This window comes from Chionomys nivalis, chromosome 17 (genome assembly GCF_950005125.1).
Source record: "Chionomys nivalis chromosome 17, mChiNiv1.1, whole genome shotgun sequence".
Classification (NCBI taxonomy): domain Eukaryota; kingdom Metazoa; phylum Chordata; class Mammalia; order Rodentia; family Cricetidae; genus Chionomys; species Chionomys nivalis.
Genome location: NC_080102.1, coordinates 59,534,481 through 59,649,787, shown reverse-complemented (window position 1 = coordinate 59,649,787; position 115,307 = coordinate 59,534,481). Strand labels below are relative to the sequence as shown.

The 115,307-nt window shown below is 47.9% G+C and overlaps 5 protein-coding genes across 11 annotated transcripts; 1 reads left to right on the top strand and 4 right to left on the bottom strand.

The window, feature by feature from the left end:
• Positions 1-1,554: 1,554 nt before the first annotated feature.
• Positions 1,555-12,663, bottom strand: Soat2 (sterol O-acyltransferase 2). Its single transcript, XM_057791333.1, has 15 exons — positions 12,588-12,663; positions 12,150-12,205; positions 10,628-10,764; positions 10,365-10,424; positions 9,997-10,104; positions 7,190-7,466; positions 6,395-6,461; positions 5,883-5,967; positions 5,399-5,444; positions 5,157-5,286; positions 3,685-3,782; positions 3,203-3,301; positions 2,212-2,347; positions 1,709-1,854; positions 1,555-1,605 (listed from the first exon to the last, which is right to left on the bottom strand). Exons 1-15 carry the CDS (start codon positions 12,661-12,663, stop codon positions 1,555-1,557), a joined length of 1,572 nt encoding a protein of 523 aa, XP_057647316.1.
• Positions 12,664-13,718: 1,055 nt separating this feature from the next.
• Igfbp6 (insulin like growth factor binding protein 6) lies at positions 13,719-18,602 on the bottom strand. The gene is made up of 4 exons (XM_057792077.1): positions 18,087-18,602; positions 15,116-15,252; positions 14,857-14,979; positions 13,719-14,028 (listed from the first exon to the last, which is right to left on the bottom strand). Exons 1-4 carry the CDS (start codon positions 18,535-18,537, stop codon positions 13,906-13,908), a joined length of 834 nt encoding a protein of 277 aa, XP_057648060.1. The 5' UTR covers positions 18,538-18,602; the 3' UTR covers positions 13,719-13,905.
• An 8,375-nt stretch (positions 18,603-26,977) lies between these two features.
• Positions 26,978-44,528, top strand: Spryd3 (SPRY domain containing 3). The gene is made up of 11 exons (XM_057792544.1): positions 26,978-27,107; positions 29,472-29,618; positions 30,964-31,039; positions 32,110-32,234; positions 32,487-32,622; positions 33,857-34,042; positions 41,696-41,845; positions 42,182-42,239; positions 42,713-42,832; positions 42,915-43,084; positions 43,368-44,528. The coding sequence occupies exons 1-11, from the start codon at positions 27,085-27,087 to the stop codon at positions 43,500-43,502; spliced, it is 1,326 nt and encodes a 441-aa protein (XP_057648527.1). The 5' UTR covers positions 26,978-27,084; the 3' UTR covers positions 43,503-44,528.
• Positions 44,529-44,666: 138 nt separating this feature from the next.
• Tns2 (tensin 2) lies at positions 44,667-60,648 on the bottom strand. Of its 6 annotated transcripts, none has more exons than XM_057792538.1 (30): positions 60,478-60,648; positions 59,322-59,384; positions 56,670-56,778; positions 56,265-56,302; positions 55,403-55,441; positions 55,072-55,110; positions 54,884-54,933; positions 54,497-54,668; positions 54,169-54,219; positions 53,687-53,809; positions 53,538-53,602; positions 52,717-52,800; positions 52,222-52,334; positions 52,079-52,139; positions 51,817-51,892; positions 51,440-51,569; positions 51,287-51,352; positions 51,093-51,206; positions 49,326-50,537; positions 49,055-49,193; positions 48,411-48,964; positions 48,217-48,306; positions 47,865-47,990; positions 47,595-47,687; positions 47,406-47,483; positions 47,179-47,256; positions 46,486-46,654; positions 45,493-45,561; positions 45,352-45,381; positions 44,667-45,250 (listed from the first exon to the last, which is right to left on the bottom strand). In XM_057792538.1, the coding sequence occupies exons 1-30, from the start codon at positions 60,550-60,552 to the stop codon at positions 45,112-45,114; spliced, it is 4,245 nt and encodes a 1,414-aa protein (XP_057648521.1). In that variant the 5' UTR covers positions 60,553-60,648; the 3' UTR covers positions 44,667-45,111. The 6 variants fall into 6 exon arrangements, with proteins under 6 accessions (XP_057648521.1, XP_057648522.1, XP_057648525.1 ...); XM_057792539.1 differs by having other exon boundaries at positions 59,322-59,381; XM_057792542.1 differs by lacking the exon at positions 59,322-59,384 and having other exon boundaries at positions 44,668-45,250.
• A 3,250-nt stretch (positions 60,649-63,898) lies between these two features.
• Positions 63,899-91,113, bottom strand: Eif4b (eukaryotic translation initiation factor 4B). 2 transcript variants are annotated; one of them, XM_057791830.1, is made up of 15 exons: positions 90,929-91,113; positions 81,454-81,591; positions 79,424-79,632; positions 79,010-79,126; positions 77,430-77,484; positions 76,641-76,775; positions 74,133-74,270; positions 73,850-74,023; positions 70,574-70,802; positions 69,059-69,156; positions 67,767-67,980; positions 67,182-67,237; positions 66,343-66,448; positions 66,079-66,151; positions 63,899-65,759 (listed from the first exon to the last, which is right to left on the bottom strand). In XM_057791830.1, the coding sequence occupies exons 1-15, from the start codon at positions 90,939-90,941 to the stop codon at positions 65,679-65,681; spliced, it is 1,836 nt and encodes a 611-aa protein (XP_057647813.1). In that variant the 5' UTR covers positions 90,942-91,113; the 3' UTR covers positions 63,899-65,678. The 2 variants fall into 2 exon arrangements, with proteins under 2 accessions (XP_057647813.1, XP_057647812.1); XM_057791829.1 differs by having other exon boundaries at positions 69,044-69,156; positions 90,929-91,112.
• Between the last annotated feature and the right edge of the window lie 24,194 nt (positions 91,114-115,307).

Genomic DNA, 115,307 nt, shown 5'->3' with positions numbered 1-115,307 from the left:
ACAATAAAAAAAAAAAACAAGTAGGGCCGGGCAGTGGTGGTGCACGCCTTTAATCCCAGCACTCAGGAGGCAGAGGCAGGTGGATCTCTGTGAGTCGAGGCCAGCCTGGTCTACAAGAGCTAGTTCCAGGACAGGCTCCAAAACTACAGAGAAACCCTGTCTCAGAAAAAAAGAATTAGATAAAACATTTTTCCCACACTGCCAGCCTCCCCTTAGATAGCACATGTGGGGTGAAGAATGTGTACTACTTATTCCCTACTCCTCACGACCCTGGTCTTTGTCAGTTCTTTAATTTTTTTACTTTATTATTTTATAAGTATATATATATATATATATAACACATACATACATATGCACACTTGTGCACATGTGTACCTAGTACCCACTGAGACCAGAAGACCCCAGGTTCCCTGGAGCTATAATTCAGACACAACCGCTATGTTGGGAAATGAACCTGGGTCCTCTAGGTGCACCATGCATGTGTGTGCATGGGTATTTACCTGCATGTGCGTCTGTGCGCCATGCATGTGCCTTGTTTTTATTTTTAATCAAGCGTTTGTATGTGTATGGACGTGGGTGTGTACACTGGAGTACATTGCCCACAGAGGCCAAAAGAGGGTGTAAGATCTCTTAGTGCCTCAACCATAAGCGATTGCAAGCCTCTGAATATGAGAGATGGGACTTGAACTCAGATCCTCTGCAAGAACAGCAAGAACTTTTAGCCTGTGACATGTCTCTCCAGCCCCTCCCTGAACAATGCTTTAACTTGTTTTTCTAGAAAGTGCCCTTTTGGATGTGTGCGGCAGCAGAGATATACACTTGAAGTGTATGTGTGTGTGTGTATGCATGACTAGAAAGTGCCCTCTCGGAAGTGTGCAGTGGCAGAGATGTACACTTAATTTGTGTGCGTGTGCATGAAAGGTATATGAAGCTATTGTTTGTAAGGTCACTTGTTCACAGCATCCATTTTCCCCAGGTGTGATGGGGCATACACACCTTTGATCCCAGCACTTGAGAGAGAGAGAGAGACAGGTGAATCTGTGAGTTTGCAGACAACCTGGTTGACAAGGCGAGTTTCAGGCCAGTTCTAGACCTAAATAGTAAGACCCTGCTAAAAACAAAGTGAACTAAAACAAAACCCCCACAAAACAAAAAAGTCACACTAACAAAAAACCCACGAAAAAAATACTGAGGTAGATTTCCAGCAAACGATGAGAATGAATGAAAAAGAGAGATTTTATTGTTGCATGGGGAGGAGTAGAAAGAACCAGACACTCTCAGACCTTTGTCCCTCTGGTCTCTTCACATCTGGAGAACCCTGGGCAAGAAGCTGGCCTGTGCCCAGTCCACAGAGGGTGCTCGCGTCACCCCACACCGCGTCTGTGGTCAGCTGCCCGGAGAGGTGTGTACCTAGAGCCTCCATGGTCCCCTGGCAGGTCTTGTGTGCAAGTCCCTGACTCCAAATGGGGTAGGGGAGTGCGGTGAGGAGCCCTGGCCCTGGGCTTGACAGGTAGAGAAGAGCTGACATCATCATCTAAGTGTGGTGCATTGAGTCTAGGGATGGCAGGACCAAGATCGAGGTGTCACCAGCCCCCAGAATGTTGTCTGTGACATAGAAAGGTAGATTGTGAGTGAGGTCACTTCTGGTTCCCTTCCCCTAGCCATGCCCTGCCTCTGACCACAGGTGTAGAATCGGAGCTTGCCTTACCTGGGGCAAGGGACAGTGTCGCCGAGCATACCACTCTTGGCAGTACAGGCTGACCTGGATGCCCTGGCCCAGAAAGAGCAAGGTCCACATCAGGACGTTCCAGGCTGGACCCGTGTGCCTGTCGTTCATGGTGAAGTTCAGAAGCCCTAGGCCAGGAGACGGCTTGTCAGTTCAGCTCCACATCCCTGTGTCTTGTCTCCTTTTGCCTCCCATGCTAGGGGCTAGGAAGTGATGTACCAGAAAGGAAATTCGTGCTCCCCAGACAAGATCTTGGACCATGGGACTGGGGGAAGTTCAGTTTGCCCTCACTTCTTGAATCTTACGCTGTATTTCCCAGACATACCAAGGTTTCCCCATTCCCTCCACATCCTTTGACCAAATACTTCTCTGTAGCCAGAAACCTTTCCCCTAGTCCCTCTGGATGTGCCTATCGCTTCCCAAGGTCACTCAGACCCGGCAGACCCTAGAAGACCTGTGGGCTCTGGATCAGAAGTTGCGCTCACCCCCGAACACAAGGAAGAGCATCAACATGACTGGGTAGAAGAACCCCAGGACGAAGCAGAAGATGTACTCGTGCACAGTCGCAGACATCAGGAACACTCCCAGCATGGCCGCCCTACGGGACTGCCTGCCCAGAAGCTGGTGGGCAAGAAAGAGAATGAGCTTATTTCTCTCTCTCTCCAAGAAGCCGGGAAGGAGTGGGGTTAAATGGAGAGAAAGTGGCATTTGGGGTCAGAGAGTCCACACTAGTCTTATTGAAGGGCATAGTTCTAATCTATTGATCCTAAATTGCGATTTTATTGGTTTGGGGGGCTTGTTTTTCGTATTTTGACAGGGTTGGAGACATTTGCCTTACACATGCTAGGAAGGTGCTCTATTATTAAGATATGTCCCCAGCCTTTATTAGTACTAATATTATTGTTTGTTTTTGTTTGTTCGTTTTTTGAGACAGGGTCTCTCTTTATAGTCCTAACTGTCCTGGAACTCCACATGTATCCCAGGCTGGTCTTGAGTTCACAGAGATCCTCCTGCCTCTGCCTCCTGAGTGCTGGGATTAAAGGTGTGTGCCACCATACCTGTCCCCCAACCTTAATTTTTTGTGCGTGCATGTCCATGTTTTGTGTACAAATGCACATTGCCTGAGTGGGCAGGCCAGAGGATAATGTTGTTACTTGGGGGCCTTTTGTGGGTTTTTTTTTTTGTTGTTTGTTGTTTGTTTTGTTTTTTGAGGCAGGGTTTCGTTTGTCTGAAACTCAGTGGGAAGGCCAGGGTGGCTGGCCAGCCCCAGATATCTCTCCTTTTATCTGAACAATATTACTGGGGCAGAATAAAAGGAGAGGGCACCCAAAGAAGCCCATTTGCTGGGACTGTGAGAACTGAGAAGTTTGACTAGCTCCTACCCACAGCCCCGGGACTGTGAGAACTGAAAGGTGTGACTAGCTCCTATCCACAGCCCCGGGACTGTGAGAACTGAGAGGTGTGAACAGCTCCTACCCACAGCCCGTCTTGATACACGTAGCTGTATAGCCAGTCATGGACCACCACGTTCCAGGTACGGTAGTAGTTGGAGAAGGAAGTAGAGTTCCACCAGTCCTAGGGAGGGTGTGGATTTGGGGAGGAATGGAGGTGAGATCTCAGGTCCCAGGTACTGCTGCGCCCCATACCCACCCCACTTCTATCCTCTCAGAAGGGCTGGCTATTGGCCAAACAGAGACAGCAACATTCTCCCCCTTCCCTCTTCCAATCTCCCTCCCTCCCACCAGCCACTCAGAGACAAGATCTTGACACTCCACCCACACAAGAGCAGTCAGGCCTGCTGCTGAGAGGAGCGAGGAGCGGCATCATCCCCACACCCTGAGGCCCTATTGCAGACCAAAACCACTGGAAGGTGACACCCACCCCAGCTACCCTCTTCCCTGGGCCCTTGGTCAACCTCCCCAACCACTGCTCCCAGTGGGCCCCAGTCCAGGCCGCACCCGGTAGAACATCCTGTCTCCAAATCGCAGCATCTCGGCGAAGGCGTTGAGCCAGCAGTGCAGGAAGGCGAAGAAGATGAGGAGCAGCATGAAGATGCCTGGCGGGCAGGACAAGAGGTGCAGCCCCGCAGCCCCCGGCTCTCTAGAGCCTTTGCCCAGCCATGGGGCCCCGACACTTAGCAAGCATTCATTCATTCATCATCCACGCATTCCTTAATTTGCACATTTGCTAATGTGATTGATATCTGCCTATGGCTGAAAACCAGAAATACAGGCGCACAATGTCCCTGGCCTTTGGAAATTTCTAACATTGAGACAGACACACAAAGGTTGAAAGGCATGTATGGATCAAGGTCAGGGATAGTGGGAACTAATGGTCACGACAACCAGGGTTGTTCAAGAGGATACAGAACAAGGAGAGAACTGGAAAAGGAGTTTGGCTGTGAGGTGGGCAGAGCACCTGTAGTCCTAACTACTGGGGCTGAGACAGGAGGATCACGTGAGCCAAGGGCAAAGGGTAGCCTAAGCACATAGCAAGGCCCTATCTCAAAATAATAAAAATAAGTATATGTAATAAAATAAAAATTAGAAAAGGAAGAGTAGGAAGAGAAGCTTCCCAGAGAGGACCATCTTAGCTGTGGACCTCCAGGAAGGAATCTGATTCCATAGCTGCAAAGTAGAGAAGAGGCATTCCAAGCTGAACCCTACCGCTATGGCAAGCCTGCAATCCTAGCTACTTGGGATAATAAGGCAGAAGGATTGAGTTTAAGGCCAGCCTGGGTAGAGGGTGTTTCAAAAACAAACATAAACATTTTAAAAAGAAAGGAAAAGAGAAAATCAAAAGGCTGGAGAGATTGCTCAGCAGTTAAGAGTGCTAGTTACTTTTCCATAGGACCCAGGTTCAATTCCCAGCATCCACACAGAGGCTTACAACCATCTTTAACTCTAGTCCCAGGGGATCCAGCACCCTCTTCTGGCCTCTGTATGCACCAGGCACACATGTGCACAAACATGCATTCAGATGCAATATCCATACACATTAAAAACCGTCCCACCCGAGCAACCTAGTGAGACCCAGTCTTAAAGTAAGACTTGTAAAGAGGGAAGGGTTGGAGATCAGTGGTAAAGCCGGCATGTGTGAGGCCTTAGGTTCATTCCCCAGTGTAGAAGGAAGGGAGGAAGAAGGAACACAGGCAAGCAGGAAGGCAGCAAGGGCTTTTGAAGCAGGGCCATGGTGATTAATTCACAGGAGGAATTTCATCTGGGCAGCAAATATGGGCCCAAGGGGGAAAGGGAAAAGTAGGTGGGGAGCTAGGCCACCAGGCCACGTGAAGGTGGTGGGGAGCTAGGCCACCAGGCCACGTGAAGGTGGTGGCGATACGCATGGGAGGGAGACAGACAGAGTGAAACCCATCCTGACAAGTCTTCCCAGGGCAGGGCACGGTCTTTCTCCACTGTGACAAAGCTCTTACCTGGGCCCGTAGCGTGCAGGACCGAGAGCAGCAGAGCACGGGTGCTGAAGGGTTCCCGGCTCATGTTGGCAAAGACAGGGACACAGAGGCGGCACAGGATGAAGCAGGCATAGAGTATGCAGCCCAGGGCCTGCACACAGGAGAACACACGGCTTTGTCAGGGTGCTGCCTCCTTCCCAGCCTCCCCTACTTCTAAGCCACCTTGAGTCAAGAGCTGGCCATCTTCTACCTCATCTTCTGACCTGAGCAAAGTTCTTGGCCACATAGTTCCACCTGATGCTGGGTGTCCTGCAGCAGCGATAGGAAAGCATAGTTATCACCCTTTTATGTCATCCACTACTAGACCCTCACAGCCCTCTCCAGGCTCCCTCCATCGCCCAGACCCGAGAGGATTCCCTGGGGTTGTGGCGGGGGAGGGGCGGGGGGCACTAGGCTCCCTCCATCACCCAGACCTAAGAGGAGTCCCTGGGGTTGCGGCGGGGGGAGAGGCGGGGACGGGGGGGGGCACTAGGCTCCCTCCATTGCCCAGACCTGGGGTGTGGAGGACAGAACCGAGGACAGAACCAGGTTGATGGCTAGGGACAGTGGATCACGGGAAGGTGCGGGGCAGGGAAGGGGCAGCTTGTTTTCTCTTTACTTCCTTCTGAACAAGTGGCCAGTGCCTGTGGGAGAAGGGTACCACCCTCACTAGGCCCAGGCATGTGGGGAGGGGCGGCAAGGTCTAACCTGGGGTATGTCTCTCTGTAGATAAGTGTAGGGCAGAAGAGGAAGTAGAGGTAGCTGGAGAAACTAGGGGCACCGATACCCTTACCTGGACAGGAATGAAAAGGCTGTGTTAGCATGGGGAGGGTGGGCTGGGGAGGGACCCAATGTGTGCATCCGAAGGGGTTGAACTCGCTCACATTGTAGACTGGCTTTCTAGACCCGCAGTGGCCAGAGCTTCCTTAGGCAGCCACAGTCCATTCTCCTCCTTTTACCCTGATCTCTAAGAAGGCTATCTCTCATCCCTGCCTTTTCAGATTGGGCCTGGGAACTGGAAAGCACCAGAAGGTCTGGGTAAACCGAGTGATTCTCTCAGAAGAGGCCTGAGAGTGCTCATGAATAGGGCCACTTGGTCCAGCTCAGGCCAGATCTGTGTCTGCTGGACAGCCGGCTTGGGGCTGGCGAAGGCGGAGCTTTGCTTCTTCTGACTCCGCCCAAGAGGATCCAGTTCACAGTGGGTCAGCGGGACACCTCACCTCTGACACAAAGGATCCCAGGGACAGTCTCTCTCAGGAAGGAGTAGCTTTTCATCAGGAACCTGACCTGTAGTGGAAGAGATCAAACTGCTCTGAGGTTCTGAGAAAAGTCACTTAACCCCTCTGTACTAGATGCGAGCCAAGTCAAACCAGCCTGGCGGGAGCCCAATTTTCTTATATTGTTTCTTTGTTCTTTGTTTCTTCTTTTTCCCTGCCTTCCTTCCTTCCTTCCTTCCTTCCTTCCTTCCTTCCTTCCTTTCGAGACAGGGTTTCTTCTGGAACTCACCAAGCTGACCTTGAACTCACAGATCCACTGGCCTCTGACCCCCCGCCCCCCAAGTGCTGGGGATTAAAGGTGTGTGCCATCTGGGCAGTGGTGGCACACCTTTAATTCCAGCACTTGGGAAGCAGAGGCAGGTGGATGGATCTGTGATCTGTGAGTTCGAGACCAACCTGGTCTACAAGAGCTAGTTCCAGGACAGGTTCCAAAGCTACAGAGAAATTTTGTCTTGAAAAACCAAAAATACATAAAATAAAATAAAGGTGTGTGCCACCACGGCCCTGCTAACATTTTTAATTTTTTGTCACATGACTTTATAGCTTAACTAGATAGATAGTGCTGTGACAAGGGCTAAGGCGGATAGGGCGGTCCTCATCCCACCAACTTTCTCCAGAGTCAATGTTACCTGGCAACATCATATGTGGACTCTCCTCAGAGTCACAGGTTTACCAGACCCAACGCTACATTAGTGCCCATTCTCTGCGGACCTGCTTCAGGAATCCCCATGTTCTCACCTGCTCAAAGACCAGCACGCAGCTTGAGGCGGGCGGAAGTTGATGCTTCACCGCCATGTGGACTGGAAGGATGCAGAGCATTGCTACATGGGCAGCCAGCAGAACACAGCCCAGGCCAGCCCCCAGCATCCAGGAGCTCCCAGCTAGAGGCCTGGCCCACAGCCGCAGGGTCTGGTAGGGCACTAGCAGAGTGGACAGGAACATGGGAACCCATGTCATCAGTGCCAAGGGCAGCTGTCCAAAGCTGAAGATGAGTAGGTCAAACTCCAGCATCAGCCTCGGAGAGAGGAAGGAAGACAGTAACTTGGGCAAACTGAAGGGTTTGTGTTGTGGAATAGTATTTTAACTGGGCAAAGATATGCTGAATTTGTTTCTGTTGCATTTAAATATGTAAAGAAGTGTTGCTGTGGCCTGGAGAGATGCCTCAGTGGTTAAGAGCACTGGTTGCTCTTCCAGAGGACCTGAGTTCAATTCTCAGCAACCACATAGTGGCTCACAACCATATGTAGTGAGATTTGGCACCCTCCTCTGGCGTGTGGGTATACATGGAGGCAGAATGTTGTATACATAATAAATAAATCTTAAAAAAAAAAAAAAAGATGTGTTGCTGTTTTACCTTGCCCGCCTAATAAAAGGCCTAATAAAAAGCTAGGCAGGAGAAAGTATGGTGGGGCTGGCGGGCAGAGAGGAGGAGAAATCTAGGCCAGAGAGAAGAAAGACGAGAGAGAAGGAGTGGATGGGTAAGAAGCCAGGCAGATGCCAGGCAGCAGACATCGAACACAGAAAGTAAGATATATAGCCAGGCGATGGTGGCGCACGCCTTTAATCCCAGCACTCGGGAGGCAGAGGCAGGCGGATCTCTGTGAGTTCGAGACCAGCCTGGTCTACAGAGCTAGTTCCAGGACAGTCTCCAAAGCCACAGAGAAACCCTGTCTCGAAATACCAAAAAAAAAAAAAAAAAAAAAAAAAAAAAAAAAAAAAGAGAAAGTAAGATATACAGGAGTTAGGAAGGTAAAAAGGTAGACAGGTTAATTTAAGTTAAAAGAGCTAGCTAGAAACGTGTCTAAGCTAATAGTAAGCTTCTATGTCATGATTTGAGAGCTGAGTGGTGGCTGAAAAGAAAAACCTAGTGCAGGATTATTTCTTCTTTTTTTCTTTTTTTTTATATTTATTTATTTATTATGTATACAGTATTCTTCCTATGTGTATGCCTGAAGACCAGAAGAGGCCACCAGACCTCACTACAGATGGTTGTGAGCCACCATGTGGTTGCTGGGAATTGAACTCAGGACCTTTGGAAGAGCAGGCAATGCTCTTAACTGCTGAGCCATCTCTCCAGCCCCTCTTCTTTTTTTCTAGACTGGTATCCCGGGCTGACCACGAGCTCACAGGTAGCTGAGGATGACCTTGAATGTCTAATCTCCTTACTGCAGGGGTCACCAATGTCCAATTCATGCAGGGTTGGGCTAGACCTTTGATAGGCTGTGTTCTGAAAGTGTTCAAGTTTGCCCTGGTGTTGTGGGGACTCCCAGTGCAGACTGTTGCCTCAGAGACACAGTCTCAGGATAGGCTTGATCTAAGCGATCTTTGGAGCCCTAGGTCAGTGGCTCAGTATGGCAAACATGAGGCTATGAACAGTTGAGATGAGCTTTGGTTTTATTTTTTTATTATTATTAATTTGGTTCCTCCATGCTCAGGGTTTTGCCTGGGAGGAATGTATTGGCACTTGCTTGACTTCTCAGCTACTTCAGAGGCAGAAGCAAGAGGATGGAAACATCCTGGCTAGGACATAGGAAGGCCTTGTCTCAAAAATAAAGCAAAACAAATAACAACCAAACAGCTTTTTAAAAGAATGTGTTGGCCGGGCGGTGGTGGCGCCGCACGCCTTTAATCCCAGCACTCGGGAGGCAGAAGCAGGCGGATCTCTGTGAGTTCGAGACCAGCCTGGTCTACAAGAGCTAGTTCCAGGACAGGCTCCAAAGCCACAGAGAAACCCTGTCTCGAAAAACTAAAAAAAAAAAAAAAAAAAAAAAAAAAAAAAAAAAAAGAATGTGTTGTTTAGGACTGGAGAAGGGGCTCAGTGGTTAAGAGCACTGACAGCTCTTCCAGATTCAATTCCCAGCACCCACAGGGTGGTTCACAGCCATCTGTAGCTCCAGTTCCAGGGGATCCAATGTACGTTCTCTTCCGACCTATGACCCATGAAGGCACAGGAAACACTCGAACTATTAAAAACAAAAGCCCAGTGCTCGGGAGGCAGAGGCGGGTGGATCTCTGTGAATCTGAGGGCAGCCTTGACATTTTACTGAGCCGTGATCCCTTTAATAATGCTCTTATCTTTTTGTTTTTATTTTGTTTGTTTGTTTGGGATAACCTCTTAGTATATATCTCTGGCTGGCCTGGATCTTTCTATGTATACCAAGCTAGCCTTGAACTCATAGAAATCCCCCTGCCTCAACTTCCTGATGCTTAAAGGGCTGCAGCTGAACCAAGGTCCTCCATTCTTCTCCCACTTACAAGCCTGTCCCTGGGACAGGTCGGCAGCACCAAAATGCAGGCCTCCCAGGGAGGGTCTTCCTCTAAGGTCTGCATCTGACAGTCTTCTCCAACAGATGGAGGTGCTGCAAAAGTGGGGATGGCTTCAGCCTCACCTCTCCGGGCCCAGGGTTTATACTTGATAGAAAGTCAGTGGAAGGAGGGAGAGTGAAAGAGGTGTGAGAGGTAGGGCAGGGCATCTGATCAGGTCACCGTGTGTGTGTGTGTGTGTGTGTGTGTGTGTGTGTGTGTGTGTGTGTGAGGGGGCCTACCTTCCCTCATCAATGAAGTCGATGGCCAGGGTACTGATGATCAAGACACACAAACCCGCGATGAACATGTGGTAGATGGTTCGGAAATGCTGCACCTCCATCAACTCACTGGAAGGAAGGACCCGAGGTCAGGGTGGAAGGCTCTTTAGCAGCCTGCAGGAGCTCAGGAACTTGGGGTCCCGAATCCAGAGCTCCAGCGGAGGGCAAGCCTGTGACTGGGGCATCTCCTCTTGCTGATTGGTCCGCCTCGCTAACACCAGGGCAGAGCCCTCCCAGACCCTCCCAGGAAAGCAGGGAAGCCCCGTGACATCTGTGGGACCCCCCAGCCAACCCTTCTCTTCTTATCCTTTGTCCTCCCCACAACTTACTCGAGCAGTGACTTTCGGGTGATAAAAACCTTCCGTCTCACATGGGGTAACTCCCGGGTCCTAGATTGAGACAGTGTTCAGAACTAGACCCCAAAGAGCGAGGGTGGAGGGAGGAGGGCAGTGGCGTGCGGAAGGTCACAAGGAGCAGTAGTGGCAGCAGGTCTGGAGGGGGCACAGCCAGACCTGAAAGATGGAGGCCAGGGCTCTGAAGACCAGGTACCAAGGCTGCCAAGGAAGAGTGCCTGTGGGACCCTCAGACTCACTTGTTTGTAGTATCTGGAGAAGTGGAGGGCAGAGGTCTGTCTTCCTGTGGGTAGGCTTGCACAGCCTCCCACATGGCCCGATCCAGCAGCTCTGCCAGCTGTACCTGTGCCTGCTCCAGAAACTGGGTCTTCACAGCCTGCAGGACAAAGCTGGGCTAGGGCTCACTGTCCCTCCCGGCAGCCATTCCTTCCTTACCGTGCGTTTCCTGAGCTCTCTGGACCACGCAGTGTTCAGTGCTAGGAACAGGAAGAGGTAAGAATGGCCCCAGAGCTTCCCCAACATCTCTGTCTTCTCGGGGCAGCCGTGAAGACAAGGAACCTCCGCAGAGGCTGAACGTGGCAGCATACGCCTGAAACCCAGCTACTTGGAGGCCGAGGCAGGAGGATGGTAAGTTTTAGTACAGTTTGAGTGAGGGATTCATCTCAAAGAAGAAAAAGAATGACGGCAGGAGGGAAGCTGTGAGACCACCACCTCCAACCTCACCCTAACTTCTGAACCGTAGCCGTGCTAGCGGGAAGACCTTGCCAGCCCAACCCTGCTCCTCCATCTTAGCCCAACTACCTCCCTCTCTCTCTTTTCGAGCCAGGGTTTCACTGTGTAGCCCAGGCTGTCCTAAAACTCACACTGTAGACCAGGCTGGCCTTGAACTCAGAGTTCTGCCTGCCGTGCCTCCTGAGTGCTGGGGTTAAACACAGGACCACCACCGCCTTGCTAGCCTGATTCTTTTTAATTTACAAGATGTAAACAAACCTATTTTAAATTGGGGGAGGCAGGATCTAGATTGTCATTGTCTGAACAGTGCTACCAATTTACCTGAGGCTTTAAAATATTTATACAAAAATTGGGGCTGGTGAGATGGCCCGGAAGATAAAAGCATTTACTGTGCAAGCCTTGTGACTCCCAAACCCACAGTGGAGAGAACTGAGTTCTGAAGATTACACACACACACACACACCACCACCACCACCACCACTAATAATAATAATTTTAAAAGTGAGGTCTTATCTCTGATTATTGCCAAAGACTAATGAAAAAAAGAAAAGCTAAGCAGTAATTGGTGATTTAGGCTTCAACACTGCCCTCCAGTTAATCTTAATTCTAACTGTGAGCTTGAAAACACTTTTTTTTTTTTTGAGACAGCCCTTGAACTCTTGAACTTGATCTGTAGACCAGGGTGGCCTTGAACTCTAACTCACAGAGATCTGTCTGCCTCTGCCTCCTGAGTGTTGGGACTAAAGGCATGCACCGCCACCACCACCTGGCTTTACCTTTTCTTTCTTAGGGTCTCACGTAGGCCAGGCTAGTTTGGAAGTGCAGCCAAGGCTGACCCCAAGCTCCCGGATTACAGTGTCTGCTGTCCACAGGTTCACTCTACCGACTGAGCTACAACCCTGGTCCAGACCTGTCCTCATGATCCTCACCTACTCCCGGGATTGCAGTGTCTGCCGTCCATGGGTTTATGTGGTACACTCTACCATCTGAGCTCCAACCCTGGCCCAGACCTGTCCTTGTGATCCTCACCTCCATATGTCGGGTCCATTGCACCAAGTCTGGGGCTCTGTGCGTCTTACTGTCTCCTAGGAGGAAGAACCAAAAGGGGGCACCCAAGAGGGCAGAGTTAGGGCTCTAGTCAGAGCTGACCTTGCTTTCTGTGTGCTCACTAGCCTCTCTGTTCCCAGGCAATATTTAGAGCCGTGAGTGGAGTCACTAGAAGGGGGAGTGATGTGTGCAGTGAACGAGGCCATTGGCAGGAAAGAGCCTGGTGCAGTCGCTGGAATAGGAACGAAGTGCTCCGTTCACCCTTGGAGAAGGGAAGGCCGCACTCTGAACATCTCTTTCCTCCATGCCAGTTTGAGTGGGAATAGCGCAGAAACCTCTGGCTTCCCAGGTAGCAAGGAAGGGAGTTTCCAGCGGCACAGCTCACTCTGCTAAGGTCGGCGGGGTTGGGGGGGGGCTCACCTTCTCCACAGACTCCCTTCTCCTGCTTCTCTCCCACCCCTTCTCTTCTCCGCAGTTGGGACCTCGTTGACTCCATGGTGGCAGTCTGGAACGGGCAGCGGCTGTCCGTCTTTTCCCTTTCCTTCTCAACCTACCTCATAGGTTGAGCTCTAACCCACTAGGAGATCTGACAGCTCCAGAGACTAAAGTCCTTTCTGGAGGGCGGGGGTCAGAGAGGTTATCTCTCTGTACTCGGGCCTCTCAGGTCCTGGCTTCACTCTCTTTGTTGTGTCTCAGCCTCTCTACTCTCAACCACAATGGCCAGCTTCATGCTTGCTATCTTGCTTTTAGGAGTGAATCTGTGCCTGAGGCTGGGAGGGGGACTTTGCCTCCTAGCGCTTATCACATAGCAGGGTGCCTCCTGGCCCTCTTTAGGGAGGCTGAAGGTCAGGGAGGGGCCAGAAACATCTTCCTGTACCTGGTATTCAGCTCTCTGAGGGCACCTGATGGGGTCTGTAGGTACATGTGTGTAATGTAATGATGTTTTGTTGAGGGCTGTGTTTGTGACGTGTGACGTTGAGGTCCTTCAAGTTATTCTAGGCAGCAAGGCCCCTGAATGTCAGCTCTTCTCTACACCTTGGGTTACCACGTAAGCAGAAAGGTCAGACTCACACTTATTCACTACTGAAGAGTGCCAGGGGTTGTGATGCTTCCCTTTGCCGTCCCCTGCCCATGGAACCGCAGGAAAGTGGCCCAAGGCCCAGGTGACCGCCAGCACAAATAATCTGGGGAAACCACACGGAGGGCAGGTAAGCACTTTGAGACTTCCCTTTTGGCAAATTCCTGCTGGGGATTAACCATTAATCTTCCTCCTCCATCAGTCCAAAGATCAGCAATAGAAACAAGGTTGCAGCCACCATAACCTCACCAGCAGCCAGATGCTACAGCAGGCGGTGATCGCAGCCAGTCCCCACGCAGGAACCCAGGTGGGTGTCTGGTGAGGCTAGAGGGTGGGAGGCCCACACCAGTGGCAGTCTGCTGCATTGCTAGGAGGATGGAAGGACTGACAGGGTCTATGAGTAATGGTAGACAGAGAGTCTGGGTCTCCAGAGCTGTAAGAGATGGACACACAGACATAAACCAGAGACCCCAACACAGCTTTATTAGTGCCCCAAGTCAGCATGTTTTTCTAGCTAGATGTGTCAAGGCCAGGGCGAGGGAAGCAATGGGACAGGGCCTGAAGGCTGGTCTTGGGGCACAAAGCCCGGGTGACCATCACTCCACGCTCGGGGCGACAGCCCTGTGCTCTTGCCAGTGTCCTGGAGGCTCCTACCCTGCTTTAGCCACTGCCCCTGGCAGAGCACTGAGAGCCCCCATGGCCATCTGGAGACCCTGGCAAGGGCCGGCCCATTGGATCCACACACCAGCAGGGACCACGGCGATTCCCTTGAGAGGAACGGCACTGGGGAGAGAAGCACAGACCAGGGTGAGGTCCAAGGTTTCGAGCAGGAGAAACATCTCAAGAGTTAAGAACTTTACCAAGTAACTAGGGCCCCATCCTGCTAGGCCAGAACAATCGTTTTCAAAATGTAGCTCCCAAATCAACTGCACCTGCATCACTTTTGGGTTAGAAATGGGTGTTCTCAGCCGAGAGGGCTGAGTCAGAAAGTGTGGCCTGGACTTCAACAGCTCATATGCCTCCAGAGGACTCCCAGGGCCCTCACTTACAGCCATGGCAAGGCCTCTGTCGAGAGGTCACTTTAGGTCTTTTACTGAAATAGTTGACCTTTGACGGTTTTTTCTTTCAAATCATACTTCTTTTTATTTTACTATTTATTTTGAGACAGAGGCTCCGTAAGTTTGTAGGCCAGGCAGGTCTTGAAGTTACAAGCTTCTGGGCTCTTCATGTCTATGTGGGTCTTCAAGTTGGAAGATCCCAAAAGGCAGGGGAAATAACTTTGTGTTTTTTGAAACAGGAACTTGCTCCTAGCCTTCCATCATGTGCCAGCAGACCAAAGCATCCTTTCCATATCTTTTTTGACACTTGTTAAGTACCCCTTCTCACTTCCTGTCAGGGAACTCGCACAGAGGAGAGGAGGCCTCTTTTTACCTGCTGCTTTCTTTCTTTTTTTTTTTTTGGTTTTTCGAGACAAGGGTTTCTCTGTGGTTTTGGAGCCTGTCCTGGAACTAGCTCTTGTAGACCAGGCTGGTCTCGAACTCACAGAGATTCGCCTGCCTCTGCCTCCCGAGTGCTGGGATTAAAGGCGTGCGCCACCACCGCCCGGCTTACCTGCTGCTTTCTGTAGAAGCCTCTGAGGTCACAATTTGGCACATAGAGCCCGTGTGACCCCCCTCGGAAGACCTCAGTCTGGAGGTTCTGCAGTATGGAATCCAAGTGTCTGCGGCAAGGACCCTGGAGAGGAACAGGGGTGGGTGGGGACGGTGCTCAGAATTGCAGGAACCTGCCTGGTCCAGACTTCCTTAAGTCCGTGGAGTAGTCTCCAGTGGAAATCTCCAGCCTTCTGCCTCCCTGCCAACCCTACACGCACCATCTCAGTGTCTTGAACAGCCCCTGGATTGGGCCTTATAGGGGTGGTGGAGGTCCCTGGATTCTTCTGCCGGTCTCTGTGGCTTATTTCACGTTGGCGGGAGGCACCTCCATGGGGTTTCCTTTCCTTTATAGTCTCTGTGACCACAGGAAGAAGGGGGGGAGAAGTCAGAAGTCGGTCAAGGCCAAAGACTAGCTCTGCAATAGCCTTGGTCCATCTCTGCTGGTTAAAGTGAGAGCAACTGTTGGCTTTATGAACTAAAAGTAGCCAGCTTTTTTCTCCTAGTCTTACCCTGGCTGCTATTTCTTCCTCTAACAAATAATTATACTGTGGGTATGGTGTTGGGGAAGTTATTTTAAGGAGTTACTTTTTTTAATGTTGCATTTGTTTAATTCTGTGAAGCTGTGATACTTTGCCTGTCTAGAACACCTGATGGTCTAGTAAAAGCTGAACAGCCAATAGCAAGGCAGGAGAAAGTGTAGGCGGGGCTGGCAGGCAGAGAGAATATATAGAAGGTGAAAACTGGGAGAAGAGGTTCTGGAGAAGTAGCAGCCCGAGAAGGAGGAGGACATCAGGGGCCAGCCATTCAGCTACACAGCAATCCACGGAGGAAGAATAAGATTTAAGGAAGTAAGAGGAAGGGAAAAGCCCAGAGACATAAAAGTAGACGGGATAATGTAAGTTTAAGGAAAGCTGGCAAGAAACAAGCCAAGCTAAGGCCATATGATTACAACTAAGAATAAGCCTCCGTGTGTGATTCATTTGGGAGCTGGGTGGCCGGCCCTCCAAAAGTCCACAGAGCTCAACATCATATTACTACTATAGCATGTGGTGTACACCTATAATCCCAGCCTTTGGGAAGCTTAGGCAAGAGGATTGCCACAAGCTCAAGGCCAGTCTGGTTTACTCAGCAGGGGCTGGAGCGACTGTTCAGCAGTTAAGAGCACTGGCTTCTCTTCCAGAGGACCAGAGTTTGATTCCCAGCATCCTCATGGTGTCTCAGTTTTGGGGCCCATGTGAACAGAAACAGAGACAGGGAAGACACATGTGAAATAAAGATAAAATCCTACAGATAATATTTCCCAGAGCAACTGCTTCCCTTGCTCCCCCCCTCCCCCGGCCCCACAGGGTTTCTCTGTGTAGGCTTGCTTGGCTGTCCTGGAATTAGCTCCGTAGTCCAGGTTGGCCTTGAACTCACAGAGATCCACCAGTCTCTGCCTCCTGAGTGCTTGGATTAAAGGCATAGGCTACCACTGCCTGAACCTCCAGAGCCATTTTAAGTCTTATAAGGGAGAACATTTTGGAAAGCAAAAGCTCAAAGCTAACACAAAGCTTTATTGGTTATTTCCTTTTAGGCCTTCTGTGAAAAGACTTGCCTATTCCACTGGAGGCCAGAAGAGGGCACACCAAGCCACGGAGATGGAGAGAAGAACTGTGTGTGTGGGGGGGGGGGGCAAAGGAACCCAAAGGAATGTGTGTCCCTATTGTGACCCCTCCAGTGACTCAGTCCACCCTCCCAGGCCTGAGATATAGTTACTTTGAGGGCCTTTTCACCTCCAGTGGTGAAGGAGCATCTGGATTCAACCCTAACCAGGACGCATTGAAGATGGCAAAGGGGCAGGAAATAAGAGGCTTCCAAACTTCAGGCTGCACCTGGTCCTGGAGAGTTTCTGGGTGCTCTCGGGAGAGCTCAGGACTGGGAAGGGGCGACAGAAGTAAGTCAGGGCTAGGAAAAGGCTGGGGAAAAACGGCAGCGTGCCAAAGATAAATTCTCATACTTTTTCTTTTCTCCATTCCCTCTGCAGTCTTCTCAGTCCTCATTCCCTGGGTACCACGTCTTCCTCAGACCTTGTACCTCACTCCATGCATTTAGTGCCAAACTGTAGTGATGCTTCAAATTGCCTTTTTCAACCGAAACACACCTTCTGAGAGGAGCCCTAGAAGCCTGAGCTCTGACACTAAAGAATGGGACTCCAACACCTGCACATGTGTGTGTGTGTGTGTGTGTGTGTGTGTGTGTGTGTGAGAGAGAGAGAGAGAGAGAGAGAGAGAGAGAGAGAGAGAGAATGAATGTGTCCATGATTGAGATAGGGTCCCATGTAGTTTAGGCTGCCTGATACCATGTAGCCAAAGATGATGCTGATTGACCTTCCTGCCTCCACCCCCTAGGTGCCCGAATTACATGCATGCAATACCAGTGATCCAAATTCATTTATCATTCCTTTCTATGGAAGACCCAAGGACTCTTCCTGTCTTCCAGCTTCCAGTTGCCTCCTCACCCCCATCTTTTGAGTGCTGACTCACTCTGGTCCCACCCGCCCAATGACTCAGTCTCTTGGGCTCATCCCTGGGGTAGGGTGGGGCAGAGGGGGGCATTCAGTTCTGACCAGGTTTAAATAACAAGGCTGATTGGCAGATTTCTTCTTTCCCACCTCTCTGGCCCTCTCCAGGCCCTCCAGGGTCTGTCCACTCTCCCCAGTCTAGCCTGATACTACTCAGTATCTTTTCTTCTAGACTTCAGGGATCAGGTACTTCCAACACTGGCACTGAACGAGGAGCAGGAGACATTTGCCAGTGTGTGGAACTGGAGTCTGAGGTTACCTTTCCTCCTCCTCCGTTTGGAATCTAGGTCCTGTCTCCAGCGTGGGCCACTAGAGTGGTGGAGATAGCTAAAGCTGAAACTCTCCAGCCTCCTCCTACATATGTCCCTTTCCCTCAGGAGAAAAGAAATAGGGGAAAGGGAGAGTGGGGAGTCTGGTTTCCCTCATTCTCCGGTGTCCCTAGCCACACGCAGCCTCAAAGCTGTTCCCTGGTCTTTCCACTTCATGGTCCGCTCAAGGCCTGGGAGGAATCAATGGGCCGGTCCCACAGGCTCGAAGTTGCCCACCTGCATCGATCCAGATTCCTGCCAGGAGAGACTAACGTCTGTCCCAGGTGGGCAGGTGGAGGGCGGAGTGGGACGTGAACTCACCCGACGGCCCCCTGGAGCGTTGACAGCGGCCCTGGCCCATCAGCAGAGCCCGCAAAGGTGTCTCTTCGTTTTCTCGCGGTTGGCACTGCAGTCCTGGGGCGCACTTAGGGATGTAGACCCCGCACAGTTGCCCTTCTCTCCGGAGGCAACCCCCGGCTTCTGCACAGCCCTCTGCATGCGACCCTGCGTCTTCCTCCTCCACGCAGCCCCCGCGACAGTTGGTCTGCACCCCCGACCCTGAGCCCGCAGCGAGTAACAGGGTTAGCAACAACAGCAGCGGTAGAGGCGGCAGCCTGTCCCGGGTCATGGTCAGCGTTTTTGCCCAGTGTACTCCTTCCAGAGTGTAATGTGGCTGCTGCGGGCCGTTGCTCCTCTGCTTTAAGAAGCAGCCCTTAAAAACCCCGCCCTTGAAAGCCAGGTGAAGCGGGAGGGAAAGAGGGCAGGGTCTCATTCCCTAAACTGGGTGGACTGGAGGGCCACCCACCTGGGTCCATCCGGCTTTCCCCTCAGCTGCTGTTTACTTCCCAAATTGTTCTGATTTTTTTTCTTGCTTTGTTCCTGGGAATCTCGCCCAGAATTTGGGAGCTGTTCATCTGGCTGAAGGGGCTGTGGGATAGGGAGGAGTGAAGGGAAGGACAGTGAACCCTGAAATCCAGTTAGCATGCCTGTTTGCACAGGAAGATGAAGGACCGATAGAAACCCCTCCAGAATGGAAGGCGGAGGGCTAAGTGTGAACCCAAGGAATCATGGTGGGGGGGACAAACGCTAGAAGAGACCTAACTGGCCTCTGGGCAGAAGCTCCTACCAACGTCAAGAAGCAGACCTAGGGAGAAAGGGAAGAAGTCTCCTGGCCTGTGTCTGTGGAAAAAAAAAATCCAGAGACTCCACCCCTAGTCTTTTGGGAAGATAAAAAGGCTGGGGAGCAGCAGGGAAATGAGGAAAGGATTATGAGGAATGCAGTGGCAGGAAAGGGGAGCCTGATCCTGGAAGGTGTGAGTAAAAGCAGAGAGGATCATACTCTAGATGTGTTTAGGGACGGTCGTCTCACCCCTCTCTGTCCTTGAGGTTAGCTTGTCCCTCGTTCCTCTCCTTTCTCTGTCTGGATTCCTCAGATCGGTCTGTGCCCAGGGGATTTCAGTCCCCCTATGCTCATTTGCCTGGCGGTCACCAATGGGCCCATCCGAAGGCAGTGCCAATCATCCCTAGGCATGGGTGAGCCAGTCCCCAGTACTCCTGGAAAGTCTCAAGGAAGAAGAGGGATTGCTCCATTCACACACACACACACACACACACACACACACACACACACACACCCCACCCCACACACTCACACACACACAGAGACACACTCACACCCCACACCCCCCAACACCCCCCCCCACACCCCACACACTCACACACACACCACACACTCTCACATACACCCACACACACTCACACACCCCCCACACCCCCACACCCCACACAGTCACACACACAGAGACACACACTCACATTCACCCCCCCAACCCCCCCACAGAGACACACACTCACACTCACCCCCCCCACCCTCCTACACCCCCCACGCTCACCCCCCCCCTCTCACACACACACACACAATTCTGAGTTACACAACAGTAGTCTCATTCTTTCCTAAAACAAGGGCTCTGGACAGTGACTAAGAATAAACGCTGGGCCCCAAGCAAGAACATCAGCAAGGACTTCCTGAGCTTTTTAAGCAAACACAAAATAAGAAGAACCTCCCCTGGCTACTCTGAGATTTTAAGACTAACAGTGTTTTTTTGGAAAGTGATGATTTCCCGTTGCCATGAGATACGGATACAGAGCAGGAAAAAGTGACAGCTATCTTCCACCAAGGTCCTGGAGCCTGCTTTCTGTGTTCTGACCCCAGAGCAGAGAGTGTGGTTCTTACCCAAACTTTTATCCCTATTATTTATTTACTTCTTCCACTGCAAATGCCTCTGGCTAGGGCCTTTCTTAATGGACCCATGTTTCCTGCTTCTGAATATGATGAAAAAGTCTATGGAAGGCTGGGAAGGAGGACAATGACTCCTTGCTGGGGTCTCAGTGAGTCTTTTGAAGGACCCCCGTGTTCCACTAATGCCTAGCACCCACCACTGTGTCCTGTCCCTCCCCAAGTTCCCTTCCTGTGGTTCTCTGCTGCCAGGGCTGTCTTGGTCCCTCTCTGCACCACTGCACAGTGCAGGAATTCAATTATCTCGGCGGGAATGGCAGGAACGTCCCCTTTCTTCATCCTTCAGGTGTGAGTGTCCAGAGATGCAGGCCCGTTCCTGCCGGGGTACAAGTCTCCCTGAGGACAGAAGTCCTTGAATTCTGCTAGTTCTCCTTTTGGGATGCCATCTGCCTTAGCACATTGTGTGGAGTCTGCACAAGAATCTTTGCGGAGGCCGGGCGTTGGTGGCGCACGCCTTTAATCCCAGCACTCGGAAGGCAGAGGCAGGCGAATCTCTGTGAGTTCAACTCCAGCCTGGTCTACAAGAGCTAGTTCCAGGACAGGCTCCAAAACCACAGAGAAACCCTTTCTCGAAAAACCAAAAAAAAAAAAAAAAAAAAAGAATCTTTGCGGAGAACCTGGTACCAGGGCTGACCTAGAAATTAGCCTTGGCCTATGACGTAGGTTTGCCCATACACTTGGTAGGGACTCCTGTCACACACCACACATTTCTCATTACTGAAGCTCCAATCTCACACACCCATGCATCCCCAGGCACTGACACCCTTTGGATAACACGGGGTAGAGGGAAAGGACTGTCTGAACTATTTTCAGCTCTAAGTTTGACAAGAAGGCTGCATACCTGGGCAGGGAGAGAACATAGGTCTGACTGGAGCAGGCCTGTTGGGATAGCCGTAGCTGGAGTCCAGCCTGTTTCCCGCCATCGCCTGTCCTGCTGACGTGCTGTCCTGGTTAAGTAATGGTCTCTTTTCAAAAGCCTTGGGGTGCTTCACATGCATCCCCTCACCACAAAACTCAGCTCTTACTCAGCATCTTAACCCTGAGAGTGGAGCTCTGTGAACGCCAGTTCAGCCAGCTAGCTGGGTCACTTTCCCCTGCAGCTTCTCATCTTGTGTCTGAATTGAGATAAATGGACGTTAAGGGAGGCATAATTGGTTTTTCTTTTTCTTTTTTTTGATAATGGGTATCTCTGTAGTTTTGGAGCCTTTCCTAAAACTAGCTCTTGTAGACCAGGCTGGCTTCGAACTCACAGAGATCTGCCTGCCTCTGCCTCCCGAGTTTTGGGATTAAAGGTGTGCGCCACCATTGCCCATAATTGGTTTTTCAAAGATAATTTCCTTCCCAAGTCTCCAAGTTTTAGGCTCAAGAGAACTAAACCCGGGACTGGAGAGATGGCTCAGAGGTTAAGAGCACTGGTTGCTCTTCCAGAGGTCCTGAGTTCAATTCCCAGCAACCACATGGTGGCTCACAACTATCTGTACTGAGATCTGGCGCCCTCCTCTGGCATGTGGGCATACATTGAGGCAGAATGTTGTATACATAATAAATAAATAAATAAATAAATAAATAAGAGAGAACTAAACCCATTCTGGATTCTGCCACCTCTTGACCATCTGTGTGGCCATTTTGTATCTTTATACCTTTTGTTTGTTTTGATTTTTGAGACAGGGATAGTCTTGGCTATCCCAGAACTCACTCTGTAGACCAGGCTGGCCTCGAACTTACAGAGATCCGTCTGCCTCTGCCTCCTGAGTGCTGGGATTAAAGGCGTGTGCCACCATGCATGCAGAACAGGCCTTTTTTATATGTCACTGGCTCTTGAATAATGATGTGCAGAGTTTTTATTAATTATGAAAGCTTGACCTTAGCTTAGGCTTATTCCCAACTAGCTCTTAAAACTTAAATTAACTTGTTTATATTAATCTGAATTTTGCCACATTGTCTCTCTCCTCACAACTGTATGACTTCCTCCACATCTGGCTGGTGAATCTCTTGTGCCTCAGATTCTTTTCCAGAGTTCCTACCTCTTCCTGCAAGTCCCACTTATCCTCCCCTGCCCAGCTATTGGCCATTCAGCTCTTTATTAAACCAATGAGAAGGAGCCTTAGGCAGGTGAGGAAGGACAGAGACACATCATCACACTGTATAAAAAGATCATCTCCACAAGGGCTGGGAGGGATGGTAGGGAACACAGGCAGAGAGCCCAAGGTGGAGGAGCAGGGAGGTGCATGTGTGTATATGTGTGTACTTCCGTGTTCTAGATTCCCCGTGCCTTGAGGACACCAGAGAGAGGAGAGCTGAGGATGGAGCAGAGTCACGCTCTGGGAGTTAGGAATGATCAGTGAACAAAAAGTACCTTGTGGGGATATGTAAATTGCTTTGTGTAGTTAAATGAATAAAAACAGATGTAGCTATTTTTTACATGAAATTATTAAATATATCTACAGAACACGTGACTGTAACTGGAAGATGTGGACACAATGGAGATTGTGCTCCCAAGGAATTTAGTGTTGCCATTTGTTGATCCACTGCATATTTAAAAACAAACTAGCCGGGCGGTGGTGGCGCACGCCTTTAATCACAGCACTCGGGAGGCAGAGGCAGGAGGATCTCTGTGAGTTTGAGACCAGCCTGGTCTACAAGAGCTAGTTCCAGGACAGGCTCCAAAACCACAGAGAAACCCTGTCTCGAAAAACCAAAAAAAAAAAAAAACTAATTGATTTAATTGATTAATATGCTACACATTAATGGAGTACCACGTGAGATTTTTTTTTAAAGATTTATTTATTTATTGTGTATACAACATTCTGCCTCCATATATGTCCGCATGCCAGAGGAGGGCGCCAGATCTCATTACAGATGGTTGTGAGCCACCATGTGGTTGCTGGGAATTGAACTCAGGACCTCTGGAAGAACAGCCAGTGCTCTTAACCTCTGAGCCATCTCTCCAGCCCCCACGTGAGATTTTTTTTTTACATTTTTTATTGATATTTATTGAGCTCTACATTTTTTCTCTACTCCCCTCCCTACCTCTCCCCTCCCCACTTCAACCCTGTCCCAAGGTCCCCATGCTCTCAATTTATTCAGGAGATCTTGTCTTTTTCTACTTTCTACTTCCCATGTAGATTATATCTATGTTAGTCTCTCTTAGGGTTCTCATTGTTGTCTAAGTTCTCTGGGATTGTGATTTGTGGGTTGGTTTTCTTTGCTTTATGTTTAAAAACCACCTATGAGTGAGTACATGTGATAATTGTCTTTCTGTGTCTGGGTTACCTCACTCAAAATAATGTTTTCTAGTTCCATCCATTTTCCTGCAAAATTCAAGCTGTTATTTTTTCTGCTGTGTAGTACTCCATTGTGTAAATGTACCACATTTTCCTTATCCATTCTTTGGTCGAGGGACATTTAGGTTGCTTCCAGGTTCTGGCTATGACAAACAAAGCTGCTATGAACATAGTTGAACACATGTCCTTGTGGCACTATTGAGCATCCTTTGGATATATACGCAAAAGTGGTATTACTGAGACTTGAGGAAGGTTGTTTCCTAAATTTTCTGAGAAATCACCACACTGACATCCAACAGAGGAATCTAAAATGGCTGAAAGACACTTAAGGAAATGTTCAACATCCTTAGTCATCAGAGAAATACAAATCAAAACAACTCTGAGATTCCATCTTACACCTTTAAGAATGGCCAAGATCAAAAACACTGATGACAAGTTATGCTGGAGAGGCTGTGGGGAAAAGGGAACACTCCTGCTTTGCTGGTGGGAATGCAAGCTGGTGCAACCCCTTTGGATGTTTGTCAGGCGTTCTAGGCTGTAGGCTCAAAGTGCATACCCCAGTGTTGCAGAGGAACTTTGGGTGACTGTTCAGGCAGTTAGCTGTTTTTGTCATTTCTCACAATTTTTGGAAGTCGCTTGCTCACGTTTTCTGCTTATTCAGTTAAAATTATTTCCTTCTTGGGTCTCTGAGGGAGCTGAAGACTAGATAGTTACAGTTTTCCTTGTTTACCAGATGCAGAAAGCAAGTTATGACAGAAAACAGATTAGTGTGGGGGACCCAGCCAATCACCTTGCTTGCAGGGCGGGGTCCCCCGAGGATATTTTTTACTTATAAAGATTGAGGGTGTGCTCCCCGCCTTTCCTTCTGTTTTCCTGTTCTCCACTGGAACTTCGGTTCTGTGAGTCTTTCCCTAATTAAAGCTGAATATTTTATTATAATTTCCGTCTGCCGTTTATTTACGCCGCTACATTTTGGCGCCGATCGTGAGGCTTTTCGGATACCTGCCCCGAATCAGAGCCTCAGCAAGATAAGATAGATAATGGAGTACTTTCTCTGAATTTGTCAAATGCAAATGGACTAGACATTGCTGATGCATTTATTGACTGAATATATTATATGTAGTTATTGAACTTAATGTATATAGTTTTTCTTATATTAGTTCTAGCCTTCTTTTTATTTTAGACAAAAAAAGGGAAATGTAGTAATATATTTTATTTGTATTTTAATAAATAAAGCTTGCCTGAAGGTCCAGTGCAAAACAGTCACACTAGTCAATCATACAAGTCAGGCAGTGGTGGCACATGCGTTGAATCCCAGCAGCCACACTAGTCAGCCATAGAGGCCGGGTGGTGGTGGTGGTGCACGCCTTTAATCCCAGCACTAGAGAGGAATATAAGGCGGGATGAGACAGGAACTCGCTTTTTTTTTTTAAGTCTGAAGATTTCAAAGAAGTAAGAGCTCTCTAGTGGCTGCTTTTGCTTTTCTGATCTTCAGGTTGAGTATGTCTCTGAGTTTTTACTATTCATGCTCAGGGATTATTCTGAGCTCGGAGGGAGAGGAAACACAATGACACACACACACCACACTGATCTGAATGAATGAGGTTCTAGGTCTGGTGAGAGACTCAGAGGGGAAAGGTCTTTGTTGCCAAACCTGAAGACCTCAGTTCAACCCCTGGCCCCACCTGGTGGAAGGAAAGAACCAAGTCCTGCAAGTTGTCCTCTGAGCTATACACATAGGCCAAGCCAGGCATGCACCCCCACCCACGTCCAATAAACAAATAAGTAATGTGCATTTCACCACTGACATTTAAAAAATACATAAATAAGCGAGGTGCTGCAGAAGAGGGTATTGGGATTAGGCTGTGCTTGCCTTTAAGTTATTCTATATTGTGTAAGGCAGTGGCTTCAGGCTTTGTCTGCCTTGGCTCTAGTGTGAGTGCAAAGGAAGACGGCTCTAAACACACACACACACACACACACACCATCAGCACCACTCATGAGACCTAGCTTGATAATTTATTCCTCAGTGAAAGGTTGCACTGGAGAGATGGCTCAGCGGTTAAGAGCACCGACTACTCTTCCAGAGGACCAAGGTTCAATTCCTAGAATTCACACGGCAGCTCACACTGTCTGTGACTCTCACGTATGGTGCACGGATATATATGCAGGCAAGACACATAAAATAAATGACTTTTTAAAAAGTGAAAAGTCCCACCGTCTAAATGTATCCAAGTACAATAGATGGAGAACATGTGCTCAGTAGGTGTATTAAAATCACTTATGTATCACCAGGCTGAACCTATCAAATATACTCAGACCTAGAAAGGGTGCAATACCCTCAGCTGGACCCCATAATGAGGAGGACATCTAACAGTGTGATGACAAGGTCCCCACCCTGTGTGTGTGCCTGTCCCCGGGGCTTCAGTTCTCTCAGCTCAGGTCCCCTGCTTATGAAACCTACTCAGATTACCGTTTGTCCGTCAGTTCACCCAAATCCAGCCCTGCATTTTGCCCCTGAGGCTGGATTCAGCCCTGTGACCTGCTGCTTGGCGCTAAAGCAGCAGCAGCGGTGGCTGCCTTCCAGGCTGCATCTCCAGCAGCCCTCTAGCTGGGTCTGTCCTCTGGCTGCGGGGTAACTTTTCAGTAACCTGGTGGCTCTCTCTGTCCCTAGCAAGGCCTCTGAACTCTTGAATTATGCTGGGGCTTCTTTAACCCTCTTGTCGCCACAGCATAACCTATATATGTATACACATGATGTGGAAAGTGTGTCCTAAGACTTAGTGATTAATACTGAAGTAAAAAACCCTGAGCTTGCTAAAAGCCCATTATTCATGTAAATTGTGGCCAATGAAACCGACATAACTTGTTAATTTATTGATATTCAATAAATTCCGAAGTGTAAATACACGAATATGTTTGTCCATGTTTCTGACACAGGGTACTAAAGACAGAGGGTGAGTCTCGGAAGCAAAATATGAAAGTCATCCAAGATTCCAAATTCCTCCCAACGGCAACTACAGCTTTTATAGGAGATGCGAGATAAAGGTTAAGTGTCCTTCCCAGTATCTTCTGACCTGACCTAATTTTCCCACCAAGTCCTCTGTTCCCCAACAGCACTGGGTTCCACCGCACTGTGCTTTTTGCATCTTAAGTTCTCCCCTGTTCTGGAACGTCCTTCCTGGAATGAACGAATTTGATGCAAAGTGGCGCTCTGGAAAGAAGAAAACATGAATCAGCCGAGCGCGGCCGCTGTGGAGCTCGGCCCATGGTTGCTCACGCGTAAAAATGAGGTCATTTTAAGAACACTGTCCCCCACCCCGAAGGCTGTTACCGGGACCAAAAGGACACACCAGTAAAGCATCACTTCTTGCTCTAATACTGCGACGCTTGCGCGGGCACAGTAACCTGCTCCGCCCCAAGGGAGCCGCCCCTTGACCGCCTCCCGGAGCTCCTGGCGCCCACGGTGGCGTCCGGGCCGCCACGTCGCTTCCCCCACCCTCCCGACACCAGGGTTCCTCAGACGCTGCCGAGTGTAGGTACCCGGTTTACCGGGCCGCGCCCCACACAGCTTGAGCCCTGCGATTGGTTGATGTGAGTGTCCGTCTATAGCAACCATTGAAGATTGGTCAGATTCGGCGTGGGGGGCGGGCCTCGCGGAGCATAGGAAGGGCGGGGACCCGGATGTGTGTGGTGGCGGCGGCCGAAGACCTACAGCGCGGAGCTGAGAGGCCTATGGATGAGGAGGACTCGGCGGCCCCGGTAGGCGGGGATCGGGGGCGGGGTCCCGGAGGCCTCGGTCCCTGCAGATCTCGAGGCGGGGGTCCTGGAGGATGGCTCCGGGCTCAGGGGCGGGGCCGGGGCGCTGGTCACTAGTGTTCCTCCCGCCGCGCACCCTATCTCGGTGCGGGGCCTGTGGAGACCGGGCGGAGCCGCACTGACAGGTTAAGGCCGGGTGGCCCCTGGGTCCCCTCTGAGTGACCGACGGTGCTGAGGCAGCGCCAGGACCCCTCGCGGCTGCTGCTGGTCGGGGCTGAGGCTACCGCGTTCTCGAAGATCCGAGTCTTCCAGTCTGGGGCTCCAGCTTCTACCTGGGTTTAAGTCCTGGCCCAGGGCCCGAAAGGGGAGCCCTGGTGCTGTGCCACAGGTGTCGCCTCGGCTGGAGCATGTGTGGTCTGCAGCTCTTCGGAACAGTCCAGATGTGCACACTGGTTTCGAACTGAGCTTAGCCTAGGTTTGCTAAGCACCTACTGTGTGGGGGGCACGGTGCCAGGTGTTTGGGGATGGGAAGAAAAGATTTCTCCATTCTTTTCCCACTTTTGACTCTCTGGAAAATTTTATTCATTCATTCATTTGTTGGCCTTGAGGGTTGTCTAAATACCAAGGGAGTCCCATTCCTTTTCTCCTTCGCTGCTTCCATTTTGGTGGCTGTCACCCCTTGAACTGCTGTCACTGCAGTAGGGAATGAGGGTTAATTGTTTGTTTGTTTGGTTGGTTGGTTTTTCTAGACAGAGTTTCTCTGTAGCTTTGGAGCCTGGATCACGCTGGCCTCGAACTCACAGAGATCCCCCTGCCTCTACCTCCCGAGTGCTGGGATTTAGGCCACCACTGCCCCGCTGATAGGTTCTTTTTTTCTTTTGTTTGAGACAAGGCCTCACTATGTAGCCTTGGCTGGCCTGGCATACACTATGTAGACCAGACTGTTCTAGTACTCAGAGATCCGTTTGCCTCCGTCTGGGATTAAAAGTGCTAGAATGATTGCCAGGCTGTAGTGGCACATGACCTCAATCCCAGCACTCTGGAGGCAGAAGCAGGTGGATTTCTGCAAGTTTGAGGCCAGCCTGGTCTACAGACTGCGTGAGTTCCAGGACAGCCAGGACTAAATGAAGAAATTCTGTCTCAAAATAACAAAAAACCCAAACCAAAACAAAACAAAAGGTGCTGGGATTATGGGCAGGTGAGATGGTTTGGTGGTTAAGAGCACTGGCTTGCTGGGCATGGTGGCACACACCTTTCAAGCACTTGGGAGGCAGAGGCAGGCAGATCTCTGCTAGTTCGAGGCCAGCCTGGTCTAGTTCCAGGACAGGGAGGACTACGCAGAGAAACCCTGTCTTGACACACACACACACACACCCGGAAAAAAAAAGCACTGGCTTCTCTCCCAGAGGTCCCAGGGTTCAATTCCCAGCACCCACATGGCAGCTCACAACTGTCTGCAATTCCAGTTCCAGATGATCTGATGCCTTCTTCTGGTCTCTGAAGGCACCAGGCATATACAGTATGCACAGACATACATGCAGGAAAACACCCATACACAGAAAGATAATAAAAAAATTTAGTAACTGCTCAGATTAAAGACAAGTACCGTCATACCCAGCAAGATTTTATATGTTTTAAAATCATACTGTTTCTCGCTTAAAATGTCACAGAGGTTTCTCATTATCCTTGAAATAAAGTTTAATTCCTGACTGGATAGTCCTTAGCCTTACTCACCTTAGTCTTATTGTCTTAGTCTTATTCACCTTCTGTCTTTCTCTACCAGACACTTTTTCTACCCAAGGGCCTGTGCCTCGACGGCTGCTTCTTGTACTCTCATATTGCCTCCTTCCCTTCCAGTTTACATGCAGCACTTCTGAGACTGTCCCCATCCACTGTCTAAAATGGCCATTTGTGCTTATTACCTGCTATGCTTCCTCATGCCCACGAGATTGGAAACTCTGAGAACACGAATCCCATCTATTTTGCACATAGCTTTGTTCCTAGCTTCGATGACAGTGCACATGGTAAAGGTCCAATAAGTACCTGTTAACTGAGTGGCTAAGATTGGAGTTATTGAGCTGGGCAGTGGTGGCGCACGCCTTTAATCCCAGCACTCGGGAGGCAGAGGCAGGCGGATCTCTGTGAGTTCGAGGCCAGCCTGGTCTACAAGAGTTAGTTTCAGGACAGGCTTCAAAGCTACAGAGTAAATCCTGTCTCAACAAAACAAAACAAAACAAAGACTGGAGTTATTGAGATTCAGTTAGATATCTCGTCTCGAGTCTGGGACACTCTGCACATTCAAGATTGAACAGGCTGAGCTAGTCTATGCTGAGCCTACTTCCTTCTCGGTCTTTTCTGTTCTCTTAGGTTTGTTCTCATGAACAAGATGGATGACCTCAACTTGCACTACCGGTTTCTGAATTGGCGAAGGAGGATTCGGGAGATTCGAGAGGTCCGGGCCTTCCGATATCAGGAGAGGTTCAAGCATATCCTTGTGGATGGTGACACTTTGAGGTGAGTGGAGGGAAATGGTTCCACGTTGTCCTTGTCAGTCTTTTTCCAGGTCTTAGCTGGGACACAGGTGTTTTAGAGAGAGCGCCCTGTGCTGCACTGAGGGGCATCCCAGTGGCCTCTGTGCCACTTTCTGCCTCTTGTCACTGGGTCACTCAGGTTGTCCTGGGTGTTATTTAGTGTATCTGTAGGGGATAGCTGTTGAAGGACACCGTGAGGAAGTGCTCTCGGATCAGGTGGGACCACAGAGCGTCTCACTAGTGGGTCTATGTTTTGTTTTGTTTTTGTGACAGGCAGGCTGCCCTAAGACTAGTTTTCCAAAAGCTGGGGTTACAGGCACATGCCACCTCAGCTGTCTTGGCTCACTGTCTTCTGCTCTGTCAGGGACATGTTCTGATTGGGAAGTTCCCACGGCAGGTGTCATAGGGTCGGAGTCCCCTTCTGCCTACATTTCACAGACTGGGTTCCGCAGGGAGTGGCTGGGGAGCGCCAGTTCCATAGGGACACAATCACCCACTCTGTGACTCTAGCACTTTGGTTTGTATTTTTCTCTCATTTGTCTTAAACATCCCCTGACTCCTTCCTGCCTGTTGGATAGTTGTCATCTAAAGGGAGAAGGAAGTAGCATTATTTAGCCTGAGGGAAAGAAAGCTGAAATATAAGGATGGAGAGACTCTTCCAGTCTGAAGTCCTTTGACAGAGGCAGGAAATCAGTTGTTCTCTGGTTCCTCTGAGGACAGGGCTGAAGGCAAGGCTGAAGTTGCAACAAGAGGAAGGGACTGAGGTTAGACAAGACTGTGGGACCCCCTAAAGTACAATTAAGGAAGCCTGTACATTTTTTACCTCCTGAAAATGAAGAAACTAGACTGTATTGATCTAGTGTGGGTTGAACCCTGGCTAGCAGTAGTGGGAAGGGTTAGTGACCTTAAGTACCTTGTGTATGTGCACACACAGTCCTTTCCTTCCTCCCTTCCTCCCTTCCTCCCTTCCTCCCTCCCTCCCTCCCTCCCTCCCTCCCTCCCTCCCTCCTCCCTCCCTCCCTCTCTCCTCCCTCCCTCCCTCCTCTCCTCACTCCCTTCCTTCCTCCCTCTGTCCTTCCTTCTTCCTACCCCCCATCTTTCTTTTCCAAAACATGGTTTCTCTGTATAGTCCTGTTGGCATAGACCTTACTCTATAGACCAGACTGGCCCCAAACTCAGAACTTCTCCTGCAGCCTCCCAAGTGCTGGGATTAAAGGTGTATACCACCATGCCTGGCTATGTGCTGATTTTCTAAAGTCTGCTGTGAGTTCTCTGTGTTTCACAAAGTTGGGCTTGCCTGCTCATAGAATTTTTCTGTATTCCTTTAGTTACCATGGAAATTCTGGTGAAGTTGGCTGCTATGTGGCATCTCGACCCCTGACCAAGGACAGCAATTATTTTGAGGTGATCAAGCAGTAGATGGGCAAAGCTGGGGAACCGGGGTGTGGTGATGGGGTTGCTGATGTGGAGTGAATTCGTCATGTTCCAAGGAGCTCTTCTCCTGGATTTATGACCTGGCCTTTTAAATTTTCCATCAATGTTCCTTTGGGAGAAGGGTGAAGGACAGCCTGACTCGTGGTCTGAGAGACAGGTGCCTTGGGTGTCACCTCCCTTGCCCTTGTGTTCTGCTGTCCCCTGGCCTATGTAGACTTTGGCTCGTGTCTCACTTTCCTAGTACAGTGGTTCTCAATCATCCCAACGCTGCGATCCTTTATTACATTTCCTCATGGTGTGGTGACCCCCAACCATAAAATTATTTTCATTGCTACTTTATAATTGTAATTTTGCTACTGTTGTGAATTGTAATATGAATATCTGTGTTTTCTGTTGCTCTTTGGTGACCCCTGTGAGAGAGTCACTTGACCCCTAAGAAGTCAAGACCCACAGGTTAAGAACTGCTGCCCTAATAGAAGCCCAGAATTGATCCTATGCCTAACTTTATTATTATTATTGTTATAATTATTATAAATGCCCATGTGTGGGTGCGTGCATGTGAATGTAGTCAGTGTCCACAGAGGCTAGAAGTTAGAAGTGTCAGATTGGCAAAGACCTGGGGTTACTGGTGACTGTGAACTACCTGATGTGGATCATGGGGGCCAAACTCTGATCAGTATGGACTTTAAAACTGCTGAGCCAGCTCTCCAGCTCCACCCCTACTTTTTTTTTCCTTTTTTTTTTTCTTTTTTTTTGAGACAGGATCTCCCTATGTTGGCCTGAAACTCTGTCTCTCCGTGTCCACCAGACTGTCCTGGAACTATCACCTGTCTCTGCCTCTGGAGTGCTGGGATTAAGGGTGTAAACCATCGTGCCCAGCCAAGGCTCAAGAATGGTTGCCTAAATAATCACAGGAAAGAGGCTCTGCCCTTCCCTGCTCTCTCATGCAGGTCCTGTCCTCTCACCCCTGGGTCTCTTTGAGCCCTGAAGTTCATTCAGTTGTCTGTCACTGGGAACTGTACCTGCTCTCTCCCCTTCAGGTATCCATTGTGGACAGCGGTGTTCGGGGCACCATTGCTGTGGGGCTGGTCCCTCAGTACTACAGCTTGGATCACCAGCCTGGCTGGTTGCCTGACTCCGTAGCCTACCATGCTGATGATGGCAAGTGAGTGATTCTTTGCTGTGAAGTTGAAGTCTAGATGTGGAGGATAAGCTGCCCTGTCTCTGAGTGGTTTCTCCACTACTTCCTATCTTGGGTTTTTTCATAATCTTAAGTAGGTAAGGAATACTTGTGGGTGTGTGGGTGAGAGAGGGTGACGTGAATACCAGGACATAGGTGGATACCATCAATAGTGGAGAAGGTGTTGTGGAGTAGAAGCAGGTACCACAGTTCTGTCTTGTGCCACTCTCTCCATAGGCTATACAATGGCCGAGCCAAGGGGCGCCAGTTTGGCTCAAAGTGCAATTCTGGGGACCGGATTGGCTGTGGCATTGAGCCTGTGTCCTTTGATGTGCAGACTGCCCAGATCTTCTTCACCAAGAATGGGAAACGGGTGAGTGGGAAACCCTGTCTGAGAGGGCTCAGTGGCTTGTCTCTGCCTGAGGGTCTGTGAGAGCGACCATGGGGAGTCTGCTGGCTTTGTTCCCTGCCGCCTCTTCCCTGTGCTGGTCCTTGGCTTAGAGGGGCAAGTAGCTACAACCAACACGGGGAGAGATACAGGATTTGGAGGAAGGAAGAGTTTGTGAATGTAGCTAACATGGTAGTGTGTTTGCCTAGCATGCCTGAGGCTCTGGATTCAGTTCCCAGCATCGCAGAAACAGGGTGCCCGGGGCACTCAGGAAATGGAGGCAGGAGAATCAGGAGTTCCAAGTCATTCTGTGTAGTGAGTTCAAGAACAGTTTGGGTTACTTGAGGCACTATCTTTAAAAATGCTTTCTTTAGGGATGTGGCCCTGGGAAGCTACTCATGTTCAGTAGACGACTCTACATCCTTGCACGTATAGGCAACACTAAGTTGACTCAGTGGGTTTCAAAAAAAATAGTACAGGAAGTTAGGAGTAATACATGGTTGTGGGGGAAGTAGGGAAGAAATTGGAGAGGAGAGAATGGGGGGTGGATTTGATCAAACCTCATAATATGCATGTATGAAATTCTCAATAAAACTGTAAAAAGCGGGGCTGAAGAGATGGCTCAGTGGTTAAGAGCACTGACTGCTCTTCCAGAGGATCCAGTTTCAATTTTAAGTCCCCACATGGCAGCTCGCAGCTGTCTGTAACTCCAGTTCCAGGAAACCTATTCTGTGTCAGCTGTAGGGCCTGGTTGGTTTGAATATTTGGGGCAATATGTACTTTGGTTTTATTTTCTTTCTTTCACTCCCCGAACCCTTTTCTCTTCAGAGGTAGTGGCTTTGGTAAGAGAGAGAAAGAAACACAATTCTTTCCCTCTCCTTCCGTACTCCCACACCGCTGGGGAAGATTGCTTCTCAAGCCAGACAAGAGGTTGCTTCCTTTGCAGCCTTAGCAGGTGGGCATTGGTGGGGCTGTGGCACTCATGCAGGTGTTTGCAGAGTTGGCAGCAAGTCCAGAAACTGAGGCTTGACTTCTAGCTCCATGGAACTTGTTTGGCAAGGAGTACTTAACAAATGTTAAACTCTCCTGGGCCTCTGTTCTTCAGTCTGTGAGTGTGTGTGTGATAATTCTTAGTTGTATCATCTTGGAAGTGCCCTTTTGAGAACTGGATGAGCTGTGGGAAAGTGAACCACATGGCAACTCTCTCCTTGTGCTGCAGGTGGGCTCCACCATCATGCCCATGTCCCCAGATGGGCTCTTCCCAGCAGTTGGTATGCATTCCCTGGGTGAGGAGGTGAGGCTGCACCTCAATGCTGAACTGGGCCGTGAGGATGACAGCGTCATGATGGTGGACAGTTATGAAGATGAATGGGGCCGGCTGCATGATGTCAGAGTCTGTGGGACCGTAAGTAAAAGGCAGTGAGGGTGAATGGTCTGGGAAGAACACATGTGGACATTGATACCATGCTTAGACATTGCTTAGAATGAGGAGGAAAAACAGTGTCATCTCCCAACCATCCTTTCTTTGAGACAGGGTCTCATTGTGTAGACCAGGCTGGCCTGGAACTCACAGAGATCCACTTGCCTCTGCCTCCTGAGTGCTGGGATTAAATGCAGGTCATTTTGCCTTGCTCTTTCTTTTCTTCTCCTTGAGATACCTCAGGAATGTTACTTGGCCTTGAATTTGCTTTCCACTGGCTGTGGCCTCTTGAGCCTCAGTCCTGTGCTGCTGCACCTAGTAGAGAGGCTTTTGTGCAACTTTGGAAAGTGGAAGTTTGGGTAAAATATCCTGAGGCCTTGGCAAGGTTCTTGGAGTCCAAACATGTGTTCTGAGTGTCATTCCCTTCCTTCTTTTCCCTTCATTTGGGAGCTCACATTGGTTGTTAATTCCCAGAATAAGTAGAAGCCCTGGTTTGCAGGTTTCTCTTTCTTCAGGGTTTGAGAACTGATTTGGAAGCTCACTTCTTATGCTTCCCTTTTGGCTTGATTCAACTCTAGTCATAGAACTGATGAACAAATGTGGGAGAAGAGTCTGGGAATTGGGTTTAGTCAGACTATCTCTCCTGAATAATGACACAGAAACTTATTGATTATGAAAGCTTGGCCTTAGCTTAGGCTTGTTCCCAATGAGCTCTTAAAACTTAAATTTGTATTAATCTACGTTCTGCTGTGTGGATTGTTACCTCTCCTTCCATACTGTATGCCTGCGTCTTGTTGCAGAATTTCCACTTCTCTTGATTCCTTCCTAGAGTTCTTATCCCTGCCTGGCAGTGTCCTGCCCATCCTCCCTGCCTAGCTGTTGACCGTTCAGCTCTTACTAGACCAGTCAGGTGCTTTGACAGAGACACATTTTCACAGTGTGCAAAAAGATTGTCCCACAACAATTGGGTTTTTGTTGTTGGTTGTGGTGGTGGTGTTGGGTATTGAACATAGAACATTGCATATGCTAAACAAGTCCTTTCCCAGTGAACTGTGTGTATCTCTAGGTCTTTTTTTTTTTTTTTTTTTTTAAATATTTATTTATTTATTATGTATACAGTATTCTGTCTGTATGCCGGCAGGCCAGCAGAGGGCACCAGACCCCATTACAGATGGTTGTGAGCCACCATGTGGTTGCTGGGAATTGAACTCAGGACCTTTGGAAGAGCAGGCAGTGCTCTTAACCTCTGAGCCGTCTCTCCAGCCCCTATCTCTAGGTCTTTTATTATTTTGGGGGGATAAGCTGCCCTGGCTGATATCTGAACTCAATCTTTAACCCAGGCAGGTCTTGAACTTCAAATTTACATACCTCCGCCTTCCAAGAAGTGGGGATTACAGGCCTGCATACAGGCCCAGTTTTGGGGATCTTGAATAAACTTAAGTGTTAATCTCTTCTTTGTTTTTTGTAGAAGATGACAAGACAGATGGAAGATGTCAGGGAGGACCTGAAGCCTCCCAGCTTTCAAGCCCCTCTCTTCAGACCTGCAGTTGCCTCTCTGGGGCTTGAGCTTTCCTGGGCCGTCTTGTGGCCTGCCCTCTGTGCCTCTTGCTGTGTTGGGAGTGAATGGATGCGAGTCAGGAGTCTAACTGACCTCTTGTGAGATGCTCAGTCCTCCCACTTAAAATTCCTCTCCCGCTGCCTTCCCGCTCCCAGCCTGCCCTTTGGCCTTCTCACCTCAGGACAGGCTTTTTTCTAATTGTCCTGTGAGAGGAAAACAGAAGTAGTGGGGGATGGAAGTGGGTTATGAGCAAGGCGTTTCCTTGTGGAGCTCAAGGTAAACTGGGCTCAGAGAACATGTGCACCCTCCTGCTGCTCTGATACCCTGCTTCCCTCTGGCCTCGGGTGTGAGGGCTGAGGTGGTTGTGAGCCAAGGCCTCAGATGCTCACTCTTGACTCATCGCTTCTTTGTTTCCCCTTCTGCCATCATTTTAACAACATCCACAGAGTTGAACTTGGGCCTGAGCCAGGGCCATGTTCCAGCTCTCATCTATGACCTCTCCTCAAATGTTTTCCTGGCATCCTTCCTCTGCCTGGACCTGTCTCCACTCCATTCCCAGCCCCTCCCAGGCATCTTTTCTAATTCCTTCCTCCCCTCAGCGTCCTCAGTCCACTCAGGAACTTTTTTCTCTTAAGTGTAGCTTTAGAGTTTGTCTGTTTTTAAGCCCTCACACCTCAGCTTAGGACTATTGGCAGGGTAAGTTCACTGCACCATGAGCATAGGCTCCCCCGCAGTAGACTCAGGCAGCTGTCTGTCTGTCTGTCTGTCTGTTTTTAGACAGTCTCATACTGTCAGTCTGCCCTGGAACTCAGGCTGGCCTTAAATTTTTGGTAATCTTCCTACCTCAGCCTCCTGAGTACTGAGGTTATTGATGCGAGCTGCCAGGCCTGGCTATGAGTCAGTCTCTTTCTCTCTCTAGTTCTTTGGTGTATCTTTTACTCATTTATTATTTAATTTATTGTGTGTGTGTATGTGTGTGCAGGTGGAAGTCAGAAGACAAATGTGGATGGGTCTCTCCCTCTGTCATGTGGGTTCTAGGAGTTGAAGTTTGTTGGTCAGGCTTGGCAGCAAGTGCCTTTACCCCCTTAGCGGTCTCTTCAGCCCTAAGGGATGAGTGAAGGACACATGTCCTTTTAGGTTTGCCGACTGTCTCATCTTTCAAATGAGGATAACTTGCCCGGTTTCTTTCATCTTCTATTCTTTTGTACCATCTACTGTATTTCTAATCAGAGCTGTGTTGTCCTGGAAGGAGAGTTCATTCCTTTAAAGATGACTAGACTATGTTTTCATTCTTTGCCCTTGTTTTTCACATTCCTTGCCCTTGGGCCCAAGGCCTTCTTCAGGCATAGATGGTAGTCTCAGTAGGGTGCCCTAGAACCATGAAGGTTTGGGAAGGCCTCAAATCTGACTTAATCTAAAGTTTCTCTCAGAAGGACATAAGTGGTACTTCAGCTGGAACAGTTATTTTTTTAACATTCATTCATTTGTGTGTGTGCACACATGCACATAACATGGCATGCGTGTGGAGATCAAAGCTAATTTATAGGAATCCTTTCCTTCTACCACCATGTGGGTCCTGGGGCCCAGCTTGGTCATCAGGCTTGCTGGTTAGTGTCTTTCCCTGCTGAGCCGTCTTACCAGCCCAAGACACTTCCTCATGTGCAGGACAGTTAGTGTCTAACATCCAGACACAAGTTACTGGTGGGGTTATGGTAGCACAGCATGTTTCCCACATTTTCAAACATTCTCTTGTTCTGTGAAGAGAAGTCCTAGTAAAAGTGAAGGGACTCGCTCAAGTTGTCAACTAACCAGTGAATAGGGAAAGTAGGCCCAGATAGCCTTGACCTATTTCTGGGTCCTTTTTGACAGTTTGATACTGATAGCTCCCAACTTAAGATTCTTCAATTTTGATGTGAGAACTGTGTGCATACAGTAGAAGCCATTGTTATTCAGACATTATTATTATTATTATTATAGACAGGGCCTCACTTTGTAACCTCGTCTGGCCTGGAACTCTGTATGTATACCAGGATGGCTTTGAGTTCACAAGGATCCTCCAGCTTCAGTCTCCTGAATGCTGGGATTAAAGGCATGTGTCACTGTACCAGGCTGTACTTCAGATTTTGAATTTTTGAGGTAGGTCAGTGGTCAGACACTTGTCTTATGTGCATGAAGCCCTGAATTCATTTAATCCCTAGTACTACAAGGGAGAAAAAGATTTTGAATTTTGGGCAAGTTATTGGGCATTGACAGCGAGGTACGGCTTCCAGTCAGTGTTAACAAGGGGACTCGCCGGCACTCTGCAGCACACAGCATCTATGCTGTTGGTCAGGTGATGGCAGTGCTCTTTCTTGTTTCTTCTTTTCCAGAGGCAGCATCTCATTAACCCCGTCTGGCCTTGAACCCGCTATATAGTGAAGCTGACCTTGACCTAATCCTCCTGCCTCTACCTCCTGAGTGCTGGAGTTATCAGCACACCTGCTCTATATGATGGCTGGGGATTGACCCCAGGACTTGATGAATCCTAGGCAAATTCTGCCACCTGAGCTACAGTTCCAAATAACCTGCCTGCCTGCCTTGGTGTTTTGCCTGCATGTATATCTTTTTTTTTTTTTTTTTTTTTTTTGGTTTTTTGAGACAGGGTTTCTCTGTGGTTTTGGAACCTGTCCTGGAACTAGCTCTGTAGACCAGGCTGGTCTCGAACTCACAGAGATCCGCCTGCCTCTGCCTCCCGAGTGCTGGGATTAAAGGCGTGCGCCACCACCGCCCGGCTGCATGTATATCTTTGTACCATGTGTATGCCTGCTGCTTTTGGAGGTCACAAGAGGGCATGGATCTCCTGGAACTGTAGTTACAGATGGTTATGAATCAGTATATAGTTGCTGGGAACCTAACCTTCGTCTTTTGGAAGAGCAGTAAGTGCTTTTAACCACTGAGCCCTCTCTTTAGCTCCTGTTGTAGCTCTTTTTGAGTGAGTTCTGCCGGGCAGTGGTGAGTTCTTTCCCTACTGTCTGTAACCTCAGTTTTCCCTTCTTTTAAAGAAGTCCTAGGTTCCCTTGCCTTAGAGGGCTCAAGATGTTGAAGGATTGCTGCTGCCCCAGGGCCAGCAAAGTGAGGTCATGTTTGAGATGGTTGAGGAGCTGGCTGGCTGTGCATTAGACTAATCTTGTCATTGTTTACTGTTCACGGTTCTTACATGCTCCTTACAGTGGCAGCTTTGGTACAGAAAAGAAGAGGATCCTCCCTAGATCCAGCTCCAGAAGAGGCTGTGTTGAGGCCCAGCTGGGAGCTTGTTCTTGATTCCTGTTTCAGCTACTTCTGGGCCCACATGCTTGCTCCTGTTGGGAAGAACTAGTCTCTTCTAGCCAGAAGTGAGAGAGTGGGAATCAACAAGAGAAGAGAGTATAGACAGAATTCTGATCTGCAGCTTCAGCTAAGCTCTCGGTGGTCTGCAGCCCCTGTAACGGGCATGAGTGGGGGTGGTGTGCTTGAGGCTCTCATGGAGAGGGTTCCCTCTCCCGCAGCTAAGGTGCCCAGCAGGATAACTGGGGCTGGAGCTGTCTCAGGGTAGAACTCTTGACTATAGTGCACAGTCCTGGGTTTGATACCCAGTACTACTAATATCATCCTCTTTGGCCTAAGGGTTGTTTTTCGCTCTAGTGGGAGGTATGGGCTGAAAGGTCATGTCCATTATGATTGGTAGTTACTCTATACCAGTCCCCATTTCCTGACAGAATGTGTGTTTTCACTAACTGGTAGTTACTCTATACCAGTCCCCATTTCCTGACAGAATGTGTGTCTTCATTAACTGGTAGTTACTCTATACCAGTCCCCATTTCCTGACAGAATGTGTGTCTTCATTAACTGGTAGTTACTCTATAGCAGCCCCCATTTCCTGACAGAATGTGTCTTCATTAACTGGTAGTTACTCTATAGCAGCCCCCATTTCCTGACAGAATGTGTCTCCATTAACTGGCCGTGGTGGCCCACTGGCGCCCCGATCACTCCGTCTTATCTCTACTGTTTTTGAAGCTATAAGTAGTGTTGTCCCCGTTTTACTGATGAAGGCTTTTTTTCCTTTTTTCTTTTTCTTCTTTTTGGTTTTGTTTTGCTTTTTTTTCCAGACAGGGTTTCTCTGTGAAACAGTCCTGGCTGTCCTGGAACTCACTTTGTAGACCAGGCTGGCCTCGAACTCACTGAGATCTGCCTCCTGAGTGCTGGGATTAAAGGCATGCACCACCACTGCCCGGCAAGGCTTTTTTCTTATATGAATGTATAATGAATATACGTTGTTCAAGATTAGTAGCAACTAAGTAATACTAGGTAGGGTTTGAACTTCATCTTTCAAACTAAGAGGCAATCAAGGCATAGACTGAAGGACCAAACCTACAGATCCTGACAACCGAGGTTCTAGAAGCCAAATCTCCAGAGCCCCAACATGGTACCCAGAAAAGATCTGCCAGGGAGGTGACTCCCTGCTCTAAGCTGTCTATGCTGAAGACTCAGGAGGACTTGTTGGGAGCAGGAGAACAACCTCTGATTTGGGGTGACCGCCCTGAGATAGGATGGATGGTTCCACTCTTGCTCAGGGCTGGAATGTCAGCGACTGCCCCAGTGCTCTTCAGGAACCGTGGGTGTGGGTGAAGTTCCATGTCAGGGCCAGTCATCCTTATGGCCTCTTGCCCTTAGGAAGTATCCCCTCCCTGTCAGTAGAACTGCAGCCTCCGCCTCCTGTGGGCTTAGGCAGAGGGAATGGTTGGGCGGGTTTTTCCCAAGGATCAGGATCTGGATCAGTTGCCTTTTGGCCATGGAACTATAGAACACCCTGTTTCCAACATAGAGGCCAGTTGGATAGGATGGGTCAAAGGCAGCTGTGGGGTCTCTGATCCAGCTCTGCAGCATTGGGTGGAGAGAGTGGATCATAGGCTGCTTGATAGATGAGGCTAATAAACACCAAACGACCCTTCTCCTGGCTAGGGAGAGATACTGAGCAGAGCCAGGCCGGGGAACACTCTAATAGCTATAGACAGAATTCATGGTGGGTCTGGGTGTGGCCCTGCGGCTCCCACGCGCCTCTGGCTTTTCCCCATCTGTCCTCGCTTGTGTTTAGAGTATAGGAGGGTAGACTTGGAGGATCTAGAGGTGAGCAGGGTAAGATCTTCTTGTCCACTCTGAAGGGGGATGAGTAGGGCTGGCTTCTGCAGGAGACACCCCCAGGCCTTCAAGGTGGTATAGGATGTTAGTGTGGTGAGGCCATTTTCGTCAGGTTTGCTCGGGATGAGTGAAGGAGGCCCAGGGCGTGTGCTTTCTAGAGAGTAGAAAAGTCTTGAGGGGCAGTTAGGTTAGTTAAAAGGGAATCAAGGAATCCTAGGTGATACTAGGTAGGTAAAAGGAGATGGGGTTGAGTCATAGCCCCACTGTTACCATGACATCTGGTAGGTAAAGCTTCCCAGATTGGGGTTGTTACCCTGTTGTATGCAGGCAAGACCATGAGGGACTGAAGGGCCCCATAACCTGTCTTACCCACCTTCTACCTTCACACCCAACTCCAGCCTGAGTGAGGGTTGGGAACTGGAATACCTGCCGTTTGTTTCTTTTCACCTTTGCCCATGTAAAAGGAAGAGTAGAGTTGTTATCTCTAGGTTCTTGGCTCTTTTGAGCACCTCCCTGACCCAGAAAGGAGTGTTCATTTCAGGGCCAAGTGGGACAGGTCTTGAGAAACCATGTCAGTCCCATCTGTGCAGAATTGGCTTCTGAGCCTGTCCCCTCCCCTCGTGTATCTGCGGTTGGCTCCTAACTCCTACATACCCCTTGCTGTCCTCCCTCTTCCAGGAAGGAAGGCAGGCTTGGGTTGTCCAAGGAATGGATGCTCCAGCCTAAAGACCCCAGTGAGCTTCCCAAATCTCATACTAACCACCTGTTTCTGTCATCCTTGTCCTCTGCCTGCCTAGAATTCAGAGTCCATTTTGCCTTTAGAATCCCTTTTCATTTAGCCAGGGGATTCTGTCAGACTCAGAAAACTGGTCCAGTGTCCAGGAAAGTATCCACCTGACCTCTGCCCTCTGGCTCTTACTCCACAGCTGCTGGAATATTTGGGGAAGGGAAAGAGTATTGTGGATGTGGGGCTGGCTCAGGCCCGGCACCCACTCAGCACCCGTAGCCATTACTTCGAGGTGGAGATTGTGGACCCTGGAGAGAAATGCTACATCGCCTTGGGGCTGGCCAGGAAGGTGGGCGCAAGTGCTGTCTTTCTCCCTGTGGGGTCAGTTTGGGGCTGTTGGGATGGGGCCAGGAAACGCTGGGAAACCTGGACAAGGGGCCTGTAGAGGAAAGTTGTGAGCTGAGGCAGAGCGTAGTTCTAAGGGTCTGTTTAGAGGACAGGCCTTGTGACAGAAGACAGTGTCCTAAGTGTGTCACCTTGTCTGGCCCCGAAACAGCCCCTTTCTATCCTCCTTGGCACTGCCAGCCCATTTGAGTTGTTGCTGAGTCAGATGCCCCTTTCTTCTGTTTCTGTCCCTGTTCATCATGGGTGATGTCACAGACTTCCTTTTGTCTTCCTGCTGTAGGATTATCCCAAGAATAGGCACCCTGGCTGGAGCAGAGGGTCTGTGGCGTACCATGCAGGTGAGCAGAAGCTGCTGGTGTGGAGGTGGGGAGATGGGACACTGGGTCCCACATTCTGCAGACTCACATGTAGCTTCTCTTTTCCTTTTTCTAGGCTGCTCAGACTTTCCTTTCATCTTATTTTTTTCTCTCAGTCCTGACAGTCAGAGGCAGAGGACAGGGCAGGAGGACTGGGCCAGAGTGAACACTTGCAGGCCTCTGACTTGGCTCCCTGTGCCCTTCCTGAAGGTCGCTCAGATTTCCTGTAGGGTTTCCTGAGAATACTGAGCCTTGGCGCCTAGACTCCCCTCCCTCCCTTCCCAGCTTGCTCATCCACCCTAGGGACCCTGTCCTTTCTTCTGACCAGTTCAATCAAATGGACATTATTTTCTTTTTTAAAACCTAATGTCCTTCCTGCACCTGTCTCTGACCTTTCTGTCACCCTGAGGATTGTAGAGTCAGCCCCTTCAATGTGTCCTTTCCCCCTCCAACAGATGATGGGAAGATCTTCCATGGCAGTGGTGTGGGGGACCCCTTTGGGCCACGCTGTTACAAAGGGGACATTATGGGCTGTGGAATCATGTTCCCCCGGGACTACATTCTGGACAGTGAGGGTGAGTGAGATTGGGCAGCAGCCAGACTGCTCAGGGCAGTGGGCTGTAGGTACCTCAGGAGTTTATGTTTCCTGTCTCCCAGGGGACAGTGATGACAGTTGTGACACAGTGATCTTGTCCCCGACTGCCCGGGCTGTCCGGAATGTCCGAAATGTCATGTACCTGCACCAGGAAGGTGAAGAGGAAGAGGAGGAAGAGGAGGAGGAAGAGGAAGAAGAGATAGAGCAGGAGCATGAGGGCAAGAAGGTGGTGGTGAGTAGGGGTTTGGGCTCACTCTGGGTCCCGGGGAGACCACGAGTGAAAACAGGACCCATGGGAGCAGGTGGGAGGGGGAGTCAAGGTCTGGAGCTGCCAGGGCTCACAGTAGCTCTAAGAGTCCAGGCTATATAGTTCCAGCCTATTTTCCAGCCTCAACCCGCCCTCTTGTGGTTGCTTCCCATATCACCCCAAAAGACTCCCAAAGTTGGGCTTCATGCCTGAGTATCCCCAGGGGAGAGACCAGCGTCCACCTTCTCCTCTCTGCCTCCACCACCAGGTTTTCTTCACCCGGAATGGCAAGATCATAGGGAAGAAGGATGCTGTTGTGCCTTCTGGAGGCTTCTTTCCAACCATTGGAATGCTCAGTTGTGGGGAGAAGGTGAAAGTTGACCTGCACCCCTTAAGTGGCTAAGGCTTCACTGCACATCTGCCCTTCTCCTTCTGCAGCCTCCCTCCAGTCTCCCCCAGGGTTTGCTCATCAGCAGGCCCTGAGAGGACATTACCCTGCCCCTACCAGCTCAGGGCCCAGTCAGGCTGGACCTTCTGTCCCTGGGCCTGAGCCTTTGGTGATAGGAATGGGCAGAGAACAGTGTTAATGTCCCCTTGCTTTGGTTAGTGGGCACCCAGATCTCCTTTTACTCACTGGATCCTGTGGAAACTGGGAGGCAGAAGCCTACCTGCTGTTTGGGCTGAGGGTGAAGTAGAAGCAGCCTGCCTGTCCCTATTTACCCATAGTTCCCCTGAAACCTCTTTTCATTCCCTGCCCTCGTGTGAGCCAGTTGCTGCTGTCTCCCCCTGGCTGGGCTAGGGGGTCTGTCTTGGCCATCTCTCCTTTCACCGGCTGCTGTCCTAAGTCACATCTAGGGTCTCCATTGAGAGACAGCCCCGCCCCCACACTCAAGCACCACAGAAAGCCTGAGCCTGGCTCCCTACCTGCCCCCACACAGACTACCCTTACTACATGTGAGTGCGGGCTGTGTGGTGGCATGGGACTGTAGCCCTTGCTTCTGTCTCCTTGTCTGCACTCTTCCTCAAGGCACCGCTAGCCCTGGCTCCCTGAGATGGGGCTAAGGCTCTAGGCATGTATTATGTTGTGGCTGTCGCTCAGGGCCACAGCTTGTCCCCTCACCCCCTTTCCTTGCCCACTCCCCGACCCTGTGCCCAGCTTGCTGCTTGTGCCAGTTGACTGTTTTTGCTTCAGTGTTTGATTCTAGAGTCTACATAGACCCCCCTGCCCCGCAACCAACTCCCCCATCTTCTCCCCCCATTTCAGGGGCTCTTGGTCTCAGTTTGCACAGTGGGTAGAACTGGGGGGGGGGTGCTGTTGTGCTGCTGGGGCTACTTTGCCCCTCCTTTCGGCCCTGCACTATGATGTATGAAATGTATGTACAGACCAGAAATGTTTATACACCCAATAAAGACGGAGTTTCCATATTTATCAGGACACACAGAAAGGGACTCCTTTCTGGAAAGTCAGAGGGCCAGGGCGAGCCGGTATTGACAGCTGAGGGTGGGTGGCACACAGGCCAGCAAGGGGATGTCTCTTGGAGATGTGCATTTTTTTTCTTCCTATGAAGAAGTAATCAACTCCTCAAAAGTTTATAGAAATTCTTTATTATTACACAAAAATAGACTCTCTTTTTTCCTCTATTTATTTGATCCCACTCTGGTCTCTGTTCAGAGGGGAGGCAGAAAGTTCCCACGCTTCTCTCCCTCCCTCCATGATGGGACCTGCAGCTGGGTGGAGCTGGCAGGGTCATTCCCCACCAGGCCTCCACTATTGCTACCTCTTCACCCCTCACACCTGCCTCTGCCATCTGCTCACGTGCCAGGTCATCTCATAGGCCCACTCACTTAGCTCAGCAGGCAAGGGCAGAAAAGGACAGTGGCCCAGGCTGGTGCCACTTCACTTTGGTAGGGTGGCACTGGCTCCTAGGGCCTGGGTCCAGGCCAGGGCAGTGAGAGCTGTGGGTGCTGGGAGAGCGCAGTGCTGATGAGGGCTCCGAGCTTTCAGCTTTCCTTCATTTTCTCTGGCCCAGCAGAACTTTGGTGATGAAGGTGACTATGGCACTTGCTGGTTGGTCTGGGTCAAGCTCCGCAAAGAGGTGACACACATTTTCCCAGGGACTTCCTGGCTTCTTGGCCACAAAACCAAAGATCCTACAGGGACAAAGCCACGCATGGGCCCTCGCCTCCCTCTCACAGGAGAATAATGCCGGCCGTGTGGGGTGCTTGTTACCAGGGCTGGCAGGGAGACTCACTTGGAGGTGGTTCCATCGGGGTTGGTCCATCTGTAAAGAGAGAGCCCTGAAGGAGGACAGCCCAGGGCACAGCTCCTAAAGGGCGAGCCGGGCCTGAGGCCGTAGGACCACAGTCTGGGGAGGGCTCAGAGGAAGGCTCACCTGCGGTCCTGGGGGTCAGTGCTGGAGAAGGTGATGCTGTTCACGGGGTAATGGCGGCGAAAGAAGAGCCTGTGAGGAGCGGTTGGGAAGGGAGTCACACTCAGAAATGCAGGGTTCGCCACTGTGCTGGCACACACCTTTAATCCCAGCACTCAGGAGGCAGAGGCAGGAGGATCTCTGTGAGTTTAAGGCCAGTCTGGTCTACATAGTGAGTTCCAGGTCAGTAAGGGTTACACAGAGAAACTCTGTCTTGAAAAACCAAGGAGGAAAAAAAGAAAAAGAAATCTAGGTTTCAAAGATGTAGAGACAGCTCAGAGGTTAAGAGCACTGGCTGCTCTTCCAGGGGACCCGGGTTCAATTCCCAGCACCCACATACAGCTCACAACTGTCTGTGACTCCACTTTAGGGAATCTGACACCCTTACACAGACCATGCATGCAGGCAAAACACCAGTGCACGTAAAACAAAAGTAAATAAATTAGTTTTTAGAGAGAAATAAATCCAGGTTTCTGGGCTGGGGAGGTGGCCCAGAGGTTAAAGTCATAGAGTAGCCATACAAGCTAGAAGTTGAGTTTGGGTCCCCAGGACCCGCAGTTCAGCCTCAGAAAGTGGAGACGAGTCCCAGCAGAGAGCTAGCTAGCAAGACTAGCTGTGTCCTTGATTTCTGGGTTTGAGAGACCTTGCTTCAATAAGGTGGAACAGTGACCCAAAAAGATTCTTTTTTTTTTTTTTTTCAAGGTTTTTGTATAGTCCTGCTTGTCCTGGAATTCACTCCATAGACTAGGCTGGCCTCGAACTCAGATCCACCTGCCTCTGCCTCGTGAATACTGGGATTAAAGTCATGTGTAACCACAACCGGGGACCAGAAAGATTCTTAATTATCAAACTGGTGCCTTCATACACAATGCAGACATGTATGTACACATACACCACACACATACATGAAAATTAAAAAAAAAAAATCCAGTCCCCTCCTTGGGACTGTAGGCTCACTTTCTCTGGTTGTCTGTGAGTGTGATGCCTTGAGCTGAGACCTTGAAGTGGACAATGGCTGGTACTGGGTTGGGGCTGCAGCTCAGAGCTGCAGAGCTGGCCTTGGCCACAGCTTGAGGACCAGTCAGTGACTCTGTCTCCACGGAGGTCAGGTAGAGCACACTGCAGGCTAAAGAGAGAGGAAGTAGGTTGATGAGCTAGCATGGCTTTGCCAGAACCAGGTTCTGTTACCCTTTAGCTTCTCATCCCATCGTCCTGTGCATTTCTCTGCCAGTGCTGTTTGGATGCACAGAACCACACACTGACGCCAAGGGATCTGCAGCAGCTGTGACTCCTGTATTGTGAACCCCCAAAACTTAGCTTGTGGCCCCTTTCCTGCTTCTTCTTCTTCTTCTTTTTTTTTTTTTTTTTTTTTTTTTTTGGTTTTTCAAGACAGGGTTTCTCTGTGGTTTTGGAGCCTGTCCTGGAACTAGTTCTTGTAGACCAGGCTGGCCTCGAACTCACAGAGATCCGCCTGCCTCTGCCTCCCGAGTGCTGGGATTAAAGGCGTGCGCCACCACCGCCCGGCCCTTTCCTGCTTCTTAACAACACGGGGCTCCTCTGCCTTTGTGGGTCTACCTCCCACCATCCTATCAATGAGCCTACAGTGTCCTCTTGAGCACCCGGGGGAGGGAGGGGAGGTAGGTCTCTTACCTGCTCCCTGCCGCAGGAGGTCTGCTGCCGTGCTCATGTTCGTAGGCACTGGGGCCTCTGGGGCTTTTTCCAGAGGATCTGAGGATATGAGGGCCACCAAGAAAGGTCAAGAGGGAGAGGCTTCCCTAGGTGCTGGAGGACTACTCCCTTAGCTACCCTAATGGAAGGGGTGGGAGGCCTTTTGGATTTGGCTGTAGGGTGATGAGAGCTGAGGAGACATCACATACCTTTATTGGGGATTCGCAGACAGCAGGGCAGGGAGATGGGGGAGATGGAGTGTTGAGAGACCAGGGCAGAGAGGCTGCCTGCAAGGGGAGGAAAACACATCCCGAAGGACACATGGATGGCCAGGCTTTCTCTACTGCCCTCTTGAGGCCTCTCTCTTAACTGACCCCCTAGAGCCCTCTCAGACTCACCAAAATAGGGCTCAGTAGGACAACCCTTGATCTTCACGCCTTTGGGCCCAGTCTCAATGAGGAAATGGCGAACCAGCTGCTCTGAGGGGTCCCCTGAGTGGAGGGAGGGGTATAAAAGTGAAGCTTTACTGGATTCCAGGATCTCAGTTGTTCCCTGGTGGGCTTTCCTTGCCCCTTCCCTTCATGGAGCTGTCCTGTGCATCGCTCTAGGCTTGATTCTACTGCTTCTCCCCTGGCCACACCTGCTCCCTCAGCTTGAGCATCCTCTACCTTTCCAGGGCTGGGCGCTGGGTGGGGGTGTAGCCACCTTGAGGGCTAGTCCATAGGCTCCTTGGAATGAATGGCTGTCCCTGATCAGGAAGGCCCCAGGGTCTTTGTCTTTGAGCAGGGCGATGGCTGCAGGGCAAAAGTTAGAGTTGGCTGGCAGCCTGCATAGCCCCACTAGCAGGCTCCCAAGTCTGTGTGGATGGTGGAACTCTTGGACAGCTAGTCTGAGGCCAAAGCTGAGTCGCCGGTGAGCAACTCCGCTAAGAGCTTAGACAGAGGGAACCATCAGGATGAGACAGCCAAGACAGCCCTGGAGGTGGGGTGGGTGGGCACACTACCTTTTCTGACTTCGTACCTTGGTCACGGGACAGGTGCGGCTTGTACCAGAACTTGGATGTGTCCTGGACGAACTTGACACTGGTTTGGTTCTCTTGTAAAGGGTGCTCTAGGAGAGGGAGGGATTGAGTTTGAACCCCAGGGGTCCCCACAGTCTCTCTGGGAGGTGGGGTTCTTTAAAGGACATCCAGTTGTCCTACAACCCCCTTATACCTGGGGGCTGGGTGACATCTGGGAGAGGAGGTGCAAAGGTGACGTGTTGATTGGTGCCTCTGGCTGGTGGTGATGGCTGTTGCCCAGACCCAGGCAGGTGTCGTTTCTCAGGCAGTGGTGGCTGAGTGGGCCCACTGGCATCATAGGAGGCAGCCAATGGGAAGGCAGGGGTGGGTGAGCTCTGGGGTGGTTCTGGACTGGCCACAAGCCAGGGCATTTGGGTAGGCACAGGAGTAAGGGGGGAGCCATCAGGACTGTCTGGGGGACCCCGCCAGGGAGCATGGTGGAGTCCAGGCAGGGTGGTTGGCACGGGGCCCCGAGGACTGGCACTGTTGGGATGATTCCCTGGGCTCCTTTCCTGAGGCCAGCCATTGGGTGAGCTGGGTGGGGAGGTCTGGGAGAAAGGGCTAAGGTCTGGTGGCTCAGACTTGCTGCTGGCCAGCAGCTCAGGAGCCTTTTCAGTGCCTCCCTGGACAACAGGGGGCAAGGCCTCGCTGGGACCCAGTCTCTGAGTTGGTGCCAAGGAGGAAGACCTGGTGTCTTGCTGTCGGGTGCTGCAGGGGAAATGCAGATGGTCAGGCAGCCCCTGCCTTGGGCTGCCAACACCAGACAAAGTGCCCAGGTAGCCTTGGCCCTCTGTGTACCTTTCTTTGCCCTGGACTGGGCTGCTGGTGTGCAGGGGCGTGGAGGGACCAGACAGCTCTGAAGAGGCAGTGCACTGGGGAGACCGAGGCAGCGTGCTGTGCCCAGTGGAGCCATCCCTCCAGGACAGCTCAGGTGACTCTGAGATGGGGAGAGGGCTCTGTGAACAGGAGCTTGCTTTTCTGTCTGGCTCAGTTCCCTCCCACCCATGGCACCCAGTGCAGCATTTAGAACCCTCCTCTGCCCTGGCCACTCCCACTCTACTGTCCTCACCTGTAGATGCCAAGGGTCCTCCTGTTGAGGCCAGGTGCCCAGGCAGTGGGTACTTGTCCCTTCCATCCTCTGCAGGAATCTCATAACCCAGCTTCCTGGATTGCAGGTAGGGTGGACTCCCCGGGGACACAGAACCAGCCCGTGGTGAGTGAGCACCAGGGCTAGGGTACCCTCTGCTCTCACCTGGGGATCCGCAACTGTGAGGTACCCGGCCATATGCTGGGCAGTAACTGGGAACTGCTCCTCCATAGCCATACGTTACCAGGGCAGGGTATCCAGGATGCCCATACCTGCCTTCAGGGCATATGGCATAAGAGCAGCCCTCATGCCCTTCCTCGCCCACCTTGGGTGGCTTCAGGCAGCTGTAGTCAGGCATGGGGGCATGGTGATGCCCACAGGCAGACACCAGCAGAGGCAATGGGTGTCCGGGCCTCACTGGATGCAGGAGAGGCTTGCCTGCTTCGCTGGCCCACCCCTCTCCAGCCTCTCTCTCTAGTCGCAGTCCATACAGGGCTGCTGTGGGCAGGGCCAGCTTCTCCTCACAGGCTGGGCATGAGCATAAGGCAGGCACCGCAGGGTCCTCCAGGATCACCACCTCCCGGTAACCTGCTGAGCGGTAGCCAAAGTCTCCGCTGGCTGGTTTCCCTAGCTCAGATGCGTAGGGGTATGGCCCTTCTGACAGTGACCTGCAGAGGCGCCTCTTCTGCATAGAGCTTTCCGTGTAGCCCTGGGGGTGTCCCTCATAGCCTCCGTAGGGCCGTCGTCTCTCCAGGGTTCCCTCTGGCCGGTAGTAACCCCCATTGGGGACTGCACAGGGCTCCCGGTAGCCCTGCCGGCAGGAGCAGTGGCGGCTGAGGCCAGGCCTGTGACCTGGATACATCCCAAGGTGCAGGCCCCCACCCACAGAGGGCTGCTCTTCATCATCTAGGATAGCTGTCTCACGCCCAGCTCCACGGGCCCCACTGGCCACTCCACAGCCTCCCAGCAGACGATCCAGCTCCTGACGTTCAGCAGCCGTTGGGGGTGGTCGGCCAGGGGATTCTGCTGTGGGTTCTGTGGTAAGTGTGGACGAGTGGCCGGAGTCGCTGCTGACAGAGAGCATGGGGGGCGGGGGAAGCTCTGGAGAAGGTGCTGGTGGAGTCTGACGGGGCACCCGCTGCACCTGGGCATAAGGACTGCCATCCAGGGGGCCCCTTGTGTGGGCCAAGGAGCCTGAGTGGGGAAGAATTTGTGAGTGGAGACACCACTAACACCTTAGTGTGCTTCGCCTCTCCCCACAAACCACAAAGCTATATCTCCGCCAGCCCACCACCCCACACCCCATCCCCACTGTCCTCCACCCCACACCTCGTCCCCACTGTCCTCCACCCCACACCCCGTCCCCACTGTCCTCCACCCCACACCCCGTCCCCACTGTCCTCCACCCCACACCCCGTCCCCACTGTCCTCCACCCCACACCCCGTCCCCACTGTCCTCCACCCCACACCCCGTCCCCACTGTCCTCCACCCCACACCCCGTCCCCACTGTCCTCCACCCCACACCCCGTCCCCACTGTCCTCCACCCCACACCCCGTCCCCACTGTCCTCCACCCCACACCCCGTCCCCACTGTCCTCCACCCCACACCCCGTCCCCACTGTCCTCCACCCACACCCCGTCCCCACTGTCCTCCACCCACACCCCATCCCCACTGTCCTCCATCCCACACCCCGTCCCCACTGTCCTCCACCCCACACCCCGTCCCCACTGTCCTCCACCCCACATACCATCCACACTGTCCTCATGGTGCTGGTTGAAGTTCTCGTACGAGTCCCAGCGTACAGCAGGCTCCGTTGTGTTATAATCCACAGAGACAGAGGGATCGTTTCGTGGGGTGTTGCCTGTAGAAAGCTGCCTGAGTACTGAAGATCGGGGGCCCCCCAAATACCCTCAGCACTCTACCCCTCCGGCTCCCACTTACCTTTGATCTTCTCAGGACTGGAGGAGAAGACAAACTCCACTGAGGCTTGGAAGGGGAACCGCTCATCTGTGGAGGAGGTGGTGGCGGTGAGGAGCCAGGCCCTGCTGACACCCCGTCTCTGCCCACCTGCCACTTCATAAGCCTCTGACTCACCGGCCCAGGCCTCATCCAGCTGGTCCTTGGGGAAGGCGAGCCGTGACCCATGGATGGTACACGTGTGGAACTGAACTCGGAACACAAGGGTTCGGTCTGTCCCCTGGCCACCCTTGTGATAGCAGGTTACCTGAAGGAGGGCAGGAGCCTGGGGTCATGCCTTCATATCCATTTTGCCTTATTTGTGCCTTTACCCCAAGGGCTGCCAGTTGACAGCTTCTGCCACGCCCTAGTTTCCAGGTGAACTCTCCTTCGGGATACCAGGTGGAGGATTTCCTTGGGACCCTCCAGTCCTGCTTGAACTGATGCCTGGTCAGTTGACTATATGGCTAGAAGCCCCCACTCCAGTACAGACCCAGCCTCAGGATCCCCCTCACCATGACATCGCCTTTGAGGAGGAGAGCTGGCTCTAGGCTGATGCAAAGTTGCTGGGGTCCTGGGCCTGCAATGTGACTTTGGGTAGAGAGAAGGCAGAACAGTCAGAAGCATACAGGGAGGGCACAGAGGTGGTATGTAGTCAGGCCCTAGAGAGTACTTCCACCTCCCTGGCTGGAGCCAGAAGGCGGAGCCTGGGGAGGCTGGGGAGAGACAGAGGGACACACATGGGCAGGTGTCAGGGCCAGGGAACAGAGCACTCACTATACTCCAGATGTGTAGACCAGCTGCATAGACTGGTAGATCTTGAGGAAGGGCTGGAAGCCTGGAGGGGTAGAGGAAGACATGTGGGGTGAAGTGGGGTGGGAATCGGCTGTTCCCGTGGAATACAGCCCAGGTGGACTCACCTGTGTTGGGCTCGAAGGCTGGCAGCATGGGTACAAACACATAGTGCAGGAAGAGCGGGCTGCTGTTCATCCTGATGGAGCCAGACAGCAGCCCGCTGAAGTAGCTGACATAGCTGTGGGAGAGTGCCAAGGAAAGCATCAGTGTCTTCTTCTAGAGGGCGCCTCACACTAACTCAGCAGTGCATACCTACCAAACCTTGGGAGACCTAGAATGTTCTTTTAAACTTCAAGGAGGCAAGCTCGTCTCCTCCTGTAAAGCCTTTCTCACAAGCCTCTGCTGTACTTTCTTCACGGACCACATCTTCAGCTAGAATGATCTAATCTGTTTGCGCACGGCTTCTTGTCTTCCACTCAAGTGGAATGAACGCCCCGAGAGCCTAACCCTGTTTGTGTTGAGTCCCCAGAACTTGGGACAGTGCCTGGATCCCTTGCCTTGTGGGAGTCAGGTGTGCTGCCTGAGCAAGAGGATCAGCCCTTCCCCACTGGGCTGCTCACCGGCGCTGGGAGGGCTGCAGTTCCGTGGCCACCTTGTCCTCACAGAATTTTCTCATGGTGAGAGTTGCCAGCGCCTGGTCTGCCCTGGGGAGAACAGGGCAGGTGGGGGTGCTTATGGATCAGTCTCATTTTGGCCTTCCATGCCTAAGCCCCAGGGAAGGAGGAACCATGAGATCTCCTCAGTGTAGAGCAGGCCCCCAGTGGTAAAGAAAGCTAGAAGCCCTATAGTACAGTTTCCCAGTTGTGGCGCCTCAGACAACTGTCCCCTGAATTTGACTTTCCTCACCTGTAAAACAGGGCAGTTAGACAATCTGATGGGCTGAGATGTGTCCCTCCCCCAGAGAATGTACCTCAAATGTCCCTCTGCAGATGTGGTTAGATAGGCTAAGATGGGATCATGCAGGAGCAAGGTGGGATTGGCCCTTAGAAGAGGAAGAACAGAAACAGACGCACAAAGAGAACACCACGTGATGATGAAGGCAGAGGTTGGAGTGATGCCGCTGCAAGCCAAGAACTGCCAAGAACTGCCAGCCACCACCAGAAGCTGGAAAGAGGCACGGAAGGAGTCTGCCTAGAGTCACAGAGAGAGCAAGGCCCCAACTGATACTTTGACTTTGAATTTTAGCATCTTAGAACTGTGAGACAATTGAATTATCTTACGCCAGCTAATGGCATTTTGTTGACAGCCCTAGGAAACTAGCCCAGCTCAGCTGTGGAGAGTGCGGGCACCACGTGGAGACAGGCGGCACCACACCACGTTTACGGTATAGGACTCTGACTATAGGCTCAGATGAGGAAGGGCCCGGGGCAAGGCAACTCACCCTGCCGAGATCTTGCTGTAATGCATATAGGCAGAGACGATGACCCCTAGCTTGCCCTTGCTCCCCTGGGGGGTAAAGAAATGGTTGTGGGGCCTGCGTGGTCTAGGCTGAGGTTGCCTCAGCTCTATGACCCCAAGGTCCCAGCCCACCTTGCAGTACAACACGACCACGTGCTGGGGGTCAGCACTGAGCCACGTCTCCATGGCCTTGCAGATGGAACACAGTTTGTCCAGAGGCGGAGCATGCAGCTCAGGCCAGCCAAAGTCCTGCACCTGGGAAAGTACAGGGGGTACAACTGTGTGTGAGGGGGAGCAGGAACAAGGAGGTGAGGGGGCATGGACGTAAAACAGCCCTGGGGCGAGGTGGGGCTTGCTAGCAGTCCACAGCAGCAGGCCGCGGTTTTCAGCCAAACTGTACCACGTTTTCTGGTATCTTAAATGGTATGTCATATGGGAGAGTGCTTAAGACTGCAGAAGAGGGAGAGGGGACTGAGGTCGGTATGTAAAATGAAAAGTAAATCGTTTTAATTAAAAAAAAGGGTAAAGTGGATGTCAACTGCTACTAATATCAAGGAGGCGGAGTTTTCTCCCACGGTTGGCTCAGCTCAAAGATCAGACCATTACCCTCCTACCTTAGGGTTCAGGCGGGTCAGGTCATGTCGCTTCTCTGAAAGGTTGAAGAGCTGAAATAAAGAGAAGAGTTAGATGAAGGCAACCTCGGACAGAGGGGCTGGAGGTGGACCCTCAATGAGAATCTTCCTCTAAAGTAAGATTGCAGTCCTCTGGAGCTGGATTCTCTGCGAGCTGCTGCTCGCCCAACTGAGCTCAGGCCCCGCCCCGGCCTCGCACACCAACACCGCCCCCTGCCCTCCCCAACTCAGGGACTGATGCCAAACAGTAGCCTTGCCATTTGGACTTCTCAGCCCTCTCATTGGTTGAACAGGTCGACCCGCTCCTCACCAGGTACTTGTCCCGGTGCTTAGACTGCAGCACGTGGGCCAGCTCGCGCAGGTGGGCCCGGTGTCGCTGCTCATCCGGCCGCGCGGGGAAAGCCGCAGCCAATATCCGCTCGGTCACATAGGTGAGGTCCAAGTCCCAGCGACGCTCCATGAGCGGATCCAGGCTGAAGCTCCTGGCAGAGGTCGCAAAGCTGATTTAGGGAACAGAGGCCAGGCGCCCCACGGGGCTAGGATGATGAAAAGGGTAATGGGGAATGCTGGGAGGCCTGCTAGATCCTGAGGGGGAGTGGTCTGGAGGAGAAGCACTGTCCTGGGGGTGTTTTATTGGGGGTCACTGTCATGAGCTGAGTGGAGGTCCGGTGGAAAATGCCCACGTGGGCTCACTCACCTGGGTAGGGTGCTGCGTTGCTTTGAGTGGTTCAGGGACTTGGTGGACCCCTAATGGACAAGAAACCTTATGCAGACATCTCTTTGGATGCATCTCTTCTAAGCATCCCAGTCCAAAGTTCCACAAGCCGTGGTCTCCCAAAAGCTACCCACGCGCCCCTTCCCGCCCAGGCCCCTAGCATCCCTTACCAGGTGTTCTATGCGCCGGACTGGGGCAGTGTTTCTCCGCTAGAGGAGGAGCAGGGGGAGGAAATGGGAGTGGTTAGGGCAGGGGCAATGACTAGTCTGGACCTGGAGTGGGGGGTGGGAGGGCATGTCTGTGTCTATTCCCTGGGAGTGGGGGGGTCTCCAGCCCCTCTCCCCCAGCAGGCCCTAGAAGACAATAACAGTGAAGAGCTAGAACAGTCAATACCCACAGCGCTCAGTTTTAGGTAACTTCCTGGGGACCCTCTGAGACCACCAGACCTCTGAACACTAGTCAAGTTCCTGTCTTCCCTGCCCCATCCTAGAGCACACTCACCAGCTCCGCAGGGGGCAAGGCCTGACAGGATGAAGTCACCTGGAAGGAGCCGGGAGTAAGGGACTGAGCTGATGAAATGGGGTACCCAGACTCAGCAGCAAAGTGGAGGGGCTGTCAACTGCTGAGCATAGGCTCCAGTTGAGGTTCCTCTATTTAAGGGAGCCTTGCTTCTGGCCTCCTGGTCCCCCACCTCTCAGGCCCCCTGCTTGTTGCTCTTGGCTCTCAGCCCCCTGCCCAAACAGACCCCCATTCATCCAGCTGCAGGACAGGAGTTATATATAGAGGCAGGCAGGCAATGGCCAGGGGTGGACACTAGCCTCTTTCACCGTTGAGACCCCACCCATGGGGACATAGCTCCCCCAAGCTAGCTTGAGGCCCTGGGACTACCCCCCTGCACTGGAGGAGAACCAGGAATGTTCCTTAGAGATGGGGCTGCCTTAGGTTTTCAGTGGACAGTGGGTACCACCTACAGTATGGGCTGAAGAGGCCCAGCCCTTCCAGCACCCAGGGTAAGATCAACTCAGGCATCCTGAGGACCCTTCCCAGAGGGAAAGCATAGCCTATTCTGTGGCCTGGTCTCTGAAATCCTGCTCCCTCTCTGTCCACCCCACCCTTCCTCCTCCCCCCCCCCCCCCCAGCCAGCTGCAGCCTGGGCATAGCACCAAGACAAACGCTGTCTCACTGTCCACCCTCCTGGGCCAACCCACCAGGGGTGGAGTAAAATGGTTCTTAAAGGGCCCAGCACAACACCCCTGCCACCCAGGAGGGGTCTCTAGGAATGACCAGCATGCCAGCGTGGCTGAAGAAGCCTGTCTGGGCAGTGGAAAGGCTCCATCCCTGGCAGCTAGGCCCAGGCACCCACCTTTGCTTCGCATTTTCTGTGTGTGGCCACCTTGCAGACTAGAGAGGAAAGGGAGGAAAAGGTTAGCAGGGACTTAAGGAGCAGTGAAGTGGCCATCCTCCACTTCCCCAGGCCCTGAAAGCCAACCCTGGGACTGAACACTGGATTGCTGGAGTTGTGAGCAGGACAGGGTAACAGCAGGTTCTGCTCCTGAGTCAGGGGAAAGGGCCAGAGGTTCTATCTAGGATGAATGGAGGTGAGGAGGAAGGGAAGCCCCTTCCTGGGAAGGAAGCAGTCAGATCTCCTAGGCTCTGTGGATGTGAGCGAGGGCATTTGTTTCTGTTCCGTGAGTCTGCCTGCTCCTGGAGCGGCAGCACAGTGGCGCATGGAGCCGAGGGCTCAGAGTAGCAGGGAACAGCACCTCACCTCGGCAGGAGACACCTGTCCCGTCGATGGCGACTTTACACACCGCACACACTGGCGCTTTCTTCCGGAAAACCTTCTCCCTGAAGCTGTGTGGTTCTGCTTTCCTAGGCTGCGGGCGCGATGGCAGACAAACAGAGGTGTGAGTTCCTAGTGGGCTCATCTCCAGGCTGGGCAGGAGCCGTGTAGGACAGCGCCGCTTCCCTCTGAACTCCAAGGCACACTTGGCCACAGCTGTTTCAGGGCAGTCATGGGGCCTGTCCTCTACAGGGCTTGGAATGTGACCCCTTGCGTCACCTTGGCTAGGTCAACTCCTCCCTAAGAGATCACTTAGGCCCCTCACGTGGCCCTGCTATGTGATGTCCTTGTCGTTGCCACTTCCCAAATCTCGGCAGAGCAGGGGTCTGACTCTTGCTATCTTGCCCTCCCCTGATGAGGCTTGGCTACTGAGAGTTGACGGCCCAGACACACATGCACGTTGTCACACAACACCCAGACTGGCTTCGGCCAGTCCTGAGCCCCTGGCTCTCAATGTCCCCACGCTGCAGGCAGCTGACATGCCCCTCCCCCACGGTCAGAACAACAAGTTTAATATTCTTTGTGTACTGGGGCGGCAGGCAGCAGCTGGAAGGAGGACGCAGTGGGCGGCGCAGCAGCTGCCCGCTGCCTCTGTACGTGCCCTCCCCGTGCGGAGTTGTGAGGCCAGCAGCTGAGTGCCCTCCACTTGCCCAGGTCTACTTCAGTCCCTCTCATCCCAATCCACCCCTCCCAGCCCGTGTCTGTGGACCATCCGCCATGCGCATTCTTCATCTCTGTATTCAAACTCCTGTTCCCTCCTCTCCCACCACAGTGGTGACACCTTCAAAAGGCAAGGGGGAGGACAACGACATCACCAGTTTTGGTCTCCTGGACTGGAGGAGGGCCCCGCTGTGAGACTTGGACACACTTGTTGATAGCATCGTGTGCAGACGACGTCAGTGGAAGGCAGGCTCCCAGTTAGAGTGCCTGGAGGCCTGGCTTCCTCCCTACCTTTCATTTCCCTTCTTCCCATCCCTTTTCTCTCAAGCTTCCCTGGGAGGTCAGGGCTGAAGCTCTTAACTGAACCCCAGGGCTAATTCAAGCTCAAACCAGGAAATACAGAGACGTCAAAACCGAGGCCAGAGGAATGAGGGGAATACTAAGGCAGGGTGAGGAACGGAAGAGGCTGACACTAGCAAGAGGGTCTGGCCTGCATCCTGACCGTCCCCCCTACCCTACGCCCCCCACCTCCACCCTGCCCCACCTTTGCCCTGCTGTGGGGCACTCCTACCCTGCTGGTGGCCCGGCTGCTGTCCCTCCTCCCCAGGACTCTGAGCAACCTTTCCACAGGGCCGCTGGACTTCATGGTGTCTGGCTGACTGGGCTCTTGGCTGCAAGGCCTGAACAATGCTGGGGCCTGGCCGGGGGCTTCCTGGAAGCAGCCTGGCTCAGGCAGCCTCTTCCCTTGGGTGGAGGGGAGGCTGTCTAGCTGGTGTGTGGAGAAGCCTGGCCCTGGAAGTGGAGGGAAGTGCAGGCGGGAAGGGGGCAGGTCGCTGCTCCAGGAAGTGGGGTGGGGGAGGATGTGGGGGAGGCCAGGAGATCAGATTCCCAGGATCTACCCTGCTGGGAGTGTCAGCCCAAGATCTTTGGCTCTCCCCATCTCCTCTGGAGCTGCCTCTCACCCGGAGGGCCACCCTGTGTAGGGGTCTGTGGTCCTGAGATCCAGCCCCAGAATCAGCCAGTGAGGCGGGGTGGGAATTCAGGTCTCAGGGCAGTCCTGGAAGGCCAGAGAACACTGTGTCCCCAGCCAGTCTCTAGCCTGGACTCGCATGCTCCCTTGGGACTTCCTGTGGGAAGGGAGTGGAGCTGGGAACTAGTACCCATGGCAGCCCAGGACTCAGAAAGAAAGGAATGAGGGCCAACTTTCTTGAAGTTAGATGGGAAAGGATCATGCTGGGCCCTCCTCAAGGCCAAGTTCCGGCCAGAAAGCCCAGCTGCCCACACTAGTGGTCCATCTTGCAACCCAAAGCACTGGGAAGGCTCCACCTGAAGACCCCAGCTACTGTGGTCCAGTTAAACCACAGTTCTGGCTATGTGCCCTGCACCCAGCACCCCACGCAACCCCCCAAACCTGAGCACTACCTTCATGGCTCTTCTGGGCCTGGCTCTCCTTCCTCTGTGGCTGTCACTGGGCCTGAAGATTGGACAGGAGGCCCCCTCCCAACACATACTCCACCCCTCTAGGGCCTCCTGCTTCCCTCCTGGGAATTGGGCCAACTTCCTGTCCCTGGAGTCAAGGGAAGGAGGTGGTTGGGGCCTTGGAAAGGACGGAACAATCTTCCTTAAACAAGGGTCAATGGCCTGGGGGTTCTCAGCCCAAGCCTGGGACAGCAGCCTTTGGAATGCTGTAGCTGTCACTTGAAAGAATGTCCAACCTTGTCATCCTCATTTGCATGGTATTTACTGAATGTCCCAGTGCTCTAGCTACTTTCGCAGGGTCCCGTGGGAGTTCCCTCCCTGGGACACCTCAGTCTGAGGTCTCTTTCTGTATGCCCCAGGTAGATGGTGGCACCTGAGTGGCAAGGTGTGGGCCCCCATCCTGTAACTGGAGAGGTCCACCGGCTCTGTGATCCCTACCCGCGTGCTGGCTGTGTCCCAGGACATTCCAGGCTGACGGCCAGGTGGGCAGCACCGGTCCTGCTGGGGTAGAGGGGTCACTGGAGTGCCTGGGGGAGTGTGGTCTCTCCCATCCAGTATTTTCCCTCTGGACCAATAACGCATAGTCCTCCTTCAGCTGCCTCCTCTGGGAAAGGTCCCCAAATATCCTCTGGCCTGGTTGAACTTTCACTGCCCACCCTGACTAGAAAAGTGTCCAGTCGGTGACTGCGATGGGGACTGTGGCCTAAGCAATGTGTTGGCTGGTCAAGAGCCCCACAGCTCTAAGAGTGTCCCCATGGGGAGTAGAGCACTTCTGGAAGGAGACAGGGACGACCTATGCCAGAGGGAAGGCTGAGTTGGCATCACCAGATCCTGCGGATCCTCACTTCCCACCTCCTGCTTGGAATATTCCATATCTGTTTTTGCTTCTCTTCAGCCAGGCCCCCTCTCACTCTGAAGCCTTGGGTTTGTTTGGAGAAACCCCTCCACCCACCCCCACACCCCTCCTTCCTGGAAATAGCTGTGGTTGGATGAGAAGCTGGGAGCCGGGCCACAGAGGAGTGAGGCCCAGGAAAGAAGGGAGGGGAATGGAGGTAGGATTCAAGGGTGTATTCAAAGGGACCTAGGGGGTGTTTAGGCAGGACAGAAGTGGAAGACGGCTTATAGGAGGGATCGGCTTCATCTGTGCCTGCACTGTGCCTCAGTGTCCCAGATAGGGCACAGGAGAAGAACACGCTTGGATGCCCTCTGCCAGGCCAGGGCCGAAACACAGCTGCCAGCTGCCGCGGGCATCCTGTGTTCAAAGTGCGCTTGTCTTTGGAACTGGGGATGCACTCAGAGACTGGCCTGACGCTGCAGCAGTGCGCAGTGAGGCGCGGGAAGGCGTGGCGTCCTGAACTAGGACCACAGCCGTGCCCCGCCCCCTCGTCACCTCTAGGATCTCTAACTGCCCCCTAGCTCCCAGCGACCAGGGCGGTGCTGGCCGCAGTCCCAGCCTCGGGCCCCCGCCGCGCCCGGTGTTCCGGGACCCCTGGCGCCCCCCGCGCCCCCTGGCGCCCGCCCCTGGCTCGGTCCGCGCGCTGTGACGCAGAGGGCCGCCGCCCGCGTTCCCGCTCGGCGTGGCGCGGCCACTCACCTGTGGGGGGCGCCCGGAGGGCCGGGGGCGCGGCGGACCGGGGCAGCAGCAGGGGGCGCCCCCGGGCCAGCCCATCCCGGCCTGCCGCGCCGCGACACGCGGAGGCGGCGGCGGCGGCAGCGGCGGCGGGACGGGCACTCAGCGGGCTCCCTCCCTCCGCGCCCTGCGCCCGCCGCCTCCTCCCGCCCTCCGGCTCCCTCCTTCTTCCCGGGCTCCAATCGCCACCTTCCACCCGCTCCCCGCCCGCGCCGCCTCCTTTCTCCCTCCTCTCCTCCCACTGCCCTTCCCGCGGACGGCTCAGCGCGCCGAGGCAGGCTTCAGCCGAGACTCGCAGACGGAGCTGGCAGCCAGAGCTCGGGAAGGATTCACTTGGGAAGACAGAACTGGGAAGTCTCAGACCGAGAGGCTGCAGAGGGACACGGGCGGAGAGAAACGCGTGATCTGCACGGACTCCCAAAAGAAGGTGGACACAGATCCAGACGGGTACAGAGGACAGCTGTGAGGCCTTGGCTTCTTGGCCGCCTCTTGGTTACTGCAGGTGTCGAAGGCGGGATCTAGTCTGAACCAGGCCTGACCTGGAGTGGGCGCCGGACTTAGACACCTGTTACTGGTTCCTAGATCTTAGGACACCGCTTCCTAATGCTGTGCCCCACTGGAGCTTTCTGTGTCATCTCTTCTCCCAAAGGACTCAGAGCTGAGGACCCAGAGAAGGGAGCGCAAAACTCCCGCCAATCAACGGCTTTAGTCATAGCCCAGGTGTTCTTGGGTCTTGCCAATGGAAGTTCTTTTTTTAAATCTGATATTGGATAGGAACGTCTGGAATTAAACTAATGGGCTAGTTTGAGTTGTGACACTCCGGAGGGGAAAGTGGAGGGGAGGGATGTGGTCTTTGAACCTATTGCCTTTCCTGTGGTCCCAGCATTCTTTAGCAGATCCTAAACAATTTTGCTGCTACCCTCCCCACTGCAATTTGCGTACTGGAAGTTGGTGGAGCCCGAGGATCTCCACGCTGAGAAGTGGGAAGTGCTTAGAGTTCAAGGCCAGCGTAAATGCCCAAAGCAACCCAGCACTGGCCGCTCAAGCCCTCTGGGTCTGCCTGCCTATCTGCTCATCTCAGCAGAGTTTTGTGCTCATCCTGTCTCTGTCAAAGGCTGGGTTGGCGGTCTGGATCTGACTGCTGGGGAATGAACACCTGATTCTAACCTGGCAGCTGGGAAGAAGCTGGACCTGACTGCCCAGTGGGCACTTGACAGCAGGAGACTAGAGGAAGAGGTGGAGAGGAGCTGGGGAGAAAGAGGCTGCACTGGCTGTGAGGTGAGAGCAGCCTTAGAAGACAGAACAGGTTCCAGGACAGGCTCCAAAGCCACAGAGAAACCCTGTCTCGAAAAACCAAAAAAAAAAAAAAAAAAAAACAACAACAACAACAACAAAAAAACAGAACAGGGATTGGAGGCTCATAGGAAAGGGCAAGGCTGAAGGTCATCTGTGGCAAGATTAGATTATGTAATTGACCTGGAATATGAAAACATATTTACATCATGCCTGCAGCCAGTTCTTTTTAACATCCAGACCTTTCCAGAATGTCCAAGGCTTTGACTGGAACTTGCTCTGTACACCAAGCTGACCTCGAACTCTGAGAGATTCACCTGACTCTGCTCAAGGGCATGGACTGAGGGCTGGACAAAGGTTTTAATCTCTAAACTCAGCAATGAGTGAGCACGCCTGATTGGCTCCTAAAGGTGGGTGGGACTAGAACTTCACACCAGGCTGGCGTACTACCTACCCTACCTAAGCAGCCACTAAGAGGAACTTAAAGGAATTGAACTGGGAAGTCACAAGATGGGTAGCTGGACCCTCAGCTCCCAGGTATCAACCGAGGGAAAGAATCTAAAGCAGGATACTTGGGGATAGGATAAAAGTGAGTGGCTTGGGGAGGCAGCCAGACATTGTGATTGCCATCTGAGAGCAGCAGGGGAGAGCCAGGCCACTGTGGATAGAGGTGTTCACTCACCTCCCTCCCTGCAGCTGTTCTTACCCTACTATACAGAACGAGGTCCATCTTGGTACTGAAGGAAGAACCCCATCCTGCAGCCTGAGATCTCATGCCCATCAGTTTCAGTCTTGAGGAGTGTGGGGCTGTCCTGGGCTCTAGGAACCAGGAAGAACAGTGTGGCACAGGGGGCAGAACCAGCTCCAGAGGCTGTCTACTGGGCAGACAGCACTGTCCAACTAGGGGGTAGCTGCAGGTGGGTGGGACAGCAAGTCCCCCTTCACTTGTAGCCCTGGGGTTGCTGAGAAACAAAGCTTACTTATCAGATGTTGCTTCCCAGAAGCAGATGTAAAGCAAGTACTCTCAGGAACTGCTGGAGCACTTGACTGCCTTGGATTCCAGAGCACAATGCCCGGTTCTGATAGAAAACAAGCCTATGGAGTCTGGAGTGTACCCTGCCTAAAACTGAGTCTGTCAAGTAAACATCCGGTTTGTGCTCTGCCAGTTGGCATGGGATGACAGGCAGTAAGAACTGGTTAGCCTTGGATGCTCCCAGTTGGATGCTATAAGGTCTGCTGTGACTAGCTTTTGGGGTAAAGCCTGGGAAACCCTCTATCTAGCCACACTGAAACGCTCTCACAGCACAGCTACTCATGGATCCCCACCGAACTCAGTTTAGAAACGGGTTAGGCAGTGCTGGCACCACACCTTTAACCCCAGCACTTGGGAGGCCAAGACAGGCACATCTCTGAGTTCTGGTCTACAGTGTGTTCCAGGACAGGCTCCAAAGCTAGAGAAACCTGTTTTAAAAAAAACCAGAAAGGAAAAACAAAACAGGTGGCGGCGGCACATACCTTTAGTCCTAGCACTTGAAAGGCAGAGGCAGGAGCCACAGGAGTTTGAGGCCAGCCTGATCTGCAAAGCAAGGTCCAGGACAGCCAAGGCTGCCACAAAATGACCTCAGAAACAAAAACAACAAAACCACCAAAGGCAACTGGAACTAGAAAAGCAGCTGCCTTTAATGGCCACCAGCCAGTGCTGCATCATCTTGAAGTCTCTCAAATATGCTTCTTGTGACTCCAGAGGCTCTGTCTCTGTCCTAGCCTTATTCCTGCTTTTCAGTGATGATCAGGTCTGTCTCACCTCACGAAGAACAGTGGTTCTATACTGGTGCCCCACTCCACTCCAGTCAGTGTGGATGGCACCACTTGGCCTCATGGATGGCTCGGAATTTAAGGAGGCACAGGTCTCAACATGCCATTTCCACTCAGGTGCTAACGCTAGTCAAAAATGCTGGGGTTTAAGTAACCAAGTCACCAAATCTACCGAGGCCTACACCTCCACTGCTATGTAAGACTCAAGGACCGGAGATGCGGGAAAAAAAAGAGTCAAGAACAATTAAAAACACAGGGGTACCCAAAAACTGCAGCATTAACTTCAACTTTAAAGACTGGATTTATTGGAGAAAAAAAAACCCTCAACCCAAAGGATGGGATTTTACATCTCAAGACATCTCCCAAATAATAATGTCTACAGATTACAAATCATTTTCATAGAAGATATTTTTGTACAAATTTTACATGTATTCAGGAGCGGGACATAAGTCAACCCCTGCTTTTATTTTAACAGGAGTGGAGAGTGGGACAGAACAGCTTTCTTCTGGATGCAACTACCTGGAAGGGAAATAGACACGAAGAGGTCAAACTACCTTTTCATTGTCCACAACCAACTGTTTAAAGAACCCATTCGGCGGTGGGTCTCTCACTCAAGCCCACTTCCTAGCTACTAGCCAATCAAGTGAGCTGCTATGCCCACTGCTGCAGCACACTGAACCAAAGCTCCCGCACAGCAGGCCTAGGGCTTGCATATCAGGACCAAGTTCTCATTTGTCTGCAGGCATCCTGACATCCTACAACAGGGAAGCTTGGCCTCTTTGGAGCTGATCCTTACATCAAGGCGCAGATCAAAGCAGACGTCAAGCTATTGTGTTGCAAGAGAAGCAAGAACCTATTCAATACTTCTCTGCATATCCTTTATTCTTGAGGGAAGTCAGGAAACCAACCCCCATAAACAGAAAGCCACAGTCTAGGTCACATTAGAAACCCAAGCACCAGTATGGGGTTCCAGTGAAGGAAATGTATAGAAACCTCACAGCCCAGTAAGGCTGAAGACCTTTAACTCAACTCTCCTCCTGTCACCAAGTCCATCAACTGAAACACTCTGACGGCAGCAGGAGCAGGCAGACGGGCAGGGACCGGAATCAGATAAAATAAATGCCTGTAGGAACAGGTGTGCCACTTACACACAGACTGCTTTTGGAAGGCTAAGTGTCATCAAGAACACGAGATGACCAGAGTGATAAGGTTTTAATAATGTAGATATATTTGAACCTCTAGAAAGGACAGATCTTAGAAGACTGGAATTTCCCATAACCGCTAAGTGCTTCCTCATCCAGGAAATGATCCATTCTACTCATGCGTCTATTGGAGGTCACACCATTTCCCGCACTACCTGGTATAAAATAACTGATCACTCCCCCAACCAAAGCTTTTCAAACCACGATTGAGCTTCCCATTTATTTTGGTCCCCAAGCAATACTACTTGTTAGTGGCCTGTAGACTCATTCCCAACTACCCCCTTGGGGGGTAAACAAACAAGCAAACAAACAACAATTCCCTCTAGGCTGGCCCCAGTTAAGTCAGAATTAAAGTAGAAGGGCTGGCAGCCTCCTGGAGACTAAAATAACTTGAGAGACTAAATCTACCTTTCCAAGGATGGGAAATTTATTCAGATGATGTTTGGGGAATTCATAGGTGCCACCACAGGGTACGAATTAAAAGGTAGAAATCTCACTCTTCCTTGTGCCTTTCTCTACTGTCTAACTGATGCCACTGTGTCTGTCACTACAGTCCTGCTGAATGGAGCCCCAGGCACTAGCCACACAGGTAGCTGCTTGGTATCCTCAGAACACATTACAACTTCCCCATTCAAAAGCAGGAGCCACATCTCTCGGGCTACGGTGGTGATTCTCCAGTTACTTCAGTACTGTAAAAGGCTGCAGCAGCATGCAAAACAATTTCATTTCATTAAAAAAAGTTAAGAAAGGTCTCCAGGAGATGGTGAGTTTTATTTTTTCTTGTCTGGATAGAGGTTTGATTTGCCCTTGAGTGTTCCGGGGTGGAGACTAGAAGAAAGCACAGCGTGTGGAGGTCTACTCAGTGTGGTCGTCCCCCTCAGTCTCATCGTCACCATCCACAGAGAGAGCAGCATACTTGCTTGCAGAGCTGAACTTCTGTAACAGACAAGAGGGACAAGGTAACGGGAGCCTGAGATTCTCCTGCCAAATGTTGGAAGCAGAATGTCAATGCTCTGTCACGGCTGAGCCCCTCTAGGGGAGGAGCATGTCCCACTGCCAGGGTCCCAAGGGAACTCCCCAGCCACACACGTACCAAGAGGATGAGAACTCAGAAATGTTGACTCATCAACAGAAAACTTTTTTTCACTAATTTGAAAAAACACCACTGCCTCATTTCCAACTCCTCCGGTCTCAAGAAAAAAGGAGCCTGGTGCAGACCTGAGCTGAGAAGTGGATGCAAGCACACGACACTTACAGAGGCTGGGCTCTCCTCAGGTTTCTTTGGCTCAGGTGCAGATCTCGAGTCTTTATCGTTTTTGCCTTCTTTCCTGCAGAGACATGAGCACAGACCAACAGTGTCACTGGGACAAGTGCAGAAATTTTAGATACCCCAACTGTAACCGTAATTTTAGTTTGTTCAGTGGTAGACACGGTAACACTTGGGAAAGCCAAGAATTTCTTCAAAGCCCCCTCCATCTAACATCAAAAGACTCCAAATGAGAAGAGAAAATATACACACCTGTCCAACTCCTTCCAGTGCTCTCTGCTCCCTCCGTCTCCAGGACCGCGACTGGAGCTCCCAGTTTGGCCTCTTAAGATACTCACCCCATCTACTTTGTTTTCATCTATTTAAGCAGAAATACAAACCCAAGTTCAAATGATATAAAGTGACCTATCTTCCTGTCCTAGCTTTCCTCTAAGGCAAAGAAAACATGTACTAAAGGAAATTAACCCCACTCCAAACCAGGCTGTCAAGACCTTTCCTCCCAAGTCCCTGCACACAAACCAAACAAGACCTATTAAAAAGTCCCGGTGTAGTGAATGCCAACTAGAAAAGCAAGAACCAGAAGCCACGTGGTGATGGCCTTTAATCCTAGGAGTGAGCTCAAGGACAGGCTCCAAAGCTACAGAGAAACTGAAAAACTACTGCAGCATTTACTTAAAAAAACAAAACAAAACAAAAAACAAACAACACTTGGCGGTGGTGGCGCACGCCTTTAATCCCAGCACTTGGGAGGCAGAGGCAGGCGGATCTCTGTGAGTTTGAGACCAGCCTGGTCTACAGAGCTAGTTCCAGGACAGGCTCCAAAACCACAGAGAAACCCTGTCTCGAAAAAGAAAAAAAAAAAAAAGAAAAGAAAAACAAGGTGCTTAACTCTGGAAATTTTTAAAGTATTGCCTGTATGTACGCGCACCACCAGTATCTGCTGCTTGTGGACATCAAATGCCCCAGAAGAAATAGGAGATGCAAATGGTTGAGTCACTATACGGGTGCTGGAAACTGAACTTGTAACTCCTGGATGTGTTTGTATTCAGGCTTTAACCAGATCAAAACCTACTTCCTTGATGTGAGCTTACCTTTCCTTGATGGTCCGTCCTCAGAGGAATGAGCTGGAGCTACTTTCCCTCCACCACTAGAAGGAAACAAGAAAGCAACCATCAGTTTTTAAGTGAAGACAACACAAGCCCATGTTTTCTGAACGTAGTGGGTTGCCTTTCCAGAAATACACAAGAGCCTACATGATTAACACTGTAATATTAGTATAGGAAAGACAATGAAAACAGTCATTTCCACACTCAAGTGCCATATGCTTTGGAATTTACATCCCAGCAACGTTAGCAGTAGTCTTTGCAAAAACTGAGAAAATTTAAGAGAATTTTAAGTCACCTAAGAGACAAGATCCTCCAAGGTTGCATTAACAGCATGTCTCAGGGCAAAGCCCAACATATTGATCTATTTCTGAGGAATAAATACTCCCATTATAGCTGATTTCAACCCATCGAAATGATACCAACTGGCTAACAAAAATTCAAGAAAACAGACACTGTCATGAGACACCTGAGTATGAATTATACAGTAGGCAACCTCATCTGCAATACTACAAAGGCCAGCCCCCCTCAGGGCACCTCCAGCTAAGCAGCTGCGGTTGCAGGCCTACTCACCTTGTAGGGGACTGCTGCTCTGTGTCTGAGCTCTGAGATCGAGCAGGAGGGTTAGAGCTTCGCTTCACCCACGCATTCTCCTTTGGTGGAGGGGCTGGCATTACCTTTAGAGGCTGATCAGGTTTAGGAGGTTTGGAGGTTGGAGAGTGACAGTCTTCTTCTTTATTGAGGGTTTCATTTTCTAGAGACTTCTCACTCTCTCTCCTTCGTGTATCTGGGGGGGGGGGGGGAAGAGACTCACTGCCTATACACTGTGTAGCATTCACAGACTGCAACAGCATGGAAACGGTCACCCAGTGATTCCTCTCCATCAGCAGAAACTGATTTGGCTAATAGTTTTAATTACACAAAAACCAGGTTTCCAAGTCATCTGGAGGAAAATGCTTTAAGGATACAGAAAAGGGAAAAATCTATCTGTGTAAAAGAGATAGATAATTGCCTTTACACAGGGTAAAAACTAGATACACTTGTATTTGCATAAAAAATTTTCTGGAACCGTGGAGGCAAATTTGCCAGGTGCTTCCTACATTTGAAGTACAAATGCTACCAAAGTGGCTACACAAACCAACACCACACTTAACCTAGCCACAAGGATCACTACATTATGTTACTGGGCTACTCCAAACATGAAACATTTCCAGAAAACTGTTACAACACTTGGCTCAATGTACAAATCACTTTGGCCTTGAGCTCTTTTAAAATACTCAAGTACTTGGGCACAGGAGAGCTCAGGCAAGAGCGGGTCACAGTACGTGAAGGGTGCTGTCATGAACACTAGCTGCACGTGAGTGAACAGTCTGAGGAAGAATCAATGTTTCACCCTCCAGGACACTGCTGTGAGGTTGTCTATAGTATTCAATAATGTCACCCCTAAGAAGAGCTTATGAAGGCCAGTGCTACCATGGCTCTGAATAACACTCATGGTAGAGAATCAGACTTCTGTAGGTTTTCCTCTGGCTTCAAGGTATGACATGAATCTCTACCCCCCAACATAATAAACTTTAAAAACAAGACAAATAAAAGGCAAGTATTCTACTTAGTGACAGAGAACAGATCATTTAAGTCTACTTGGTGCCTGTTCCCTCAGGCTTTTTGAGGTGAGACATGAAAACCCATCAGCCCTTGCTGACCACCATAAGGGTTCAAGGCCGTCTGGTCTACCCAACAAGTTTCAGGATACCCAAGGCTACAAAGAGACCTTATCTGAAGACCTAACCTACAAACACTGCAAAGTCCCTCCATACTCTGGTTATGGAAACAGCAATACTGATACCCACCCTGGCCTGACTTACTTCTACCAGATGTGGCTGAGGCCCCAGTCTGCGATGACTCACTTCCTGTCCTTGACCGTTCCCTTTCCTGAGTTTCTTCACTTCGCCAACTTGGGTGTCTGCACACAAGAGATTAAAAAACAGAAAAATGGTGTTCAGTTCACTTAAGGCCACATGAACCTAACACAAACTGTTAATAAAAATTAACAGCTATAAGCTGGGTGGTATTGGCGCACACCTTTAATCTCAGCACTGGGGATACAGAGGCAGGCAGATCTCTGAGTTTGAGGCCAGCCTGGTCTACAAAGAAAGTTCTAGGATAGTAGAGGTACACAGAGCTACTACAGAGACCTTGTCTCAAACAAAGAAACAAATCACACACACACACAAAAGAAACATTTTTGAACAATTCCTATTATGCCTGAAACAAACAGGTAACACAAAAAGCACACAAAAAGAAAGGCAAATAACAAATAAATGTAGTTGGCTGAGGATCATGCTGGCAACTGCCAACACCTGAGCAGCAGGGGCAGGAGCATATGACCTGTCTGGACTCAAGAGTGATCTCTGGAATTGCCTGTGAGACTGTTCCAAAAACCAAGTGTAGCCGGGTAGTGGTGGTGCACATCTTTAATCCCAGCACTTGGAAGGGAGAGGCAGGTGGATCTCGGGTGAGTTCCAGGACAGTCAGGGCTGTTACAGGGAAAAACCCTGTCGCGAGAAACCAACCAACCACCCACCCAAAAAGAAACCAAAAGCAAACAACAAAAACATCAAAATAAACAACCTAACCCAACCAAACCTGAAACAAAACAAACCCAATGGCTTTGTGTTGCTGTTTTTTGTAGACAAGGAAGCTCATGGCAATTCACTTGCCCTAGCTTGAGTCTTGAGTGCTAAAATTATAGGCATGAGTTACCATGATCTTCCATTTTCTGGATTCTCTTATTACACTCTAGTGGGGTTTTGACACTGACACCCTTCCTAAAAGAAATTTGTCTTTTTGTTTTTTGAAAACAAACAAACAAACAAACAACAAAACACATAGACCAGGTTGGTCTTGAGAGAATCAACTTGCCTGTCTTTCAAAGGAGCACACCACCACTTAGCTGGTAATCTTTGTAAAGAATTATGAAGGGCTGATGAGAGGACTTGATGGGTCAGGGTCTGAGGGTCTGATTTTGTATCCCAGGATCCCAATAAGTGCCCCCTGATCTCTGTATTTGCACCCCCACAAATATAATAATAATAATAAAGAACTGAATAACTATTTGGATAAATCTGTTTTTATAAAAAACAGGCATGATTTACTTCTGCACCAAAGTGCCACCAATTTCTGTTTATGGCAAGTGTAGCACAGGTCTTTCTGAAAACTTCAAGGTATAGGAAGTCTTTAGTGTGATACCGTACTCTCATAGTCTGCAGACTGCTTTACTGCCCAATAAACTCTTCTCAGTGACACCAGCAATTCCTCCCATTCCTCAAATGCTCCCACTCACCACCAGGGAGGAAACTCCAAATCGGAGATAGCCTTACCTCTCCCGCGGCCGGCGGTCTAGTTTTGGCTCATCCAGCTGCCGCTGCAGCTTCTCCTGCTCCTTCTGCAGCCGCTCTTCTACTTCTCTTTCTCGAGCAGCTGTGTCAACAGGTTTTGCCCCTCCAAATATAGAAGCTGCTCGGCTGGACTGGGAGGTGCTAGCAGAGGAATCATCTTCCTTAGGAGTACTCCGAGGCTTTAGATTCAGTTTGGGTCTTTGGGGGGGACCTAAGTTAAATGAAACTCTAAGTAACAGTTTCCAAATAATCAGAAGGTGAATGCTCAAAGTCAGACACCAGACAACACTGCCCTAATGATCTTTTCAAGGATCTTGTCTGGAAGATGAACATCTTCAACAGGTTAAAAACCTACTTGTACAACAAGTATGACAGGGAAGACTTCAGAGGGAGTGGTTATGTTCACGCACATGCGTGTGTGAGTGAGAACATCAATGTGAAGGCCAGAGAGCTCCAGGATCTACCTGTACCACCCCATTATGGATGCAGGTGAACATACACTGTTCACCATTTCGAAATGGTGTGTGCTGGGGATCTAACTCAGGCATTTTACAGATAAGCTATTTCTTTTTTTTTTTGGTTTTTCGAGACAGGGTTTCTCTGTAGCTTTGGAGCCTGTCCTGGAACTCCCTTTGTAGACCAGGCTGGCCTCGAACTCACAGAGATCCGCCTGCCTCTGCCTCCCGAGTGCTGGGATTAAAGGCGTGCGCCACCACCGCCCGGCTCAGATAAGCTATTTCTAAGCCAAGGAGACTATTTAGTTCTTACAATTTTGTATGAAATTCTAAATAGTCCAACTTCTTAATCTTTCCATGTTATCAAACACCTTTCAGGATAAACCTAAAACTGGTTACAGCCTCAGTCCATAAAACTAAGAAAGGTGTAGTGGCTAGAGGGAGCCTGTAAGTGCACCCCCCCCCCCAACAAACATTACATGCCCACCTTCTCACAACAAAGTCTACATTTGGTCTTTATCATTACATTGTACCTTATTACATGTGTAGAAACAGTGTATACTTAGCTTTTGTGTGTGCATTTGTTCATGTTCCTTTTCTGTGCGCACAGAAGCCAGGGTCGATCTTAGGACACTCATTTCTTAAGTATTGTTCACTTTCTTTTCTGAGCATAGTCTCTGACTGACCCAGAGCTCGCTGATTAAGGTAGAATGACCATCCAATGAGCTCTAGGAATTTGCCTTGCTTTTCTTTCTAAAATGTAATCTATGTGTTTTGCCTGCATGTATGTGTACACATTTGTGCCTGGTACCTTCGGAGGCCACAAAAATGCAACAGATTCCCAAGAACTAGAGTTTTGGTAGTTGTGGGTGCGGAGAACTGTACCTAGGCCCTCTACAAAAACACTGCTCAGCCAGCTCTTCTAGCCCTTGCCCTGCTTTCTATGTGGTGTTGGGATAGAATTCAGTTCCTCTTGCTTTTTTTTAAATTTTTAAAAAAGATTTATTTATTTATTTATTATGTATACAACATTCTGACTCCATGTGTGCCCGCACGCCAGAGGAGGGCGCCAGATCTCAGTACAGATGGTTGTGAGCCACCATGTGGTTGCTGGGAATTGAACTCAGGACCTCTGGAAGAGCAGCCAGTGCTCTTAACCTGAGCCATCTCTCCAGCCCCTCCTCTTGCTTTTATAGCAACACTGTCCCAAACTTGTCAAGGAGTATTTAATTATCTTTACATTCAAGATAAAACAGGCCCAGGCCGGGCGGTGGTGGCGCACGCCTTTAATCCCAGCACTTGGGAGGCAGAGGCAGGCGGATCTCTGTGAGTTTGAGACCAGCCTGGTCTACAAGAGCTAGTTCCAGGACAGGCTCCAAAACCACAGAGAAACCCTGTCTCGAAAAACCAAAAAAAAAAAAAAAAAAAAAAGATAAAACAGGCCCAGAAAATATACAGCCAATATTTGGCAGAATAGACATGGAACAAATGTCTCCACTGCTCCTCTCATAGCACCTCCTTTTAAAATTTCTATATAGTGACAAACTCAATCAGCTCAGTGAACACATATATGTTTAGATATCATGCAAAAAGCGACAAGGATAATCCACTGTCTCTGCATAAAAGAAGCCAAATTGGTAGGACAATCATATTTAAAAAGCTGCATAATAAGTTTTACAAAAATAAGTTCTTAGTAAAGATATGGCAGGTTGCTGAGGAAGCTCAGTAGTTAAAGATGCTTACTGCTAAGCTTGACAACCTGAGTTTGATTTCCTGGAAACTCATGGTAGAGACTGGACTCCCACAAATTGTCTTCAACCTCCATGCATGCAAGCACACACAAGTGAGTGAGTGAGTGTGTGTGTATGATATAAATATAGAAAGCCAAGAGCCAGCCACTGCTGGCCTGAAATGCACAGTGCTGGGATTGAATGTGTGTGACACCAGTAGTATCAATTTTTAAGATACCATACTGACTTTGTTCAGTAACAGTTAAGGGATCATGAAGACTGAGCATGCATGTATCCAAGAGGACAGATGTGGAACTAACAAGGCAACGAAGAGACCAAGTTAAAGAAAATATCAGGAGTCAAAGACCCGAGTCTACACTTTATTCACTTACAAATTAGATTTACTTCTCTTTCTCAAATGTGGCTTCAAGACCAAAACATTCAGAACCATTACAAGATGTTAAAAGGTTATAGAACAAACAATTTACCTTCAGGCCAGATAAAATAGCCATCAGATGGCATCACCACACTTAAGAACATATTCATTAATAACATTTGTTAGAGCTGAATGTGACAGTGCTTTGTTTCAGCAATCAAGGGCATAATTTTTAGAATAAGCATACAAAAATCTCACCAGTGATAAAAATCAGTGATATTTGTTTCCAACATTATCATACCAATTACTGACTGGGACTTTAATTTTCTTCACTTGAAAGATAGAATGTTTTTTTCTACATTTTCTATAAAGATTTTTGCTTTTTTAAAGATGGATTTCTCTGTGTAGCTCTGGCTGGCCTTGAACTCAAGGAGATCTACCTGCCTCCGCCTCCCCAGTGCTGGGAATCAAAGCTGTGCGCCACCACCACCCAGCTGTTTTTTTAAAATTTTAACCGAAGAATCTATGTGAGGACAATGAAGATTCTGTCCATCTTCACTTTCACTGTCTACTATGCTCTGCTACGCCCTTTACAACAGACAAACTGTGTTTCAAAGCTCTGAGGAAGACAAACATATTTTATAGCTGCAATTTCCCAGCTCTCTGCTTCACGCTGAAAGGCTAAGAAAGTGAGTACCTCTGTCATCACGCCTATAATCGTCCCGAGAGTAATCATCCCTGGAGCTCCAGGACCGGTCGTCCCTTCTGTCGTATCGGTCTTCATAACGATCTCCACCTCCTCTGTAGTCATCATCCCTACGGTACCCACTGCCAAATGCTCTTCTGCCGCTGCCTATCCTGGAGTCATAGCCTATAAACAGATCTCAAATTGTGGTTACACAGAAGGAAAAAAACAAAACAAAACACCAAAAAAAATTGTTGAAAAGAAGTGTTTTCGCTGAGTATGTTACTGTGACTACCTCGGTCATAGTCTCTGCTGCCTCGGTCGTCATAGCGATCCCGGCCCCCATAGCGATCCATATCTCGACGTGGGCCGTCCCGATACCCGTCCCGGTACCCATCCCGATACCGGTCTGAATCGTAACGATCTCGATACTCTAGAAAGAAAAGAACATAGGTAACACCACTCCCCCGGTTTATGGAATGCAGAACCCACTTGATCAACTTGGTTTAACTAGTTCTATTCACTATGACTCACTTTTTTTAGAGTTCAATCACACCTCCAAATCAGAACCACTTGTACTGAATTAAAAATTCCTTAGTAGTTAACTATTACTAAAACAAAACCAAAAAACACCCTTTGGGTGCTAAGAAGGGAGCTCATGGAAGAATGTTTGCCCCAGGAAAACCGCTTGAGAGGTATAAGCAGGACTGAGTCCCAAGTTATCTTCCTGTCAAAAATAACCTCCACAAACAAAACAAAAACCACATCCACAAAATGACAGCTCTAGGTAATGTTGTTTCCCTGATGAAATTTTGCTAAGTTAAAATGTTTTTTTCTTGGATGGGTGGGGTGATTTAGATGACCTGAGGGAAAACCAAACAAAGCCAGCAAACAAACCAAATGTGCTCTGGTGGCTGGAGAGATGGCCCTGCTGTCCAAGTGCTCACTGCTCTTCCAGAGAACCCAAGTTTGATGCCACGACTTACACCAGGCGGGCGACAACTGCTTCCTAGCCCCAGCTCGAGCGCCCAGTACTCTACTGACGCTGCAAACACCGGGCTCAGTGCAAACCCCACTGAAAAGCGTGCATAGCTCCCTCAATAAAAAAAAAATCTTTTTTAAACAGTTTTTTTTTCTGTGTAGAGTGTAGACCAGACTATCCTTGAACTCAGAGATCCACCTGCCACCATATCTGACAAAAATCTTTTTAAAAAGATTTATTTATTTATGTATTGAGTGCTCTATTTGCATGCATACCTTTATACCAGAAGAGGGCATCAGATTCCACTATAGATGGTTGTGAGCCACCATGTGGTTGCTAGGAATTGAACTCAGGACCTCTGGAAGAGCAGCCAGTGAGTGCTCTTAACAGTTGAGCCATTTCTCCAGTCCCCAATAAAATCTTAAACTGTCATAGTCTCAGCACACAGGAGGCCATGTAGTCCCAGGTCAGTTTAAAAAACAAAACTGAACACAATACAGGGCTACTTTCAAATGTTTTTTCCCTGAGTTCTAAATTTTATTCTTGTTATTATAGTCATGTCATGATATACTATGACAAAGTCTATCATTTTCTTTTTCGAGACAGGGTTTCTCTGTAGCTTTGGTGCCCGTCCCGGAACTAGCTCTTGTAGACCAGGCTGGCCTCGAACTCCTACCCATAAAGCAGTTCCCCCGCTGGACTTAGGTAGCAAATATGGGGTCCCATTTCATCTGCCCTCTCATACCACACTCCCAAATCTCCTTTCCACTGTCAATGTCTGGTGAAGACAAGAGACTTTGTACAGTGCCTTCAGCACTAACTACAGTCACCATAAAGTTCTCTGAAAGTCATCCTTAGAAATTAACCAGGAGGGCTGGAGAGGGCTCAGTGGTTAAGAGCACTGCCTGCTCTTCCAAAGGTCCAATTCCCAGCACCAGCATGAGATCTGGTGCCCTCTTCTGGTTGCAGGAATACACGCAGACAGAACACTGTATACAAAAACTAATGATTACAGTTACTAAGCAATCCTTGCTGTTTTTCAGAGAAACTTGCTGATGAAACTTAAATAAGCATCTAGCTTGTTTTGTAGATTTCATGTTTGTGAGCATGTAAGTCAGTGGTCAACCTTGGGCTTGTGCCTCAGACACAGCTCGTCTTGGTTTTGGAGACAGGGTCCCTCACTAACCTGTAACACCCATCAAGAGGCTGGAAAGCAGCTTCTGCCTATTGTCACCCTGACTTCAACAGGGACACTAAGCATTCAACTTGGGCTCTGCTCTCCTCTGTGTGTGGTGATTTCTTTGGCACTGAACACATCATGTCACCACTCTTGCCCCAGTTATGCTTCTTTACAAACAGCCATGTCCAAATCTTAAATCTCTGCAAAGGTTTATTTAATAGGAGCTTAACATTCATTTCCCGAATTTGTCAACACCATATTATCAAAAAACAAACAAAATAAAAAACCCTTACGAATAACCAGAAACAAAAGAAACTCTGTCTCTAAGTCATACCCCAACTTCTTTTTTTTTAAAATATTTATTTATTTATTTATTTATTTATTTATTTATTTATTATGTATACAATATTCTGTCTGTGTGTATGCCTGCAGGCCAGAAAAGGGCACCAGACCCCATTACAGATGGTTGTGAGCCACCATGTGGTTGCTGGGAATTGAACTCAAGACCTTTGGAAGAGCAGGCAATGCTCTTAACCTCTGAGCCATCTCTCCAGCCCCCCATACCCCAACTTCTATCATGTTCTATTAGCAACAGAACCAAGAACACAGAAGGAAGGAAGGACTCTGCAAACTGAACTTACTGTCGCCAAAGCTATCGTCGCCCCTTCTAGGTGGGTAGTCATCAAAGCTGTCTGCGGCAGGACGGGCCCTCCAGTCTGTGTCTGTTTTGTCAGAATCCCGATTTCTGTCTCGACCAAAAGAACGATCATCCCGGTCTGCAGAAAAAAACAAGTTAGCTAACTTCTCACATAGCCTCACACTACATCTCGCTGACTTCTATTCTCTATTGCGCTGGCCCAAATCTTGCAGTTGCCCTAAGTAACTGATTGATTCTTTCTTCAAATGTTTTCATTAATGTAATATTTATCTATTTCACAGTATAGCTTAAGCTGTTATATAGCAAATCTAATTATTTAAGGTCCAATTAGGCTAGTCAGTGCTTTGAGATCTTTTTAAAATATATAATTTATATTTTTTTATGTTCATTGGTATTTTGCCTGCGTGTATGTCTGTGTAAGGGGGTCAGAAGCCCCGGAACTGGACTTACAGGCAGGTGTGAGCTGCCATGGGGGTGCTGGAAATCAAACCCGGGTCATCTGGAAGAACAACCAGAGCTCTTAACCCCTGAGCCATCTCTCCACTCTCAGAGCTTTGAAATCTAAACCTAGTAACAGTTTGAGTTGGGAATTCTTTGAAGTAGGGATACATAAATTAGATTATCAGTAATAATAGTTTCTTCATCGTGGCAAATCTCCTTTAACACTGCCTAAAGTCCCCATGGAGAAAAACTGGGTGAGAACCGTTACTATAGGACTCACTACTTCCCTGGGCGACTTGGTAAACCCGGAATATTCTACCAGTTTCCTCACCTTTATCCTGTGCTTGATCAGCAACATCCACTCGAATTCTCCGGTTACCTAGAGACTGAGAGCACAGGACCCTGTTAACTGATCTTGTTGACTTAAAAAAACCTTAAAATTGAAATAAATTCCAAAGAACAGAGTTGGCTTTAAATGACTACAAAGCCCATCTCTCTGCTCCTCAAGCCTGACCCATATAATAGAGTTCACTCTAGCAGTTTGTTGGGCACTGAAAGCAGCTCTCAATCAGCTAACTGCTTACAATTACAGCCTGCAGGAGGCAGAGGCAGGAGCCACTCTAGGTCCCAGCCTATAGTGTATAGAAAGAGACACCCAATTTTTTTCTTGGGGAGGGGAGAGAAGGGGAGTTGTGAGAGAAAGACATCTAAAATGCAACCAACTGGAAGGCGGTGGTGATACCCACTTTTAATCCCAGCACTTGGGAGGCAGAGGCAGATTTGAGTTTGAGGCCAGCCTGGTCTACACAGTCAGTTCGAGGACAGACAAGAGTGGCCAGAGTGGTTACAGAAAGACCTTGTCTCAGAAAAAAAAAAAAAACAAAACAAAAACCAAAAAACCAAAACAAAACAAAAAACACCCCACCAAACAAAAAGATACAACCAATCTAGCATGATTAGTACCGAAGGAATTTCAGCCAAACAGGACCACACAGCAGCCGAACAGCTAAGACTGCTGTCTACAACCTCATTTTTTTTTCACTCAATATTATTTTCCCATTCCCTGACTTCCCTTTCTAAATCACCCTTTAAATACTGGTCAAAGGTGAGATTAACAGGTATGATGCAGTGTGTCTGGCTGTCCTGAGTAACTTTTACCACTGTCTGATATAGATCATGGCGTCCAATCACTATCCAGGGAAAGTATTTCTAAGAGCTGTTTATTTACAACCCTACCAAATGGTAGGTTAGACTATGGAATGTGGCACAGGAAATGAGTTCTCAAGTAATTAGGGATTTCTGGGGTTAAACACCCCAAAACCTGAAAAACAAAAACCCCACTGAGTGTTGGTGGCGCAGGCCTTTAATCCTAGCTAGCACTTGAGAGGCAGAGGCAGGCGGATCTTTTGAGTTGGGAGGCCAACCAGGTCTACAGAGCGAGTTCCGGACAGCTACAACAGTTACACAGAAAGGCCCTGCCTTGAAAAACAAAAACTCCTATTAAACTGACTTTTCTATCTGTGTTTATTAAGGCATTTTGGCTTGACAAAATAAAACTCTAGAGCTGAGACAAAGTAATGCATAGGTTTATCAGAAACCTTGTACACAGCTGGGTGGCGGCGGCACATGCCTTTAATCCCAGCACTCGGGAGGCAGAGGCAGGAGGATCTCTCTGAGTTTGAGGCCAGACTGGTCTACAAAAGCCAGTTCCCTGCACGACAGGTCCCAAAGCTACAGAGAAACTCTGTCTCAAAACAAAAGAACCTGGTACACGACGCTTTCTTCCCTAAAATTCCACCAAAGTGCTCCCCGAATTAACGGAAATTACTGTTGTTCAATTAACACGAAGTCACTTGGTTTGGTTCATAAGCAAAGCACACACCCTGCACCCCGTCCTTACTGTTTCTTTACCTCTTCATTGAGACTCAGAGCACTGAGCAGAGAATCCAGGTCCTCAAATTCTGCATAGCCAAAACCTTTTAACCTGTCTGGATTGCTGGGTTCACGTGGTAAACGTACCGCGCTGATCTGAGAGGATAAAGGAATAAGTAAGAGGGGAAAACAACAACCAACCATAGTGATCAGTACATCTGTAACTAATTTCTTTGAAGGACAAACAAGAAGAACCTGAAAGTCGCGGGGAAAACTGGTATAAAAGGATAGAAGACAAACTACTCTATAGCCTATTATATCTTTCAAATCACATTAACTTAATCCTTAAAACAATGCATTCTTTACATCTTGGACTCTGCTGCCCTCCACTGTTAGTTTACATTAGCTTACTATCCTGGCCACCTCAGAGTCTAACATTGTTAAGACACTCACATTTAGTCCTCTAAAGAACTCCTTAATGGAGTCTTCTGTCACATCATAGGGCAGGTTTCCTAGGAAAGCAGTGTAGGGTGGTGATTTGGGAAGACGGCTCCGGTCGATATTGGGTTCCCGAGCAGCCCGTGGAGCAGTGGGAAGGATGGAACGGTCAATTGGAGGTGCCCTATACACATCGTCATCGTTACTGTGCCAAGTTGTTGACACTAGGATAGAAGAACAGACAAAAGGAATTAAGAAGCTGGGCATGGTAGAGCACTTGGGAGGCTGAACAGTAGGACTGATGAGAGTTCAAGGCCAGCCTGGGTTCCTGAAGGAGACTGTCTCCAACAACCCTGACCCAGGCAGGCAGAGGGGCAGAGACTAGCTCCGACCAGCCTGGCATTCCAATCGGCTATAAGGAGATCTTGTCTCAACAAACACCACCCATACAAGATTAAAACAAAAATTAAGAGGAATACTCCCTTACAGCTAGTGTCAGAGAACCTAAAATTCATGCTAACACCAGCCCAAGCCATTAATGCAAGAGACAAAAATGGGTATGCTTCAGCAACATAAAAAGTCAAAGAAAATGCTTCTAAGGTGTTACATCAGAGTGAACAGAGTGGGGCTGGAGAGATGGCTCAGCAGTTAAGAGCACTTGTTCTTGCATGACTCAGGTTTAATTCCCAACACCCATATATAGTGGCCTACAACCACCAGTTCTGGGGGATCCAACAGGCACACAAAGTAACGACCACTTATGTCTTTTTTTTTAGGTTTTTCGATAGCTTTGGAGCCTGTCCTAGAGCTACCTCTTGTAGAACAGGCTAGTCTCAAATTCAGAGACCCGCCCGCCTCTGCCTCCCGAGTGCTGGGATTAAAGGCGTGCGCCACCACCGCCCGGCTCCTATATTTATTTTAAAAATGGGTCACACAAAGTAATCAGTTTGTAATAGTTTTAAGAGAAAAGGAAGGAAGTTAAACTGGAAGTTAAACTGATGATGTCCTATTATAAAAAAGTCCTGAGGTGGTGGTGCATACCTATAATTCTAGTACAGGGAGGGGGGGCTGGAGAAATGGCTCACTGGTTAAGAGCACTGACTGCTCTTCCAGGGGACCCGGGTTCAATTCCCAGTACCCACATGGCAGCTCATTAACTATTTGTAACTCCAGGATCCAACACCCTCACACAGACAAAACACCATTAAAATAAAAAACAAAACCCTTTCAGTACTTGGGGGGAAGACAGTCGTAAAGATGTGAGCAGATCTCTGAAAGCTTGAGGTCAGTCTTGTCTATATAACAAGTTCCAGGTCAGACAGGGCTACATAGAGACCTTGTCTAAACATACATAACAACAGAAACACACATACCCCAACAAAACAAAGCCAGGTATGGCAGTGCAAGTCTTTAATCCCAACACTCCAGAGGCAGATGGATCTCTATGGATTTCAGGTCAGCCAAGAACTCCACTCCCCACACCAATCAATCAAAACACCACAAACACCAAACTAGCTTCAGGTTCCTTTTAGATTTAAGATTTTCTCCTCTTAAATTATGCTGCGATATAATCTGTTAAAATTGTGTACTCAGGAGCTACTGGCACCAAGCTGAGGTGGAAAAAGACTGAGGGGAAGAAATACAGAACAGCCTTGTACATTAGTCAGAGCAGGCAGTAACAGACAAGACCTGGGATTAAAGCTGTGCACCACCACACCTAGCTACCTTTTTTTTTTTTTTTTTTGCTACAGGTTTTCTCTGTGTAGCCCTGGCTGTCCTTTCTGTCTCCTAAGTGCTGGGATTAAAGATATACACTACAACCACCCGGGCAGCTACAGAGTTTTAATGTAGCAGTCAGTAGCTGTTCTGGAAGTTCACTTCAGTTTGAGAGCCAGAGTAAATGTGACACCCCAAAACAAACCATTTCAGGCTCTACAAAGAAAGAACCTTTCCAATCATAAGTGAGGCAAATTATGAAATGTGATTGTGAAACAGTGAAAATTTAAGCATGATGGTTCTAAGGACAACTGACAAAGGCACATTACCATCTCCTTCCAGGTCGTCTGTTTCATCAGCCCAGCTGACTGGTTTGGGGACATAGGTGCTTCCTCCACCAGTACCCCCATCCTCAGCTAGAAAGTCTGTTAGGGAGATGGTCTTCCCCTTCTTATTCTTCTTTTTTGCTGAAAAGAAAGACAGATTATATTCAATGACACTCAAGTATTTAGATCCCCCCGCTCCCAAGACAGAATTTTTCTGTGTAGCTTTGGCTGTCCTGGAACTTGCTCCAACTTGGCCTCTGTCTCCCAAAGTGTACCACCACAAGTATTTAGACTTTTATCCTGAACTATTAAAGACATTCTAAAGAAATCAACAAAGACGGTCAGATGACTGAATTATGTATGGTATTCACATCAAAGAATATTATGCAGATATTAATGTAGACCAAGTATAACATAACAGAGATGGTTTGAAAGAAATGAACCCCAAAGGGAGTAGCACTATTAGGAAGTATGTCACTGTGGAGGGCAGGCTTTTCTCAAGCTTCACTCAAGTGTGATTGGCAGTCACGCCACCAAGAGGTAGCAGCCTCAGTTCTAGCACATCTGCCTGCACACCGCCATGCTGCCTGTCATGATCCTAACAGGCTGAGCCTCTGAAACTTTTCAGTAAGCAAGTCACCCTCAATTAAATGCTTTCTTTACAAGAGCTTGCCAAGGTTATGCTATCTCTCCACAGCTATAATAAACCATAACTAAAACAGTAATAATTAAGGAAGTTAAGTGTAATAGCTATGTGGGAGGCTGAAGGAGGACAGTGTGCAAGACAGCAAAGGTGAAGGGAAAGGTAAATGTAGCATGAAGTCCTGGCTTCAGTCCTTAGCACTATATAAACCGGATGTGGCAGGATACACTTGAAATGCTAGACTCAGCTGGTAGAGGCAGGAAGATCAGAAGTAAAAAGCTATCTTCAGATACACGGTAAGTCTGAAGCTAGCCTGGAATATATGAGACTCTGTCCCACAAAACCAATATAACAAAGAGAGAGAAAATGCTTATGTATATACATATATTTAGGTACAGAAAGAGAAAGAGTAAGTTTAGAAAATAATACCCCCCAGGAAATAAGGTTGTTTTCTACTGTATTATCCACTTGCCCAGGGCCTAACATACTTACTACTGAGCCCCATTTGAAATTTTTAGCTGGGCAGTGGTGGCAGAACCAACAAAAGGATCTGAGTTTGAGGCCAACCTGGTTGACAGAGAAACTTTGTTCAAAAAAAAAAAACCACCCACCCCACAAAAAATTGGGGGAATTCTTAGTAATTTTAATTTAGAAACTACTTAGACAAACAAACTTGCTATGCAAACCATGATAGCCATGAGTTCAGAGATCCACCACCTGCTCCTGCCTCACCATGCCTACAATAAAGTACTTTCTAAAAAAACAAAACAGACTGGAGAGATGGTTCAGTCACTCAAAAGTATTTGCTGCCCTTCCAGAAGACTTCAATTTAGTTCCTAGCACCCATAGTTACCATAACCACCCATAACGCCAGGGAGTCTAGCACCTTCTACATTCCTCAGAAACACACAAACATGCAAACAAAATAGTTATATAGACAAAACAAATCTAAACATTGAACAAACATGCTAGTACATTCTCGGCTCCTTAAATACATAAATAAAAGACAAAGCTCCCACCCCATATATAACATACTACATGTGGCACTTTACGTGTATTGTTTACCTGCTAAATAACTATGAAGGAAGACACATAAAATCTATCTAGAGAGAAGGGCAGTAAATCTCAGGTGTTTTCCTAGCACACACAGGGCTCTTCCCACACCACCAAATACAGGGTCCCATCTTCCACGGCAGGTTAGTATAGCCATGGTAAATATCCTGCTTCCTCAGTGGTATTTGAAAGCATTTGATTAGTTAAGAGACTTACAATACCCCAACTCTCTGTACCCTTAAGAACCAAAGAAGCAGCTGGGCACTTGGGAGGCAGAGGCAGGCGGATCTCCATGAGTTCGAAGCCAGCCTGGTCTACAAGAGCAAGTTCCAGAACAGGCTCCAAAGCCACACAGAGACCCTGTCCTGGAAATCGAAAAACAAAAACTTAAACCGTGATACAACAGTTAACTCAGAAAAGGACCAAGAAACTAGCAAAGTCACCACCATGCCATTAAGGTGGGGAATCACCAAGCCAAACCAAACCAACAACAAAACACCACATGGCTGGGTTGGCACTGGCACTGGCCTGTAATCTTAGCATGGAGGCTGTCGCAGGATGATTACAAGTTTGAGGCCAGCCTTGGTAAAAAGTGACTGTTCCCCCTCTCCAAAAGTTAAGCAGCTCTGCTGTATCAACGCTGTTGAGACAGGCTCTCACTATGCAGCCTCTAGAGCTCCCTATATAGAGCTCTGCCTATCCGTCTCCCAAGTGCGGGAACAAAGGGATGCGCCACCATGCTTAGCAGCTTCGTGGTTTTTAGCAACCATGAATTCTTCCTCCACCTTCCAATTTTCAACTCAAGAGGAATAATTTAACTTGATACACCAATAATTAATAGAAAGCTGCTTTCTCAATTCAACAGTCAAAAAATAAAGGTGCCCTGCTTGCTATGAAAGCCAGACAACATTATGGACATAATTAACAACAACCTCAAGTATTATGGGTTGAATGCTCAAACCAAATGAACATGCCACAAAACACAGAGAAATGGCTATAAATCAGCAGTTTAAAGCACTCTAATGTGACCCTAAAACTGACAGTTTATCAGCCAGACCACATGATTCTTTCAGTTCCTTCTGTTCCTCTGAATTAGTATTGACTGTACCAAAACTCAAATTCTAAGGCCAGAGTGTCAAGCTCTGGCCACTGAATTAAGCTACAGTTGGGAACTTTTCTGTTTGAAAAGTGTTAAGCAGAAGGTTCTAAAGCACTCACACTGCTCCCTCCAATTCACATGAAGACACCTTTAAGTTTGCCACCCCATTCAATGAGACAAGAAGATTCATGCAGTCCTAGTTGGTCACTAACTGCACCAGGTAGCCAAGGATGAACCTAAACCTCTAGTTTTCTTGCCCCAACCTCCTCTTCCCTTAGTGTTGTGATCAAAGGCGTGCAACACAACACCAGGCTGATGATATAGTGCTGGGGACCGAACACAGGGGCTTTGTGCATGCTAGGCCAGAGCTAACAAACAATAAGATCATCTGAATGTGATACAAGAACTTTAATTTACTTCATGTATTACAGACATTTATTTTGTCCGACTGTATGTGCTCCATAAGCATGCCCGATGCTTGCTGAAGCTAGTAGAGAGTCTCGGGTACCCTGCAAGGTATTAAGTACTCTTAACCCCACCATCTCTCTAGCTGCATTATTTTAATCCTGGTTTTATACTTTTAATTAAAAAAAGAAAATACCTGGAGTTAGAATGATTCTTGACAGAGAGCCTAATTTGGCTACTAATATTATTAGCTATCTGTTCATTATTCTATTTCAGTGACTCAGAGAAAACAGTGGTGGTCAAGCCAAGGCTATCAAGTTCAAAAGAATAGTAAGAATTAAGGTATCTCCCTCCTTTCCCACTATTTTGTATACATTATCTTATACCAAAATACAGCATAATTTGGAATTAATCTACCCTCTGAAATGATCTGGCTTAAATCAACTTTTTATAGATTAAAAAGTTAAAGAGTATTAATAAAACATATTAAATTAGTTGTTTCTAAAATATTTTTGAATCATTTACTTCTTCCTTTATGATCCTTACTGCCCCCCATCTGGTTGAGAAAAATCACTGTTAGATGTGGCAAGTCTTCAAACGACAGGCTAAAATTTTCTTAAAACATCTCTTACTTAAGTGAGGCTGCGACAATAACTCAATCATACATAAAGCAGCAGTTTTAAAAAAAGTGGCCCCTGAAAGGCAAATAAATTGGGATAACAATGTATGTCCCACTCCATTTCATTCCACTGACAAGTTATCAAAATCCTTCCGTGCCCTTTGCTCCTCTAAAATTGAGGGCCCTGCATGTTTAATATTTCAACTTGTGAGGGGCTGGAGAGATGGATGGGTCAGTGGTTAAAATTGTGGACTGCTCTCGCAGGGGACCCAAGTTTAGTCCCTAGCACCCAGATCAGGCAGCTCACAACGGCATGTAACTCCAGCTACAGTGGAAAGTCTGATGCCTGGCTACCTTTACTCACGTGCATTAGACACATACACACAATTAAACATAAAAAGGTTTTAAGGCTGGGTATGGTCACACATCTTTACTTCCAGCACTCAGATCTCAGTTTGAGGCCGGCTTGGTCTATGTAGCTCCAGGACAGACAGAACTACAGAGATAGACTGTTTCAAAAAACAAAGGCAGATGCATTTCTGTGAGTTTGAGGCCAATCTAGTCTATAGAGTGAGCTCCAGATCAGTCAAGGTTACAGAGAAGCCCTGTCTTGAAATCAACTAAAGCCTTTGACACGATGACTTAACTGGTCCAATTCTTTCATCTCCCTTCTATTCCTTTTTTCCCAATCCCGAAATCTTGCATGAATTAGTTAACAAATCAATCAACTCACAAAGCGAACTTGTTTCAATTACTAAAACTAAGCCCAATCCAACCAGATTATACAAGTGAAGCTCTTTTTACCTACCTGTTAAGTTAAACTTAAATCACCTCCCAAATTAGTTTTAAAGCATATAAGACTATATTAGAGACCATATATTGGGGGAGGGGGCTAGTGGTTCACGCTAACCTGGAATTTTAAGATTCTCCTGGTTTTCCAGGTATAAGATAGGTGCACACCACACCCTGCTGCATCTTGCTTTACTATGCAGTACTGTGAATTGAATCTAGGGCTTCGCCTGTACTAGGTAAGTAAGCACTCTACTGCTGAGTTATAGTGCCTGCTGTGGTCCAGTAAGATTGTTACAAAAAGATACAACAGAAGAATAAACTTAAGGAGCTAAATAAATAGCTCAGAGGCTAAGAGTCCTTGGCTGCCCTTCTGGAGAACCCTGGTTTTATTCCCAGCACCCAGAAAGGAGCTAACACCCTCTAACTCAGTTCCAAGGCAATTGATGCCTCCTGGCCTCTCTAGGAACTGCAGGTACATGGCAGATCAACACAGAAAAACACCCATACACACAAAATAAATCTTGACTTTATCCCAGCACTGGGGAGGCAGAGGCAATCAGATCTCAAGGCCAGCTTGGAGAGTTCCTGGACTGCCAAAGTTTTACACAGAGAATTCCTGTCTTAAAACAAACAAACACCAAATCAACCTAAAATAAACAAAAACCACTCAATCTTGAAATGGGGAGGGGGGGATCAGCTTAATTCTTAAATCAGGATCTTTCTCAACTTTTCCTCTCCCCTGAGCACCCTCCTTACCCTTCTGAAGCAGTATCTCACTGCTGCCTCTGACTCCTGAGCACTGAGATAATAGGCATTTGCTATTGAGTAGTTCGAACTTTCTATTGGTTTTCTGGACTGTGCTAGGAAGTCGAGCTTATGGCTTCATGTATGTCAGAAAAGCACGCACCACTGAGCTCCACCTGTAGTTTGAGAAACACTGCTCAAGGACATTTTCACCTCAATAAATACAAGGCACAGGAGAGGAGCAAGCAGGGAAGGCTGCTGAAGGCCTGCCTGGGCCACAGAGAGACTCCACCTGGCTGTGTGTGTGTAAAAAGTAAATCAAAACTTAGGAGGCTCAGGCAGTATTATCAACAGAAGGAGTCTCATAGCTGAGCCCCCCTAACCTCCCAAGTGTAAGCAACTAGCTTATTTGTATATGGCAACCTTACTTCTGCACCTTTTGTCCCTGGGGTGGGGTAGGAGAGACAGAGGCTCACTACGTAGTCCTTGGCTGGCCTGAAACTCATGAAAATCTGCCTGCCAAGTGCTAGATTTAAAAGCAAGCCTTAAAACACAGAAACAGTTCCTGTGATCTACATCTCACGATTATACACACACATACACAATTTTTCTTTTTTTTTTTTTATTTTGTTTTTTGTTTTACGAGACAGGGTTTCTCTGTGGTTTTGGAGCCTGTCCTGGAACTAGCTCTGTAGACCAGGCTGGTCTCGAACTCACAGAGATCCACCTGCCTCTGCCTCCCAAGTGCTGGGATTAAAGGCGTGCGCCACCACCGTCCGGCCATACACAATTTTTCAACTGAAACACTTTTCCTTCAATTGACAATACTTTGTAGAATTTGACTCCATACAGTTTTTAGTCTTGTTCATCTAAGTCTAAGTATCCTTGTACAGAATGGGATATAAAAAAAGGTAATTTGTATACATGAAACTACAGCCTTTGAAAAAGCAACCATTAACATGATCCTCTCACTACAAACCCAAAGAAACACCGTACACACACTAGCTACAACTTTAGTGTAACCAATTATCAAATCATAATATCAAAACATTCTGATTCCTATTGCCAAATGGTCTGCAAATAAACTGTGCGTTTATAAATGAAAAAACTTAAGACTAGGTAAAGAGGTAGATCACTTTATTAACTCAAATAGCCACAACAAAAACTTAAAAAAAAAAAAAAAAAAAAGGCCGTTTTCTCTGAGGCAGGATCTTATTGCATTCATTCTAGCCTGGAACTCATAGCAGTTTCAACTTCCTAAGTGCTGGAATGACAGAGGTAAGCCACCATATTGCGCTAAAACCTTGTAGTATTTTTTCTTTTTTGGTTTTTCGAGACAGGATTTTTCTGTGGCTTTGGAGCCTGTCCTGGAACTAGCTCTGTAGACCAGGCTGGTCTCGAACTCAGAGATCCGCCTGCCTCTGCCTCCCTTGTAGTATTCTTTAAAGACATATCTACCTTGAATCCTCATTTGTCAGTTCAGACACTAAGATGCTGAAGGGGTCACATGGGAACTGGTATTGCCTCAGAAAATTTTGGTCTTACTAAATAGTGATTAAGTTGTATCTGGTATTTTCACAGAGAACCCAGACCCATTTCCAACTCTGGGTACACTAGCTACTCAAAGCCGGTGTAACTGGAGAAATGTGGTCAACGCCAAAGGCCAAGCAAGAGGTAAACTAGTGCTGAGACAACAAATCGAGCTATGTTGCCTGAGCTGAATCTAAAGAGGGAGCCTTCTGGGAGGGTAACAAATGTGGGCGAAGAAGGGGCGGAGACATTACTAAGCGAACTTTTAAAAAGAGTTTGAGTTGCACAAGAGTAAAACCAAAGACAGAGCTCACTGTAAACGTCTCTTTCTCTATTTTTTGACTGTTGTTTGATAGCACACAAGTCAGAGGACAACTTGGAGGATCTGCTCTCACCACCACATGTGGATTCTGGGAACTAAACTAAACTCAGTTCAGCTATGATGCCGTCCACCACACCACTAAGGACTTCATAAAAGGGAAAACCACCCAGTCTCTCATTTAGTTAAGACACTAAAGTGATAAGGGAGCAAATCTAGGCCACTGAGACTTTTCACCAACTTAAACAGTTTTCCAAGTTTTAGATGTTTCTCAACATCAACTCGCACTTGGCGTGACTATTTACTACTTCCCATCTTAATGAGCCCAAGAACCTGGAGTCTCCAGGATTTGGCCCTGCTGTTACCTGGAGCGCTTTTTCTTCAGCTGTGAGAAACCACCAATTCTCTCTTTACATCTCACAGGCTTCTTCTGTTAAGTGCTATACTAACAAAAGCTGTTATGTTCAGGGTTGGGGCTGTAGCCTAAATGTGTGGTGGTGCACGCCTTTAACCCCAGCATTCAGGCAGAGGCAGGCAGCTGTGAGTTTAAGCTCACCCTGCTGTCGAAGCCAGGACAACCAGGACTATACAGTGAAACCTTATCTCCAAAAAAACAAAACTTAACAAGGGGGGGGCGCCAGGGGAAGTGCTTGCTTACCACGTCCAAAAGTTTAATGTTCTACAATATAAGTGGGGGAAATAAAATTCTTATGCCCAAATGCATCTAAATTTGGCGACCTCTTCCCAAAGACAATCATAACCCTAGTTCCCTTGTAAAAATAGAAAAGACGTGTTTTCTAATAAAGAAACTGAGTGTTTCCGGGTATGGGGTCGAACAGGTTTAATTCCAGCATTTGGAAGGCAGAGGCAGGAGGATCTGAGTTGGAGGCTAGCCTAGTCTATGTGAGTGGATAAGGATACAAAGAGAAACCTCAGTTCAGGGGGAAAAAAAAAAAAGGTATAGAGTTTTGAGTGTTGCCTTTAATCCCAACACCCCGGAGGCAGTGGATCTCTGTGAGTTCAGACCAGCTTGGTTTACATAGTTTCAGGACAGTCAAAGCTAAATTTATGACCCCGTCTCAAAATAAATAGAAGCAACAATCCAAAAAATATTTTTTTTACAGACTAGAGGATCACGTTAGAGAAAATAAGCTATTCCCCAAACTCAAAACTAAAGCTAGGTGTTTAAAGCCACACTGTCATTCCTACAGGGCCATCGCAAACACAAAACACCCTACCAAAAAAAACCAAAACACTTGCAATGCAGTGATATACACACCCCATTCTAAAAAAGAAAACCACAGAACCTCTAGCTATTATTTTAATAGCACCTTCTGGAAGTTTCCCAATTATTCAGGTAAATGACAAAAGTTGAATCTTGACACTGAAACTACCAAAAAAGTCAACCAAAATGCAAGTTGTGTAACGCAACGACCTGACCTTGTTCCCCACGCGTCTGGCATATAGTCGGCATTCAGTAAAAACTGTTGAGCTATAGCTGGGAAGAAAATCGTATAGGAGCTGGGTGTCCATCCTACAGCTCCTCCCTAACACGTGGGCGCACACTAGGTTCCCTACCCTCAAGCACAGCAGCACCATCTGCAAGATTAATGTGCGTTCTCTTGCAGTACAGAGGCCGGGTCACACTCCAAACCCGACTAAAGCACAAAGTACAAGGTCATAAACGAGCAAACCTAGGTGCAAAGCTTCCCATCTGGACTCGAGCGCACGCTTCCGAGGCGCGCCTTCTTCACCTCGCCTGGGCTCCCATGCCGCGCACGCGCAGCGCGGCCTCCCTCCGCCCCTCCACTGACTCGCGCTGGCGTTCTAACTGCTCCCCCCCCCCCGACCCCACTAGGGTCCGCAACGGCCTCGCGCCTTGGAGACCCGGTCTCATGTGCTTCGGTCCGCGCGCCAACCGCCTCCTTCCTTCCTCCGCGCCTTGGCGCGGGCGCAGCGCTCCACGTCTGAGGGCCTCGCGCCGGCCACCCATCTCTCTGCGCTTCCTCCTCCGATGGAAGCCAAAGCCCACCATTACTGCCTACTCTAACCTCGCGCAACGGGGCGAAATGGGTGTGAGGGGGAAGGGAAAGCCTTCCCCTCCCCCTAAACATCCCGAGGCAGTAACCTACGGCGGCTATGCCGCCAGCCTGCTACAGCGCTCGGGCCCGAAAGGAGCCGGTGCCTCCTGCCCCCCAACTCCAGCAAGGAGTGGATCAAGCCCGGAGGCGGTTTTGGAGCCTGGTCCTTGGCCACGCTCGGCCGCTCACTCACCTGAGGCCGCCATGTTGGGAGAGGGAGAGAGAACGCAAAGGACCCGGATGAGGCAATCACGTGATTATAGCGGGCGCGACGGGCTTGGAGACGCGAAACCAGGAGGGGGCGGGGAACTGAGGACGGAGGCAGAAGGCGGGGCGCCGCCGCGCTAGGTTCGTAAAGCAGCGCGAGGAGGTGGCGCGGCGTCCGACCGGAAGACCTGCGCGACATGTGGCCGGAGGGGTGGAGTCCGAACTGTCGCGAAATCCCACGCTTTACGTTGGGCCCGGCGCGGCCGTCGGGTCGGGTCTGGGCCCCGGGGCGGGGTCTCCCGACGCACAGACTTCTGGGTGATTTGTCGGCGCGAAGGGCGGGGCCGCACTGCTGATTCCACGGAACCGAGTGGGCTTGGAATCTAGAATAGGTGTGCCACAATTGATTTTTTTTCAAAGGGAAGATTCTGAGTTTCTTTTGAAGTCACTTTTTGTAAAGGCAAAGAAAATCCAACGTTCTGTAAAGTAGTTCAATTAAACATGCTTAGACGGGAAAAGAAGGAAACATTTGAACATGGACTTTAGCCTCATTTAATCTTTCAATTTACTGACAAGGTCCAGCGCCGAGTACTAGCCACATTTCTTCCAGCCAATGCTCCATTTTTATTATATTTCACTAAGTAAAACTGTTCAACACCAACCATGTCTCAAACACTGTTTAACAGATATGTGGATAGAACAAAACTACTCCGAATAAAATATTACAAATGATAAACCCTACAGGTAAGTAAAATAATACAGATTATATAAACACTACAGGTAAGTAAAATAAGAGTAAAAGGTGGTTGGGTGCAACTCTAGATTTTCTGTTAAGGGAAGTGATGTTTGGAGTGAGCCCGGTGGTGCATGCCTCTTGAGGCTAAGGCAGGAAGGTTGCTAAAAGCTTCAGGCCTTTCTGAACTGCATAATGGGTTCCAGGCCAGTTTGGTATACGGAGTGAGTCCTTCCATGCTATTAAACATGGACGGGTGCTGGCTTAGCGAGTGTGAGGGCTTGCTGCTCAAACATAAATAAGGGCCTTTTTACACACATCTTTGTTTTTTTAGAAAAGGTGGCTGGGCGGTGTTGGCGCACACCTTTAATCTCAGCCACTCGGGAGGCAGAGGCAGGCAGATCTTTGTGAGTGAGTTCGAGGCCAGCCTGGTCTACAAGAGCTAGTTCCACGACAGCCAGGGTTACACAGAGAAAATCACTTACTCAAGCACACAAGCAGCAAGCAGCAGAGTTGCCTCTTTGTTGTGTCTGTTCTTCCTAAAGAAAACTAGGGCTGGAGCGATGTCATGGAGGTGAAGAGCCCTGGTGCTCTGATGAAGATGTCGTGGAGGTGAAGAGCCCTGGTGCTCTTGATGAAGAGTCAGATTTGATTCCCAGCACCCACATGGGAGTTTCCAACAATCAGAAACTCCAGATCCAGAAGATTCTATGCCATCTTCAGACCTGTGAGGGCACCAGACGTGCACATGGCACACATACATACACATCATACATATTATACGTGTAAACCTAAAGTTTTAAAAATATTTAAGTGCTTGGGGCTGGAGAGATGGCTCAGACGTTAAGAGCACTGGCTGCTCTTCCAGAGGTTCTTAGTTCAATTCCCAGCAACCACATTATGGCTCACAGCCATCTGTAATGAGATCTGATGCCCTCTTCTGGCCAGCAAGCATACATACAGACAGAACACTGTATACATAATAAATAAATCTTTCAAAAAAATATTTGAGCATGTGTGTGTGTTCCTGAGTGCATAGTGTATTTGTTCCACATTAGTGCAGGAGCCTGCAGAGGTTAGAAGAGGAACTGGGTCTCCTAGAACTGCAGGTGGCTGTGAGCCACCATGTGGGTTCTGAGAACCAAACTCAGGTCCTCTAAAGTAGCAGGAATCACTTCTAATAAACCACAAATCCAGCTCCTAGATTTTTAATCTTATTTATGTTTGACTGGAACTTGAACTCAGGACCTCTGAAGGAGCAGCCAGTGCTCTTAGCCATCTCCTAAAGTTTTTTTAAAAAATATTTATTTATTATGTGTACAATATTCTTTCTGCGTGTATGCCTGAAGGCCAGAAGAGGGCACCAGACCCCGTTACAGATGGTTGTGAGCCACCATGTGGTTGCCGGGGATTGAACTCAGGACTTTTGGAAGAGCAGGCAATGCTCTTAACCACTGAGCCATCTCTCCATCCCCACGATTTTAGTTTTTAAGAGACAGAATCTCTCTTTATCTCTGACTGCCCGGGAATTCTCTGTGTGGACCAAGGTGACCTTGAACTCCCAGAGGTCAATCTACTTTGCCTTCAAATGTTGGAATTAAAGCTAAACTGGGCAGTGGTGGTATACCCTTTAATCCCAGCATTGGGAGGCAGAGGCAGGAGGATCTCTGTGAGTTCAAGGCCAGCCTGGTCTACAGAGCTAGTTCCAGGACAGGCTCCAAAGCTACAGAGAAACCCTCTCTCGAAAAACTAGAAAAAAAAAAAAAACCTAAATAGACTCTGAAGGCCACGTACACCTCAGTCTCCAATCATGAGTCTAAATTGACCTTCTTCATTCCTCCCTTGATTCCTCCCTTGATTCCTTCCTTCCTTCCTTCTTTCCTTCCTTCCTTCCTTCCTTCCTTCCTTCCTTCCTTCCTTCCTTCCTTCCTTCCTTTTCCTTCCTTCTTTGCTTTGTTTCCCTCCCTCAGCTCCTTCTTTCTTCCTATTTTGTCATATTTGAGAAAAGATCTTACTATGTTGCCCTAGCTAGCATAGAACTTGCTTTGTACACTGGGCTGTCCTGGAACTCATAGAGATCTTCTGCCTCTGCCTTCTAAGTATTGAAATTAAGGTGTATGAAATGCTACATCTAGCTCTTTATTTTAAAAAAGGTTTATTTTATTACATATATATATGTGTGTGTGTGTGTGTGTGAGTGTTTTACTTGTGTATATGTAAGTGCACTAAGTGCATGCCTGGTGCCCATGGATGTCAGAAGAGGGCACCAGGTCCCCACTGGACTTACAGACTGTCTTAAGCTGTCACCTGGAAGTTGGAAACTGAACCTAAGTCTTCTTCAAGAGCAGTAAGTACTCATAAGCCCCTCTCTTGACTTTGGTTTTTTTTTTTTTTAAAAAGAATTTTTTTCGGGCTGGAGAGATGGCTCAGAGGTTAAGAGCACTGACTGCTCTTCTAAAGGTCCTGAGTTCAATTCCCAGCAACCACATGGGGACCCCCAACCATTTGTAGTGAGATCTGGGGCCCTCTTCTGGTGCTGCAAGCAGAATACTGTACACATAATAAATAAATATTTTTTTAAAAAAGAATTTTTTCTTTAAAAAAAAGAATTTTTTCTTTAAAAAATGTTATGCAATGTCTACTACCTTGGAAACATTTTTAAAAATTTAAACAGGAAGCTGGAGATGAGTCAGTGGTTAACAAGTCTCACTTTTCTTGTCGATGACCCCGGTTCAGTTGCCAGCACCCGCATGGCAGTGCACATCCATCTATAATCCCAGTTCCAGGGGATCCCACACCCTCTTCTGGCCTCTGATGGCTTCTGCTTGCTAGTAGTGCACAAAAACTCACTCAGGCTCACACACATGTGTAAATTAAAAATTTGAAGTGTCACATGTAAACAAGCAAATGAATGTAAAGTAATTTGCTTAATTTAGCATTTGGGGTTCTTATAATAAATTTGATGCAATTGTTCACATTTTCTCTTCCTTCTCCCCATGGGCCTCTTCCTTCTCTTTACTCCCCGCCCTCTTTCCCTTCCTCTCCTCCCCGTTTTTTTAATTTATTTTTTTATTGATATTTATTGAGCTGTACATTTTTCTCTGCTTCCCTCCCTCCTTCTCCCCTCCCCACTTCAACCCTCTCCCAAGGTCCCCATGCTCCCAATTTACTCAGGAGATCTTGTCTTTTTCTACTTTCTACTCCCCATGTAGATTAGATCTATGTAAGTCTCTCTTAGTGTCCGCATGGTTGTCTAAGTTCTCTGGGATTGTGGTTTGTAGGCTGGCTTTCTTTGCTTTATGTTTAAAAACCACCTATGAGTGAGTACATGTGATAATTGTCTTTCTGTGTCTGGGTTACCTCACTCAAAATAATGTTTTCTAGCTGCATCCATTTTCCTGCAAAATTCAAGCTGTCGTTATTTTTTTTCTGCTGTGTAGTGCTCCATTGTGTAAATGTACTGCATTTTTCTTATCCATTATTTGGTTGAGTGGCATTTAGGTTGTTTCCAGGTTCTGGCTATGACAAACAATGCTGCTAAGAACATAGCTGAGCATACGTCCTTGTGGCACAATTGAGCATCCTTTGGATATATACCCAAAAGTGGTATTACTGGGTCTTGAGTAAGGTTGTTTCCTAATTTTCTGAGAAATTGCCACACTGACATCCAAAGGGGTTGTACCAGCTTGCATTCCCACCAGCAATGCAGAAATGTTCCCTTTTCCCCACAACCTTTCCAGCATAAGTTGTCATCAGTGTTTTTGATCTTGGCCATTCTTACAGGTGTAAGATGGAATCTCAGAGTTGTTTTGATTTGCATTTCTATGATAACCAAGGATGTTGAACATTTCCTTAAGTATCTTTCAGCCATTTTAGATTCCTCTGTTGAGAGTTCTCTGTTTATGTCTGTAATCCATTTTTTTATTGGATTATGTGATCTTTTGGTGCCCAATTTCTTGAGTTCTTTATATATTTTGGAGATCAGACCTCTGTCTGATGTGGGGTTGGTGAAGATCTTTTCCCATTCTGTAGGCTGTCGTTTTTGTCTTGTTGACTGTGTCCTTTGCTATACAGAAGCTCTTCAGTTTCAGGAGGTCCCATTTATTATTTCTTTCAGTGTCTGTACTGCTGGGGTTATATTTAGGAAATGGTTCCCTGTGCCAATGCGTTCAAGAGTACTTCCCACTTTCTCTTCTGTAGGGTTCAGTGTGGCTGGCTTTATGTTGAGGTCTTTGATCCATTTGGACTTGAGTTTTGTGCATGGTGATAGATATGGGTCTATTTTCATTCTTCTACATATCCAGTTATGCTAGCACCACTTGTTAAATATGTTTTCTTTTTTCCTTTTGATATTTTTTGCTACTTTATCAAAGATCAGGTGTTAGAAGATGTGTGGATTGATATCTAGGTCTTCTGTGCAGTTCCATTGGTCCTCCTGTCTGCTTTTATGTCAATGCCAGGCATTTTTCAGTACAGTTGCCCTGTAGTAGAGTTTGAAGTCAGGGATTGTGAAGTTCTTTTATTGTACAGGATTATTTTTTGCTATCTTGGGTTTTTTTTTTTTTTTTTTTTTTTTTTGCTTTTCCAAATGAAGTTGAGCACTATTCTTTTGAGGCCTGTGAAGAATTTTGCTGGAATTTTGCTGGGCAGTGCATTGAATCTGTAGATTGCTTTTGGTAAGATTGCCATTTTTACTATGTTAAATTTACCTATCCAAGAGCATGGGAGATCTTTCCACTTTCCACTGTCTTCTTCAATTTCTTTCTTCAAAGATTTAAAGTTCTTTCCATACAAGTCTTCCACTTGTTTGGTTAGGGCTACTCTGAGATATTTTATGCTATTTGTGGCTATTATGAATGGTGTTGATTCTCTGATTTCTTTCTCAGCCTATTTATCATCTGTGTACAGGAGGGCTACTGATTTTTTTGAGTTAATCTTGTATCCTGCTATATTACTGAAAGTGTTTATGAGTTGTAGAAGTTCCTTGGTAGAATTTTTTGGGGACACTTATGTAAACTATCATATCATCAGCAAACAGTGAGAATTTGATTTCTTCTTTTCCAATTTGTATCCCCTTGATCTCCCTTTGGTGTCTTATTGCTCTAGCTAGGACTTCAAGAACTATATTGAATAAGATATGGAGAGAGTAGACAACCTTGTCTTGTTCCTGATTTCAGTGGAATCACTGGGAGTTTCTCTCTATTTAGTTTGATGTTGGCTGTTGGCTTGCTGTATATTGCCTTAATTATGTTTAGGTATGTTCCTTATATCCCTGCCCTCTCCAAAACCTTTATCATGAAGAGATGTTGTATTTTGTCAAATGCTTTTTCGGCATCTAATGAGATGATCATGTGGTTTTTATTTTTCAGCTTGTTTATATGTTGAATTATGTTGACAGATTTTTGTATGTTGAACCATCCCTGCATCTGTGGGATGAAGCCGACTTGGTCGTGGTGGATGATGGTTCTTTCTTTTTTTTTTTTTTTTTTTTTGGTTTTTCGAGACAGGGTTTCTCTGTGGCTTTGGAGCCTGTCCTGGAACTAGCTCTGTAGACCAGGCTGGTCTCGAACTCACAGAGATCCGCCTGCCTCTGCCTCCCGAGTGCTGGGATTAAAGGCGTGCGCCACCATCGCCCGGCTTGGATGATGGTTCTGATGTGTTCTTGGATTTGATTTGCCAGTATTTTATTGAATATTTTTGCATCAATGTTCATGAGTGAGATTGGTCTGTAATTCTCTTTCTTAGTATTGCCTTTTTGTTAATTTGGATATTCTCTCTCTGCCTTTTGGTTAGCTTGGATAAAGGTTTGTCTATTTTGTTGATTTTCTCGAAGAACCAACTCTTTGTCTCATTGATTCTTTGTATTGTTTTCTTTGCTTCTATTTTGTTGATTTGAGCTCTCAATTTAATTATTTCCTGCCTTCTAGTTCTCTTAGGTGAGTTTGCTTCTTTCTGTTCTAAAGTTTTCAAATGTTTTGTTAATTCACTAGTGTGGGGTTCTTACATCTTCTTTATGTAGGTGTTTAATGCTATGAACTTGCCTCTTAACACTGCTTTCATTGTGTCCCATATATTTGGGTATGCTGTGTGGTCATTGAATTTTAGGAAGTCTTTAATTTTTCCCTTTATTTCTTCCTTGACCCATTGATGATTCAGGTGAGCATTGTTTAATTTCCATGTGTTTGTAGGTTTTCTGAAATTAGTATTGCTGTTGACTTCTAGTTTTATACCATGGTGATCTGATAAGGTACATTGGGTTATTCCAATTTTTTTTGTATTTGCTGAGGTTTGTTTTGTTACCAAGTATGTGGTCAATTTTTGAGAAGGTTTCATGAGGTGCTGAGAAGAAGGTATATTCTTTTCTGTTTGGATGAATATTTTATAGATGTCTATTAAGTCCATTTGAGTCATAACGTCTGTTAGTTCTCTTATTTCTCTGTTCATTTTTTGTCTGATTGACCTGCCCAGTGGTGAGAGGGGAGTGTTGAAGTCCCCCACTATTAGTGTGTGGGGTTTAATATATGGTTTAAGCTTTAGAAGTGTTTCTTTGACATATGAGGGTGCCCTTGTATTTGGGGCATAGATGTTCAGTATTGAAATTTCGTCTTGATGGATTTTTCCTGTGACTAATATGAAATGACCTTCTTTGTCTCTTTTGACTGATTTTAGCTTCAAGTCTATTTTGTTAGATATTAGGATAGCTACACCCGCTTGTTTCTTAGGTCCATTTGATTGGTATATTTTTTCTTAACCCTTTACTCTGAGATGATGTCTGTATTGAGGTTGAGATGTGTTTCTTGTATGCAGAAGAAGGAAGGATTCTGTTTTCATATCCAATCTGTTAGCCTGTGCCTTTTTATAGGTGAGTTGAGTCCATTTACATTAAGGGATATTAATGACCAGTGATTGCTATCTCCTGTTAATTTAGTTTTCATCGTTGGTGATGTTAATTTGTGCATTTTTTTCTTCTTCGTGATTTGCTGTTAGAGATCATCAATTGTCTGTGTTTTTGTTGGTGTAGCCATCTTCCTTGGGTTGGAGTTTTCCTTCTAGTATTTGTGTAGGGCTGAGTTTGTGGCTAGGTATTGGTGAAATCTAGACTTGTCATGGAATATCTTGTTTTGTCCTTCTATGGTGATTGATAGTTTTGCTGGGTATAGTAGTGTGGGCTGGTATCTGTGGTCTCCTAATGTCTGCATCATGTTTGACCATGACCTTCTGGCTTTCATTATCTCCACTGAGAAGTCAGGTGTAATTCTGATAGGTCTACCTTTATATGTTACATGGACATTTTCCTTTGCAGCTCTTAATATTCTTTCTTTACTCTGTATGTTTAGTGTTTTGATTATTATGTGGCAAGAGGACTTTTTTTGGATCCAGTCTATTGAACTTCTACTACTTCTTCTATACCTATTATTCTAGAATTTGGCCTTTTTGTGGTGTCCCATATTTCATGAATATTTTTGGTTAAGCTTTTGTTAGATTTAATGTTTTCTTTAACTGATGCATGTTAACTATTGTATCTTCAGCTTCTCTCTTCCATCTCTTGTATTCTGCTGTTTATACTTGCGTTTGTGGTTTCTGATCTTTTTCTCATGATTTCTGTTTCTATAATTCCTTCAGTTTGTGTTTTCTTTATTGTTTCTATTTCAGTTTTCAAGTTCTGGATAGTTTCTTTTATATGTTTGATTTCTTTTTCTTGGTTTTCTTTAAGTGATTTGCTGATATCTTCCAATTTTTTGTTTGTCTTTTGCTACATTTCTTTAAGGAAATTTCTCATTTCATCTTTAAGTATTTCAAACATTTTCTTGAAGCTATTTTTTAGATCATTATCTTCTGGTTCATCCATATTTCATTGTTCAGGTCTTGCTGTTGTAGGGTCTGTAGATTTTACTGGTATTGTGTTGCTCTTTGTGGTGTAGTGTGTGATCTACTCATCTTTTCCTCTAATAGGTGTGGTTGGGGCTGTCTGAGATTCTGTTGAATAATCTTTTAAGGGGCTGGAGAGATGGCTCAGAGGTTAAGAGCACTGCCTGCTCTTCCAAAGGTCCTGAGTTCAATTCCCAGCAACCACATGGTGGTTCACAACCATCTGTAATGGGGTCTGGTGCCCTCTTCTGCCCTGCAGGCATACGCCACAGACAGAATATTGTATACAAAATAAATAAATAAATATTTTAAAAAAATAAAAAAATAATCTTTTAAGTGCCAGTGAATCCAAAGCTCAGATGGTTGTTCCTCATGATATAGTCAGTGTCACAGTTCTAGTTACCCTGCTTGTTACTCCTGTTCCTGGAGATAGCTCAGCACTCCTGTGCCTGCTCTGCTCCCTTGGAGTTTGCTGTCTCAGGCCTACTTTGGCCTACGTTGCTGGCTTTGATCTGATTCTGTAAATCCTGGTCTGGATCCCCTCTTACAGAAGTCCCTGGCTTGGAGTTGGACCTGTTCTGGTGGAGATCACTGACTCTGGATCTGGTTGCTGGCTTGGTCCTGATCCGCCAGTGTTCTGGGACTGGGTTGGCTCCCAGGACTGGATTTGCTCCTGGCTTCTGCTCCTGGTGGAGCTTGTTTCCTCCGGCCCTCTCTGTCCTAGGTCAGATCTTGCTTATTGATACAGATTTAAGGTCAATCTTGTTATATGTATATTTCTGATCTTGATTAAGGTATTGTGTTTGTGCAGCTCATTTAAAAATGTAATGTATAATTAAGAAATATAGGTGAATAGAGAGTCATCTATAATAGTCAAGATTGTAGTCATGTTAATTAGGTTTTCAAGATATATACAGATATATTTCAGTTAGTTAGGTATTCTTCAAGTCTTTCAGAGACCTTCAGAATATGGCATTTATATGTTTTAAAAATTTAGGACTTTTTATGACATTTAGACACATCTGCTCCTGGCAGCACAAGTTACTTCAACAGGAAGATGGACATCGAAGAGGCTCCTTAGCCATTTGGGTGAGAAACTGCTCTTTCCTAGACTGATTCACTGTACATGCAGTACCCACAGAGAGATGACTGTTGAACTTGCCTAAAGGTGAGTTCCTTTAGGGTTCTTCAGGGTTCTCGCTTTATGAAAGAGTCTGTGAGACATTCTGCAGGACACAGAAGAAAGTGACTGAACTGTCTTTGAAATTTCCCGCTTCATAGAAAAGTCTGCTGGATACTATGGGCCTATAGGCTGAAGATAGATGCCCCAACGGTATAGAAGAACTTTGGGTGACTGTCCAGGTAGAGAGATGTCTCTGTTAATTCTAGAGTTTTGGAACTTGCTTACAATGTACTTCCTGTTTACTTAGGTAATATTATATCCTTCTGGAGTCTTTGGTGGAGTTGAAGAATTTATAGTTACAGTTTTCCTTAGTTATGATAAAAGATAAAGTAGATATAAATATTGTAACTGTAGTTCTTGTTTGATACCTGTTTTGTTATATCTAATTTTACTATGTTAAAGTTAAAGCCTTCCTTTTTATTTAAACAGAAAAGGGGAGGTGATGTGGGAGTCCCCTCTGTGTGCTGTCATTATCATTAATGAATAAAGAAACTGCCTTGGCCTGTTGATAGGGCAGAACTTAGGTAGGCAGGGAAGACAGAACTGAATGCTGGGAGAAAGAAGGGTGGAGCCAGAGAGATGCCATTGAGCTGCCAGAGTCAGCCATGCTGAATTTTTGCCAGTAATCCACTGCCACATGGTGATACACAGATTACTAGAAATGGGTTAAATTAAGATGTAAGAGTTAGTCAATAAGATGCTAGAGCTAATGGGCCAAGCAGTGATTTAATGAATACAATTTCTGTGTGGTTATTTCAGGGCTAAACTAGAAGGGCAGCCAGGAACTGGGCAGCAGGAATAAGTGGACCTTCCTCCTACAAGAGCTAATTAGTAATAAGCCTGAGCTAAGAGGCCAAACAGTTTATAATTAATATAAGCCTTTGTGTGTTTCTTTGGGACGGAATGGCTGCAGGACCGGGTAGGACAGAAAATTCCATCTATATTCCCTTCCTGTGTGTTGATGGTGGCACTGAAAATTCAATCTACGGCCCCTCACAGTAAGTAAATACTTTTACTCTGTGTTCTGGAACTCACTCTGTAGACCAGACTGGCCTCAAACTCACAGATATCTGCCTTCCTCCACCTCCCAAGTGCTGGGATTAAAGATATGCACCACCACACCCAGCTCTGTCAGGATTTTTTAAATCACAGTAACAGGAATGAAACTAGGGTAGAAATTCATTGTAAACTAGAGAATTAAAGATATAATGCCCCATGTACTGGTGTACATTTTTAATTCCAGCATTTGAGAGGCAGAGGTATGTGGATCTCTGTGAATTAAGGCCAACCAGTTCTACATGGCAAGAGCCTGTATTTGTACATCTTGCCACCTGGTTAAATGTATAACTCAGTCTAGGGATGGTGATATAGGCCTATGATCCCAGTGGTTGGGAGATTAAGGAAGGAGGAGCATGAGTTTAAGGCCAGCCTGAGCTACACAGTGAGACCCTGTTTCAGTGAACAAAAAGGGATGGTGACACGTGAGTTTGATCCACTTGATGTCAAGAGAACCAACTCCTGCAAGTTGTCCTATGGTCTGTATGTGTGTGCCTTGGTGAACATGCACAGACATGTGCACACACAAATAATCTAATAAAAAATTAGTTGGGTGTCTTTAATCCTCTCAAGCACTTGGGAGGCGGAGGCAGGCAGATCTCTGAATTCAAGACCAGCTTGATCTACGGATCCAGTTACAGGACAGCATGGCTGTATAGAACAACCTTGTCTTAACACACACACACACACACACACACACACACACACACACAAGTGGTGGTGGCACACTCCTTTAATTCCAGCACTTGGGAGGCAGAGAATTTCTGTGAGTTCGAGGCCAGCCTAGTCTATAGAGTGAGTTCCAGGACAGGCTCCAAAGCTACACAGAGGAAACCCTGTCTCAAAAAACTAAATATAATATATATATATGTATATATATATATATATATACATATATATATAAAACCATATATATAATTTAAAAGACAAAAAGTCATTCAATATGATACAAAGAGGTATATGGCTAAGAATATAATAAATTAATTAAACAGCCTAAAAGATTACCTAAATGGAGACAGAAGAGGAAGAACAGATAGAGTAAATAGTGGGATGAGTAAGACTGTATTATGCAAAGTCTTTTAAGGAAAGTTTTCTTGGATAACATTTAAATGGGGCAGCAATGTTCAAACTTATGTTTTAGTAATTGCATTGGAGCTTTGCAAAATAAGAGGGAAAGAAATACAGCACAATGGGTTGTTAGGTGGTGTGATGTAGTCAAGGAGATATACACAGCAACCTGTGAAGTTCAGGACTATAATCTCAGCACTGGAGAGGCTGAAGCAGGAATGCATGAATTTGAGGACAGCCTGAGCTGTATAGGCCATTCTAGAACATCCAGGCCAGCCTGAGTTATTGTGTGAGACTTTGGCCCAAAAGGAAGAAAAGGGGGAGGTTGGCAGTAAGGAAAATGGGCACAAGGTTTCATTGTGTGCCTTTGGCTAGTCTTGAACTTGGGTTCTGTTGTTTTGTTTTGTTTTGTGCTTTGTTTTTTATTCAGTCTCCTGAGTGCTGGATTACAGTTTGCTCCACTATTGGGATAATATTTATTTATTTATTTATTTATTTATTTATTTATTTATTATGTATACAATATTCTGTCTGTGTGTATGCTTGCAGGCCAGAAGAGGGCACCAGACCTCATTACAGATGGTTGTGAGCCACCATGTGGTTGCTGGGAATTGAACTCAGGACCTTTGGAAGAGCAGGCAATGCTCTTAACCACTGAGCCATCTCTCCAGCCCCATGGGATAATCTTTTATATACTGTGTGAAGATGTGTCTCTGTCTTTCCTCACCTGCTCAAGGCACCTTCTAATTGCTTTAATAAAGGGCTGGACAGCTAATAGCTAGACAGGAGAGGCTAGGTGTGAGTTCCAGGGAGAAATAGGAACTCTGGGAAAGAATCTGAGGTGTGGGAGTCTCACCAGTCAGACTAGAGGAGGTCAGACCTACACTACTGAGGAGAGGTAATGAGCCATTGTAGCGAGCTGCGTGAAGCCACACCTGATGGCAATGTAGAGAGCTGCGTGGAGTCGCACATGGTGGTGCTGGCTCCCGCCCTCTGCCCTCTGCAATCCCGAAAGCGAGTGCTCTCTGTGATAATCAACTAATATCAACTAGGCCTGACTTATGCTATTATCACACAATGACTGTCAGCTGCTTGCATATGCGTGAACCTATGGGCAGTGCCCACCTGGCAATCTGAGGTTGGCGGCCCAGGCCTACTTAAGGACTGGGAGAGGTTTGCCCAGAGGGAGAGAGGAAAAGGAGAGAGAAGGGGAGGAGAAAAGGGGAGAGGGAGGGAGAGAGAGAGAGATTTTACAATTGTCAAAAGGTCCTGAAATAAAACTGCAGTGAGAAGAGCTCCGGTGGTCGCATCATCCTTGCTGGACGAGGGGGGCCGCGACAGTTGGTGGCCCGTACGGGGACAAGACAAGTGGTGCCGCGTACGGGGATCCTCCAAACCTCTCTCCGTGGAGCTCAGAACTTGCTGCAGTCAGGGGGTGCACCGGATAATCCTCAGGTAAAGGCTGGGGATCCGCGAAAAAAGCGGGTTTTCCACTCTCGCCGGTAGAAGGGAGAGTGGGGGTAATAGGGCTGCGACTATAGCAGACGGATCAAAGTGAGAGCCACGACCAAAGTGGACGGTTTAAAGTAAAACTAAAAGGAAGAATGGGATTTTAGAATGGGCGCTTCAACATCATACCTGATTTATCTGGCTCTTAACGAGCTGTTAAGGAGCGCATTGGAAAGGTTTTTGACCGAATGTGACACAATTGTTCCTTGGTTTGCCGTCTCTGGCAATCATAATGTGTCATCCTGGGACAAGCTTGGTAGAGATCTGAATTTTGCTGCAGAACAAGGTACACTAAGGAAGGGAGTTAGATTCATGTGGTTTGAATTTCCGAGACCTCCTGAGTTTGCAGTGGAGAGTGAGCAGCTGCGGCTCCAAGGCCAAGCAGCGCTGAGGGTCTGCAAACCTGCAAACACCCAGGACCTGCCTTGAGGACCAACAAGGCCAGAACGCTAGGCCACTCCCAGCGTGTGCCTCAGGGCATAGAAGCGCAGCACAACCAGGGCTGTTCTGCGCTGCCACGCCTCCACCTTCCAGCTTGGTTGGGAGGTAGAGTCCCCTCCTCTCTCCAGTCGCTGCCGTGACCTGTGTCCAAGCGCAGCTGAAAATGGCAGTAAGAATGCAACGTCCCGGCTCAGCAGGAAGTAGCCAGAGAGACTGACAACGTCCAAATTCCCTATAAGATAATTTAAGTGGGGTCCCTTCAGAGCAGCAAGCCTGCTTTCCTGAGTTCTGCTCCACTCCATGCACCAGTCTGGACCCAGAACGAATGCAGCTGGGGCAGAAAGGCAGCTGGAGCAGAGCTGGAGCAGAGCTTTGCTAGGTGGCTGTGGTGGAAGGCACATTGCCTCAGCAGTCGGTGCCTAACCTGGCGGATGCCACAGCAGTGCTAAGAGTATCAGCAAAGCAACAAGTGCTGGAGCTGAGACAAGCTGGAGCACAGACCCCACAGGGCTGCCCGAGAACGCAGCATAGCCCCGGGGCAAGGAAAAGGTTATGGCAGTTTTAGGCTCTGCACGCTGCTGAAGAGTCTGCGACAGAGCGAATTTAAATCAAGAGACTGCCCTATTGTAAGAGCAGGTACCTGTGGGTACTGTTTTAGCCAAAGGGTTGGTAGAATACCATAGCCCAAATGGGAGGTTGGGTCTAATGGTGATTAGGAACCCTACTGCTGGCAATCTCAACACCTGTTGTCATGGGCATTTATCTTTAAATCCTGTGTAAGATCAGACAACTCATGAGAATGCAGCATATGGTCACTTAGCAGAAGCAGGATCAGCTGGGCTGCTAGGGAAGTCAAAGAGGTGCATGAGGGAGAAGGTGTCTTCCATGCACTCAGCTGACAAGAATGAATGTGCCACGGGGGTATGGCAGCTGGGGTATGTTAAGAGAGGCAAGTCCATACCCTAGTCTGTCAGACATTTCTATCCATCCAGGGCTGTGTGTGACCAGCATTCAGTATGAAAGATTAACCCATGCAGCTAATCTGTCTAAAGAATTGTCTAGATATCTTTTAGGTAATTGGTCTGGTGAATTCGAAAACTGGAAAAGCTGCGGATGACGATTGCGACTGCAGATTCCACACGCATGGATACCAGCCTGGCAGAAGGACTATCCTCCTGGATCACTCCATGGATCATCTGAAGGAGTGGGCGGGAGTAGGAGCCCTAACAGGCTTAATGGTGCTTGCCTCCCTGGTATGCCTATGGTGCATTTGTCACATAAGGGTTTCACAGCATTGCAATGCAGTTATGATCATTCAGGCCTTCACGGTCATTGAAGCAGGACAGTCTCCCCAAGTTTGGCTATCTATCTTAAAAGAGATAGAAGCGAGCACAGGATGCGAGGCTTGCGCACTGCACTTGAGGCAAGCATACATCAACCTCAAGAAGAGCAAGTCTGATTGCATGTGGGTTGGTGTCTAGCTCCCACCTCTGTAAAAGGACACCGGACAGGTCTAGTGTTCTCTGGGTGGATGACACCTGGACAGACACTAGTACATGTTCCATTTTTAACAGATCAGACCTCTACTCTTGCCTGTAGCTTTACAAAACAAAAAGGCGGAACTGTAGCGAGCTGCGTGAAGCCACACCTGATGGCAATGTAGAGAGCTGCGTGGAGTCGCACATGGTGGTGCTGGCTCCCGCCCTCTGCCCTCTGCAATCCCGAAAGCGAGTGCTCTCTGTGATAATCAACTAATATCAACTAGGCCTGACTTATGCTATTATCACGCAATGACTGTCAGCTGCTTGCATATGCGTGAACCTATGGGCAGTGCCCACCTGGCAATCTGAGGTTGGCGGCCCAGGCCTACTTAAGGACTGGGAGAGGTTTGCCCAGAGGGAGAGAGGAAAAGGAGAGAGAAGGGGAGGAGAAAAGGGGAGAGGGAGGGAGAGAGAGATTTTACAATTGTCAAAAGGTCCTGAAATAAAACTGCAGTGAGAAGAGCTCCGGTGGTCGCGTCATCCTTGCTGGACGAGGGGGGCCGCGACAAGCCATGTGGCAAATCTTAGATGAATATAAACGGGCTAATTTAAGTTTTAAGAGCTAGTCGGGAATAAGCGTACCCTAAAGCCAAGTTTTCATATCATTAAAAAAAACTCCATGTAGTTATTTGGGAGCTGGCCTTCCAAAGAGATACTTACTACATTTGATGCCCAATGTGGGACATTTTTATCCAAGCATAGGACCTGAGAAAGCTGAGAAAAGTTCCAGACATGGAGTCAAATGTGACTTCCTAGCAACTGCAGTGTCTCAGGCAGTCCTGGTGCTCCAGGTGTAGGGAGACAGGGCTCTTTTAAGAAGCCCTGCTGTGAAGTTGAGCACTTGAGTGTGGGGAAACTAGGTAGAAATGCCTGCCACCTCATAGGCCCAGCAACTTTCCAGAGATGGTGTAGGTGGTCCCAAAGGGGGCAGAGCCAACCTCTAAAGCCAAGTGCTAAGTGAGTACCTACAGATGCACAGAAGGGCTTTGCAATATGTTTACATTTTCCCAGAGCCATAACACACAAAGCCAGGTCTGACAAAGACCTCTGAACAGGTAGAGTATGATTAAAATGTGCTTAGGTGCTCAAAAAGAAAAGAAAACGGGTATAGACAGCCATAGAAAAAAATAAATGGTTTGAAAATAGTAAGTGGAGTATTTAAAGAGAGAGAAAGTAAGGTAATAGAAAAAAAAAAGCCATGTAAGGATGGGAATCATCACAACACAAGGCTTTGGACCTTATATAGTGTGTTATCAACTTTGAGCTTTTAAAATGCTGATGAGTAAAACAACAGCTGCTGAGAGACATTGGATTGTAGAAAAAACTGCTGAATTAAGTCAGCCTGTATATTTTAGAAATGTCTTAACTTCAGAATGGAAGTCAGGAAATGTGTTGCATTGGGGGAGAGGTTATATTTTTATTTCCACGGGGAATGAAAAGCTACAGATTCCTTCAAAATTAATAAAGATCAGATTTTACCAGGGAGACCTCCTAAAAATCTTGACTACAAACATGAAGAAAGACACCAAGAAAAACTACAAGACAAGCAACACATATAATGATTCCCCCTACAATAGGGACAGCTCTGAGACTGGATGCAGAAGCCTCATGACTTACTATTAAATGCCGCCCTTTCCTATGGCATGGATAGAGATTTATTACAGTTTGGTTATAGAGTTCAAGTGGACTTATACAGTTGACAGATGCCTTTTACCTGCTCAAACATAGAACAGAAAACTGTCTTTAGCTGACTTGTGCACACCACACATTTTATACTTATATTAATGCAGATATGTATTTTACCTTTAAAAGTTTGGGTGTTTTCATTTAAAAAGGGACCAGACAGCAATGGAGACAAGTAGCCCAGGTGATTCAGCCTCTTAGAATGCCTCTGTGGCTGTTTCCTCAAAAATCTACACATTAGGGACAACTTCAAAGCTGCTATCTGAGAAGGCCTCATGTCTACTCCTGCCAGGACTTCAGATAAGCCCTATACTTCCCATCACACAGAGACTGGACATCAAATGATACAGCTAGCTCTCCTAGGACTCAACCATTATCCTAATTTTCTCAGGGTCCCCTAAAGACACTGTTGCCCCCAGACAGTAGGAAACAATTTTAATAACATGATGCCCACATTTCCAAGAGGTAGGATGGGTGGTTTTTGGTCATTCAGTGGGTTATGGATGTTTGTTGTTGTTTGGGGGGCTTGGTTGCAAGTTGTTATTGGTCATGATCTGGGAGGAAGCTAAACAAAGGAGGTTCGATTAAGAGATCTTTCTTTTTCTTTCCTCTATCCTTCTTTCTCCCCCATATGATGTTGGAAAAAAGGCAGGAAAGAGGATGAAAAGAAAGAAAAAGTGGAATACACAGAAATGATAGAATAAAGGGTGGATTATTGAATCTCCTTTTAAGCTAAAAAACAACTAGTCTCAAATATTTTACAATTAGTATAAATTTTTGTATTTTGATACAAATTAAAGGTTATTTTTGTCACAACATACAGAGGCTTATTCTTAGTTTGGGATGTCTTGTTTCTTGCCAGCTTTTCATCTTTCTCTATTTCTGTGTACCTTTCTTTCCTTCTTACTCCATGGCTGGCTATATTCCTGGACGGCTGTGTAGCCTGAGGTCTTCCTCTCCTCCTGATGTTCTCTCACTCCTTCTCTCTTTCCAGATTTCTCCTCCTCTTATGTGCTCCACTTGCCACCCTCACCTATCCTTGCTCCTGCCTTGGCCATTCAGCTTTACTAGTCCATCAGGTGTTTTAGATAGGCAAAGAATCACAGCTTCACAGAGTTAAACAAATGCAGCATAAACAAAAGCAATGTATCTTTATATCATTAAACAAATGTTCTACAGCATAAATAAAAGTAACACACCTTAAAATAATATTCTTCAACACTTGGGAGGCAGTGGCAGGCAGATTGCAGTGAGTTCAGTGCCAGCCTGGCCAACAAAGTGAGTTTCAGGACAGCCAGGACTGTTACACTGTCTCAAAAAACAAAGTAGTGTAAAGTTATAGTCCTTGAAAGCTACTATTACAAACTTGTAGTAAGGGTTAAGATGTAATCAGAAATAATATTAATATTTAGCCCCATGTATGTGTTTTCAAGGTTAAACAGAGATATATTTTAGATTGTCTTCAAACACTTCAGATATCTGCAGAATATGGCATTTAAGATGTTTTAATAATATAAGGTTTTTTTTTTTTAATGACAATGGAACATGTCTGTTTCTGGCAGCACCAATCTACCTCAAAGAAGATGATGGACATTGAAGAACTTCCATATGGAGTATGCTTCAAATGCGGCAAAACTAGGCACTGGGTAAGAAACTTCCCTTGCCTTGACTGCTGACAGTATGCTGCCCAAAATTGTACAATCAGGACACAAAAGGAGTTGACTGCTAAACTTTACCAGAACAAGGTAGGCAAGTCCTCCAAAATCCCTGCTTCACAGGAAAGTCTGTCAGATATTCTAGGTCTGTAGGCCAAAGATGAATGCTCCAAGGTTTCAGAGGAACCTTGGGTGACTATCCAGACAGCCAGCTGTCTCTGTCATTTCTGTAGCTTTGGAAGTTGTTTGCTCTGCATTTCCTGTTTACTCAAGTGATATTTCCTTCTCAGGTTTCTGATGGGGTTGAAGATGAGATAGTTATAGTTTCATAGTTTTCTTGTTACCAAATTCAGAAAACAGACTGACAAAAGAGATGTAAGATTTATAAAGGTTGAGAAAAATAAAAATTTAAGTTGCTTACCTAGAAAATGTTTTAAGGTCTCAAAAGATATTTTAGGTTGGTAATACAAGTTATGATAGAAGGTGATTTAGGTACAAAATTTTGGACTCACTAAGATAGGATAGATAATAGGGTACTTTCTCCAGAGTTGCCAAATACAAGTGGACAGGACATTGTGAATGTAATTCTTACCTGATGGTTTTCATAATTGTTCTTATTGTATAAAGTTTATTGATGTTAGAGAAAGAGCCTTTTATTGAACTAAAAGGGGGAGATGTTGGGATAATCTTTATGTATACTGTGTGAAGATGTGTCTATGTTCTTCCTCACCTGCCTAAGGTACCCTCTGATTGGTTTAATAAAAGGCAGAATGGCGAATAACTAGGCAGGGGAGGATAGTTAGGGCTTCCAGGAAGAGATAGGAATTCTGGGAAAGAATCTTCACATGTGAGTTTTGCAAGCAACAGAGGAAGCTGGGCATACTCTACTGAGAAGAGGTAAAGAGCCACGTGGAAAAATATAGATGAATATAAACACATTAATTTAAGTTTGAGAGCTAGTTAGGAGCAAACCTAAGCTAAGCTAAGGCCAACCTTTCCTAATTAATAAAATGTCTCCATGTGGTTTTTGGGAGTTGGCAGTCCAAAGAAAGCCCTGCTACAGACCATTATGCGTTCTCTCTCTCTCTCTCTCTCTCTCTCTCTCTCTCTCTCTCTCTCTCCACACACACACACACACACACACACACACACACAGAATCTGCAGCTCTGGAGATGAATCAGGTGTTTCAGAGCCTGAAGGATCTGGTCAGTCCATCCTTGGTATAGCAGGTTCTGCTACTTAGAGCTCTGCCTTGGGGAGGAGGCAGATGACACTTGGCAGGGATAAGGTTCTGTTGTATGTTTGTGGGCAGCACTCCATAAGGCATGGCAGCTGCAAATGCCAATGGCTCCAGGACCAAGCAGAAAATACAAATTATTTCAGGAAATAAACTGGTGGTCAGGCAGCAGAGGTAACAATGCGGAGCACATGTTCTCTAGATCGCGGGCTTTGTCCAGTGTCTGTCCTCTCTCTCTCTCTTTCTCTCTCTGCCTGCTGCCAGAAGATAAAGATGTATAACTGGTGGCTGGAGAGATGGTTCAGAGTTTAAGAGCCCTGGCTGCTATTGCAGAGGTCCTGAGTTCAATTCCCAGCAACAACATGTTGGCTCCAACTATCTGTAATGAGATCTGGTGCTCTCTTCTGGCCTGCAGACATATATGCAGACAGAACACTGTATGCATAATAAGTAAATACATTTTTCAAAAAAAAAAAAAAGATGTAAAGCTTTCTGGCTATTTCTCCTGCACCATATTGCCTTGTGTTGCCATGCTCCCTGCCATGATGATAATGGACTAAACCTCTGAAACTGAAAGGCAGCCCCCAGTTAAATGCTTTCCTTTAGAAGAGTTTCCATGGGCTGGGCGGTGGTGGCGCACACCTTTAACCCCAGCACTTGGGAGGCAGAGGCAGGCGGATCTCTGTGAGTTCAAGGCCAGCCTGGTCTACAGAGCAAGTTCCAGGACAGCCAGGGCTACACAGAGAAACCCTGTCTTGCAAAACCAACCAACCAACCAACCAACCAACCAACCAACCAACCAACCAACCAACCAACCAACAAATAACCTAAAGATATATTCAAATCAGATCAAATATTTAATGTATATACTAAATATGTTACAGTTTGCAGTTGTTATTGTAAATTTTTTATTTTGTTTTTTTGAGACAGGGTTTCTCTGTGTAACACAGCTGTCCTAGAACTTGCTCTGTGTAGACCAGGCTGGCCTTGAACTCAGAGACCCACCTGCCCAGCTACAGTTGTCATTTTTAAAGCACCACTTGTTTATTGTTGTTTGTGGATGTGTGCATGTACCACAGCATGCATGTGGGGGTCGGAGTGTGCATGTACCACAGCATGCATGTGGTGGTTGGAGTGTGCATGTACCACAGCATGCATGTGGGGATTGGAGTGTGCATGTACCACAGCGTGCATGTGGGGGTCGGAGGACAGTTTTTGGTAGTTGGTTCTCTTCTCCCACCGTGTGGGTTCCAGGAATCAAGCTCAGATCAACAGATTTAGCAGCAAGTACCTTAATCTGCTGAGTCATCTTTCTGGACTCTGTTTTAAACACCAAAAAATATTCAGATGACAATAATAAGTAAAGATTTATCATTTATTACTCAGATGACAGGCAAGTGGCCTTTCTCCACAGTCATTGTGCATGGCTCTGGTTTATTTCTCATGTGTTGCTCAAACCAAAGAACACGTCTTGGGGCTAAAGAGATGACTGTGTGGCTAAAAGCACTGGTTTTCTTTCAGAGGATCTGGGTTCAGTTTCCAGCACACACATGCAGCTCAAACCATCTGTAACTTCAGTTCCAGAGGATCTGATGCTCCATTATTGCCCTTCTGTGCATATACTTATGTAGTGCACTTCGTACATGCAGGGAGAGCAATCTCACATAAAAAAAACATAAAATCTGGGGCTGGAGAGATGGCTCAGCTGTAAAATGCACTTACTGACCTTACAGAGGACCTAAGCGCAGTTCCCAGGATCCACATTAGGCAGTTCACAATTACCTGTAACTCTAGCTCCAGGTGGTCTGATGCCCTTTTGTGGCCTCTGAGGGTACCAGCATTCATGTGCATGCTGTATGCATGCATGTGGAAAAGTGTGCGTGTGTGTGTGCGCACACTAACTAAAAATAAATTTTTATATAAATAAATGTTTTTAAAAGTAATCATTAAAAACATAAATGAATAAATCTTGTTATAAGCTTTGGCTGCAAGAGTACTCTGAATCAGCTGGGCAGTGGTGGTGCATGCCTTTAATCCCAGCACTTGGGAGACAGAAGCAGGTGGATCTCTGTGAGTTTGAGGCCAACCTGGTCTACAAGAGCTAGTTCCAGGACAGGCTCTAAAACTACAGCAAAACCCTGTCTCGAAAAAACAAAACAAACAACAAACAAACAAACAAAAAGGTACTCTGAATTGTCAAAAGTTTATTTTCAAACAAACAGGTACAAGGCTTTGGTAGCTCAGTGGGCAAAGATTGTCACCAAGACCGACCACCCGAGTTTGATCTCTTGAGCCCACATTGTGGAAGAAGAGAGCGCACTCCTGAATGTTTCTTCTGGCCTCCACATGCCAGGGCAAGCATGTGCTCACAAATAAATGCATACATAAATAAAACAATTTTTAAGAAACAAATAGATGTAGAAAAACTTTTGGTGAATTGACTTTCATATGGACCACAATATTTTCTAAAATGTAAATAATCAAAGTGTGTTCACTGGAAACTTTGAGTTTATTGTTAAAACTTCACTAGCTGGGCATGGTCTACCTGTAATCCCAGCATAGGGAGGTTGAAGCACAATTGTGGGTTTGCGGTTAGCCTCATTGCACGTCTCTGTTAGCATCCTGTCTGTAAACGGAGACTGCTTTTGCTTCTTGGCCACCCAAACCCGAATAAGCACGCAAAATTCTATTAATTTCAATACTGCTTGGCTGATGGCTCAGACATATTCTAGCTAGCTCTTATATATTAAATTAACCCATTTCTAATAATCTCTGTATTGCCATGAGGCTGTGACATCTTTCTCCTTTGGCAGCTACATGACATCTCTCTGACTCTGCCTTCTTTTTCCCTGTATTCACTTTAATTTTCCCGCCTAGCTCTCTTCTGCCCTTCCATAGGCCAAAGCACTTCTTTATTAACCAATGGTAATAAAACATGTTCATAGCATACAGAGGGGAATCCCACATCACCTGTCTCAAGAGAAAGGGAGGAACTCCCCCTCCCCCTGAGTATTTTATCTCTGACTTTATTTAGAATGGCCCTTATGGGGATAATAAAAGATGGTTTGACTTTTAGTCACTTTTACTATTCTAAAATTTTTTGGGGGGATAAAGTGTGTGATTTATGTTTATGCTGTATTTGTTTGACTCTGTGAAGCTGTGATTCTATACCTGTCTAAAACGCCTGATGGTCTAATAAAGAGCTGAACAACCAATAGCAAGGCGGGAGCAAGGATAGGCAGGACTGGCAGTCAGAAAATATAAATAGAAGGAGAAATGAGGAAGAAGAGGAGCAAGGAGAGGAGGATGTTGGGGGGCAAGGCAAGTCACCCAGCCAGTTGGGGAGTCAGAGTGAAAGTAAGATACACAGAAGTAGAAAAAAGAAAAAGCCCAGAGGCAAAAGGGTAGTCAGGATAATTTAAGAAAAGCTGGTAAGAAACAACCCAAGCTAAGGTTGGGCATTCCTAACTAACAATAAGACTCCGTGTGTGATTTATTTGGGAGCTACATGGTAGGCTCCCAAAAAGCAAAAAGAGAAAAACATCACATTACATTTTGGCATTCCAAAAATTGAGCCCAAATTTCCATGTAGGGCAAAAGGAAGAAAGAAAGAAAGAAAGAAAGAAAGAAAGAAAGAAAGAAAGAAAGAAAGAAAGAAAGAAAGAGGACAAGGCTCCTTTAAGAGGTGCTGCTGTTCAGTTGGCAGCGCTAAATAGAAACCAGAAACGGCAAGCTTCGTAAAAACTGCAGCTTGTGGCTACAAAGGTTTAATGCAGTTCTTGGTCACAAACCTCTGGGCCATGAGCTTCAGGCTTGGCTTTCACGACCTGACCCAAGAGTAGGCAGGGCCAGCCTCTAGATCACAAGGAGGATCCAGGTGTAGCTTAACAGTCTAAAGTTTGCTCATGTGTGCGGTCAAAAAAGACTAAATGATACGCAGTAAAAGAGTTCCTGGTGGAAAAAACTCTAGGTCTTACCTTTGACTGCTGACTATGTGCTGTGCAGACTGAACATGCAGGACCCACAGGAAAGTGACTGCTGCAAGCTTTGCCAAAACAAGGTCGGATGGTCCTTCAGGGCTTCCGCTTCACAGAAGAAACTGCCAGACATTCTGCAGGACACAGAGGAAAGTGACTCACAAACTGCCAATATAGGTGGAACTGTCTTTCAAATTTACTGCTTCCTTGTGAATTCTGCCAGATACTGTGGACTTGTAGGCTGAAGATGGAAGCCCCAACATTGCAAAGGAACTTTGGGTAACTGTCCAGGCAGTCAGATGTCTCTGTCATTTCTAGAGTTTTTGGAAGTCATTTGCAATGTACTTTTTTCTTACTTAAATAATATTATATCTTTCTGGTGCCTTTGATGGAGTTGAAGACTAGATAGTTA

Coding starts and splice junctions, on each gene's coding strand:
- Soat2 (XM_057791333.1), bottom strand. CDS start 12,663: ATGGAGTCAACGAGGTCCCAACTGCGGAGAAGAGAAGGGGTGGGAGAG. Junction 10,765..12,149: donor AATGGACCCGACATATGGAG/GTGAGGATCACA, acceptor TTTGTCCTGCAG/GCTGTGAAGACCCAGTTTCT. Junction 5,445..5,882: donor TACAGAGAGACATACCCCAG/GTTAGACCTTGC, acceptor TCGCTGCTGCAG/GACACCCAGCATCAGGTGGA.
- Spryd3 (XM_057792544.1), top strand. CDS start 27,085: ATGAGGAGGACTCGGCGGCCCCG. Junction 42,240..42,712: donor GTCTGTGGCGTACCATGCAG/GTGAGCAGAAGC, acceptor CCCCTCCAACAG/ATGATGGGAAGATCTTCCAT. Junction 42,833..42,914: donor CTACATTCTGGACAGTGAGG/GTGAGTGAGATT, acceptor CCTGTCTCCCAG/GGGACAGTGATGACAGTTGT.
- Eif4b (XM_057791829.1), bottom strand. Junction 79,633..81,453: donor AGACGACCTGGAAGGAGATG/GTAATGTGCCTT, acceptor CTTCTATCCTAG/TGTCAACAACTTGGCACAGT. Junction 65,760..66,078: donor CTGAGGAGAGCCCAGCCTCT/GTAAGTGTCGTG, acceptor TGTCTGTTACAG/AAGTTCAGCTCTGCAAGCAA.
- Tns2 (XM_057792538.1), bottom strand. CDS start 60,552: ATGGGCTGGCCCGGGGGCGCCCCCTGCTGCTGCCCCGGTCCGCCGCGC. Junction 55,442..56,264: donor ACAGAAAATGCGAAGCAAAG/GTGGGTGCCTGG, acceptor GGCTCCTTCCAG/GTGACTTCATCCTGTCAGGC. Junction 54,220..54,496: donor AGCACCGGGACAAGTACCTG/GTGAGGAGCGGG, acceptor TCTTTATTTCAG/CTCTTCAACCTTTCAGAGAA.
- Igfbp6 (XM_057792077.1), bottom strand. CDS start 18,537: ATGAGACCCTGCCCTCTTTCCCTCCCGCTTCACCTGGCTTTCAAGGGC. Junction 15,253..18,086: donor ACGCTCCAGGGGGCCGTCGG/GTGAGTTCACGT, acceptor CTGTGGTCACAG/AGACTATAAAGGAAAGGAAA. Junction 14,980..15,115: donor CTGTTCAAGACACTGAGATG/GTGCGTGTAGGG, acceptor GTTCCTCTCCAG/GGTCCTTGCCGCAGACACTT.